At 42.3% G+C, this 130,173-nt stretch overlaps 5 protein-coding genes and 1 pseudogene across 7 annotated transcripts; all 6 read left to right on the top strand.

Annotated features, from left to right (window-relative positions):
- The first annotated feature begins 11,199 nt into the window (after positions 1 to 11,199).
- Positions 11,200 to 18,087, top strand: LAX1 (lymphocyte transmembrane adaptor 1). The gene is made up of 5 exons (XM_008154285.3): positions 11,200 to 11,288; positions 14,227 to 14,336; positions 14,701 to 14,811; positions 15,424 to 15,509; positions 17,299 to 18,087. Exons 1-5 carry the CDS (start codon positions 11,200 to 11,202, stop codon positions 18,085 to 18,087), a joined length of 1,185 nt encoding a protein of 394 aa, XP_008152507.2.
- A 3,476-nt stretch (positions 18,088 to 21,563) lies between these two features.
- LOC129148026 (gem-associated protein 8-like) lies at positions 21,564 to 24,001 on the top strand (annotated as a pseudogene).
- Positions 24,002 to 28,812: 4,811 nt separating this feature from the next.
- On the top strand, positions 28,813 to 66,452 carry ZC3H11A (zinc finger CCCH-type containing 11A). Of its 2 annotated transcripts, XM_054711406.1 has the most exons (20): positions 28,813 to 28,947; positions 29,437 to 29,747; positions 34,756 to 34,809; positions 36,157 to 36,216; positions 36,574 to 36,771; positions 37,788 to 37,907; positions 48,333 to 48,456; positions 50,165 to 50,368; positions 50,480 to 50,596; positions 52,113 to 52,193; positions 53,037 to 53,147; positions 53,930 to 53,992; positions 55,334 to 55,426; positions 56,363 to 56,431; positions 60,159 to 60,662; positions 61,004 to 61,083; positions 62,639 to 62,966; positions 63,464 to 63,630; positions 64,000 to 64,067; positions 64,471 to 66,452. In XM_054711406.1, exons 5-20 carry the CDS (start codon positions 36,718 to 36,720, stop codon positions 64,727 to 64,729), a joined length of 2,442 nt encoding a protein of 813 aa, XP_054567381.1. In that variant the 5' UTR covers positions 28,813 to 28,947; positions 29,437 to 29,747; positions 34,756 to 34,809; positions 36,157 to 36,216; positions 36,574 to 36,717; the 3' UTR covers positions 64,730 to 66,452. The 2 variants fall into 2 exon arrangements, with proteins under 2 accessions (XP_054567381.1, XP_027985136.1); XM_028129335.2 differs by lacking the exon at positions 29,437 to 29,747.
- Positions 30,230 to 34,764, top strand: ZBED6 (zinc finger BED-type containing 6). The gene has a single exon (XM_008154224.3). The coding sequence runs from the start codon at positions 30,671 to 30,673 to the stop codon at positions 33,611 to 33,613; it is 2,943 nt and encodes a 980-aa protein (XP_008152446.1). The 5' UTR covers positions 30,230 to 30,670; the 3' UTR covers positions 33,614 to 34,764.
- Positions 35,008 to 35,876, top strand: LOC129147854 (uncharacterized). Its single transcript, XM_054711407.1, has one exon. It carries the CDS (start codon positions 35,284 to 35,286, stop codon positions 35,380 to 35,382), a length of 99 nt encoding a protein of 32 aa, XP_054567382.1. The 5' UTR covers positions 35,008 to 35,283; the 3' UTR covers positions 35,383 to 35,876.
- A 6,082-nt stretch (positions 66,453 to 72,534) lies between the features above and the next one.
- SNRPE (small nuclear ribonucleoprotein polypeptide E) lies at positions 72,535 to 79,221 on the top strand. 2 transcript variants are annotated; one of them, XM_008154222.3, is made up of 5 exons: positions 72,535 to 72,667; positions 73,159 to 73,185; positions 74,258 to 74,320; positions 76,663 to 76,741; positions 78,994 to 79,221. In XM_008154222.3, the coding sequence occupies exons 1-5, from the start codon at positions 72,614 to 72,616 to the stop codon at positions 79,047 to 79,049; spliced, it is 279 nt and encodes a 92-aa protein (XP_008152444.1). In that variant the 5' UTR covers positions 72,535 to 72,613; the 3' UTR covers positions 79,050 to 79,221. The 2 variants fall into 2 exon arrangements, with proteins under 2 accessions (XP_008152444.1, XP_054567522.1); XM_054711547.1 differs by lacking the exons at positions 72,535 to 72,667; positions 73,159 to 73,185 and adding an exon at positions 73,993 to 74,096.
- The last annotated feature ends 50,952 nt before the right edge of the window (positions 79,222 to 130,173 follow it).

Genomic DNA, 130,173 nt, shown 5'->3' with positions numbered 1-130,173 from the left:
GCCAGGCCTAGGGACCCCACCTGTGCACAAATTCATGCACTGGGCCTCTAGTCTTTAATAACAGCCGGTGAGTCTCCCCTTAGCCACCGTATCCTCCCCCTACAGTCACTGGGTTTGTTGGTTGGTCTCCACCAAGACTGACTCGTTCTCTCCCAAGTACAGACACAACCTGGCAACTCCCTGAATTCCTCTGGAAAATCCAGAGATGACTCTTTGGGGACCAGTGAGCTGGTTACCAGCTTCTGACCTGAGTGTTAGGGCACGGTCCTCAGGTCACTCCAGCAGGAAGAAGAATGAAAATGGCATGTCCTTTACCAGCAAATAATTTTGAAACTCTTGTAAATAAAACATGCAAGCATGTCCCCCTTTCTGTGTGGATCATGTCCCCAGCGTGAACCTAAGCCAGGGGAGGTCCATGCCTGTAATACTTTTAGCTTTGGAAGGCAGGCGCGTCTGGGTTCTGGGCTTGCCTGTATGCTGATGTGGAACCAACCACAAGTCTTAACTTCTCTGAAGCTTGTTTGGGACACCTCCCTGTCCTCAGGAGACGCACACGTAGAAGGGAGCGGTCTCCTTGGAGTGGCCTCCCACTGCCGTCTCCAGAGAGGCTGCTGGTGAAGCCAGAACGCCATGTCACACTGACTGACAGAGAGGACTTGAATAACCTACATGTTTGGAGAGCCAGATCGCAATGAGAAGTTTGGCTTCTGCTTGTGAAATCGTAGGCGGGGGAAATGCTGTGTGAGTGGCCGGTGCCATCACGCTCAGCCAGGTACCTCCCTCTCTGCTGGGATGGACCCGGTCCCTGAGGTTCAGGCTTGGGCACCAGTTGGTTTTTCTGATGTCCCTGTAATGGAGGTCACGGAGGTCACCCTCCACACAGCACTATCGGTCAGGTTAGACCCAGGAATACTGCATCCAAAGGCTGATTGGGGTTTGTCGCTCCAGATCTTCCTGTGCTGGCCTTATTTAAAGCAATGTGCACGAAACCTTGCTTGAAAGAGGAAGTGAGGCTGGGGAGGGAAGGGCTAGGAACAAGTGATTGCCCTCAGCCACATAGAAGAGGGAGAACAGCCCCGGCCAGTGAGCCCAATGGTTAGAGTGTGGGCTGCGCACCAAAGGGTTTGATTCCCAGTCAAGGGCACATGCCTGGGTTGCGGGTTCACTACCTGCCCCCAGTCGGGGTGCCTGTGGGAGGCAACCAATTAATGTGTCTCTCACATTAATGTTCCTCTCTCTCTCTCTCTCTCTCTCTCTCTCTCTCTCTCTCTCTCTCTCCTTCCCCCTCCTCCTCCCTCCCTCCCTTCCACTCTCTCTGAAAAGCAATGGGGAAAATATCCTCAGGTGAGGATTAACAGGCAAACAAAAAAACCAAAAGCAAAGGGAGAACACCCCCAAGACGACCCAAAGCCCTTCTCTTCAGAATTTCCGCATCTTCCCTTCCCAACCTTTGAACTGCAACCGCTGCTGATCAGTTGGGAGAGAGAGGGTTTGAGTAATTCCCTGCCCACCTCCTGGTGGAGGATCTGAAACAGAAAAACTGGAGAGCTGGAGGAAGCAGGAGACTCGTGTCCTGAGCCCCACCCCGTTTCTCGGCCGGCTTGATCTCCCATTCTACAAGGAGACTGTTAAATTACATAGGCGATTTTCAGACTACATTTTGAAAATCTGAAAGGTTTCCTCAGAGTTGACTCAGCCCACAGGGGTTCAACAAAAATGGGGTGTTTTTTTAAATGTATTTGGCTTCCAGGTGAGCCGTAGCTTTATAAAAAACATAATTTAAGAGCACGGTGAACTGGCCATCTCCGAAATGCTGTGATTCTAATTAAGAAACCAAATAATCAGTGCTGAAACGATTTGAACGTAGGTGACAATGTAACAAAGTTGTGTGATTAAATGCACAAAGAAGCCAAGCTTGGGTCCTGTTTCGATGACGTCCCATTATAATTTTCAATATATGCACAAATTCGTGATGAGAGTTCAACTTCGCGATTAGAGTTCGGCCTGCTGAGCTCATTGTCAAGCTGATTCTGTTGTGGGAAGAGCAGTGGTTTGTGAATCCAGAGATCTATCCCACTGAAATGGCCTAAAGTTAGAGCAGGGCCGCTCAAGGGAGCTGGTGGAAGGAGCTGGCCTGGGAATAGAGGCCTGTGTTGCCATCCTGACCTGCTGCTTATTTGCTGTGCGACCTAAGAGAACTAGTTTAACAAATTCTTGCTCTAGTCTCTAAGATTGCTGTCAAGCCCTAGCCGGTTTGGCTCAGTGGACAGAGCATCTGTCTGTGGACTGAAGGGTCCCAGGTTTGATTCCAGGCAAGGGCACATGCCCGGGTTGTGGGCTCGATCCCCAGTAGGGGGCGTGCAGGAGGCAGCTGATCAATGATTGCCTCTCATCATTGATGTTTCTATCTCCCTCTCCCTTCTTCTCTAAAATCAATCAAAATATTTTTTTAAAATAGAATAAAATTGCTATCAAAAGCTACAGTATAATTGTTCTGAAATATTTTTATTGAATTTGTTAAACTAGTTCTCTTGCCCTATGATCTATAAAACTTTAGTGATTAAGACTTCAAAGAACAAACCAACTTGATGTGAAAAGTACAGCTATATGGTCCTGGCCAGCGTTGCTCAGTGGTTAGAGCGTCAACCTGTGCACTGAAAGGTTGCAGGTTCGATTCCTAGTCAAGGGCACACACCTGTGTTGCAAGAGTAATCAATCAATGTGTCTCTCTCATTGATGTTTCTCTCTCTCTCTCTCCTCCCTCCCCCCCTCCCATCCTTCCCCCTCTCTTCCACTCTCACTGAAAAAGCAATGGGAAAAATATCCTCAGCTGAGGATTAACAGAAAGTACTGCTATATGTAGCAGTGATGCCACAACAAGTAGTCTTATTTTTGTTAAGTGAAAGTGTTGTTGATCCTTGTTGAGAAAAATCTCTCTAGATTTGGGCTTTATGATGTTAGGCATATGACAAGAAATAAAGTGGCTGCCTGTTGTAAAATGAGGCATCCTTTAGATTTTGTGTGTATTTTTTAAAGAATAAATATAATCATCCCTAAAAATAAATAACCATCGGAGAAGGTCCACCTAGCGTTTCCCTGTCATTGTTGAACTCCGTGGAAGTAGCCTCGTTGTGTGTGCACTAACACAGCAGCATCCCGCACCCCCGATGCATCCTGGACGTGTGCAGGCAGGCCTTCACGTACACCTGCAAGAAGACAAACTGCTCCCAGCCCTGGCAGGACAAGAAGTCAAATAAAATGCAGCACTCGACTAGCTAGCACTCACCAAGGTCTGAGAGAGGTCTCTCGGTTGTTGTTTTTTTGTGTGTGTGTGTTTTAAATATATTTTATTGATTTTTTACAAAGAGGAAGGGAGAGGGATAGAGAGTTAGAAACGTCGATGAGAGAGAAACATCGATCAGCAGCATCCTACACACCCCCCCACTGGGGATGTGCCCGCAACCAAGGTACATGCCCTTGACCGGAATCGAACCTGGGACCCTTGAGTCCACAGGCCAACACTCTATCCACTGAGCCAAACCGGTCAGGGCCTCTCGGTTGTTTTAAGCCCAATGTGGAACTCCAGAAGGCCCGTAGGCAAGCTCCGCCCTGCTCCCAGGCCTGGTCAGCAATGCCAAGCCAGCGAAAGCTTAGCCTGAGAGGGGTCAGAAACCATCCCCCGCTAGTCTGGTCACACTCCTTTTGCTTCCAAATTCTCCTCCCTCTTCCCAAGGGCCTTGGGTGAAGTGGGGGCAGGGAGCAGAGAAGTGAGCAATATTTCTATAGTTTCTAGATCCGTCGTAACGCTGCTCTCTCACAACTTGAACTTAAAGGTATTTCTGCCGTTGTTCTCTGTGTCAGACTTGTCTGGACTGGAGAAGGCCTCCGGGATAGAAGCACATGAGCAGGGAGGGTGGGGGTGGCCGCCATGGAGGCTCCTGCTGTAATCCTGCCTGCTGGTTTCAGCTCCCAGCCCTTCCGAAAGGAAGCCTGGCTGGAGTGCTTTCACCAGGGCCCAGAAATACAAACACCATGGGAACCCCTCCTGAGGGCCAAGGAGACCCAACACAGGAGCTCAGGGTGCCCTTCCCACGGGGGCAGGGAGGACGGCGCCTCCTTCTTCCTTTGGCTGATGAGTGCACGGCAGGAAGAAAGACTAGACACTGATTTCCTCCTCGATATCTCTCCCCATACACACTTAGGTCATAAATTCACAGCAGCAACAAGTGCTCAGGGAACGTCTCAGAGGGTCAGGCGCTGTGTCAAATGCCAGAGATACAACAAATAGTGTATCTTGCCCAGAAGGGGTTCAAGGTCTACTTGGGGAGACAGACATTTCAAAATGGAACCCCAACAACTGAGAAGCACTCCCATGCCTGGCCGTGGGGACACAGAAGGCAAGAACCCGGCTCTCAGGAGGGGAAGGTTTCACAGAGGAGGTGACAGCTAGGGCACTTGGTTAAAAAAAAAAAAATAGCAATTGTGTTGTTGTTTTTATAAAAATGACACTTGATCTTTGTATTAATTCAAGCAATAAGTGTCCAAAGCATGTAACAAAATACCTCAAGTCCCAAATCCAGAAATAGCCAGTATAAATTATTTTTTTAATATATTTTATTGATTTTTATACAGAGAGGAAGGGAGACGGATAGAGAGTTAGAAACATTGATGGGAGAGAAACATCAATCAGCTGCCTCTTGCACACCCCCTACTGGGGATGTGCCCGCAACCAAGGTACATGCCCTTGACCGGAATCGAACCTGGGACCTTTCAGTCCGCAGGCCGACACTCTATCCACTGAGCCAAACCAGTTAGGGCACCAGTATAAATTCTTAAATGTGATTTAAGTGGAATTCTACTAGAGAAAAAAAAACTGCTGTGAAAATGAAGAAACTTACCATTCAAAGGCCCGGAGTACAAAAGTGGCGATGAGTTGGGTGGGTCTACTTGGCATGTCCCATGAGGGCAGGGACATGTCTGTTTCATCACTATGCCCTTAAGGAATAAAGTAGCACACAGAAGGCAGGCAGCCTAAGAGTCAAGAGGGAAAGGCAAAGGGGCCAGTCCATTAAGTATAAAGAAATGAGCCTTAATGCATCATGAGATAATGTAAGAGCAGCCTCCCTTTAATGAGCTCTTGCATATGCCAAGTGCAAGGCCAAGCACTTTTCATTGTTAGCCCAATTAACGCTCACAACAGCTCTACCTAAGTACTATTATTATTGTCATTTTTACACCCTAAAAATACGAGAGGACCTGCCCAAGATCACCCAAGTAGTAATTTAGGATCTGAACTCCTGGTGATACTCAACACGGGGCCTCTGTCTTTCCAAAGAGGATTTCAAGAGGTTTTTGGTGTTTTAAAATAAATCCTAATACTGGTAGAGGACAAAATTCAACCAAGTAAATTTGAAGATCTAATTGGCAAATTAATAATAAAACAGCATCCCATCCAGCAAATAGAAGGGTGCTCTGAGGGGCTGTACAAATTGGAGGATTTTTATAGGAAGAAGGGCAGGGCAGGGCAGGGGTGTTTTTAGTGAAAAAATAATAATTACTTTTAAACCAGGACATCTTTTGGGGGTGGAGGAAAGGGAAAGGCCATGATTTTGTGATGCAGGTTGTCTCTTCTTCCTTTGCGAGGGAGGCAGAGGATAGAGACAGGTGCTTGGCCAGAAAACTCCAGACTGGTTGATTAAGATTACATTTCTGGAACCAAGATGGCAGCATAGTTAATGCAGTACTCACCGCCTCCCACATCACAATTACAACTAAAATACAGGACAACCATCATTCAAAACCACCTGAAATCTGGCTAAAAGGAAGTCCTACAGCTAGAGACGTAAAGAAGAAAGCACATTGAGACTGATAGGAGGGGCAGAGGAGCAGAAAGGTCTGGTCCAACACCCACATGTAGCGTTAGTTTAATCAGGAAAGATAACTAGGCTGCAGAGGCCTCCCATGAGGAGCAATGGGTTCCAGCCCCACATCAGATCCCTAAGCCCAGGTTCCAGTGCTGTGAAGAGAAGTGCCTGAAACTTGAGGCTATAAAAGCCAGCAGGGATTGTGGCTGAGTGACACAGAGGCTGCTAAAGACCCAGGCAGTTCCTCTTAAAGGGCCAGCCCATGGACTTACTCAGACTTGCTCCCTCTGAGCTCCTACACTGAGGCAGCAGCTTGTGGGGATCCAAGGACATGTGGGGAGGAACTGGATTGGCTGGCATTGGGGCAAGAACTTGGGGTTGGCTTTCTCTCAGACAGGGGTCATTGTTCCTATGCTGAGACCTCTCCATTGCAGAGCTGACTGGCAGGTGCCATATCTGAGTCTCCATCAACCTGGCTCACACTGTTTGCTCCACTCTGGTGATTCCCTGAGACCCACCCCACTCAATTTACAGTCCCACCCAAGCTGTTTGCAGCAGCTTTTCCATTTGAATGGCCTGTCCTGCCTCAGGCTTCAGACTTTTCTAAAAATCTCTCAAACAAGCAGCAGTTGGCATCACCATGCCTCATACCTATCAATAAGAGGCTCCAGGCTTGGCACTAGCAGCAGCCTGCCTTGCTTCACAACTTGGCCTTTCCTTGGCACTTACAAGCCCAACACAGCCATCTTCAGATTGCTCTGTAGCTCCTGACAGGTGGCCCCAGACAGGGCACAGGCAGTGGCTGACTTTGTACCTCTGGAGGGGGGAGAGGGGGACCAAAGCTAGTGCACCCAGTGGACAGCTTCAGACCACACCAGATTACAATTCTACACATTCACAAGCAATACACTCAAGGGGAAGATTCAGTGAGCTCCAAAGCCCCAATGAAGCAAGTCCTGCTCCATAGGGGCATCTCCTGCACAGCAGCTCTTCTGCTGTAGTCGCAGCTGGTCATCACAGCTAACGGGCCTGGGGTCAGTTCCTCCCAGTGATGCCAACAGCAATCAAGACTCAGCTACAACAAGATAGTGCCCACACAGAGATGCATCTAGAATGCACAGCTCAGGGCCCTACAGGACACTATAATTAATGCCACTATACAAAATCCAGGAGTCATAGCAGCTCTACCCAATATATAGAAACAAACACAGAGGGAAGCAGCCAAAATGGGGAGACAAAGGAGCATATCACAAATGAAAGAACAGGAGAAATCTCCAGAAAAATAACTAAATTCAAAGAAGCAAGCAAACTAAAAGATACAGAGTTCAAAACAATGGTTATAAGAATGCTCAAGGACCTTAAAGAGAGTTTCAATGGACTTAGTGAGAATTTCAAGGAAATTAATGAGAACATCAAATACATGAAAAAGGACAGTCAGAAATGAAGGATACACTAACTGAAATGAAGAATAATTTAAAAGGAATCAACAGTAGAGTAGAGGATGCCAAGAATCAAATCAGCAATTTGGAATATGAGAAAACAAAAAACACCCAATCAGAACAGCAAAAAGAATCCAAAAATATGAAGATAGTGTAAGGAGCCTCTGGGACAACTTCAAGCAAACCAATATTTGCATTATGGGGGGGGGGGGGCAGAAAGAGGAGAGAGAGAGCAAGATATTAAAAACCTATTTGAAGAAATAATGACAGAAAACCTCCCCTACCTGGTGAAAGAAATAGACTTACAAGTCCAAGAAGCACAGAAAGTCCCAAACAAGATGAACTCAAAGAGGCCCACACCAGGACACATCATAATTAAAATGCCAAGGGTTAAAAACAGAGAATCTTAAAAGCAGCAAGAGAAAAGCAGTTAGTTACCTACAAGGGAGCGCCCATACCACTGTCAGCTAATTTCTCAACAGGAACTTTGCAGGCCAGAAAGGAGTGGCAAGAAATATTCAAAGTGATGAATAGCAATGACTTACAACCAAGATTACCATACCCAGCAAACTGTCATTTAGAATTGAAGGTCAGATAAAGAGCTAAAGAAGTTCATTACTACCAAACCAGTATTACATGAAATGTTAAGGGTAATCTTGAAGAAGAAAAAGGAGGAGGAGGAAGAGGAGGAGGAGAAGGAGGAGGAGGAGGAGGAAGAAGAAGAGGAGGAGAAATCAAAATATGAATAATAAATGGCAATACATATCTATCAACAATTGAATCTAAAAATCAAAATAAATGAACAAGCCGAAACCGGTTTGGCTCAGTGGATAGAGCGTCGGTCTGCGGACTGAAGGGTCCCAGGTTCGATTCCGGTCAAGGGCATGTACATTGGTTGCGGGCACATCCCCGGTGGGGGGTGTGCAGGAGGCAGCTGGTCGATGTTTCTCTCTCATCGATGTTTCTAGCTCTCTATCCCTCTCCCTTCCTCTCTGTAAAAAATCAATAAAATATATTTTAAAAAAATATATAAATAAAAAATAAATGAACAAGGAATCTGATGAACAAAATAAACTGATGAATAAAATAGAACCAGAGGCATGGAAACCTGGAACAGATTGATGAATCTCAGAGGGGAAGGGCGGGGAGGGGATTGGGAAGAGACTAACCAAAGAATTTATATTCATCACCTATGGTCACCAACAATAGGGTGGTGAAGGCCTGGGGCGGGGTGGGAACAGGCAGGGAGAGGGGCAATGGAGGAATAAAAGGGGGACATCTGTAATACTCTCAACAATAAAGATTTATTTTAAAAGACTATTTCTGGGAGAAGCTGAAACTTCAATTAAATCAGATATTAAATCTAGGGCTTTAGCACAGGCAACACCATTCTGGCCTATGTTTTTTCCTTTCACAATAGTTTAGAATCATATGTCACATTCAACCCCTGAAGTCATTAAAAGTGACTGAAGGGAGCCGAAACCGGTTTGACTCAGTGGATAGAGCGTCGGCCTGCGGACTTAAGGGTCCCGGGTTCGATTCCGGTCAAGGGCATATTCTTGGTTGTGGGCACATCCCCAATAGGGGGTGTGCAAGAGGCAGCTGATCGATGTTCCTAACTCTCTATCCCTCTCTCTTCCTCTCTGTGAAAAATCAATAAAATATATTTAAAAAAAAAAAAAGTGACTGAAGGGAAACATTAGAGCAATCATCTACTACTTCCCAGGAATGAGTAGTTTCGTCCACTATTATGATGAATAAGTTCAGACACCTATGTTGTGCTTTCATTGTTGGTTTAGTTGGTTTGTGTGCCACGAGGAGGGAAAGAGGAGCAGGTGAAAGAGCGCGGCCAGGGCCTGGAAACCTGAGGTCCATCCTTCCCAGGGAGCCTCCTTTGAGAAGGCTGCTCCCTCCAGTGTGGGCAGGAGAGAATCAGAAGACCAGAGGCAAGACGAGTCTGGCCCTAGCCAGTTTGGCTCAGTGGATAGAGCGTTGGCCTGCAGACCAAAGGGTCCCGGGTTTAATTTTGGTCAAGGGCACGTAAAAAAAAAAAAAAAAAAAAAAAAAAGATGAGTCTGACTCAAGCAGGCTGAGTAGATAAGAGATGATCACATGCAGGAGGAAGTTTTAAAAAAAAAATCTTTTTTTTTTTTTTAAAGTAGTAGTCGGGGTTCTAAGGTTTGGTTCTAGCTGCCCTTCCCCTGTATCATCTTTCCAATTCCCGCTTCACTCACAGTCCCTCTTCGCGCCCGTGGCTCAGGACAGGCCAGGGAGTGAGGCGCTCTTGCAATAGTCCCGGCCACCAACCAGAGCAGAGCCATGGACCTCTTTCCCATGAGGAGTCCTCCTTCTTACGAAGTCCCGATCCAAAGCAGAAATGGACAGAGACCCCGATTCCAGCTCTAGAACCAGCTGCCTCTGAGCCATCTCTGCTTCCGGCCAGGTAAGGCTGCTTGGGCAGGAGGAGGGAAGTGGGGCGGGGCAGTGAGGACCTGGAGAGCCACGGGGGGGGGGGCCCTGGAGAGCTTGGCCAGGGCAGGGGCTGACAGCTCAGGAAGGGGTGGGAGAGAGACATGGTGACCAGGCGCTGCTGCCTTCCCTGCTATTTATCTGAATCGCTTTCCTTGTGGAGAGTGAGGTCAGAGGCCCTCCCTCACACCCTCATAAAAGCCTTAGGGACCCCTTGTCTTCAGACTCTCCCAAGAGGCAAAGAAGGTTTTAGGAGATTGGTCAGAGGACGAGGGTAAGAGAGTGAGAAACAAATGTGGGGCAATCCTCAGAGCTGGGACACTTTAGGCAGACACCGGGGCTAACCTATTTGACTTCTGAGACAGGTGTGCAAAGGACTGGATCCATCCTCCAGGGAGCCCTGTGAGCCAGACAGCCAGCAGTGGGGGCCCTGAGGGCGGACCGAGTGGACTCCAGGGGCCCCGCGAACCCAGCATAAGCCCCATGCTGGTAACACCCGGAACAAAGGTTCTCAAAATATTGAAACACAGATCAGCTCCATCAAAATCATCTGGTAGCGTTCATGACGACAGCCTTTCCACCCTCTCCGCCCACGATTCAGCATCAGGTGCCAGAGATCCGCATTTGGGCCTAAAAAGCACCCTGCAGTTCTCCAAACCTGCAAACACCGCTGTGAGCCCGGGGCCTGATGAAACACGAAAGGCCTCAGAAACCCAGGGTGAGCCATCACCAGCCTGCCGCCTGGCCCCTCTGTAATCCCTCTCCCCAGACCACGGAGCGCCTGCCAGCCCGGGAGCAGCGGTGCGGGCGTGTTTTCTGCCGTCGGGCTGAGAGCTGAGCACCTTTCCGGTGCCCCATGCTTCGTGCGCACATTGGTGGTGTCGCTTCCTGTCTCTGACTCTCTGTTTCCATTCCGGCCAAGCGTTTGCTCTCTCCTCGCTGCTCTGGGGGTTGGGGAAGATGCGCCTCTCGCAGAGCCTCTCTCGGCCTCCTGGCAGCTTCCCCCTCGGTGCCCCTCGCACTCCCACCAGCGGGCAGAGACTGTGCTTCCGCCTGCGCTGCCCCTCGGGGAGCCCCACGCCCAGATGAGCTCTGCCCTCCTGCAGTGGGCAAGGTAGGCGCATGCAGGTAGAACCGAACCTGTCGTTTTTGTGTTTGGGGTCAACTCAGCCTGACATTTTAGGCGTAGACACAAGGTAAGGAGTTGGGGGAGGAGGGGAGTTTTGAAAGATTGGAACTTTAAAAACCAAATGACTTTCTTCCCCCCCCCTCACCCCCCCGCACAGGATTATATGTAAAATACAAACTAATTTTGCCTTTTCTCGTGGGAGTCAGCTACTCAGGAAAAGTGGCACATACGCCGGCAGCTGATTTTGATTGAGAGGAGGCTTAGGAGGAGAAGCCGAAGCCAGAGGTTCCTGTGGACCATGGATGTCATCACCCCGGCCCTTTCAGAACTCGGAGGGGGGACTCCGGAGCCCAGCACTCTGCAGGTAACGCTCAGCAGGCTGGACAGGTGAGTGGCTCAGGGCGGTGAGCTCCCCCCTTCCCCGAATTCCCGAGGGCCCTGGTCTTCCCTGGGGGCTTCCACCCGGGCAGCTGCCTCCCCTTCCAACCAGGCTCAGGCCCACTGAGACCACCCAATGCGAGGCTCAGAGAAGCTCGCTCTGGGAGGAAAGGGGTGGGTGTTGAGAAAAAGGACTCGGGGGAAGAGGAAAATCTGTGATCACGCAGGGTTGTCTTAGCGCGAGCTGCCTGGCCTGGTTGAGTTTCCCACCCCTGAGAGGTCCTCAGTCTTTCCTACCTCAAGACCCACCAGTAGCTCCTCAAACAAGCACTAGGCCCCACCATGAAAAAAACAAAAGGCTCCCTTTTCCCAAAGATGTGTTTTTAGATCCTAAAAACTTGCCATGAATGAAAAATGTAATCGCAGGTATGATAAACATATGCTTTAGGACATAAAGTCTCACTGAACTAATGGCAGATATCAATTGAATGCTTAATCGTTACTTTCCATGTCTTCCTAACAAAAATAAAAGTCCGTCAGCAGTTGGAACTTTAGCAACACCGGTAGATATAAATTTCAGTGCTGTGATAACAGTACAACTCAACGATAATGAATTTTAAATCTCTGTAGTTTGGGGGGAAATAAAAGTTTTTACCATGACAAACACATGTCACTTGCAGATGGAGAGGGGCACTGATGGGGAATGAATTCATAACATCAGAACCCTGAACTCCCCACCCTACCCCATTCCCGAAGAAAACGATTTCTGTATTCATTCATTTGTTTATTAATTCGCTCGTTCCTTCATTTAACAAATATTTCTCAGGCCCTTACTGTTCCAGGAACCAGGCCCTTACTGTTCCAGGAACCAGGTGAACACGATAGACAAGTCCATGACCTCCTGGAGCTTATAGTCAAGTGGGAGAGTCAAATATTTTTTAAAAAACAGACAAACAAATGAACATATAATAATGTCAGTCATAAACCCTATGAAGAAAAACCAGAGCAGAGTAAGGGGACTGCGGATGATACGATGCGGCCAGGGAAGACCTTTTTGAGGAGGTGACATCTCAGAAAAGACCTGAATTAAATGAGGGGGTGAGCCAGGCGGGCAGGTGGGAGAGAGAGCAGAGGTCTGAGACAGGACCGTGCTTGCATGGGCAAGGAACACAAGGAGTCCTGGCCGTCAAAGTCAGAGGGGAAGTGGTAGGAAATGAGGCCAGGAGGTAGGAAGAGGCCAGAACATGAGTGCCATGAAGTCCCCCCGGGGGTGGGACTGTGGATGTTATCCCAGGTGTGATGGGAAGTCATGGAGGGTTGCAAGCAGAAGAGGGCGCAACCTGATTTACTGTCTAGGGGATCACGCTGGCTCGTGTGTAAAGATGGTATGTTGGGGCTAAGAGTGAAAGCGAGAAACCCATTAGGAGGGTTATTGCAAAGGTCCGTGTGGAGCACACCGTGGCCTAGGCGGGGTGGAGGCAGAGGAGGAGTGAGAGGTAACTGCATTTGGGATTGATGCCCAGGGTTGAGCCACAGAATCTGCTGGTCGACTAGGAGTAGGACATGAAAGCAAGAGAGCAGCCAAGGATGATTTCGATGGAGCCACTAGGTGATGGGAAATACCAGAGGAGGAGCAGGCGTATGGGGGAGAACGGGAGGTCTGATTTGGTTTGAGATATGTTAGGCAGCCGAGTGGAAATGACCAGTATAAAGTTGGATAAACCAGCCTAGAACCCAAGAAGACAAAAGCCTCCCCTGACAGATGACCTGGTTTCTAGTAGTTAGGTCAGCTAGTGATTCCTTCTGTAGCCTCAACTGGCTGCTTGCTGTTACAACAGCTCCACCCCATCCCTGCAGGGAAATTGCAACTGGCCTTTGTGTTGGTTCAATTCCACAGAACAGAGTGTTGCTTGGAGACCAGCTCCACAAGTTGGTGCTGTGAAGGTTATTCAAGTGCACACAGGCTGGCCCCTGTCACTGAGCCGCTCCCTGTCAGTTGGGTAATCCTTTGCTCCTGGAAAGACAGAAAGCCCAGGAGCGGCAACAAGGGGAAGCAAGGACAGAGGAACTTGCCTTTGCAAGTTTGGAGGCCAATGTCATGCAGTGGAAAGAGTGTGATCTTGGGGCCCAAACAGACCTTGACTCACATTCCATCTTTGATCCTTCCTATCTGTGTGATCTTTGACATGTTATTTACCTTTCTGAACCTCTATCTCTCTCTCTCTTCCTTCCTCTCTAAAATCAATAAAAATATATTTTTTTAAAAAATTAAGGAAGAAATATCATTGATGCCGAAACTGGTTGGGCTCAGTGGATAGAGCGTCGGCCTGCGGACTCAAGGGTCCCGGGTTCGATTCCGGTCAAGGGCATGTACCTTGGATGCGGGCACATCCCCAGTAGGGGGTGTGCAAGAGGCAGCTGATGGATGTTTCTCTCTCATTGATGTTTCTAACTCTCGATCCCTCTCTCTTCCTCTCTGTAAAAAATCAATAAAATATATTTTAAAAAGAAAAAGAAATATCACTGATGAGAGAGAATCATTGATCAACTGCCTCCTGCACTCCCCACACTGGGGATCGAGCCCGCAACCTGGGCATGTGCCCTGACCAGGAATCGAACTGTGACTTCCTGGTTCATAGGTCAACACTCAACCACTGCGCCACATCAGCCGGGCTAAACCTCAGGTTTCTTAGTCACAAAGAGAGGTAGGGTTGTTGCAAAGATGAAATAAGTTTCACATGCAAACCCCTGGCATCCAATGAGCATTCACATGGGACAGTTCCTTCTGTGTCCACAAAGAGATGACCCTCTCCCACCACACAGCCCACCCCAACTCGGCCTTCCTTCGCCCGGCTCCCCTTCCAAGTCCTTGGGCTCTAACTCCTGAGGGAAGCATCTTCTCCAGCCTCCCCGCCCGGCTGGGGCATGGCACTTTGTTTCCTTGCAGAGATAAGGACCAAAGCAGCAGCATCTTTGCTGGGGTGGCGGGACTCCTTGCCATCCTCCTGGTCATCGCGGTTCTCTGCGTCCTGTGGAACTGGACTACACGGAAGAAGCGTGAGTCCCCTGCTTGTCCAAAGTTGAGACACACGAGGGCCAATCATCTAGCCTGGCATGTGAAGCCCGGTTTATTCTCCAGGGGTAAACTCTTTCCGCAAGGAGTCCTTATGGGACACGCCGGTCCTTGCCTCCCTCAGGGTCCAAAAGGCTTAGTGCCGATTGGAGAGATTGGAGATCCGTCTTGAAAGTCACTGCTCTCCTACCCCTGGGCCCTGTTTTCTCTCCCTGCTCTGTCAACCAAGTCCCCCGTCCTTGTAGCTCAAATGGCATTTGTCAAGTCGAGACGGGTATTTTTTATGATGCAGGGGGAGGGTGGGCCATCTCATCCCCAGGGTCCCCCTTCTGTGTCGTTGCCCTGCAGGGCGAGTTCCTTACCTGCGAGTTACCACGGTGCCCTTGCTGACTCTGCCTCCGTCCAGACAACGAGCCAAAAATATTTATGACCTCGTGCCCCGGAGGCAAGGAGTGCTAGGTAGGTGTTTCTTTCTAATCCATGGAGTCCAGACCTACAGAACTTCTGCCCCCAGAATGCACCTCTCACCACCCAGAAGCAACTTTCTCCAAGCTTCCAGCAGTGGGAAGAGTAGGATCTTTGGGCCTAAACAGACCTTGACTCACATGCTAGGTTTGGTGTTTTGGTTCTTCCTGATGTAAAGGCAGCAGAGGATAGGTGGGTGTGTCTAGGGATGGGGAAGACCTTCTGAAAAACTGCCTCCTGCACTCCTCACACTGGGGATCGAGCCCGCAACCTGGGCATGTGCTCTGACCAGGAATCGAACTGTGACTTCCTGGTTCATAGTTTGAACTGGCCGCCAGCATTCCAGGCAGGGAGGGGTCACACCAGGCGCGTCCTTCCCGGCCTCCCACCCCTGGGCTGGTATTCTCTGGTGCCCCCAACACTGAGGAGGGCCTCAGGCCTCAGGCCTCAGGGCGCATCATCCTTACAGCTCTGACCCTCTCGCCACAGAACACCAGCCCCCACATACCAGGCCCCACACAGACCCGCTTCGCCCACGATGCGGGGAGTGTGCAGGCTGAAGCCAGGACTGGCTACGCCATCAGGCTTTGTCCTCTGTCCTTCCAGGGAGACATCAGTCAAGGAGTTTCCGTGTATTCAGTATCGAGAGCCTCCTCTCCAGAAACTCTGACAGCCCTCCCTCCGCACACGTGGTAAGTCACGTGGGACGACCCAGCCCTTGGGAGAAATTGCCTGTCTCTGGCACAAGGACGGAGGAGAAAGGACTCTAGGTCCCAGGTGTTGTGCCCCTGCATACGAACCCTGGCAGCCCTGTTAGTAGATCAGGAAGACTAGCCTCAGGACCTCCTGCTTCCCAAGGAGAAAAATTCAGAAAGATGAGCAAGTGCTTGGGATTTTCAGGGCACGAGTCCTCCAGGGCCTGATGTTAGAACTGCAATGGGTTGTTTGAACAAAGACATGGTAGCATGCTCATTCAAATGAGTGTGGTCCTCTTCAAAGCAATTGCTGTTGGTGCTGAAAGCACACTTAAAACCCCCGCTTTGGGGATTACTTCTGGAGCTCCTGTCAAATTATTTCAATGATCCCCACCAGCAGAAACAGTCATAAGTCATTGAGAACTGTAGCTAGTTTCGAAAGTGTTTGACCAAGTGGGAGCTAGCCTTTGAGGTTGCAAGGAGTGTATTACAATCAGTAACAGTAACCCCATGTGGCTTACGCTGTGGCTGAGGGGAGCTCCCACGGCGAGGAGTCCCACACGGTGTGGGGCAGAGGCAGGGACAGTGGAGGGACTGCTTCAGAGATCAGGATGCCAATTCCCAGAGAGAAGTTCTGTTTGCTTGTTGAAGAGTCCGCCTCGTTGGTTTTATGGTCATCTCGAGTAAATGCAGTCTGGCTGCTGATGGTTGTTTCTGTCGGTACCCAGCCTCTCTTTACCCTGCGGCTGCCTCCATGTCACCGCCTGTGCTTCCTCCTCCTCCTGCAAGGCCCATGCTGGACTCCCCTGGCAGGGCAGGGAGGAGAAAACTCCATTGCCAAAGCTAGTTCCAGGGCGTGGGTGGGTCCTGGGGGGATTCTGCATCCAGAGCTTAGACCCCGAACTGACTTCAGCCCACAGATATGGTTAGCTTGGGCTCTGTAGTGTTTGAAGAACATTTAAGCCAGTTGCCAACATTTAAAAATCTAAAAGATCTCACATGCAAGTCCAGATGTCCAGCTTTTCTCAAAAACTCGGAAGTTCTGGAAACATCAGACCAGCATCCCTAAATGGCCATAATCAGCTGAGTCTGTGCCAGCTGCCCCTTCAACCCCTTGGTAATAATGGCAAGCATTCTAGTGTCTTCTGTGTGTCAGGAGCAATTCTACTCAACACTTCACCTGTAGCAACCCATGTACTCCTCACAGAAACCTTATAATATACTCTGAGTGGCCAGATTATTATGATCTCTGAACGCATAATAATCTGGCCACTCGCGACCCACAGGTTGAGAACCGCTAGCAGGGTCGCCTAAGACCATCGGAAAACACAGATATTTACATTACGATTCATAACAGTAGCAAAATTACAGTTATGAAGTAGCAACGAAAATAATTTTATGGTTGGGGGTCACCACAACATGAGGAACGGTATTAAAGGGTCGCGGCATTAGAAAGGTTGAGAACCACTGCACTAGGCTATATTGCCCCTCAACATGCTCTGAGCTGGCAAGCTCTGTCCCCTCCACTCCCCATTGAACCCCCACATTGTGGCCAAAGTTCAGTTACTGTTTATCGTCACATTACATTGTTGCTTTCCCTAAACTCAGCCCATTTTGCTCAGACCTACCTAGCACCCAAAGTCTCTGTATTTGATTCAGAACTGTTCTCCGAGGTGGAGAACTGGGTGGAGGAACGATCCGGTAAGAGTACTGGGTGGGGAAGAGGAAAGGCTTCGTCCCTGTCTCTGCTTCGGTCCTGTCACTGGCTTTCTCTTCTTGCTCGCAGACCTCCCGAGCCAGCCATGCCCTCCAGGTGCACAGAGCCCAGGCTCACTCCGTGGGCATCTATGACAACGCCCTGATGTATGAGAACCTCACTCCCTCAGCGCACTCCGTCAACGTCAGAGCAGCTGGAGACGACCCGAGCGTTTCTTCAGAGGACTCCAGAGACTATGTCAATGTCTCCACAGCAGCAGAGATTGATGAGATGCTGGCTTCTACCAACCACCCCCCTGGGAACCTCTTTGTCCTCCCAAGTGCTCAGGAGCTGGGACTTACTGAGGAAAGAGACAAGGGCTGTGACCATGCCAGTGACTGCGCCCGATTTTTGCCTCCAGGAACTGAGAGCAATGATCCACTCAGCGATGAGGAAGGTTCTTCTCAGACCTCAAATGACTACGTCAACACGGCAGAGTTGGACCTGGGGGCCACCCAGGGGAAGCAGCCCTGGATGTCCTTTCAGTGCTGCCGAGATTATGAAAATGTCCCTCCAGCAGATCCCAATGGAAGCCAGCAGCTGGCGGGAGAAGTGACATCCTCACACACAAACCATGTGGAGGGCAGGGCAGGGGGTATAGAGACTCATGTCCACCTTGTCATGCAATCAGAGAGGTTCCTGGTTTCAGGGGATTATGTGACCTATCAGCCATCTGCACAGAGTGAGAGCAGTCAGATGAAACGTGGAGGAGAGATGTCAAATGAGGGCTCCGATGATGATGACATTGTGCTGGCTGCCACGTTAGGAGGCAGCGACGCTGAGCAGGAACAAGACACATGGTTCTTCCTGAGGAATTAAGGCCTTCCCACCCAGCTGGAAAGCAACATGTACTTGTCTCCCCTGCCAAATCCAAGTGAAGACCCTTGACCATCCTGTATTTCAGTGGATTTATTTGGTTAGACCAGTGGTCGGCAAACTCATTAGTCAACAGAGCCAAATATCAACAGTACAATGATTGAAATTTCTTTTGAGAGCCAAATTTTTTAAACTTAAACTATATAGGTAGGTACATTGTTATTAACTTAATTAGGGTACTCCTAAGCTGGCCTTTGCTAAAAACTCAAGGGGCCAAAGAGCCGCATGTGGCTCTCGAGCCACAGTTTGCCGACCACTGGGTTAGACTACAAAGAGGCTGAGATGAGTAGGGAGCTAAGAGGTTTACAAAAGCAGAGGTTTGGGGAAGCCAGAAAGAAAGTCTTTTCAAACAGGCCATGATCTCTCATACCAACTTAAGGATGTTTCCTAAACTGCCTTTTAGGACTATTAGGAGATTTTTAAAAAATGAGAGAGTACTTTAGTGCACAGTGGAAATATAAAGTAGTCTAAAGTCATTACCTTCATGCCCAGCTGGTTTGACTCAGTGGATAGATCGTCAGGCTGGGGACTGAAGGGTCCTAGGTTCGATTCCACTCAAGGGCACATGCCTGGGTTTCAGGCTCAATTCCCAGTAGGGGGCCTGCAGGAGGCAGTTGATCAGTGATTCTCTCTCATCATTGAGGTTTCTATCTTTCTCTCCCTTCCTCTCTGAAATCAATAGAAATATATTTTTAAAATAAAATAAAATCATTACTTTCACTAATACCAGCAGACTGCAAAGCAAAAATTCAGACTATTTTGTAAAATGAGCAGGGGCCAACAGGAAGGGAGAAGTCAGAGTGGGGGTGGGGGACAGTTTCCACTTTAAAATGAGGATGGACAACCAATGCTGGAGATGTGGGACGACAGGAACTCTTACTCATTGCTGATGGGACTGCAAAGCATAATATCCATTTTGGAAAACTATTTGGCAATTTCTTATAAACTACTTATATGACCCAGCCTTTCCACTATTAGGTATTTACCCAAGTGAATTGAAAACTTGTGTTCAGCCTGGCCAGTGTGGCTCAGAGGTTGAGCATCAGACCATGAACCAGGAGGTCACAGTTCGATTCTCAGACAGGGAACATGCCCCAGTTATGGGCTCAATCCCCAGTTGGGGGCATGCAGGAAGCAGCCAATCGATGTTTCTATCTCTCTATCCCTCCCCCTTCCTCTCTCTAAAATCAATAAAAATATTTTAAATAAAAAATAAAGCTTGTGTTCACACACACAAAAACAAAACATACATGACTGTTCACAGCAGCTTTATTCCCATTTGCCCCAAACTAGAAATAACCCAGATGTCCTGCAACAAGTGAATGGATAAACTGTGGTTCACCAACCAGAAGCTCTTTGAATACTGCCCTTATGGGCATTCTAGAGACTTTATTACATAAGCATGATTAATTAAATCATTGCCTATTGGCAATAGATTGGACATCCAGCCCCTCTTCCCTCCCTGGAGGTTGGGGGTGGGACTAAAAGTTGCAACCCTCTAATCACATGGTTGGTTCTGATCCAAAAGTCATTATTAAGCCCTGGCTGGTTTGGTTCAGTGGTTAGAACGTCAGCCCTTGGACTGAGGGGTCGCAGGTTCAATTCCAGTCAAGGGCACATACCATGGTTGCAGGTGCAATTCCTGGGCCCCCATCGGGGTGCGTGTGGGAGGCAACCAATCAATGTGTCTCTCTCACATCGATGTTTCACTCTCTCTCTGTCTCTCCCCGTCCTTTATAGTCTCTCTAAAAATCAATGCAAAAATATCCTCTGGTGAGGATTAACAACAACAAAAATCAAAAGTATTAACATAACAAAAGGTGCCTTTGTCATTCTCATCACTTAGAAAATTCCAAGTATTTTAGGAGCAAACTCCAAATATATATTTATTATAAATCACAGTATCACAGGAGTAAACACTGTTATTTTGTGCAGTCTTCCCACCGTTTTGGTAAGAATGAAATACAATTCATTTGTGTCATTCACGGTAGTGATAGTCTAGAAAGTCACAATACACACTGAATTAATGAACACACTGAACCACACTGCTCCTAAGGTTCGTCTGAACTTCTGGCCACATTTTCATTACCTGATCAACACATAACCTTGTTTTATGTGTTGTTTCTGTTTAAAAGACACCTTTTTTTTTTTTAATATATTTTATTGATTTTTTTACAGAGAGGAAGGGAGAGGGATAGAGAGTTAGAAACATCGATCAGCTGCCTCCTGCACACCCTGCACACCCCCTACTGGGGATGTGCCAGCAACCAAGGTACATGCCCTTGACCGGAATCGAACCTGGGACCCCTCAGTCCGCAGGCCGGCGCTCTATCCACTGAGCCAAACCGGTTTAGGCAAAAAGACACCTTATTTAACATACATTGTGGACTCATTAACATTGGCACTCACTGTACTATAATGCCCGCCTGAATGAGGCTTAGCTAGCACACATTCTCTCCACCCTTATTGCCCTTTGATCACTAGACAGCACTTTAGCACTACATTTGGAGATCATCTGAAACAATGAAATTACCAACAAACAGCACAAAAATGGGGGAAGGAGGAATTGTCACTAAATAGACTGCAAAAAAGACACTTGTTTACAGTTTGAGAGCTGAAATGAGAAAGCAGAATTTTTCCTTCTTCAGTCTCAGGTGGGGGAACGTGCATGCTGGCCCTTTGAAAACGTTCCCGCTCTGCACCTGGGCGTGTCCATGAATGACCAAAAGTGCTTAGAGTATTGATCCTGAAGTTACAAATGGATTTTAGCAAGTAGGTAAATTTGCAAACACAGAATCTACAAATAATAAGGATTGGCTGTATGAACGTACCCGCTACAAAATAAATATTGTGCCATTTTGGTGATTCTATATATGAGTTAAATGCTGGTATATTTGCATTTAAACTGGCATTGCACAAGATAAAGATGAATGGTAAAATTCATGTTCATAAATTAAAATTCTAACTGTTCTGTACTTAGAATGGCATTAAATAGTAAGGAATGCCCTGAGACGTTAAGAAGAAAGGAAAAAGCTTTATATTTTAGAACTTCTAACAGCACTTTTTCCTGGATACTAATCAGACTGCAAAGACCTTTTTACCAGGTAAGGCAACATATTCACAGGTTCCAGGGATTAAGACATGAACATCCCGGGGGGAAGGGCATTATTTTGTCTACCACAAATATATAACAGATTACTATCTCTGATGATAGATGACTGATAATAACTCAAGCTTGTTGTAAGAATCAGCGAAGTGGCGCTCAGGGAGGCCAATCGGAAGGTCACGTCTAGTCACCCTGGCAACAGCTCCTCCCACTCACCACCCACAGGAAATAGGTCCGGGCATCCCACTGCCCGGGGGTCAGCAAACTGGGAGCCCACGAGTTTCGGGGCCCCTTTGGACTTTCACAATCAGAGATGACAGCAAAGGCGGCAGCATCGGAACCTACCACGCCGTGGTCTTGTCATCCAGGTTATGCAGGATCCTGGCAACTTTACTATAAAGCAATGGCTTGGATGCGAAGCCACCAGAACGCCTATGGGAACGGCGGGGAGTCTTAGTTCAGTTCCCCGTGGTCCTCCACTCCGGGAGATCTCCCCCAGAGCGCTTATGCCGAGAAAGGTGGGTCTCCTCGGACCTTCTGTGACCATCACTTGGCCTCCCAGGACTCCCACTGTGGTTATTCACATTCTCCCAGGTCCGGGCAGCATCCTCAGGACAGCACAGGCGGAGACGGAGACCGGCTCAGAATGACGGGGTGGAGTGCGATCTGAGCAACGTGGAGATCACGGAAGAGCTCCGCCTGTGTGTTGTGCAGACCGAGAGGCGCAGGGAAGAGCGGCGGCGGCGGCGGCGGCAGCTGGACGCGCAGCGCCTGGAGGACCCTGTGAAGCCGACCGTGACCTGTATTACCAGACGCGCCGCTCCGTGATGCGAAGATGGAACCTCCATCCGAGAGCCCCCGCGAGCCGCGCCGGGCCCAGATGAAGCGCTTGTACTGGGACAGCGCCGCCGAGATCCAGGCGGCGGAGGCAGCCGTGCAGCTGAGCTCCCACAAGCACTTGGACGGAAAGCTGCGCAAATACGGGCCGGTCTTTCGCTGCAGTTCTGAGTCCTGGGTCCCCAGCCATCATGCCCTTCCTCTGGGATTTGCTCCTTCATCTGCTTCTATGCATTTTCTCAGGGAAAGGGGACTTTGTCCTGAGAAATCAGCATGTTCACCAAAGTGCCAGTGGGCTGGGGGGGGGGGGGGGGGAGGGGGGAGGGGATGGGAGGGGGCGGGGAGGGGGGAGGTGGGGAGGCGGTAATGTAATATGTCAGCCTTTTTTATGCAGCAGGGCGTGTACTGTTGCCTGCCTGAGAGATTTTCCTTTGACATAAAGTGATCATTTCATATGCATTAAAAAAAATCAGAGAAGTAAAAAGATATGTGCACACACAGGCACCCACAAGCGTCTGGGTTTCAAAAGAAGAAATGAGAAGAATGCTGCTAGGCCTGACACATGTGCTGGTTTCCTGGTAAACTGATTTAGATTGTGTACCAGATACGGTATTAATTTAAGGGAGTCACAGCAAACATCAAAGTAGAACACAGACATAGAGAGCTACCGATGCCCTGGGAGATGGCAGGCAGACACATCAGGGGAGGTCTCCACTAGGCTAAATATACAAGATCCCTAGGTAACTTGATCTTAGATGCTGAGGATCTCTGACAGAGCTCAGGTTTAGCTCAGGTGTCCTGGAGAACCCTGACTCTGCAGAAGAGGAAAAAACATTCTTTTTTTAAAAAAAAAAAACTTTAAGTTTTTTATTTTTCAACCAGAGGCTCGATGCACGAAATTCGTGCAAGGGACTCGGCCCTCACAGCTGCGGTGACTTGTCTCAGTCCTCACAGCTGTGGCGGCTTGCCTTGGCCTTCCCAGCTCCAGGTTCGTCCAGAAGGTCATCCGGAAGGACGTCTGGAAGGTCGTTCAGCTGTCTGAGGGATGGGGCTGAAACCGACAGTCCAGCGCCACCTGCTGCTCCTGCCTGCCACTCCTACTCATCCCAGCCCTGCTGGGCCTGCTGCCGCCACTCTGCTGCGATCTCCAGGCTGTGGCAGCCAGCCATGAGCCCTTCATCTGGCACCTGTGGGTCAGCCAAGCAGCGCTCCTGCCATGGGAGTGCACTGACCACCAGGGGGCAGCTCCTGCGTTGAGCGTCTGCCCCCTGGTGGTCAGTGCACATCATAGCGACCAGTCGTTTGGTCATTCAGTCACTTAGGCACCGGTGGGGTCCCTCAGCCTGGCCTGTGCCCTCTTGCAATCCCGTACCCTTCAGGGGATGTCGGACTGCAGGTTTCGACTCAACCCCCAAGGATCACTTAGGGTTTTATATAGATAGATAGATTCCCCATGCTGTACTTTACATCCCCGTGACAATTCTGTAACAACCAATTTGTACTTTCACCTTTGTCTTTTTTTTTAATATACTTTATTGATTTTTTTACAGAGAGGAAGGGAGAGGGATAGAGAGTTAGAAACATCAATGAGAAAGAAACATCAATCAGTTGCCTCCTGCACACCCCCTATTGGGGATGTGCCTGTAACAAAGGTACATGCCCTTCACCAGAATCGAACCTGGGACCCTTCAGTCCGCAGGCCGATGCTCTATCCACTGAGCCAAACTGGTTAGGGCTCCTTTCACCTTTTTCATCCATCCCCCCAAACCCCTCCCATTTGGCAGCCATCAAAATGTTCTATGTATCTATGGGTCTGTTTTTATGCTGCTTATTCATTTTGTTTTTTAGATTCATTTGTTGATAGGTATGTATTTATTACCATTTTGCTGTTCATATTTTAGATCTTATTCTTAAAGGAGACCCTTTAATATTTCATATAATACTGGTTTGGTGGTGATAAACTCCTTTAGCTTTTTCTTGTCTGGAAAGCTCTTTATCTGTCCTTCCATTCTAAATGATAGCTTTGCTGGGTAGAGTAATCTTGATTGTAGGTCCTTGCTTTTCATCACTTTGAATATTTCATGCCAGTCCCTTCTGACCTGTAGTTTCTATTGAAAAAATCAGCTGATAGTCTTATAGGAGATCCCTTGTAGGTAACTAACTGCTTTTCTCTTGGTGCTTTTAAGATTCTCTCTTTGTCTTTAACTCTTGGCATTTTAATTATGATGTGTCTTGGTATGGGTTCATCTTGTTTGGAATGAACCCATCTCTGTACTTCCTGGACTTGTATGTCTATTTCCTTCACCAAATTAGGGAAGTTTTCTGTCATTTTTTCAAATAGGTTTTCAATTTCTTGCTCTCTCTCTTTTCTTTCCGCACCCCCATGATGTGAATATTGATATGCTTGAAATTGTCCCAGAGGCTCCTTACACTATCCTAATTTTTTTTTTCTGTTCTGATTGGGTGTTTTCTGCTTCCTTATCTTTCAAGTCTCTGATTGGATCCTCTGCTTCATCTACTTCATTGTTGATTCCATGTAATATATTCTTCATTCCAGTTAATGTATTTTCCATTTCTAACTGGTTCCTTTTTATGTTACCTATGTTCCCTATCTCTTTGTTGAAGTTCTAACTAAGAGTTAATCTACTCTTCCCCAAAGTTCATTGAGCATCCTTATAAGCAGTGTTTTCAACTCTATATCTACTAGATTGCTTGTCTCTATTTTGTTTAGTTCTTTTTCTGGAGTTTTGCTGTGTTCTTTCATTTGGGCCATGTTTCTTTGTCTCCTCATTTGGCAGCCTCCCTGTGTTTGTTTCTGTGTATTAGGTAGAGCTGCTATATCTCACAGGCTTGATAGAGTGGCCTTACGAAATAGGTGTTCTGTGGGGCCCAGTGGCACAGCCTTCCTGATTACCCAAGCTGGGCACTCAAGGTGCATACCCCCATGTGGGCTGTGTACATCCTCTGGTTGTAGTTGAGCCTTTATTGCTGTTGGTACATCAATGGGAGGTATTTACCCTCAGGCCAATCAGCTACAAGGACTGGCTAAGATAGAATTTTGTCCTTGAACCATGGAAGGCATAGTTTAAAGAAACAGAAAATGGTGAATAAGGGCCAATGATTGCATTATGATTTGGAGTTGGACAGATCTGGGTGTGAATCCTGACTTTGCCACTTACAACAATGACATCTGGACACATCACTAGAACTTTGTAATAATTTCTAAAAAGAGATACATAATATTATCTAATAGAGTTATTGTAAGAATTCCATTGGATACTTGCTTATGTGCCAGCACAAAACCTGGCACTTACTTGTAATAAAGTATCAATAAATGCTTGTTAATAAGAGGGAAATAAGTACTAAAAAGGGTCCATCCAATTTAAAACTAATGCCTCTACTACCGTAATTTTAGAGAAGCCATGAGCTATAATTCCAAATGAAATATATTGAAGAGTACCTGAGAGGTGAAAAAATAGTCAAGGAACTTGGCAATGAAGATAAGTTGGGAAATTAGGTGTGCCAGAGGGAAATAAATAATTGAGCGTAATGCTCCCCCACCCAACTTTTTAAAAAATCAATGTGTTACTAGGCTTTGGGAAACAATCCGAGAGAAAGTTAAAACTACAAGAGACAAAGGGGATAATGGGTAGATCAAGAAGGTACCACTCTTTGCTGTTTCCATTATCTCTTCACTGTGGTCACTCCTGCCCAGCATTACCTCTAGTTCAGCCTTTCTGAAACAACTTTGCAAATATCACATCCTCTACTTTTTTCTCCCTGTTTCAAAGCCTTCAATAGGAATTCCTATTGTCCCTAGAACATTATTCAAATGCCTTCCCAATATTCAAGGCCCTCCGTAATCTTGCTCCAACCTACTTTTACGAAGTTTACTCTTTCCACAAACTGTGGACTTTCCTCTAGTTGAATTTTTCTCCTTACTATGTTAGGGGTCTCCCTAACATAGCTTCTTTCTTTGTCTTCACTTAACCTTTCACCTCTGTCCTACTTAATGTCAATTTAAGTCTCCCTCCCTTCAGAAAGTATTTTCTGAAACTGTGCTTACCACTGACTGCCTCTTCCTTTCTAACTCTCCTGGACCTAAAGTGGAGGTTGTAAACCAGCCTATAAAGTGACTTTTTTACTTTGTTTTGAGTTAGCTTCCAAATGTACAAATCAGAAATTTCCACATTTAAAAAACTGAATTTCCAGCTTCTCTTGAAAAATTGGAAATGTATTAACACTGGTTCTATATTCCCTCCTGGCAAGAATGAGTTGAAGTTGAGTGGTAACAGGTGGCTCTTTTTAGCTAGGGCATGCACTCAAGTTTTATTCTTATACCTGGCTCACCATACTTACCATGTATACAGGTGCCTGGCTCGTATAAGCATTTGAATTTGTAACACCAGGTCTAAACTATGGCTGAACACTTGGTGTACACTAGCTGATAGTTATTTATCTTTATATTTATCATGTCTTTCAGAAAAGTTCCACATATCATACCTACTTGGGATCCCCACAATGCCTAGCACAATACCTAAACATAGGAGAATACTTAGTGTAAGGTAAATGATCATGTTGATAATGAAAACTTAGTCTGCCTTTTCTTAACTAACCCATCACCTAACAAAACTACAGTTCTGTATGAGGATATTAAACAGCCTAAGAAAGCATTGACAGTAGAGAGGCAGTATAGGAAGGTTGACTTGAGAGATAGCAGCTAGATTAAGAAGTTTGACATTTATCCATTTGGTTAGTACGTATTTGTGCCTCTCATCCAAAGCTTCTTTCTGGAAGAATCCATTGGTCTCTATTTCCTCACTCACGTAGGACAACTGAGACCGAAGGGCAGAAAGAAAAAGAGAAAGGATGATGGATAGTGGTGATGGACACTGAGTTGGAGGATGGACTATCTATTTGTATGGCAGTTATTTTTTTCACTGTATTTTCTAATGTGAAAAGGTACAAACCGAGGCTACTCCCAACCTGTGGAACCCACAGAGTTGACTAGAGTTTCAGGGAGAAGGATAGGTCAGGATTGGAATCCAGATCATATGACTCCACAGTCAGTCAACACGAAGAGAGAAGGATTTATCATGAAGCTAATGGAGCTTAACTTCCAGGGCCCATTACTTATAGAAGCCTTCTTTGATGCTCTGGGCAGGACTACTATAGTAATGTGTTCATGTGGTCACTATAAAATTTGCAAAAGTAAGGTTTTTCAATAGAAAATGCTTAAAAGCCATGTGTTTTCTTATTTGTTTTGTTATTGTTTTTTTCACACAGACTCTCTCCAATAACTTCCCCTTGTTGGGCATTTTTGAGATCTGGCTAAGAGAAAGATGAGTTGGGGTACAATTATTTTGGGTTATATTAATGCCATTTACAGTCATTTTCATTAGAGTTGCTATTGCTAGACATGCAAGTATAAAAATGGCTTTCAAGAATACCCCTGTTACCTACTGGGTGGACTCATCTGGCATTATGACCCAAAGCTGTAGGGCCAGAGGTCATATCTTGATATAAGTGGCATATAGATTGTGGAACTTGCTTATTAGGTCTGGTTGACATGGCAACCACAGAGTATTATCATGTAAGGCTCTGAATCTAGGATTGTAATGTTGTGACTTCTTACTTTGGAAGAAGATAGAAGCCCAAGCGTGAGGAGACTCAGGACCCAGTTGTGAGCTGGCTGGACTCCTTCACCAACTTGGTCTCTGGCAGAAGCAGCCCAGGAGGAAATAAAAGGTGCCTGGAGTCCCATCTGCTTTACCATCAAGTGTATCCTTTCTTAGCAGCATAACTGTGTCCTCTGGAGTTCAGTGAAATGTAGCCACCTAACCAAGTTCTGTTGAGCCTCTAACCCAGGGGGCATTTTAGGCGCCTAATTTACCAGTATAATATACTTAAGTATATTTTAAGACTACAAAAAAGGCAAAATATATGCTAAATGAATGAGATTATTTCCCAGGAATGAGATTAAGAGAGATTTAAGCTTTCTAATCCATTTATCTATATTATTTACATTTAAAAAAAACACACTCATATGTATTACTTTTATAACTGGAGGAAAAAAGGTAAAAACATTCAAATGGGAAAATACAAGCTAATGTCAATAAGTGAGGAGGCCAAAGCTGATGTTCTTCCTTCTCCTCCCCAAACCCTCATGAGCTTTTTAGTGACTATGAAATGTTTTTCCAATACAAGAAATTTATTTTTGTACTGGAAAAAAACAAAAACCTAATTTCACTTCTTCAAATAAAAATAAATGCACAAATCCTTCCAGATTGCATGGGGAAAATAACTTATTTCTAAACTAGATGTCTACACAGTTGGGACCATTTATTATTCATTAAGCCAAAGTTTCTTTGGTGAGAAAAAACTGAGCGCCGACTGTCTGGTAGACACAGTTCTCGCAGCTTTCTCGCTTAGTGCCTCATTTGATTTAAAACAAAACAAAAACCGTTTTGTTTCGTTTTTTAAATCAAAGACGGTTTCAATAAATCCGTTAACTTCATAAAACGCGTTCATGGGAAAGGAACGGCCTCGTTGGCCTACCGCCCCGCCCCCCCCCCGCGCCGTCACGTGACCCTGCGGCCGGGTCGCCATCTTACGTATCGCCTCATAGAGGAACTACATCTCCCAGAATCCTCGCGATTGCGTCGTGCTGGCACTTTAACCGCCCGGTCTTAGAGCTGAGCCTGTAGCCGGGCGCCATCTTTGACGCTGGCAGTCTTGGGTTTCTGCTGGTGTCGCTGCTGTGAGGACGGCGGAGAGCAGCGGCTAAGAAAGAAGAAAGACGTGGCAGCAAGCGGGAGTCGGGGATCGTGTCCTCGGTTCGGTAAAGTTTCTGTTCTCCGGTAACTAAACCCGTTTTTTGATTCCCGGGTTGCTTGGGGCCGGGGAGGTTGGGGTGAGGGCGAGGGGAGTGGCCGCGGCCTCCCCTCGCCCCTGGGTCGCGGCCTAGCCCGGGAAGTCACAGCGGGTCCTTCGGCCCCGCCGTAACGACAGCATCCCCCTTCCCCCACCCCGGCCGCTGCCCTCACCGGGGCGGGCGGGGAGCCCCCGGACTCCCCCTGTTCGCATCCAGCCCACCTCACCCCACCCCCACAGCGCCTGCTCCCTTCCCAGCCGACCTTCCTCCCCTCCCCCACATCCGGTGCTGGCGAAATTGGGAGCCCAGAGCAGCTCCTGAAAGCCCACTTGCTGCTCCTCGACTCCCGGAGCAAGAATTGACTTTAGGTTGCTTTTGGGGAGGGGGCCAGAATTTCCCTAGTTCAGCGGACCCCCACTGCTTAAATGAACCTGAGTGCCAGGAGCTGAATTTACCTACTCTCATTCCTCTCCAGGGTCTCACTACTTTGGAGGTTTTCTCAAATTCCACATACAGAAAGCCACCGACCTTATTCCGGTATCCTCCACCCCTTCCTTATCTTAATTACACTCCCACCCCCAGCCCTCAGCATCGGAGTCAAGAGCCACAGGGACACTTCAGTTCTCCTTGTAGGATTGATGAAATCGTAATGAAGAACACCCCCTAAACTCCCATAATCGGTGCGGATTCCTCTGGGGGAAGGCCCGTGTTATTGACATCTCACAGGCCTTGGTTCTGGACGTTGAGAAGGAGGCTGTGGATATAGTGATAGCGATGCTTTTTAGGGTAAATGTATGTAGGTATCGGGGGAAAGGGAGGGATCAACCGAGAAGGAATGGAAGTAGTTTAAAGCTCATTTTGGTTTTTGTTGCTCATGTAGGGTCCAATTTATGAGTTACTCATTTACAGGCCAGAAAGCTTCTGCAGTCTTAAAAGTGTCTGAAAACTAAACTTGGATTAATTGTAAATAATTGAGAGTAAATTGAAAATACATCTTGTGACCTTGATTTTTAATTTTACCCACAAAGCATTTTATTTTAGACACCCACGTTTTTAAAAATTGTATTACTTTCAATTAGAGCTGAGAGGGGTCAACTAGCATTTGTTGTTAATGACCAGTATGTGGAGTCTGATTTAGCATTTCAGAATTGACTTTTTGGGTTGTATTGACAAATCAGTCCTAAATGTCAATGTTGAATGATGCACTATGTTTTTGTTTAAATGAAACTTCCTGAAAATAATTAATTTCAGGATTAATGGAAATTGATGTTGCTGTTGTGAAGCTTCATAAAAACACATTTTTAAAGGTGAAGGCATTTCCAGCAGATAGAGTTCTTGATGAAGCAGAAAGAACATGGGCCTGGGACTTGGAAAACCTGGCTTCTAGCTGCTGCTGACCAACTTTATGACTCGGGGAAAGTGGGCCTCAGTTCTTTTTTCTGTAACATGAGTGGATTGGACAATTTGAATTCAGAACTCAGAAAGCTGGAAGGGATCTTAAAGCCCTCTGAGAAAGAGTTTGGGAATGTTCTCCATTACTGTCACTTTTCCTCCAAAAATAACCTGGCTTGGAAGTCATTGGTCCAAAGGGAATTTGATTCCCCATAGAAATTGGAGAACAGGTAATGCAAGTAGAGAGGAACAGCTGTATTTCTTGAGTAATAAACCCACCAACAGATTCTGGTACGAATTTTGGAGGCATAAAGAGAATGAATGTATGTACCCTAAGTGTACCAGTTTCCTCACTCTCTCCTGGCGGAAGATGCAGCACTTTTAGTAGTGCTGGAATTCTGGGATGTGTTCCTATTAATTCTAATACAGATAAAGAAGATGTGGTAGAGAGAAAGATGGTGGCAGAAGGAATGGATAAAGAGGCAAAATTGCCTGCTAAAAAGAAAAGAAAGAAGGGCTTGCGAATAAAGGGGAAAAGGCGACGAAAGAAACTGATCCTTGTAAAAAAATTTAGTAAGGATTTGGGGTCTGGGAGGCCTGTTGCAGATGCCCCTGCTTTGTTAGCTTCCAGTACTCCTGAGCAGGATGAAGAAAGTCTTTTTGAGAGCAATATAGAAAAACAGATTTACCTACCTAGTACTAGAGCCAAGACCTCCATTGTATGGCACTTCTTTCATGTTGACCCCCAGTATACCTGGCGGGCTATTTGTAACCTCTGTGAAAAAAGTGTTAGCAGGGGTAAACCAGGCAGCCATCTTGGGACATCTACTCTTCAAAGACATCTGCAGGCAAGGCATTCACCTCACTGGACAAGGGCCAACAAATTTGGAGTCACTAGTGGGGAGGAGGACTTTACTTTGGATGTACCTTTATCTCCCTCTTCTGCTGGAAGCAATGGAAGCTTTGAATATATTCCTACTGATCCATTAAACGATAATAGAATGGGTAAGAAACGGGATAAATCAGTATCTGATGCCCTGAGGGCAGAAAGGGGGAGATTTCTCATCAAAAGTAACATTGTCAAGCATGCCTTAATTCCTGGAACGAGAGCCAAGACATCTGCAGTTTGGAATTTTTTTTATACTGATCCTCAGCACATCTCAAGAGCTGTGTGTAATATATGTAAAAGAAGTGTGAGCCGAGGTAGGCCAGGTTCTCACTTAGGAACTTCAACACTTCAACGACACCTGCAGGCCACACATCCCATCCATTGGGCTGTTGCCAACAAAGACAGTGGTGCGGTTGGAAATGGATTAGATGAGACTGAGACAGAGAGAAATCTCTTGAGTGATACTTCGCATGGAGAGAAGTCTACCGGCAGCCAAGATTTAACAGCTGAGGACCTTAGTGACTCTGATTCAGATGAACCTCCTGTGTTAGAGATTGAAAATAGGATATCTGAGAGTCCTATTCCTGTTGCAGAGCAAGATACTCTGATGCATGCCCATGAGAGAGAAACAACCTATTGTGGAAATTCAGTCTCCAGTCAAATAAGTCAGGCGATTATTCAAATGATTGTGGAAGATATGCATCCTTACAGCTACTTCTCAACCCCAGCCTTTCAGAGGTTCATGCAGATTGTGGCCCCTGATTATAGGTTACCTTCTGAGACTTACTTCTTCACTAAGGCTGTACCTCAGTTATATGATTGGGTCAGAGAAAAAATTTTCTTAACTTTGGAGAATGTTCAAAGCCAAAAGATCCACCTGACTGTGGACATATGGACTCATGACCCATCCACTGATTATTTTATTGTGACTGTACACTGGGTCTCCTTGGACACTGTACCTTCTTCCAATAATGGCTGGATCCCCAATTTTAGAAAATGGGCAGTGCTTTGTGTAACAGGTTTGGCCAAAGACTGTTTGGTAACCAACATTTTACAAGAATTAAATGACCAGATTGGTCTGTGGCTTTCTCCTAATTTCCTCATTCCCAGCTTCATTGTTTCTGACAATTCCTCTAATGTGGTACATGCAATCAAGGATGGTGGTTTTACCCACGTGCCATGCTTCCTGCATTGTTTAAATATAGTCATTCAGGATTTTTTCTGTGAGCACAAAAGCATTGAGAACATGTTAGTGGCTGCTAGGAAAACCTGTCATCATTTTAGTCATTCAGTCAAGGCTCGTCAGATACTGCAAGAGTTCCAAAATGATCGCCAACTTCCGTGGAAGAATTTGAAGCAGGATGAAACTGGCCATTGGATTTCTACCTTTTACATGTTAAAATGGCTCCTGGAGCATTGCTATTCAGTTCACCACAGTCTTGGTAGAGCCAGTGGCGTTGTACTCACCTCCCTTCAGTGGACCCTAATGACTTACGTTTGTGATATTCTTAAACCGTTTGAAGAGGCCACCCAGAAAATTAGTGTGAAGACCACAGGATTGAATCAGGTGCTACCAACAGTCCATCATCTACTCTTTTCCCTGCAGAAACTCAGAGAAGATTTTCAAGTCAGAGGTATTACACAGGCCCTCAATCTGGTGGACAGTTTATCTCTGAAACTTGAAACTGACACCCTACTAAGTGCCATGCTCAAATCTAAGCCCTGTATCTTGGCTGCTTTGTTAGATCCTTGCTTTAAAAATAGTTTGGAAGACTTTTTCCCTCAAGGTGCTGATTTAGAAATGTATAAGCAGATCCTTGCAGAAGAGGTTTGTAATTATATGGAATCTTCACCAGAGGTCTGCCATATTGCAACTTCAGAAGCTTCTGGTCCTTCAGCTATAGTACAAACGGACTCATTTACTTCATCTACAAGAGAAGGCACCTCCAGTTCAGGGTCTCTTGATAGTTCAGCTGCAGATAATGTTGGCATTGGTGGCAAAAGCTTCATGTTTCCGTCTGCTGTAGCAGTAGTGGATGAATACTTCAAAGAAAAGTATTCAGAGATCTCAGGAGGTGATGACCCTTTGATTTACTGGCAGAGGAAGGTGAGCGTATGGCCGGCTTTGACCCAAGTTGCCATTCAGTATCTAAGCTGCCCTATGTGTAGTTGGCAATCTGAATGTATCTTTACTGCAAATAGCCACTTTCATCCAAAGCAGACCATGAGCCTGGACTTTGACAATATGGAACAGCTGATGTTTCTGAAAATGAACTTGAAAAATGTTAAATATGATTATTCTACATTGGTTCTGAGCTGGGATCCTGAAAATGAAGTTGTTCAAAGCAATGAAAAAGAAATATTATCTTAATTTTCCTTTCTCCGTTTAAAATGGGCAACTTCTTGCTTTGTTATGTATTCTAATTGCTATAGTTGTTACATATTGTTAACTAATTATTCTTTATACATGAATCTGGGGAAACCTGAAAACACAAAAAGGACTGAAAATTCCTCAGAGGTAACGTTGGCAAAGTGAAGATTAACTTTAATGATTTCACAGTACTAACTCAATGTGGCTGTCACATGAAATTTTGTTTATAGCAGTTAAGAGAAATATATTTTTTAATTTAAAAAATATAGTGCAGCATTGAAAGGCCTTGTGCTATTTCTTACTGGTAAATTGAACTAGTAATTGGTTTTGAACAAAAATCTCTCCCAACATGAAAAGTTTGATTACTCTAAAACCAATGATATTGGAAAAAAAACAAAAACATACTAAGCTGGTATTCCTCCCCCTCACCCCCATTTTTCTATTTCTTTTAAAACCCTGAGTCATACTTAAAGCTTGGCAAAAACAAAACTCACAAAATTGTTTTATATTTGGAAATTTCTAATTGCCTCCTCATACTGGTCAGCTTTATAATTTCAGCTTACTGAGTTTACCCTTTATAGGATTGGATCTATATAAAAGGGAAACATTACAGTTAGGAAAAATTACTTTTAATCTTTGAATTACCTTTTTTAACCTTTTTAAAATAGTGTAAAAACTAAGATTGCATAGGTACTTTTGCCTAATTATGGGTAAATGACATAGTAAAAGTTTTATAAAATTTAAAAAGATTGCATGGGAATTAAAATTTAAGCCCCATACATGAGCATACTTTGACAATCCTAGTATCCATTTTCCAAAGAATGTTTTTCTGATATTAAGTGATCTTAAATACTTTTTAATATATACTGAATTCTTCATAACTACGTATTCTTAGCTACGAAATTGTTTTGGCCTCAATTCTTAACTAAAAATAAGCAATCAATATTTTCATGTGTTAGGAATCATTTCCTCACTGGTAAAATGCGAGAATGAATCTCAGTGATTTTTAAGGTTCCTTTCCACTCTATGTTTCTATGATTGATTGGGAGGCCAGAAAATGATGACTTTTAATAAAAGTCTATTAAAATTTTCAGACTGAATAACTAATGTAAGATCCCAATTTTTCCTTTTTTTCATTTTAGATTTGGGGATATTCCCTGCCCAAAAATTTCCTGGAAAATTGACTAGTATTAAGTGTGAGTAAAAGGTGTCCACTTTTTTTTTTAAGTTTTTATTTTAGTTTTGTCTTGGATAGTATTTGGCAAGATTTAGCCTAGAAATAATGTAGTATCTATTACATGAGAATCAAAATTGCTTTGTTACTGGGCTGGTTTCAAAATTTAGAATTCATTTCTATGTATCAAATCGTTTTTTTGGTGGTTTTTTTTTTTTTTTTTGGCCTTTTTTCTTTTAATTCTTAAATGGTAAATGTACCATTGTGGAATGAAATTTCAACTTCAAAAGTTTACCCTTTTATTAACTAGAGTAAATGGATAATTGCAACGTCTTTAGTTGTAGCCATCAGTAGTAAAGAATTTGAAATTAGGCTGCATAAGCAAGCCTTTGCAGGGCCAATATTGAATTTCATGCCAGTTGACACTGGTTGCTATAAAAGAAAAACAATCTTCCCTTAATAGAAGCTTTTTGTATTTTGACAGTGCCAGCTCAGTATGGCTATAATGCTGCTCTGCCTTCTACAGCTTGCTGCACCACTCTGTAGTTACTCTATAACTATACGTTTCTATCTTTTTTGGTTAAACACTCCCTGAAGATGAAAAAGATTATGATATACATGCATCCATATTATACACATTGATATATGTGTAAAGATTTCCCTTCATCTTGATTTTGCCGGCTGGGCAAAATTTTGTGTAACATACTTCATGATACTTTGGTATAAGAGTAAGTTCACTACTTTTATAATGAATCCAAATCTAAAGGCTTTTGTAGTGTATTTTAAAAGGGAAAACTTACCCAAATGTTTTATTTCTACACATTTGTGTGTATGTGTGTGTGTGTATGTGTGTATAAGCCAGTTAGTATATATGTATATTATGTACATAAAACACTATATTTTTACATACAAGTGTGCTTTTATTATACAGATAATAAAGATGGGGGAAGGTTTCTGTTTTTTTCTTAATAGGTGAAGAAATCTTGAAGACCAGAAATTGGATCTTATTGAATTTTGGTGTTCTTTTTATTTTTCTCTTTCTTTTTTTCTTTTTAAATTATATTGTTCGACTATGGAAGATGGATTTTTTAAAAAATAATCCTTTGAATTTCAAGTTCATCTTTAAATGAACTTTTTTGTTTGTTTTTTTGTTTTTGTTTTTATTTTGAGGAGATAACTAGCCATAGCTGTCTCCAGTCTGACAAAGGTTGTTCGAATGGACTTAATCTCCCAATAGTTGGGAAATGTTTTAAAAACACATCCTGTGTTTGAATTGTGGCTGAGAGGTTTCCTTGGCAATGTGAGGAGGAAATTTTTTTTCTGCCTCATTATTATTAATTCATGGATTGAGTGTTGGTTCGACCTACAGGCGTGATAGATTGGAACTCAGTGAAGACACAGATGTTCCTGTTGAGAGCAACCAGCTAATGTAAGTGTGGAAATTGGTTTTTTCTCCTTAAAGGAATAAACACTTTTGTAATTTAAGGCATAATTTTCCTGTGTCAGTAAGAAATGAACCATCATCAAAACATTTTTTTTCTTGTAATTGCTTATAAGCTTTTGGTTTGGGAAAAAAGGCACCCTCGTCCCCTTTTTTGATAATATGTGCACATTAAAAGAAAAGGTAAGAACATTATAGCCAAGGTGAAATCTCCCTGTAATTCCATCTGTATAGGTAAATACTATTAAAATTTTGTTTTAACACTGTGGTTTCATTAGATGATTTGGAGGAGGGACTTGGAAGATTTTACCTGAAATATTCTAATTCATTGTTTCCTCATTTTAGCATTACATTTAAAGGCGATTTCTGTGATTGAGTTGTCTTTTGGAAGATTAAATCCATTTCAAGAGGACTTGAAGCTGGTCCTCACCCTGAGGAAGCAGTGGCTTGTTTTCAAGAAGCCATTTCTGATCTCAGGATCTACCCAGCATGCCTAATCAAGGAGAAGACTGCTATTTTTTTTTCTATTCTACATGTACCAAAGTAAGAATTGGAGAAATTATTTTCAGTACACTAAGCTGTTTCCATGTTTTGTTTTCTGCGCTGTTTATTATCTGCTGTCAGCTTTTTAGTAAAGGATAGCATTCCTAGGTGAATTTGTTCTTCATGTTTCCTCTTCGTTTTTATGTTCTTCATGTTCTACAAAAGTGTAAAGGTCTCTTACCTATAATTAACTTGTTTAGGGTGCCTTTGGAATTAGGAGCACTTTGGCCTGTGGCTTACCAACTTGAATTTTATTTGCTGTGGGTTGTATTGTACTTCTAGAAACTGCTGTGAGTTCAATTCACTTTCAGATTTCCTGCTGAATACTGAAGCCATCTAAATATGCTTTTGTAGCTTTTCTGTTTTTCATCAAAACTTCCTTGTTTTCTGTTTGGTTGTACTGCAGCTCCATTTAGATCAATGTGCTATTTTCTGTTGTTCTTTATGACTTAATTCTGTAAATGTACATGTTATTACAAAAACTTTTCTTTAGTCATCTTGGTGCTTTGTTTAAAATTAACAGTTTTGAGCAAAGCCCTGATCTCATATAGCACTTTGCACAATAGTAGTATTTGGATAATATCATTTTATAAAGTATGGATGAAGCATAGAATTATACTTAAATCCTCATCTATTAACTTCCTTTCTGGCCTTTTTTCAAAAACTGATCACATTAGTTGGGATATATGAAACAGTTGAAGATGAACTGTATAATGTATTTTTAAAGAATATCTAATACTCCCACTTGTCTTTTTTTAACTTATGTCATCACTCAGCTTGTGTTATTCATGTTGTCAGATAAGATGAAGGGTAGTGTCAGGAAATAGGTTGTAGAAAATTATAAATTTGTTGATCTCTGATTGTTTTTGTTATCCCATCTCAGGTGTTTTCTTTCTTATCTGTCTCTCCTTACTGTTTTCTCTTTGTCTAGATGCCAGGAAACTGTTATAATGGACATTTCACTTGAGATCTCTAAGTTTCACAATTCTTTTCTGTATTACTCTCTTTGTTGTCAGGGTGACAGCTGTCCGTTCCGTCACTGTGAAGCTGCACTAGGAAATGAAACTGTTTGCACATTATGGCAAGAAGGACGCTGTTTTCGACAGGTGTGCAGGTTTCGCCACATGGAGATTGATGTAAGTTTTGAATTTGTATTATAAAAAATATAATGGGGAAATGACATATGTTATGTGGTTTAAATTTTTTAAAATGATCCATTGAAATTTCTGTCATAATGCTCACTTAATGCCTACATGTTACGGAGTATAAATTGGTATAATTTTTCTGAAAGGCAGTTTGGTTGTGTATGTATATTGGGAGTATTTACATCTCTGTTTATTTTCAAACTATCTCAAACTTAAGAGAAAAATTACAAGTACAATATAAAACTTTTTTTCTAAGACATTTGGGAATAAATTACTGACATTCCCTATCATATGTTTTCATGAATATTTCCTACAAATAGGAAGGGCATTCTCCTATATAACCATTATACAACCTTTAAAATTAGAAAATTAACATTGATATATTACCTTCATTTAATCCTCGATCCAACTCAAGTTTTGCCATTGTACCAATAATGTTTTTGATTTCAGAAGGAGCATGTCCAGAATCAAGTGTTGCACATAGTTGTCATGACTTTTCAGTCACCTTCAGTCTAGAACAGTTGTTCAGTCTTTGCTTGACACTTTTAGTTACAGTCAGTTATTTTGTAGAGTGTCCCTCAATTAGGGTTAGTCTGATATTTCCTCATGACTAATTTCAGTGTTTGTACCTTTGGCCAGAACATCAGAATTGATACTCTTCTCATTGAATACCATTATTGGGCGACATACAGTGGGGTTTTTTAATCCTCTCCTAAGGACATTGAACCCACAGCCTTTTAGTGTCTGGTATGATGCTCCAACCAACTGAGCCACCTGGCCAGGGCAGGTGGCATACAATTTTAATTATCCCATTACCGGTGATGTTACTGATCATTTCATTAAAGTGGATCTACCAGATTGCTTTACTATAAAGTTTTTCTTTTTGTTTTAAGTGTTTTATGGCAAAGTAATTTGAGAACCTGTAATAATCCCATTTCTTATCAAACTTTCCATTTTTTTCAGTGATTTATTTTGTGCAAATTCCTGGTTTCCTATTTTATTCAATGTGTTGTATTCCATTGTTATTATATTTTATCCTCAAATAGACCTGGATTTGGCCAGTAAGAGCCCTTCAAGCTGGTTTTTGTGTCCTTTGGATATTTCCATCATTCTTCACACACCTCTTTGCTTTCTGGCTTAATAAATAAGACTTTCTAGGCTCATCCTGTACTTTTTTTCCTCCTCTAGTTTTGGAATCAACCATATCTCCAAGGAGCTTTGGTTCCTTTTAGTGAAAAGTAGTATATGGAAATGAGCTTTGAGCTGCTCCTGGAGTATTACTGCTTCTAGGCCTACAGTGGACAGAAGAAGGAAATACATAAATGTATATGCATACGCACATTTATGTCATTATTTATTACTTTCTGCTTTTGTATTGAAAATCATGAGTTCACATAGATACCTTCAAGTCACAAACACTATAGTCTTCTACTTTTGCATACTTATAACTCTCTTTTCTGAAAGGGAGAAACGTGGCTTCCATTCTCCTTAATATTACTTATTTGATCAGTCCCCTGGTTATGTAATCCAATATTGTATTCCAGTCTCTTCCCTACCTCTCAGGTGTTAAGTCCATCTGATCCTGTGTGTCCTTTAGAGTCTCTATTTCCTTGTTAAGTTTTTGTCTGGAAGATGTATCCAGTGAAGTCAGAGGGGTGTTAAAGTACCATAATATGACTGTAATAGAGGCCTGGTGCATGAAAATTCATGTACTGGAGTGGGGGTCCCTCAGCGCAGCCTGCCCCCTCTCACAGTCCAAGGAGCCCTTAGGGGCAAGAGGCGACCTGGTGATCAGGAAGGCGATGCCCCATCACACCTCTGCTGCTGCCACTGCTCGCAGCACAAGCCTCAGCAGGCCCTGGGCAGCTGCCATCTGAGGCTTGCCTGCACCTCAGGCTGGCCCTGGGCGGCTGAGGAGACAGTATTAAAGGCTGTTACTGACTAATTAGATCAGTCTTCTATGCTGCCTGTCTTCCAAATAGATTTTCCTCTGGCTTGTTTTGTCACCTTGTGTGTTTTTCATGGGTGTCTTGCTTTTAGCCTTATAATTAATTTTCTAAAGTATTAATTTTCTAGATGTAATTTACTTACAGGATATTTTTCCTTACATGATATTCCTCTACTATCCCCTCCTTTTTTGGTTTAAATGTTAGGAGGCTTTTGAAAATTTTATAATGTAGTCTTGATGGCTTTTAAATTTTAATTTTTTGCACTATAATATTACTGTTTTAGGTTCATTACATGGTGCACAATTTTATCATGAGATGAAGTACCAATAAAAATTTTAGTTAACACTTTAGGAACACCTTTTTGTCCAGTACAATTAATTTTTCTAGAATATTCGCTTGTTTTAACTAGCCAATTTAAATTTGCCTGAAAACTTGACTACTATTTTACTGTCAAATTTATTACTCTCACAACAATCTTATTTTACCCTGTAAGTATTGGTGGAAGGGATTATTTGCCTTCTTGAGTAGGTCCTGAGCATTCCTGGTGGTAGGCTGGATTTAGAGATCGTAAACCCACTTCCCCACACCATGGGTACAAGACATCTCAAACAATTCTTGTTGGAGTGAGAGGGCAGCTGCTGTCAGCCAAGTCTCTGTCGGTCACCTGGGTCCTGATCTGAGCTGGGCATGGGAAGCACAAAGCAGCCATGGGGGCAGGAGACCTCCCTCAGAAGGGGCTAGGGTTCAGGCCCCTGCAATATTGGGAGGGTGAGGGTCTGTGCCCCACCTCTCTTGATCCCCAAATTCTCTCCTGATGGCCCCTCTGTGACTGTGCCTGTCTTAGGTTGTTCCTTCCTTGAGGAATCTTACCTGTCTCTGGCTAACCAGCCATCCTCCGGGGCCAAGCAGGGTGACGTGAGGTTCAGTTTTGTCTCCTTGGTAGCCTATGCCCCCGTGGCCTCCATGCCCAGCACCTGCCTTGGGATCCCCTCGCCTGCTGGCGGGGCCCCAGCACTGATCACATATCTTGTGGAACCCGGGTTTCTTCTCCAGGGAGGGTGGAGATAGTTTCTTTGTCTCCTCATTTTGGCTGTCTGTTTGGGTTTGTGACTACGTATTAGGTAGATCCTCTACACCTCTCAATCTCCAGTGCAGGACAGTATTAAAGGCTGTTACTGACTAATTAGATCAGGTAAAGGCTCAGAGCCTCCAGATATGCCTCTGGCTACAGACTAATAGGATTCCGACTTGAATTGCCCTCCCATGTAGTCATCCTCAGGTGTGGTGAGAGTTTTCTTCAACAGGATTAGGCAGTTGCTTCTGCCTGGAGGCCAATTGTATTTTTAATCTCAGGTGGCTTCAGGGCAAGGTGTTTTCCAATAGGGTGTGTCAACTGTCTTCACCCCCGGCAAGGCAGATATCTATGTGGGAAATGACTCAGTCCAGGAAACTTGGGGGGGTCTGCCTTCTGAGCTCTATCCCCCAAGTCTCCTGTCCTGGCTTCTGCTCTCACAGCTCCAGTCCATTTCACCCTCCCTCTGCTGCAACACAAAGTTGGTGGCTCCACAGGGATTTTTGTGCATTGGCCCTTTAAGAGGGTGCCTGTGTTTTCATCTGTTACTCCCTGGTAGACAGCCAGATGTTATGTGGGTTCCTCTTCAGTTTTGGTGCTTTCTGCTGGGGGACCCAGCTTGGGGATTAGATCCCAGAGTTCTCAGTGGCACCCCCCACAGCTGAGATATCTCTTTAGGACTTCAGTTGCCATCTGTGGGTGCCCAGCCAGCTCTTTTGCGCCTCCCCACCACCACCACCACTACCACCACCAGTCTCTATGCGGTCTCCACTTTCAGTCCTTGGGTGTCAGGGTTCTCTCCTGTGAATTTTCTGTTGATTGTTCAGGAAGTTTTTCTGTATTTTAGTTGTAATTCTAGTTTGTTCCTGGGAGCGTGCAGCATCCACTTACTCAGCCACCATTTTTAATTCTCTTCAGGTGTTGACATCACACCTGAGGCTGCTTCTCCACAGGGACACCTTTCTCACCTTATGTCAATGCCAACACCTGTAGCAGGTCTCCCCCCTGCTTCACTGTGAGGACTCCTTCCTCAGCCTTCTTGGACCTCAGCATTCTATTCTGGAGCCCTCTACCCCCACCCCCAACCCCCATGCCCCACCCCTGTGGATGCCCTTTCCACACCCTTGGGCTCTGATACTATGTTGGACAGCCCTCCCTTGTGAGGTGCTCACCCTGTTCGTTCTCCAACTCTGCACCTGGTCCCCACTCAGGAGGACCCTGCCTTTCTCCCGCTGGTTGGTCTTGGATGCTCGTTCTGGGAAGACCCTCCATAAGTACACCCTCCTTAACTACATTGGGATCCCTTCTGCACAGAAGTCTTGCTCGCCTTCTCACGCTGCTCAGGCTCCGACACTGTGCCAGGCCATCCTCTTATGCAAATGTCATACTAATTCCTTGTGGGTTCTGACACCCTGTGCCAGTCCCACCTTGTCCAGTAGCCTCCACCTCAGTCCAGCTCTAACTCCTTGCTCTCGGCCACATATCCTTCCCTTTTCCACATGAATGCCTGCCTCTCTCAGCCTTACCTAATGACTTTGGTCTGAATTGTTTGAGGGGTGGTATAGGAAGGAAGAGACTAAATATGCAGTTTGGATGTCTGGGCTTATATAGCTACTCTAGTTTGGTCCCAGGTTTATAGTTTCTTAATTGTCTTCTATGCTGCCTGTCTTCCAAATAGCAAGGAATTCACTAACATTCAGAGAAAGGTATACTTGGTAACTTTTGAAAAGTCATATTGTAACACTGCTGGCATAGTTTGCAAATTGGCACAACTCCTAGGAAAGATCTCTAAGTGTCAGGGTCTCTAAGAAGAACTACATTTAGAGATTCTCTTGAAGAACTCATGGAACTCAGCATTTAATTGTATTCTTGGCTAGTATTATAGTGACACAGTAAGGATATTCTGATTGTAAGAGAAAAGGACATAGGCAGAGTCTGGAGCAAGCTTGTCAAACATGCAGCCTGCCGGTCCCAAGTTTGACATGCTTGGTCTGGAGGAATCCATGTGTGGGCTTCTCTTATGATCTCCCTCCTATGAGAGGTCACGCAGAGCGAACGATTCCTCTAGCCATGGAAATGCACCAGTATATATGTGATGTTTCTGCCCAGGGAAGCCCATGAGAGACCCAAAGTTTTTATTGGGGCAGGTTGCTTAGGCACCCTCTACCAAATACATACCAAACTCCAGACTCCCAGAAGGATTGGAGATGTTCAGTGTAAACTGTATTTGCACAAACAGTCTAGGGCCGTGGTCGTCAAACTGCGGCTCGTGAGCCACATGCGACTCTTTGGCCCCATGAGTGTGGCTCTTGCACAAAATACCACGCCCTGGGCGAGTCTATTTTAAAGACATGGCGTTAGAAGAAGTTTAAGTTTAAAAAATTGGGCTCTCAAAAGAAATTTCAATCATTATACTGTTGATATTTGGCTCTGTTGACTAATGAGTTTGCCCGACCACTGGTCTAGGGCACATTTTGAGTGCCGAGTTTCCAGTGCCAGCCAAGGGCCACCCTTGCAAGGTAGCAGTTTGAGGGCTGCTCTGTCCACTCTTCTGCACAGAGGCTTATTTGGCTGCATCTTACAAAACTATTACATCTGTGTCTCATGTGCAAAGTGAGATGCAGAATTAACTTTTTGTAGCATAATTTGTATTAGTAAAATGTATGAAACAACCTAACCTTCATTTAAACTAAAATTTTACTCTATTCATGCCGTGGTGTGCTAGGCAACTGTAAACAAAAAATTTTTAAAGGGAAACTATTTAAATTGACACAGAAAGATCAGGATATATTATTGGTGAAAAGGGATCAGAATAAGGTGTGTAAATTGCTACCATTTGTAAAAAAAAAAAAAAGAGAGGGAAAATAATTTGTATTTTGTATATGAATTTTAAAAATCAAAGTATAAAAGAGAAACTTTACAATGGCTGTTGGGGTGGGGACAGGATTGAGAAAGGGCCATTTTACTGTAACCCCTTCTGTATACAGTCAATTTTTATTATTCATGGGTTTCATATTTGCAGATTTGTCTACTCACTAAAATTTATTTGTAACCTCTGAAGTAATACTTGCTTTGATTGGCATTCAGACATGTGCAGGTCACTAAAAATTGAGTCTCTTGAGGCACCTCATTTCCAGCTGAGATCAAACAAAGCGATGCTCTGCTTTCTTGTTTCAGCTCTCATAGTGTAAACAAGTGTACTTTTTGTGGCCTATTTTAGTGCCCCTCCCCCTCTTGTTGGTGATTTTCCAATTTGAAATGGCCCCAAGAGTAGTGCTTCCGTCTTGTGTAATGTTTCTAAGCACAGGAAAGAAAATACATGTAATAGATAAAGCTTCATTCAAGTGTGACTTATAGTGTGTTGGCCTTGAGTTCAATATTAGTGAATCAACAATATGTTTTTTTTTATATTTTTAAATTGATTTCAGAGAGGAAGGGAGAGACAGAAACATCAATAGTGAGAGAGAATCATTGATCGCCTGCCTCCTGCACGTCCCACACTGGGGATCAGCCTGCAACCAAGGCATGTACCCTGTCCGGGAATCGAGCCATGATCTGATTCATAGGTCAATGTTCAACCACTCTGCCATGCCAGCTGGGCAACAATACATATTAAGTAAGGTGACTTTAAACACAAATACACATAAAACAAGATTATGTATCGATCAGTTGATAAAAATATTGTGACCAGAAGCTTGTAGGAACCTGACTCTGTATACTTTTGGTCTATGTGCTGTGTTACCTATTAAAACTTAAAGGAATGCTGAAACTGGTTTGGCTCAGTGGATAGAGCGTCGGTCTGCGGACTGAAGGGTCCCAGGTTCGATTCCGGTCAAGGGCATGTACATTGGTTGTGGGCACATCCCCGGTGGGGGGTGTGCAGGAGGCAGCTGATTGATGTTTCTCTCTCATCGATGTTTCTAGCTCTATCCCTCTCCCTTCCTCTCTGTGGAAAATCAATAAAATATATTTTTTTAAAAAAACAAACTTAAAGGAGTAATCATGTTGGAGAATGTTACTGTGGAGAATGTGTTGCTAAATGAAAAATGTACAGAATTATATGAAGTAACCTTTTTTTTTTAAAGTGTGCATCTACACATTTACATTTTTTAAATTTAATAAATATTGTTCAGATTATTAAAATTGTTCCTCTTTTTTCCCCCATAGCTCCCCTCCACCCGGTTCCCACCCCACCCTCTGCCCTTACCCCCCCCCCACTGTCCTCATCCATAGGTGTACGATTTTTGTCTAGTCTCTTCCCGCATCCCCCACACCCCTTTCCCCCAAGAATTGTCAGTCCACTCCCTTTCTATGCCCCTGATTCTATTATATTCACCAGTTTATTCTGTTCATCAGATTTTCTATCAACAAGTGAAAGGTATTCACAACAATACATATCTATCAACAAGTGAAAGGTATTCACTTGTTGATAGATATGTATTTTTGTTCATAATTTTTATCTTTACCTTTTTCTTCTTCCTCTTCTTAAAGAATACCTTTCAGCATTTCATATAATATTGGTTTGGCGGTGATGAACTCCTTTAGCTTTTTCTTATCTGTGAAGGTCTTTATCTGACCTTCAATTCTGAATGATAGCTTTGCTGGGTAGAGTAATCTTGGTTGTAGGTTCTTGCTATTCATCACTTTGGCTATTTCTTGCCACTCCCATCTGGCCTGCATAGTTTCTGTTGAGAAATCAGCTGACAGTCATATGGGTGTTCCCTTGAAGGTAACTAATTGTTTTTCTCTTGCTGCTTTTAACCTTTTGCACTCGGATGTTAAGTGTGACTCGACACGGTTAGCATCGGTAGCAGCTCTTTATACTCTTTGAATGTATCAATAATTTGAAATATAAAAAAAATCCAAATAAGTAAGTTTGTATGAAAAGAAACTCCAGTTTTTTATTCTACTGCCGCGCTTTGTAAAATCTGGGGTATTTAAAAAATTAAATCCCGAGAAGAATAAAGGAATCGAGAAAAAAGCAAGCGAGTGCAAAGGGTTAATATTCCCTCTTTGTCTTTTGCTCTTGGCATTTTAATTATGATGTGTCTTGGTGTGGTCCTCTTTGGATTCCTTTTGTTTGGAATTCCTGCGCTTCCAGGACTTGTAAGTCTATTTCTTTCACCAGATGGGGGAAGTTTTTGGTCATTATTTCTTCAAATAGGTTTTTAGTATCTTGCTCTCTCTCTTCTTCTGGCACCCCCATAATTTTGATGTTGGTACACTTGAAGTTGTCCCAAAGGCTCCTTACGCTATCTTCATATTTTTGGATTCTTTTTGCTTTTTGCTTTTCTGGTTGGGTGCTTTTTGCTTCTTTGTATTTCAAATCTTTGACTTGATTCTTGCGATCCTCTAGTCTGCTGTTAGATCTCTGTATAATATTTTTTATTTCAGTCAGTGTATGCTTAATTTCTAGTTGGTCCTTTTTCATATCCTTAGGGGTCTTGCTAAATTTATTGGCCTTTTCTAGAAAATTTTTAAAAACCTCATAACCGTGGTTTTGAACTCTATATCCAGCCGTTTGCTTTCCTCCATTTCTTTCATTTGTGATCTGTTTCTTTGTCTCCGCATTTTGCCTGCTTCCCTGAGTTGATAGAGTTGCTTTGTGTGCTAGGTGTCCTATAGGGCCCAGTGGCTCAGCCTCCCCAGTTACATGAGGTGGACACTCTTGGTGCACCCCTTTGTGGGCTGTGTGTAGTCTTATAGTTAAGCCTTGATTGTTGTTGGTATCACTGGGAGGAATTGACCTCTAGGCCAATTGGCTGTGAGGATCAGCTGTGTCTATGCTGGGAGAACTTCTGTGCTGGAAAAACCCATATGAGACAAGACTAGCAAAAGCCTCTGTGCTCAGCTTAGATGGGGCTGAGTCTCAGGGTGGATCAGACAGCATTGATTATCCGTCAGCCCTGCCCTAATAGGCCCCTGTGTCTCAGTGTCCCGTGGTAATCGCTGCAAGCCCCTCTGAGAGAAAGCCGCCTTCGAGTTCCGCCCGCTGCCAGACAGTCCAGTTTCTCCCCAAATGAGTCTGTCCCCAGAGTCTCACCCGGAACTGGAGTTCAGCGCAGTCGGGAGCTTTTGTCTCCCTCCAGCTTGAGAAAGCCAGCTGCGTACTCAGTTGCCAGTCCTCTCCGTGTGCGCATCTCAGAACCTCTGCCTCCTACAGCTCCTCTGAGTCTCTGTGCTTTTCTCTTTCCTTCTAGTTGTAGGATTTCTACTCAGCCAGCTTTCCTGTGGTTCTGGATGATGTCCATTTTGTCTTTTAGTTTTAGTTTTGAAATTGTGCGAGGCAGCAGTTTAGGTGTTTACCTATGCCGCCATCTTGGTTTCTCTCAGTCTACATTTTTTTTTTTTAAATAAAAGATTCTATACCAAAATAAGTGATTCTCTTTAGGTAATAGTATAATATGAATTTATTTCTGTTTTCCACATTGTCTTTATTGTTTGTGTTTTATTTTCATTTAGAAACAAAATCCAGTAAGTGTATTAAACAGATCAAATAAATGCCATGTGATTCTTTTATATGGAGGCTGCTAGTATAGAAGTCATCTAGTAATTTGAAAATTGCTTCCAGAAAAGTCGTAAAACCTTAAGCAAAGACAGACTTAGGAACAAGGAAGATTGATTGATACTAGGTTCTGCCTTGAGGAAGGAGTTGAGTAATTATTATTATTATTCTCTAAAACACAATGGTAGCTAATATACCTACTTTTGTATGTGACCGGAACTAAGAAATTTTATCCAGAGCTAGAGGTATTTGCTGTACTTTTAGAAAATAGGTAAGTTATACATGTTGCAGTAAATTCAAGACATAAATTGTTAAAACAGTTTTGTCAGTTGCCTTTTAAAGCTATTGAGTTACTTTATATTTTCATTATAAGTATATGAGATTGCATAATTCTTTCGCATCCCTAACAACACAGTGTATTATCAAATTATCAGTCTCTCAGAGTAGTAGACTTTGATCTTTGCCCTTTTTTATACATTTAAGGATCTTTTTGTAATAGCTGTTATTTCTTTGTTTCTTTCCTCCATATTTTAAAATTTCTGAAATAATGCTGCTATTCTTTCTGGGAATTTTAAACATTAGGCTCTTAATGATGAGACATCCAAAATAATGCAGGTTATTAATCAGAGGTTAGTTAATTTTCAGAATGCTTACCAGGTCCTTTTTCTTCGTTGAAGTATTTGTTAAAGTATATATAGAAATATGCTTGAAGAATTTCACAAAGTGAGTAATATACTTACTTGACCAGCACCTAGATCAAGAAATAGAATATTTCCAACACTCTATCTTCCCCTTCATTGTCACTAACCAAATCCCAAAAAAACAGATGAACAAATTAATACAGGTCACACTTCATTTTTATTTGGAAACTATGTTTTTCCCTCTTATAGAAAAAACGGAGTGAGATTCCTTGTTATTGGGAAAATCAACCAGTGGGATGTCAAAAACTAAACTGCGCTTTTCATCACAACAGAGGACGTTATGTGGATGGCCTTTTTCTACCTCCAAGCAAAAGTGAGATGTTTTTAATTTTAAAAGAATAATTACTATATAATGAACACCTACTATGCACACTGTACAAAGTACTTTATATACTTGCCTTATTTTCCTAGTGTGAGAGAGTAGTATTTCCACTTTACAGATGAAGGAACCCTACTTTATTAAGGTTAGGTGATTTGTACAGGTATAAACCGGTAAGTAGAAGAGGCACAATCCTGTTGCCAAAAGCCATGTGCCTCATAAGTGTTTCTTGGCATTACAGTTTAGATTACTATAGCTTGCTTCATTCCCCATTTTCTTATCAGACCCATAGAGGCTTTTGACTTTTCCTCTCTCTCTAGTCCTCACCCAAGGTCATGCTTAGAGAAAGAGGAGGGCGGAGGGTGGAGAGAAAAAGAGAAGCATGGATGTGAGAGAGGAGCAGATTGGTTGCCTTCCACACGTGCCCAGACCAGGGATCGAACCCCAAACCCAGGTATGTGCCCTGACTGGGAATCGAACCAGAACACCTCGTTGCATGGGACATGCTCCAACCAACTGACCTATTATGGCTGGGCGGCGGTTTTTGGAAGAAACTTTATTCTCTCAGAGTGTTTGGCAGATCTCTTCCTCCACCTGTTTTATAAAATAAGGTTTATTGGAATGAAGCCATCCCCATTCATTTTCATATTGTCTATGGCCAAATTTTGTGCTACTGCTTCAGAGTTGAGTAGTCGAGACAGAGATCTGTACAGCCTATAACAGTGATCGGCAAACTGTGGCTCGAGAGCCACATGCGGCTCTTTGGCCCCTTGAGTTTTTAGCAAAGGCCAGCTTAGGAGTACCCTAATTAAGTTAATAACAATGTACCTACCTATATAGTTTTAAGTTTAAAAAATTTGGCTCTCAAAAGAAATTTCAATCATTGTACTGTTGATATTTGTCTCTGTTGACTAATGAGTTTGTCTCTGTTGACTAATGAGTTTGCCGACCACTGGCCTATAATATTTGCTATCCAGCTTTTTACAGAAAAGGTTTGCTAACCCTGCTGTAGAGTAGTCTAAAATAAAACTACACACCCTGTCTGGTTTGGCTCAGTTGATAGAATGTCAGCCAGAGGACTGAAGGGTCCCAAGTTCGATTTCAGTCAAGGGCACATGCCTGGGTTGCAGGCTCCATCCCCAGTGGGGGGTGTGCAGGAGGCAGCCAATCAATTATTCTCTCATCTATGATGTTTCTATCTCTCCTTCTCCCTTCCTCTCTGAAATCAATAAAATATATATTAAAAAAGTAATAAAATAAAATAAAACTACGCTCTACCAAAAGCTAGTATTTATTTCCAGAGTCCCTTATAAAGGGATTTCCTAGTGGAATGATCAGCCATTTGAAAACTACATCTGCTGTGTGATTAAATTTTGATGGCTACATATTTTCACCTTTAAGGGAGGAAAATTACAATATTTAAATTACATGTCTAGAATTTATAGTCACTATGCATCTAGCCTCCTGTATAATCTATATTTTGAATGCCCACTTTGAGTGTACTTGCATATAGTAAAAAGTTAACTAAAAGCCAAATTTTCCCTCCTTGGAAATTTAGAACCTAATTGGGAAAATGGGGATGTTAAATAAAAACACATTAAGTGCTCATAAGGAAAATGCACCAAACTTTTGGTGAGGATGTTCTGATGACTTGGGATTATATCTTCAGTTTTTTTATTGATGACTAATTTTGCATATCTAGCTGTGTTGCCTGCTGTGCCTGAGTCACCAGAGGAGGAAGTGAAGGCTTCCCAGCTCACAGTTCAACAAAACAAACTGTCTGTCCAGTCCAATCCCTCCCCTCAACTGCGAAGTGTGATGAAAGTAGAAAGTTCAGAAAATGTTCCTAGCCCCACACATCCACCAGTTGTGATCAATGCTGCAGATGATGATGAAGATGATGATGGTATGTTTTAGTTCTTTATGGCAAATAAGTGATCAGGATCACTTAATGAATTAGAATTAAAGCTCTAGGCCTGTTTTTAATTGTAAATTTGCCTTAAATGTGTTAATATAGATCAGTTTTCTGAGGAAGGTGATGAAACCAAAACACCGACCCTGCAACCAACTCCCGAAGTTCATAATGGATTACGAGGGGCTTCTGCCCGGAAACCTGGGGTCAATTTAAAACAAGGTAAGAGGAGGCTGTATCGATGCTGGCTCCCACTCTTAAATCTTGCAACACTATTGAATGTCCAAACTATTTTAATTTAATTCATGTTCTAATGAACAAAATAAACTAATGAACAAAATAGATCCAGAGACATAGAAGCATGGAACAGAATGATGAATTTAGAGGGAAGGTGGGAGTTGGGGTGGGGGGTGGGGAGAGATTAACTGGAGAATTTATATGCATATATGAGACAGAGACAGTAGTGTGGTGAAGGCCTGGGAGGGGCAGATACAGGGTAGATGGGGTCAATAGGGAAAAAGGGGAACATCTGTAATACTTTCAACACTAAAGATAAACTTAAAAAAAAAATTCAGTTCACCATTACCACCACCTCCCTCTTCCCTACCCTTGTTATACATACACAAACGTACTCCTCTTAGTTAGAAAACATCTGAGCACCTGCTATCTATGTATCTAAAAGGCTAATAGGCTAAGTGTCCCGACTGTCTGACTGGTCGCTATGACACTCACTGACCACCAGAGGGCAGCCGCTCAATTCAGGAGCTGCTGTGACGCACACTGGCCATTTACAGAGAAACAGCATCACGGACCTGGTGCCCACAAAGCAACACTTGGCTTCCTCCAAGTGGGACACAGGCCCTGCCACCGCCCCAGAGCAACACCCCACCAACACTGCCAAGACCCCATGGCACAAAATGCCCACAGCCCAGCCCAGTAATGGTGACTGTGGGCGCCGGGTAATGACGTCATGTAGCAATGCCCGGCTTCCTCTCTCTAGCGACTAGCCTCCTTGGAGTTTTTCTTCAGCCCAGGAACACGACTTGCTTTATAGCCGGGTGGAAACATTTTACACTTTAACCAAATGTTTGTGAAGTGTTTTCCTGTGCCTCATCTCATTTGATCCTCACAGAAGTCCTGGAGTAGGTAGATAGGAGGCTTCGTGGAATCCTATTTTCATTACCTGGAAAACAGAGATTTAGAAAGTTTAGAAACTTGACCTGCCTGAAAAGAAATGGTGGACCTTGAAAATGACCAGGTTTTCTCACTGCACAGAATATAGTCAAACACTCTGCAGTTAAATATTTTACCCTTTGTTCTCACTGCGTGATCTACAATAATAATCTGCTTCATGTTGATATTTATTGCTGTGTTGGCTGAAAATTACCTGAAAGAGAAGTTGGGGTGCTTCACTGGGCTGGAAAAAGTTTAGCTAAATCAGAAAGGTCTAATTAAGCAAGTTTATTCTATATATATAAAAGGCTAAATTGACTTGGGCATGCGCAATACATATAAAGCTCTTGCTGGCACCAATCGCATGCGTGTGTTTCAATCTGTCATTGTCAATTGTGAATTTGGTTGACCTATTATAGAGAAAGGGTGGATAGCAATATAAAATATTTCTTATAATTTCCTTTCAATGTGCACAAACTCGTGCACTGGGCCTCTAGTGTACAAATAAAATGCAAAGGTGAAAAAGGTTCTAGTTCCTCATGTGATTTCTCTTTACTTTTCTCAGGTGAATGTTTGAATTTTGGAATAAAAACTCTTGAGGAAATTAAGTCAAAGAAAATGAAGGAAAAGTCCAAGAAGCAAGGTGGTAAGTTATTACTTTTACTAGATCATTGAATGTTGCTAGAGAAGAATAATTAGGATACTTCCGATGTTAAGGACCCTTGGCAACAGCCAAAGTGAATTTGACTTCTGTGGCTGGTTTGAAGTTAAAACACAGACTTACTTAAATCACTTAGTTTTAATTCATTGCAATTGTGTTTCAGTTCCTAACTATTCACAGCTAAGCACCACAACTAAAGAGCCCAAAAGAACTTGTCTATCTTGAGAAATAAAGTGTATTAAAAAAAACAACAACAACTTCATTTTGTAGTTGATGAATTCTCACAAGCTGCTAGGACTTTCTTCTGGAGCTTGATTGATGTATACATTTCCAACCCTAAAAATGATTGTGTCAAATTAATATTTAGAGAGAATCAAGTGGTTGGTTCCAGTACTCTTTTGGTAAAACTTTTCTATAGGAACCTTGGAGTTGTGTTTTGCATATAATTGAATATAGATGAGAAAGATTGGATTGACACACCTGACAGCTAGTGTGCTTCTGAGATTAACTTGAGAATAATGTTAGCCTTGTTAGTCAATAAAAGTAGATTGAGTGCCTAAGTCATTCAAAAATTTTTTTTATTTTTTGACACCTCCCCCAAAAAACAATTTTGTTTTATTTACATATTGTGTCCAAGGAAGATAAGAAATAGGGATTATCTCCCCTTCTCCCACCATGACCCCTGTAGGCAAACAGAAACAGAGAAACTGATTGGCTTGTAGTCCAGTGGTCTGTGTTGGACTTACCTGGTCATAGATCAAATTTCTTGACTTGTGATAGCTTTATTTTTCACAAATTATTTACTATTCTTTGATTTGCTTGATTTAGAAGGTTCTTCAGGAATTTCCAGTCTTTTACTCCAGCCTCAGCCCATTCCAGGTCCTGAAAAAGAGAATGTCCGGACTGTAGTGAGGACAGTAACTCTCTCCAACAAACAAGGTGAGACATCGGTAGGCTGTAGACTCATAAATATCTGAGCGAGCAAAATCCTGTGTGCATTTTACCTTTGGTGGATTTGCAGGAGGAGTTAGGAATGGTGATTGGATAAAAGGATGAAAAGAAAAGTTAGTGCATTTGACTCTGCTGTTAAAAAGGTTGAAATTAATGCAGTTCTCACATTTATGTATATTTAACTTTTTCATTTACTGTTTATTTGTATCCATTCACCAAATTTGTTGACTGCCCATTATGGATAAAGAACTATTAAAAAAAAAACACCTTTTAAGTTATAGAAATATTTCCCTTCATAGTTTTAAATCTAATAAGGAATAGGACACAAGTAATTATGATATGCAGATATATTTAAATGTTGTGCCATTCAAACAACAAAGAATCAGAAGAAGCACTCACTTTTGGAGTGGTCAAAGAAGGTTATAGGAGTGGAGTATGATAGTATGATTTTTTTTTTTTTACTAAAGTGCACAAGCAAAAGTATAGATTTTTATGATCAGTTGATTAGAACACAACTTGTCATTGTAGAATTGGCTACTATTAGTAATTAGGACTGCTATTGCTTCCCTTTGGGCTGTGCATTTGGCTACTTGAATTTATTATTTAACATGTTGATTTTTTTTTTATTGAGTCTTTCTTAAGACTGAGAACTGATTTTCAAGAAATTAAGTGGACTTATGTTAATATTGGCACATGCTTTATATCCATTAGTGGTTACTGAATACCGAAAAATTGCCTAATAGTAGAGAAATTCTGTTTTGCCATTTCAGGAGAAGAACCATTGATAAGATTGAGTCTCACCGAGAGACTGGGGAAACGAAAATTTTCTGTAGGTGAGATAAGTTTTGTACATATCCTTTGTTTTCTTTTTGTTTGTGCATTTATATGATACCTCTTCCAACCTTCTCTTTATATAAGTGCCCTGTCATAATTGATTTGTAATCCCCCTATATTCTTGGCTGAAAGCACATTTAAAATTTTTCCATGTTTTTCACACGTGCATTATACCTTTCATTGAAGTCAGAGAAATTTGTGTTACAATTTAATTTGATTATGGCCAGCATTTTAAAAAGCAGTAAAGTATATCTCTGTTTCTATGGACAAATTGAAATTTGACATTTTAGAGGGGAAGAAGTGTCCAGTTAATATAAATTCAGTCCCTGCGTTTATTAGTGCTAGTTATATTTAGGGAAGTATTTACCATATTACTGAATTGTTGTGCACCTACCCTAGCGTGTCGGTTTCAAAAAAGTTATTTTGAAAGTCTCCTCTGACTTTATACTCTTTTAAAATGTGCTTGCAAATATGAAATCTTACCTATTTGGAATTTTCTTTGACACCATTCTCATTGCCTGATAAATTTTAAGTAAAAAATACAGAAATAAGTTATTTTAATATCAGCATACATGTAAACATTGTGAATTTTTGGTTTCATGTTTAAATTATCAGTGAAAGCAGAGAGAAAAACATACTCTGCAGAGTCTTTCAAGTTTTTAATGGGACCCTGGAAAGATTGTATCTTCAGTCAAGCAATCGTAAAAACATCAACTCATGACATTTAAACAACCTGTATTGAACAGTGTAATGTAATAAACCAGGAGTCGGGAAACTTTGTCCAGATCTTGGCTCCATCAATAATTGGTGACTTGCCTAAGATAGAGAATCCTTCATAACCTTAGATTTCTTATCTGGGATTAAAGACAGGTGCTATTTGGCCTTCAGAGTCTTCATGTCACAGAAAAATGTTTAATTTTGTGATTCTTTTGTTGTCCTAATCTCTGGTGCATTAAGCCACGAATTTACTTAGAATTCAGCCAACAGGGAGTGAAGTTTTTTTGGTTGTTTTTTTGTATATGGAGGATTTTTTGTTTGTTTGTTTTCATATATTCCTAATTCTGATTTTCAATCTTAGCCAGGATTTATAATCCTCCATTTGTAATTTTAGTCAGTTATTTGGTAAATGTTAATTTGTGCATTCTAATTTTTTGTCCCTTCTTCTTTTGGAACATTTTTATTCCTTCTCTAACCTTGAGTTATAAATAAGCTAGTAAACGAATACACCATAAAAATGAAGAAAAATAAAGAAGTATTCTATGTTTTCTGTTTTTGCTTGTATATCTTGACCTTGCAGAAGGTTGACTTGAACTCTTAAACTAAATTCCCTCTATTTGTAGATGGTGACAGTGATCCTCCGTTAAAACGTAGCCTTGCACAGAGGCTAGGGAAGAAAGTTGATGCTTCAGAAACTGACAAAACACCAAAGAAAGGTACCTTTGTTATAATACACTTAGTGTGTGTGTGTGTGTGTGTGTGTGTAATCCTGACACTTATCTTCTATAATGTTAACAGGTATAGTTTGTTACTCTCTTTGTGCATGTAAATTAGATTAGCTTCTGATATACATTTTATTCATTCAACAAACATTTGAGTTGCTTACTCTACTAGATTCTAGGTAGACATCATTGTATGAAATAAAACACCATCACAATCCTCAAGAGATTATAGTAGAAATACTTGTATGTATTGTGATAATTTCTATTATGAAAGCACAAAATTTGCAGCCAAATTCCCTTCCTCCTTGACAGTCAATTATATTGAAGACTCTCTTTAACTAAAGAACATATTTCAGATAGATTTAGGGGGAAAAGCCTTTTGATATCAATAAGATTTTAGAAGGTTGTATGGTAACAAAATTATTTTACTAAATTCAGTAGTTTCTGCTTTTCAAATCTAAAGAAAAATATTTAAAGCTCTCCAGAGTGCTTTGGGAAATTCATAGAGAGGAAAGTTTAAGACCTGAAAACATTTATTTATATATATATATATTTAGCCCTAGCCTTTTTGGCTCAGTGGATAGGGGCCTGGGTTCTATTCCGGTCAACGTCACGTACCTTGGTTGCAGGCTCCTCCCCAGCCTGGGCCCTGGTTAGGGCGCATGCAGGAGGCAACCAATTGATGTGTTTCTCTCACATCGATATTTCTCTGTCTTTCCATCTCCCTTCCACTCTAAAAATTCAATGGAAAAATATCCTTGGGTAAGGTTTAAGAAAATAGAGTCATGCTGGCCAGTTGACCTAAAACATTTTTTAAAAACATTTGTATTAGAAGAGAAATATAAGCCTAATTTATGAACTTTGAAAAAGATATTTGATCTCTAAAAAATTCTCTGTTCAACATTTGGGTTTTTGGGTTTTTATTTACAGTTCAAGTTTCCAAGTCTCTAAAGGAACGATTAGGTGTGTCAGCTGGTCAAAACAATGAGGAGGCAGCAGGTAGGTAAACCCTAAGACCAGCTGCTGATATTCTTTTTCTTGCCATAAAATCTTTACTTTTTCTCCTATTTATCTATTGAGTTAGTTTAGGGCTTGTGTATTTTGTGGTTTTTTTGTGTGTGGCTTTTCTTTGTTTAAGTAATTAGTTACTTAGTTATGAATTCTGTTTTTGTACTTTAAAAGTGGCATACTGAGTTTTCATCATTGTATTGATAATAGAAAATTAGAAACAATCTAAGTATCCAACAAAAAGGAAGTAGATTAAATTAAGGTAGTTATATATTGTAATTGCTGTCACCCAGTTGGTGTGGCTCAGTGGTTGAGGGTCGACCCATGAACCAAGAGGTCACCCATTCAATTCCCTGTCAGGGCACATTCCTGGTTTGCCATCTCGATCCCCAGTAGGGGTTATGTAGGAGGCAGCTGATCAATGATGTTTTTCTTTCGTAGATATTTCTACCTCTCTATCCCTCTCCCTTCCTCTCTCTAAAAAATCAATTAAAAAACATTTAAAATAATTGTTGTCATGAAAAGTCATGTTCTGAACAACAGTGATGGAGAAAACTTCTCTCATATTGAATGAAGAAAGGTTACAAAAGAACATACCACTTTTGATCTTTAACATTAGGGTAAAATAAGAATCTTCTTTCAAAAAAATTCTTATAATAGAAACCTATTCTCAGGCAGAAGTTCATATGTATGAGATAATTCCAATTTTGTAAAGATAAAATTGTATGCTTAGGAAAAACACTGCAAAAAATACATAAATGTTAACATTGGTTTTATCTGGGTATTGAGGTTTTAGATCATTTTAATTTTCTGTATATTCTTCCCTATACTTTAATTTAATGTTGAAGTTTTAAGTTGCGAGATATAACTACGTAAATGTATATATGCATACAATTTAAAGAATAGTAAAATGAATATTCTGTTACTCAACCATCTAGCTTTTTTATACATTGCTGGATTCAGTTTAATGCTCTTTAATTTTTATATATTTATGAATGATATTATCCTGTGCTTTTCCTTTTTCATTTTATCCTTATCTTATTTGGATATTAAGATTTTACCAGAATTCATAAAAAGGTAATCTGGTGTGAAACATTCTTATTCTTCTTTTTTTTTTTATCCTCACCTGAGGACATTCTCATTGATTTTTTTGGAGAGAGAAACATTGATCCGTTGTCTCCCAAATGCTTCCCAACCAGGGCTGGGGATCGAACCTGCAACCTAGGCATGTGTCCTGACTGGGAATCAAACCCAACCTTTCAGTGCACAGGAGGACACTCCTACCAACTGAGCTACACCAGCCAGGGCCATTCTTATTCTTTTTGAAACAAACTTTTTGTTTTCTTTTTGTGGAATTTTTTCTTAAAATATTTTATTGAGAAGAAGAGAATTTGTTCAGAAATCCTTCGTTAGTATTAACCTTTTGCACTCGGATGTCGAGTGTGACTCGACACGGTTAGCATTAGAATAAAGGAATCGAGAAAAAAGCAAGTGAGTGCAAAGGGTTAATATCAGTATCTGTTCTGAAAATAATGTTGACATTTCATTAAAGCACTGATAATTCTTTTACTTCTTTGATAATTACCTTGCAATCTTTAAGAACCTCAAAACCTCGATTCCCGATCTTGTCTAAAATGAACGAAGTATAGTATGATTCCTCCCTATTCTGCACCCTCCTCCTACAGTTGGTCATACAGTACAGTGAGAAGAGCAGGGAATTATCTAATATTCCAGTGTTATATAGTTCCAGAAAGGACTATTTGCATTGTATCCTGGTGTTCAACATAGACTACCATTGACCCCCTTGAGTTGTGCACCATGGCAGACGTGGACATCTCTTTCCTCCAGGGAAGTGAGCCTCAAGCTGCTTATGTTGTGACTTAGAACCAGACCCAAGTTCCTGTGGGTGTCAGGCAGCTTCATGCATGCTATCTCATGAAATGCTCACAACTGCTCCTAGGCTCTGGTGGAGGGACGGTGGCTTGAAGAAAATTGGAGTTATATAGGGGAGACTGAGTTATGTGGCTTTCAGGTGAGGGCCACTTTTCCCCATGCTCGCCCAACTGGTGCCATTGTCTCTGTCCTGCAAGTCTTCTCTTTTTTTTTTTTTTAATACATTTTATTGATTTTTTACAGAGAGGAAGGGAGAGGGATAGAGAGCTAGAAACATCGATGAGAGAGAAACACCGATCAGCTGTCTCCTGCACACCCCCCACCAGGGATGTGCTCGCAACCAAGGTACATGCCCTTGACCGGAATCGAACCTGGGACCCTTCAGTCCGCAGGCCGACGCTCTATCCACTGAGCCAAACCGGTTTCAGCCAAGTCTTCTTTTTTTAAAATATATTTTTATTGATTTCAGAGAGGAAGGGAGAGAGAAATATCAGTGATGAGAGAGAATCTTTGATCGGCTGCCTCCTGCACAACCTCTACTGGGGGTCAAGCCCTCAACCCAGGCATGTGCCCTTGACTGGAGTCAAACCCAGGACCCTTCAGTCTGCCAGCTTTATCCACTGAGCCAAACCAGATAGGGCACGTCCTGCAGTTCTTATTGGACAGATGTTGGAGCTTTTGAACATAGTCTCCACCACCACCTGTTTTTTAACCTTGCCTTCATATTTTCTATCCGGGGTTCTTGCTTCACCTTTTATTATGATCTTTGCTTGTTTTCTGTATAGGATCAGAGAGTAAATATTGTAAGCTTTGCAGGTTACAAGCTAGGTCACAACTACTCAACTCTGCCATTATGGTATGGAAGCAACCATATACAATATGAAAATGGATGAGTGTGGGTTGTGTTCAATAAATGTTACTTACAAAATTTAGAAACATGGATGTGAGAGAGACACATCAATTGGTTGCCTCCTGCATGCATCCCTACCAGGGGTTGGGGATCGAATCTACAATCCAGGTACGTGCCCTTGACCGGGAATTGAACCTGTGACCCTTCAGTGCACGGGCTGATGCTCTAGCCACTGAACCACACCAGCCAGGGCGATTTAGTCTACCTTTAATGTCTTCTCTATTATTTTGATGAAATTTTGGAAGGGTGGGGAAACAGGGTTGCCATGGCACCATTCATATTGTACTTTCTTGGAATTGTTGTTTTGAGATCAGTCTACTTTCAAAATGGAAGAATTTTTACTTTAAAAACTTAAGGAAATAATTCAGTAAATGTTGGAGTGTTTCCTATCTAGCAGGTACTAAAATAAGTAATAATAGTCACTGTTCTAATGTTAGTGTGGTTGGAAATAATCACTCATTTATGGTATTGTGTGATCAGTGTAGCAAACTAGATTTGGGGTTGTCAGGCTCTAAGATGAACTCACTTAAAACTAGGAAGCAAGAGAAATGAGGACAGTAGGGACTATTACATATAGAAGCAATAGCACATTCAAAAGTTCAGAACATGTGTTTAAGATTGTAAAAGGATAATTTTTTATTTTCCTCTTTCGTTAAAAGCTGTATTCAGCCCACCCAGTGTGGTTCAGTGGTTGACCATTGACCTGTGAACCAGGAGGTCCGTTCGATTCCCAATCAGGGCACGTGCCCAGGTGGTGGGCTCAATCCCCAATAGCGGGCAGGAGGCAGCAGATCAGTGATTCTCATAGTTGATGTTTCTCTCTCACTCTCCTTTCCTCTCTGACATAAATAAAAATATATATTTTAAAAGAGGTGAACTCCAAATAAAGTGACTTGTGTTCCCCCTTGAAAACAGAGAGAGTTACTAAAGTTGGTGAGATCCATGTGAAGACCTTAGAAGAAATCCTTCTCGAAAGAGCCAGTCAGAAACGTGGAGAATTGCAAACTAAACTCAAGACAGAAGGCCCTTCAAAAGCTGATGATTCTACTTCAGGAGCAAGAAGCTCTTCCACTGTTCGAATCAAAACCTTCTCTGAGGTCCTGGCTGAAAAGAAACATCGGCAGCAGGAAGCAGAGAGACAAAAAAGCAAAAAGGATGTAACTTGCGGCAAGTTAAAGACGGATAGTGAGATTAAAAAAACATCGGTTTTGCCACCAATGGTTGCCAACAAAGGACAATCTGAGGAGCCTGCAGGGCGAACAAAGTCTATGCAGGAGGTGCATATCAAGACCCTGGAGGAAATTAAACTGGAGAAGGCACGGAGGGTGCAGCAGAGCTCCAAGAGCGGCACCAGCTCCCAGCCTCAGCCCGAGGCCACCCCGGGGGCGAGGCGGCTTTTACGAATCACCAAAAAGTCAGGTAATGAGAAAGAGCTTGGTCTGGAGTACCACTTGCCCAAGTAATCTTTCAAAGGGCAGGGCTCTGCAGGGAGTTCCTAGGAGTTCTGTAAAGTTCTCTTGACTCAGATAACCTGTGAAAACCCCTGGGTTACACGAAGTGAAGCTGTTTCTGTATAGCAGCACCCATAGACCTTTCATATTTTAGTGTTCATTTGAAAGTTTATAAGGACTAAAGAGCTTTATCTACAATTTTATTAGCCTTGTGTTAGCATCATTTTCATTAAAAGTTTTGTTTTACTTCATCTGTCATGAAGTTGGAGCCTAAATGAAATAACTCAAGATCTGTTTAATATGAATTAGGTATAAAAGAAGAGAAGAAACTTCAAGAAGAAAGTGAAGTTGCATTTCAGAGCAGTGTTGCTAGAACAGAAGCTAAAGAGGTGAGTTTATTTAAAATCATTTTATAATTTTGTTCATGGCAAGTGAAGGCTAGATGAATGGTAAAATGTGCCTTTTAGTTTTAGTTTATAATAAATTTCTGTTTTATTATACGTAAACAGTCTTTCACTATGTGTATAATTTCTACAGGGAAACATTTTTTTTTCTAATGGGGGTTTTCTGTACTTCTATGTATATCACCAGTGTCCTCTGCCCTTTGAAAGTTTTTTAATTGGCATCAGTGTTTTTAAACTAAGCTTTTTTCTTGCCTTTGAGAGTAATGCCAATTCATTGTTCTAAACTTGGTAGTTTTTATTTTTAAAAGAATGAGAAACCCTGTAATTCCAGTCTACATGTACCCACCATTCATTTTGTTTTTCATGGATTTCCTTCAAGCCTTTTGTTTACATACACATGTGTGAACTCATTTAATCTTTGATTCGTGTTTAGAATGTAAAGGCAGTGCTCATTTTGTAGCCTGCTTTAACTTTCACCACATTAATAATTCTTCAAGATGTCCATCCATATGGACCACATAGTGTTTTTTATACAAATGTAGTCTGTCTCTGGACTCTGTTTTACCTGAGATAATGAGCATCTGTGTACATTAGTGCAAGTGTCTGATTATTTTAAATCCTTTGTATTAGACTCGGGGTCATGATTACCTAGCCTAAAGAATCTGGGATTTTATTGTTGCACATATATTTAATCTTTCCTCTTTAGCTTGGTGGGGTATGTTTTGTTGTTTTTTTGTTAATCCTTACCCAAGGATATTTTTTTCCATTATGCAGAGAGAGGAAGGAAGAAGGGAGGAAGGGAAAGGAAGAGAGAGAGAGAAACATCGATGTAATAAAGACACATCAATTGGTTGCCTCCGCCCCTCCTGGGGCCAGGGATTGAACCCGAAACCCAGATGTGACTGGGACTTGAACCCGAAATCCTTCAGTTTACAGGCTGACGTTGTAACCACTGAGAAAACCAGCCAGAGCAGCTTAGTGAATTTGTTTTTATTTTTAAATATATTTTTATTGATTTCAGAGAGGAAGGGAGAGAGATGAGAATCATCGATTGGCTGCCTCCTGCCTGCCCCCCACTAGGGATCAAGTTCACAACCTGGGTTTGTGCCCTGACCAGAAATTGAACCATGACCTCCTGGTTCATAGTTCAACACTCAACCAACTGAGCCACACCGGACGGGCAGGTGGTTTTTATTTAATATCAAAGAGCAAAACAAGCTCTTGTGTTTTGAATTATATGAGACACTGCTTGACTTACAACTTATAAATAGCAATTATCATGTAGGTTGTTAGAGGTACTAGAATTTTTTAAATATTTTTTTAAATTGAATTTTCGAGAGAGAAACATGGATAGGAGAGCAAACCATCGATTGATGCTGCCTCAGCCCCTCCCAGGGATTGAACGCACAACCTGGGCATGTGCCCTGACTGGGAATCGAAGTGGCAACCTTTTGTACAGAATGACACCCAACCAGCTGAGCCATACAGGCTAGGGCTAGAGATACTAGATTTTAATTCTGTCATTTAAATTTATACATAGGCTTCAAATGAGACAACAGGAGTTGGCATTAAAATTCCATTCAAGAAATGTGAGACGATGCGAGAAAAGCACATACAGAAACAGCCAGAGAAGGGAACCTCACAGAAGGAAAAATCTGTGCTGACATCCCTCTGGGGAGATGTAGACTCTGGTAATGCCCAGCCAGCAGAGACGCCAGTGCTCACTACTGTGTCGAGCATCACACGGAGCCTACCAAAGCGGCTTCCCACCAAGTCATCCCAGAAGGCAGAGGTGGAAACCGCAGGGATTGGCGACTCAATATTAAATGTGAAATGTGCGGCACAGACCTTGGAAAAAAGGGTTAAAGGTGAGTGTTCTTTCTAGTATATCTTGCTTTAGGATCTCAGAATTATCAAATTTCAGTAATTCCCTGGAGCAATTGGGTTGAATTTCATTTATATACTGGTTACACAAAAGTGGATAGTAAGTAATGGTTCTTATAATTCTATTTGAAGAGACAAATCGAGATGAGTCTCTTTTTCAGCATTTAAAATTGCTATTTAGAAATTTTTTTTTAACTTTCTGTGGTACATTTTTCCTCTGGTTTTGAAGAAGAAAAGGAATAGAAGAGCAGTGGCAAATTCCAGAGCCACTGAAAGGAATCATTTGAGTATATATGTTCATTATGTTCATGTGTAGTGCAGATAGCTTGTGGATCATTTTCAATCTGGGTTTTTTTGGTCATCACTTTGTTTAATTATATGTTGTATATCACTGTGAAGGAATTTTTGATATTCTGAGTTATTCTCCATGTAAAATAGGGATATTTTAAACTATTAATCAAATATTTTCCATTGCTTGTAGCTAAGCCCAAAGTGAATGTGAAGCCGTCTGTGGTGAAAGTGGTCTCTTCCCCCAAATTGGCCCCCAAGCGCAAGGCAGTGGAGATGCACCCTGCTGTCATCGCAGCGGTGAAGCCGCTCAGCGCCGGCGGGGTCCTGCAGGAGAGCCCAGCCAAAAAAGCAGCCATGGTAAGAGCAGGCCCAGCGTGGCAGTGCTTCCGTCTCCGTGGTAGGAAAGCAGGGGAGATGATCTCTCCAGCTATATCCGTGTGTGATACTTCCTGCCATTTTCTAAGCATTTTATTTGTTTAGTTATTACTGTATTTTATGTTTACAGTCAGACATTTGTGAAGTGGCAGGTTAGGTTTTTGAAAGCTAATTTTTGGGCGCTTAAAATATTTTGCTTATTTGTACACCCAACCTTTGGATTATTTACTCGTGATTCCCAGGATTAAATAAAGATAGCCATAATTCTAAGAAGGTGGCAAAAGAAAGTGAATGTGCTCACATTAAAAAGCCTGACTCCCCCACTGAATTACATTGCTCTTCCTTTTGTAGGCTGTTGTCCCACTCCTTTCTGAGGACAAAGCAGTCACTGTTCCTGAGACAGAGAGACCTAGAGACAGGTAATACCTTGCAGTTCTTTTAAATCAAACTTAGGCCACTACTATTGTTTATGCTCTCTAGAGAATAAAACTACTAAATAATTCTAAGCATGTACAATTTAGCCATATCTAAATTTGTCTGCTGAACTTCAAATTAATTTTAAGAAAACATAATGCTCAGGGCTGCTATTCTCCTTAGGTGCCATTGTTTATATTTTGCCTGTATTATTTCAAAAATGTTTTGAAAGCCTGCCTGAATTCTGCTTTAAAGGGAAGATGCTTTGTCCTAATGAGTAAAACAATTCCTTTTGTGAGTCCTCAAACAACTCTTTGCTAACTCTTTGTATCCCTGAAACTAGGTAGTCCAGCTCGTCATTGAAAAAGGACAGTTTTTAATAATCTCCTGGGTGTTTTTTCCTTACAGTCTGGTGCTGCCTCCAGCCCAATCCTCATCAGATCCCTCTCCACCAGAAGTATCTGGCCCTTCCTCATCCCAAATGGCCACGAAAACTCGCCGACTCAGCACTGCTTCGACAGGAAAGCCCCCGCTCTCTGTGGAGGATGATTTTGAGAAGCTAATATGGGAGATTTCAGGAGGCAAATTAGAAGCTGAGATCGACCTGGATCCTGGAAAAGATGAAGATGACCTTCTGCTTGAGCTATCAGAAATGATTGATAGCTGAAAGTGATAGTAGGACATTTCAAACAAACAAAAACAAAAAAACTCACCAAAAAACTGCACTTAGTTTCATCTATTATAACATTTACCCAAGATGATCATTTCTTTAGTCTAGAATTTGCCCCAGATCAGAAGTATACCTCTGAATTACCTGTATGTGTCCTAGATTCCTTGGGGTCAGATTTTTAATGTCCCTTGATAACCATTTTGTCCATTTGATGCCACTGTTTAGCATCTTCAAGAAAAAGTTCTTTCTTACCCCTCTCTCCACAAAAAGACTGAGAGAGATCCAAGTGAAAGGATGCAAGAGAACTTGGTGACTCCTTGAGGTGTTTGTCAGTTTTGGCTTTTTTTCCCCTTTGTTGTATTATTTTATGTATTAATGTACTTACTGTTACCTGAGTTTGGAAAGATGAAGACAGCTGCTACCATAAGGACCAAATTTCATGCTACCACTAAACAAAAAATTCATTCAGTCCGTGTTAAATTGTATGTCTTTTTTTAAAGTATTTGGAGATTCGTCTAAGCTTTAGAGCTGAGCAGCTCAGGAAGCCTGTAATCTGGACATAACCGTTTGGACCCGATTTTCATGTTTCTACTGCTGAGTAAGCCTCTGAAGATCAATAGCTAATTTATTATTACTGTAATTTTTTAAGGCTTTAAAGTGCCTCAGGGGTTCTCTGAAATTAATTTTCTATTTCTGGGATTCCCTGGATTCTTATTAAGAGATGGTGACATAATGATTAGAGGAATTCTCTTTTTAGTATGGAAGTTGTCCCTTCTCTTTAGTACTTGCCTCCTACTGGCATTGAATTATCACAGGAATAAAAATTGGTTAATTTTATATTTCTAATTCTCCCAGCAAACTCCTCTTACCCAGTATTTATTTGGTGTCCTGTAACTATCAGAGGGGGGGAAATGAACTCATTCAAGCTGCCAATATTTATGTGTGGACTGTAGCAGTACAATGAATTGTACTACAAGAAGGGATTATTTGAGATATTCTGGAGGTGTATTGTATACCATCCAGTTTTCTTCATTTCTGAACTGAATTTTCTTTCTTTGATGTTGGTCTCCCTCCTTCATATCACCTCAAGGTTTAGACTGTGAAGGAACAAGTATGTGGGGCTAATAGTCTTAAAAGGAGACATTATACATACTCGGAAGGAAGAGGAAAGAAGGACTTGTCCATTTTGATATTTCGCTGTAGGTGGCCAGTTTTGTTTCTCATGGGGAATCTGACCCACCTGTCATGTTGGCTCCTAAGGAACTGCTATTGTAAGCGGCTCATCAAGAGTTGAACTTCATGTAGCCTTGTTGAGAATATGGAAAAGGAAGCAAGCCACAGGACTGCCCATTCAGTCTTGGGAAGATCTGGATGATTCTGCACAAGCAAAAGTGACTTGAGATTTATGTACAGACACACCTCTGTCAATCGATCTTCAGCTGACTGAATGTTGTATCATAGCCCTTCTCCAAAGCAGGGGTGGAATGTTTGGTTTCACCACAGATTTTCTACTCATTTCATTTCTGGAATCAGCTTAGATTCCAGGTCCGTTTTGTATATAACCTTTATTTGCCTTTTAAAAAATAATTTTGTTTCATATTTAAAGCCCTTGTATTAGTCAATGATTCATGTTCAGCATTGTTTGAACCATTTGCCATTCATTACACAAAGAGAAATACTTATTTGTGTTTTAAATAAAACTGGTGTAGGAAAGTCTTGACATTGTGAGTTAAGTGGTCATACCTCATGTCAGCCTAGGATCTGCCTCAATAGAGGCCCCAATCGAAATGGTGTTGGCCTTTTGTGTAAGTGCTCCAATTTCACAGGTATTATTTGGCTTTAGAAATCTTTTACAAGGACATATTGCCAAACCTACCACAAGCTTGCTCAATTTTAGTTACATACGCTTTAGGTAAGAATGCATATTGTATGTGAGGATTCTTTTCTGGCACTCAGCCATAATCATTGTAACTCAAGTAATGCCATTAAATTTCTTAAAGGAGAGAATGTTTATAAGTGACCTTAGATGGATTCAACAATTTAGAATTTTAAAGCAAGAAGGCAATTAAAATTTTTAATTCTAGAAAGTCCAGGTTTTTTTCAGTAATGTGCCAATATTTTGTTATGGGGTTACATAAGAATTTGCTAGCCACCAAAGAACATAGATTTTTTTTTTCTTTGCCAAATAGTAGTACCAACAAGTTGAATCAGCTTTTCACAAAAAGCAAAACATTTATATTTAGTTTTGAGTGATGATGATTTTCAATTTTAAAAATAGAGAAAAGGCCCAAATAATACAGTTTGGCTAAAGCCAAAAATTTCAAAATAGTTTATGATTCCTATATTTGTCTCAAGATCAATGATTTCTAAAATTGTGACCTTAACCTCAAATTCTAATGGGTCCTTTCATAGGGCCAGAACAGTTTTGTGTGTTTTTTTAATACATTTGTGTGGGGGTTTTTTAATATATATTTTTTAATTGATTTCAGAGAGGAAGGAAGAGGGGGAGAGAGAAACATCCATGATGAAAGAAAATCATTGATCGGCTGCCTCCTGCAAGTCCCCCACTGGGGTTTGAGCCCACAACCCAGGCATGTGCCCTTGACTGGAATCGAACCTGGGACCTTTCAGTTCGCAGGCCAACATTTTATCCACTGAGCCAAACCAGCTAGGGCCAGAGCTGCTTTTCATCTTGACCAATCTTGGAAACTGTAGAGATTAGACTGATGTTTAGTATAGTTTCAGAAATAAAGCTTATTCTATGTTGGCCAAAGTTTTATGATCCTTTCCTAAAACTGTGGCTTCATGTTGCTGGAATATTTTTGCAATTCTTAAAAATATTTGCTTTGAATTTGTCAGTTTAGCAACAGGAACTGAGATTACCAGTTGCTAACTCTTTAATAGGTCACATTTTTAAACTAGCTTAACATTTATTGATAATTTAGTGTATACCTCTTATTTTACATAACCATCTTGATACTAAATCTTACACTGCATTGAAGATCACTGCTTTTGTCTTCACGGTAGTGTCAAAATGTGATCAGATTTAACAACGTACAGGCATATTCTTATGTGCAATTGGGTTCAATTCGTTTCAAGAGCTCTTTTTTTCTTAAATCATCTTGAAAGCTGCTCAATAATCGGTGCAAGTTTCCACAACCCACACATCTGACTGCATTATTTTTTTCAGATTCCATTTGAATTTTCAAAATGATGTCAATTAAGGGCATGAGCACAAAATACTTGACCATTTTCTTAGCACGGTAAAATAAAATGGACAAAGAATAAGCAATTACCTTAGATAAGAACAGCCGTCTGGAATTTAAATTTAAGAAATCAGGAGTCCCAAGATTTACTGAGTGGGCCTATGAAAGTATTTAGATTTTGGTTGGATTTAACTGCTATGTTGTTACTGTCATAGTCGATGACAGGAGTGGGAAACCTTTTTTCTGCAAAGGGCCATTGGATATAACACGGGCCATATAAAATCACCAACTTAAAAATTAGCCTGCTATGTTTGGTAACTACTAATGTCTTGACAGGGCAGACCAAATTATTTCACGGGCGTTATACAGCCCGCTGGCTGGATGTTCCCTACCCCAGTCTATGATAATGAGCAAAAAACAGTGTAGTAAAACTTGGTATTGGCCTGTCCCTGGATGTTTTGGTTTTTAGACTCTGATTTGTCCTCAGGAGTAAAGCAAAAATCTGTAGAGTTAAGAGTAAGGGTAAACAGCTCAGCCAAGTGGATTGAGTACCATCCTATGCTCCAAGAGGTCACTGGTTCAATTCCTGGTCAGGGCAATAAAATCATTTTTATTTTTTAAAGAGTAAGTGTAAACAACCAAGTTCAGACTAAAGGCAGAGAAGGAAGAATGCTCAAATATAAGACAACTGCTTATTGAACAAGTGAATATATATATATATATATATATATATATATATATACATATACATATATATATACACACACACACACACACACATATATAGTGGGGCAACACTTCATATATTTGAAGACCATTTGTATTTCCTTTGCTATAAACTGATCACTTCCATTGCCAATTTTTATTTTGGGTCTTTGTATTAGATTAAATCTGACTGCAAATTCTTTTACATACTTCCTATGGAGAGGTGGGCTCTATTTTCCAGCTCTGAATCTGGCCCAGGGTATGAATACTAGACTAGTTCCAGGCCTTTATGGGTAACTTCAGCCTTTGTTTATTATAGCCCTGGACTCCCTCATATACAAAAGCATACTAGCCCTGGCTGGTCTTGCTCAGTGGATAGAGCATCGGCCTGTGGACTGAAGGGTCATGCGTTCAATTCCAGTCAAGGGCACATGCCCGGATTGTGGGCTCAACCCCCAGTGGGGGGCATGCAGAAGGCAGCTGATCAGTGATTCTCATCATTGATGTTTCTATCTCCCTCTCCCTCTCTAAAATCAATAAAAATATATTTTAAAGAGATAATTTTTAAGAACGAGAGATGAAATATCTATGATTAAACCAGATAAACTAGAAAGAAAAAAACTAAAGAAAAAAATTTCTCAAAGACTCAAAGGAAAATATGAACAAATAGACATCATGTATTTAGATTAAAAAATAATTCTAAGTTCTAGAGTTTAATGTAATCACCAAAAAGTACCAAAAGGAATTTTTTTTTTTAAATTAGAGAAGCTAATTGTTTGTGGGGGAAATAACCAAGAATAGTTAGGAAAATTTTACCTACTTTTTAGTCCTACCAAATAAACAAAACATTACAAAGCTATAATATTTTGCCGAAACCGGTTTGGCTCAGTGGATAGAGCGTCGGCCTGCTGACTCAGGGGTCCCAGGTTCAATTCCGGTCAAGGGCATGTACCTTGGTTGCGGGCACATCCCCAGTACGGGATGTGCAAAAGGCAGCTGATGTTTCTAACTCTCTATCCCTCTCTCTTCCTCTCTGTAAAAAATCAATAAAATATATTTAAAAAAACAAAAAAACAAAGCTATAATATTTTTAACAGTGATACTGGTCCATAAATAGATACAAAGATCAAATGAACAACACTATATACATACACACATACTTGTTATATTTATAAATGTATTTTAAGTTGAATGGGGAACAATGAGTTGTTTTTTGTAAAGATGATGGATAACTGGGCAGCCATCTTGAAAGTATAAAGCTGTTATTAATTCCAGGACACACTGGGATAAATTCTAGATTAAATCTCATTCAAAGATTTAAATGTAAAATAACAAAATCATTTTTAAAGCAAACCACTTCTGATGAGTTGTATAATCAGTCAAATGATCACTTACAGGGATCAATCCCTAAAAGTTTAGGAATCATGACTTTAGGAACAGGAAGATGCAAAACAAGTAGCTAAGCATCTCTGGTGGAATAGCTATACCAGTGTGTTCTATCCGTGCTGTCTCTGAATTCAGCAAATCTACCTCGTTTCCTCTGCACAGCATGACCCTCTATTGCAGGGCTTCTCAACCTTTCTAATGCCGCGACCCTTTAATACAGTTCCTCATGTTGTGGTGACCCCCAACCATAAAATTATTTTCGTTGCTACTTAACTGTAATTTTGCTACTGTTAATGAATCGTAATGTAAATATCTGTGTTTTCCGATGGTCTTAGGTGACCCTTTCAGATGGTCGTGACCCACAGGTTGAGAACCGCTGCTGTAGAGCCTAAGACCATCGGAAAACACAGATATTTACATTATGATTCATTAACAGTTCCTCATGTTGTGGTGACATTACGATTCATTAACAGTAGAAAAATTACAGTTATGAAGTAGCAACGAAAATAATTTTATGGTTGGGGGTCACCACAACATGAGGAACTGTATTAAAAGGTCACGGCATTAGAAAGGTTGAGAACCATTGCTCTATTGGGTTTGAGGCAGGAAATTTTCTTTTTTTTATTGATTTTTTACAGAGAGGAAGGGAGAGGGATAGAGAGTTAGAAACATCGATGAGAGAGAAACATCGATCAGCTGCCTCCTGCACACCTCCTACTGGGGATGTGCCCGCAACCAAGGTACATGCCCTTGACCGGAATCGAACCTGGGACCCTTCAGTCCCCAGGCCGACGCTCTATCCACTGAGCCAAACCGGTTAGGCAGGAAATTTTCTTAAAAGAAATAATACCTTATGCATTTTCTAGCTCCCTACAGTTTAAAAGTCATTTTCATTTAATTTGATCTCCACACTTTTATGAGGTCAGCATTCATATTATTTATCCTCAAACAGAAGACTTCATTCAGTTAAGCAGGTTTTGTTTCTGCCACTTGCCATTGCCCATTTAGACAAGTGCTTTACAACTCTGAGCTTCAGTTTCCTAACCTATAAAATGGGTATTCCAATTAAATGAAATATCTGTCAGGCCACAAGCCAATGACATAACTTAATAAATTCCAGCTCTTCTTCTGTGTTACCCAGGAAACAGTTATGTTAGAACACTGAGGCCTTTATATGTACACACATACTTAGTATGTATACACATACTACTTCCCTAAAACGTCAGTCCCATGAGGAAGGAATGTTTGTATCTCCATTTTGGTAACAACTAAGCCAAGATATGGCAAAGCTCAAGAATTGATCCTTGGTCATACACTACAAGTGAAATGGATTTGAGCCCTGCAATCAGATTTCAGGGCTTTCACGCTAAATTGCCGTGCTCTGTCGCCTTCTTACAATAACTCCCACAAAGATGATAAGAGTTGAATTCATAATGGAGCAAACCACTACCGGCTGGCTTTTTAATCAGATTGTGGCTAAGAGTGTCAGGTGGATTTGGGCTTCTTGCCGCCCTATCCTCTGCACCACAACACTGCCATCAAGCCTAAATTCCAAGGAAATAGGCTTTAGAAAAAATATTAAGTCTTGGGTTTCAGCACCAAAAATAAACAAATGGAAAAGGAAAAGTACTAAACCAACCCATTTTACTGAGAGAGCTAAGCAACAGGATGATTTGTCTCTTAAGCTGTGGTGCATTTACACCAGGGAATACTATGCAGCAATAAAAAAGAAGGATCTCTTACCCTTTGAGACAGCATGCAGGGACCTGGAGAATATTATGCTAAGCAAAAGAAACTAGTCAGAGAAAGGCAAGTATCACATGATCTCACTCATATTGGAATCTAATGAACAAAATGAAACAAACTGAACAAAATAGATCCAGAGACATAGAAGCATAGAACAGACTGCGGAATCTCTCAGAGGGAAGGTGGGGGAGGGTGGGTGGGTAGGAAGAGATCAACCAAAGAACTTGGATGCATATGTGCATAACCCATGGACACAGACAATAGTGTGGTGAAGGCAGCTAGAAGACGTCAATGGGGGGGAAGGGGGACTGTGTAATACTTTCAACAATAAATATTTAATATTTTTTAAAGCCACAGTGGCTGGTGTGGCTCAGTGGCTAGAATGTCAGCCTGCAGACTGAAAGGTCTGGGGTTCAATTCCAGTCAAGGGCACATGCCCGGATTGCGGGCTCAATGCCCAGTGGGGGGCGTGCAGGAGGCAGCTGGTCCATGATTCTCGCCCATCATTGATGTTTCTATCTTTCCCTCTCTGAAATCAATAAAAATATATTGAGGGGGAGGGGAAGCCCACTCAGAAAATGGAGACACAAACAGGCCGGTGTCTCCCCCGCCTCCCTCCAGATGGCGCTGTAGGGCCCGCGCGCGGGGTCCAAAACGCGATTGCCTCCATTTGGCCTCCCCCGGAGGCTACAGAGCACCGAGAAAAGCTAGAGAAGCACTTCCCCAGGAACTGCGCGGGCCGCTGTGCGAACACCGCACACTTCCGCTTCCGGTTCTTGATTCCTGAAGTGGCTCCGAGGGAGCGTGGGGCTTAGCGTCGTCTTTGTTAGCTTCCACCATGGCGTACCGTGGCCAGGGCCAGAAGGTGCAGAAGGTGATGGTGCAGCCCATCGTATCCTACGCAGGATGCCAGGACCGGGAGGTTGGGGCCAGAAAGCGGGGCGTAAAGGCAGGCAGCGGGCTCGGAGGAGCGGTGTGCGCCTTCCACATCCCGTGAGCCCCCGCGGCGGCCGAGGCCCCGCGAAGGCGCGGGGCTTGGAGGAAGCGGGCTGGGCTGGGGACGGCGTGGGCACACCCTACCGGGGGCCGCGGGAGGGCGGTGGGGAGCAGAGGGGCGCAGTTTTAGGTGGGCACTGCGAGCCAACGGGAGGTGTGGGTGTGGGTTTGGGGGAGGGGGAGGGGGAGGAAAATGGCGCCAAAGGAAACTCGTGGAGTGTGAGAGAGGAGACGTTCCGCAGAGTATTTAGGAACCCCGAGGAGGGCCTAGTTGGGCACCAGACCTCGTTCCGAAAACATGCGGGGTGGGGGTGGGGGGGTTAGTGACCAGTTCCTGGGAGCAGAGAGTATGCCGTGCGTGTCCTTTTTCTTTAACCGTTGGCGCAGAACCTCATCTTCAGATACTTGCAAAATGTACGTAAGTTGTGTGTTGTTCACTTGTCTCGTCACCCCGTCTGATCACTGTGTTGTACAGTTAAAAAGAGGACACCGTGGAGGTGGGGGTGTGTTCCAGGGGGAGGGGTGCAGGGAAAGTCGAAGGTCATAAGATGGTGTGGAGCCATGGTAACTGCGAGCATGTGAAGAATTGTGTTCACACTTGGCAAGGCCACAAAGGACTCATTTCAAAAAGTAATTATTGGCAGACGTGTCAGTGGGGTGGCGGGTATCGGGACTTGTGTGGGTGGTGATTATGGCCAGGACATTGGCCCTTTTCCCCTTCTTCCCCCTAGGATGAAGCATTGGGAGGGAAATTCCGTTAGCTTTAAACCGTGTAATAAAGGAGTGGTTTGAACACCTAGAGGGAAACTCGGGTATAGAAAAGACACTCCAAAAGGAAGAGGGGAGGGATAGGGTTCGAGGATTTAGGGGACCGCCCGCTTTCCTTTGGGGGATAGTTAGCAGCAGAGGCTGCGTTGGCAATAACAGTGTGTAAATCATCTCTGAAAGAAAATGCAGTGCCTTGTGCTCTGACAAATTTTAGTGTGTGACAACACAATTGAAAAACATTAATTTCAAGCCACTGTAATTTTTAATCAGAATTGAGGGTTTCTCTCCTGGTTATTAAATGTGAAGCCAGGAAAACGGAGAAACTAGAGTAAGCTGTTTTAGAGCTGGATTTTACTATGGCACATAAGAAAGAAGGCCTTGGTCTTTAGAATTTACTGCTTTGTGCTCGACTGACACCAATTTTCACTCTAAATGTGTTGAAACTAGAAGCAGTAAGAAATATGATTGAGTCCCAAGTCACAGGAAGATTAAGGTGTCTAGCTTGGGACTGTCTGGTCCCAGTGCAGCATTTATTACATGAGAATGTTTATTGTCAAGTAAGTAGTCTTGGTTACCAATTCTGATATGAGTCAAATGGTTAAAACTCTTGGTTTTTATTTATTTTAGTTTTTTTAAGGAGCCATATTTCTCTAATGTTTGAGCACAGTGATTGGATTTTGTGTACTTTTTAACATTTCTATTTTTATGATTATTTCAGAGATCTCGGATTCAGGTGTGGCTTTATGAGCAAGTGAATATGCGGATAGAAGGCTGTATCATTGTGAGTACCCAGGATATTTTATCTCAGAGCAGTTTGTTATAGAAAAAGATCTCACCAAAAAGAAAAAGATTTCACAAAAAATGGCCAGCCAGAGCAGTGTACAAAAAGTCAAAGACCCAACCCAAGGAAAGTGTTTCGGGACCCACTGCCCTTGCCTCCTTGTTTTACTTGATAGAGATTGGGTAATTCATAAAATAGAAGGAAAATTATTATTTTAAAAATAATCTAAACCAGTGGTTCTCAACCTTTCTAATGCCATGACCTTTAATACAGTTCCTCATCTTGTGGTGACCCCCAACCATAAAATTATTTTCGTTGCTACTTCATAACTGTAATTTTGCTACTGTTAATGAATCGTAATGTAAATATCTGTGTTTTCTGATTCTCTAGCAGGGTCGCCTAAGAGAACCACTGATAAACATTAATATTTGAACTAGGGGTATAAAAAATAAAATTGGGGTTGAGGATTGATGGAGCATAATTCTGGTTTAGGCCATACCTGATGGAGCTGAGTTGGATTAAATAAGCTTTTCAGGATGACAGAGTACCTTGAATAATGTTTTTAGGGATGCTTTTTTTTTTAATCCTCACCCAAGGATATGTTTTACTGATTAGATTGATGTGAAAGAGAAACATCTATTGGTTGCCTCCTATGTGCACCCCTACCAGGGATTGAACCTACAACCTAGGTATGTGCCTTGACCGAAATCTAACCCGTAACCATTTTGGTGTATGGGACAACACTCCAACCAACTGAGCCACACGGCTGGGGCTTAAGTAATGTTTTTTGTGTGTGTGTTTTAATGTATATTTTTATTGATTTCAGAGAGGAAGGGAGAGAAATAGAAACTTCAGTGATGAGAGAGAATCATTGATCAGCTGCCTTCTGCACACCCCCAACTGGGGATTGAGCTTGCAATGTGCCCTGCCCGTATCAAACTGTGACCCCCTGTCCTGGTTTATAGGTCGACGCTCAACCACTGAGCAGCACCGGCTGGGGTTAAATGATGTTTTAAAGAAAGATGAAATATGACGGAAAATTTGCCCTTTAGGCATTGTAGATTTCTTTAATAATCTCACTTTCCCTGTTTATTAGTTGAAAAACAGGAGTGGTGGTTAGTGGTGATAGTGTTTTGTGGGGAACATGGGAAAAGCAGTAGCAGAAGGTAATTCATGCATGTACACACATACTATATATCGAATAGGTTATACAAGATAGGGAGAGTGGCTTTTTGGCATAGCTAATGAATTTTTAAGGCCAAAAGGTTCCAGATCTAATGGAGTGTGTTCTGGCTTTCTTTGTTATTTAAAAAGGCTTAGAGTGGAAGGACGTTCTTCATCTGAAAGATCAGTGAAAGGATGAATTCCTGAAGTTAGTTGGCATTTCTGTATCGAAATGGGTATATTTATTTAGAACTAGAGGCCCGGTGTATGAAATTCGTGCACGGGGGAGGGGGGTGTTTCCCTCAGCCCAGCCTGCACCCTCTCCAATCTGGGACCCCTTGAGAGATGTCCGACTGCCCGTTTAGGCCCGATCCCGGTGGCATTGGGCCTAAATGGGCAGTTGGATATCCTTCTCACAATCCAGGACTGCTGGCTGCCAACCGCTCGCCTGCCTGATTGCCCCAACCGCTTCTGCCTGCCAACCTGATAATCCCCTAACCACTCCCCTGCCAGCCTGAACGACGCCTAACTGCTCCCCTGCCAGCCCAATTGCCCCTAACTGCCCTCCCCTGCCAGCCTGGTCGCCCCTAATTATCCTCCCCTGCAGGCATGGTCGCCCCCAACTGCCCTCCCCTGCTGGCCCAGTCACCCCTAACTGCCCTCCCCTGCTGGCTTGGTCGCCCCCAACTGCCCTTCCCTGCAGGCCTGGTCCCCCCCAGCTGCCCCCCCCCCCCCGTGCAGGCCTGGTCCCCCCCAACTGCCCGCCCCTGCAGGCCCAGTCACCCCTAACTGATCTCCCTTGCCAGCCTGGTCACCCCTAACTGCTCTCCCTTGCTGGCCTGGGTCCCCCCGAAGTGTCCTCCCCTGCAGGCCTGGTCACTCCCAACTACCCTCTTCTGCCGGCCCGGTCACCCCTAACTGCCTTCCCCTGCAGGCCTGATCGCCCCCAACTGCCCTCCCTTGCAGGCCTCGTCCCTCCTAACTGCCCTATCCTGCTGGCCTGATCACCCACAACTGCCCTTCCCTGCTGGCCATCTTGTGGTGGCCATCTTTGACCACATGGGGGCGGCCATCTTGTGTGTTAGAGTGATGGTCAATTTGCATATTACTCTTATTTAGATAGGATGGTTTGAATGTGATCTTATTTGAATATGACAGTTAATGGCTTGTTTTTCTAGGGTTTTGATGAGTATATGAACCTCGTATTAGATGATGCAGAAGAGATTCATTCTAAAACAAAGTCAAGAAAACAACTAGGTAAGAATATAGATAGTCTTACAGAATTTTAGAAATTTTTATTCACTTGCAGAATTGAGTGATTTGCAACTTAGTTCATGTTTTACATTTAGTTTGCACTTGGAAAGTTATATTTGGGGGGGGGCGGGGGGAGGTTACATTTGAAATCATCCTCTGTCACTTACTCTACTCCACACCATTTTTACTTTTGCCTCTCCACTCAACTAGTCACCGATGTTACCAAAGACTAATGGAGTTAAATCTAATGGTTATTATCAGTCCTCATTTTACTGTCATTTGAACAGCATTTGGCCACTCCCTTTTTAATATATTGTTCCCTTGCTCTGTGATACTATACACAGGTTTTCATTTTTCATTTATAGTTAACTGTTCCTTTTCACACTTTTGTATATTCATTCTTTGGGACCCAATCATTAAATGTTTAAATTGCTCAAAGCTTGGTTGTAGTCCTTCCTGTCACCCTGTATTTTCTTAGGCACTCAAGACTACACCTTCAGTTACCATCTATATATATAGTCATGTGCCTCATCACAACATTTTGGTTAATGATGGACTGCATATACCATGGTGGTATACCATACAGCATAGTGTGTAAATGCACTCTATGCTTGCACAACTATGAAGTCACTTAATGACTACATTGACTCTTAAATTTACCTCTCAGAGCCTGTTAAACATTTCTACTTGAATTGAATGTCTCAAAGCTCCTCAAAGTTAGCATATCAGAAATCAAACTCAGTTCCTACCCCTCCCACTTTTAGAGCTGTTTTAGTGTTCCCTGCCTTAGTGATAGCACCAATTTCTATTCAGTTTACTAATTGATTTCTCTTCAACTACCTCATCCCTCTCCAGTTTGCTCCTCGGGCTGCACTAATCTTTTAGAAACACCAATCTGACCTTGTCATTCCTTGCTTTATGTCCTTCCTTCAATGGCTTCCTGCTGCTTGTAGGATAAGAAAGTTTTTTATGTATTCTGCAAGGTTCTTTATGATCTGTGCTTATCTCCATCTGCACTTGCTTCATTTTTGAGCATCCACATTTGTCTTTTTTTTTTTTCAGTTCTTTGAATCTGCACATTTACTCTACCATAAATCTTTGTATATCCTGTCCTTGTGTCTTTAGGACTCATGAAATGTCACCTCCTCCCGGGTTTGGTTTTGCTTGGAGTGGGAATTGGGCGGAACTTATCACCAAGATCCGAATGTGAGGGTGCACAGACAGGGTGTGCTGTGCTCTCTGAGTTTGTAGTAAAGCATTCATCAGTGGGTATTATTTTATTAATTTCTCCCCCACTGGACCAGATGCTCCATAAGTGCATGCATGTGTCCCATCTTTTTTGCTCCTTAATATGCTCAGTGCCTAGCATGTAATAAAAACTGAAAAATGATCAATGAACACAATTTCTTAACCCAATTAACAGAAGGTCTTTAGGGTTCATGGTTTCATCAAGAATAACTGAATCATTTTTATCAAAATCCCATTAACTTAGGCTTATGTAGGCATTTTGTGTTTCTAATTGCTTACTGCCTGGTTCACAGCTCACTAGGACTTTATCAGTGGTGAGCTTCAGGTGTCTCCTTCCTGGACGCTGAGGATTCTCTTGAGCCTACACTGGGTATGGGGAGAGTAGTTTCTGAAAGTGTTATATTTTGCTCTGCTTCTTCCTGCTTAGGCTATTTTTGTGAAAGCCTAGATTTTTAAAATTTAAACATGTGTCAGGAAAGGCAAGCTAGCGTTATTGACATATTATTTATAAATAATTTGTGAAATGTTGAATTCCCATAAGTGTCTTATAAATGTAGAAAATAATATTACTTGTAGTGGAAGCCTGGGAAAGGGAAACAGTTTGATCACTACTGGGGTTGATTTGCAATTCTCAAACTTTTACTGAACACCAGTGTTCCTGAAGATATTTATAGATATTTCTCAGGAAAAAAGTATCCTTTGCTCAAATAGGTTTAGGAAATGTTGGGTGAAACTTAAACAGGTATGTTTATTGAAGGATGAAATCTTCAACATACTAAGAGCTCTGAGAATAGGTTATAGTATGCTGCATTTTCTAAACTTGACATACAACTCATTTCCCAACATCTGCAAACGCTGAGCATTGGGAAATGTTGGGGTAGACCTATTTAGTTAACTTAGTCTACAGAAACTGTACTTTGCATAAAATAACATTTCTCTATCTTCAATAGGTAATAGTTGAAAAGTGCATATGCTCTAATTTATGCACTTTTAATTTTGTGTTGCAGGTCGGATCATGCTGAAAGGAGATAATATTACTCTGCTCCAAAGTGTCTCCACCTAGAAATGACTTTTAAATGTTAAGTGAGGAATTACTGAGAAGCAATACAGTTTGTGTTTTATGGTGTCCTTTGTTGGGAGAATATGTCTTACCCATTTATTCATATTGGCTTATTACAGTTCCCTTAAGTTACTACCATGACAATAAATGATGTTGAATTGTTTTTGTTAAAAAATTTTACATTGTTTCTTTCTAGCCAGTGGTAGAGACTTTTTACATAGTGGCACCATTAGCTGGCTGTGGGTATTTTAGTTTTCTGAAGGGTGGCTCTTGGCCCTGGCACTGGCTTTTCACAGAGCCAGATCTCTAGATTCTTAGGCAAAGAGCAGGAATTCTGTTGGACAGGTAAGCTTCTGATATTGGGTGGAAGAGAACAGGAGGGTTCACAAAAATAAAGGCAAGTATACTATTATATGTCTTTATCATCAGCTCTAATTGTGGGTGCTGGAACTACAGTTTCTAACCACAATAGGTTGGGGATATAACAGCTACAGTATTTAAAAATAGAGTCATTGTATAAGGTCTTTGCTATTTTATCACCAAGATGCGGATGTGAGAAGTATTTGGATATAGGCAAAGAATGAAGTCCCTTCACGGTACGTTTAAAATGAGCTCTGTTAGGAGTTAACAAGAGGGACGCTGGGATTGGTAACCTGAAAAAGACCATAAGCAGCACTGGTAAGTCAGTGGAATAATAAATCATGTTAGCTGGAAAAACACCTGTCTCTTCTCCAAGAATTTTGGTTCCTCCCCCAGTAATTGCTTATTTTTCTAATTGTGTGGACAAATCTCTCCTTCCCCAATATCTCAGGATGGTTCTAGTTAGAATTCTGTTAAATAGCTATGGAACATCTGCTGTTGGATAGACACAAAGTTAAATAAATATAATGAAACAGACTGGCAAACAAATAGCTTCAATACCATGCGTTAAGTGCTATTTAAATTGGATCTTGAAAGATGGGATAGGCCTACCTTAAAATTCTGGTAATGGGCAGTATTATTAAGTGTAGGTGAGGAAGGACCAAGAAGTCCATTTCCTGCTTTTCTTTAAACTGAGGAAAAGAAACCCTTTGTGAGGAAGATTTGTAGGTGAGTAGAGACCTAGCTTACAACTTGGCATTTTAGCTGTTCCACTACTATTTGAACTTGTGCTTTCTTGGTAATATTTTGAAATAAAGGGCTGTTCTAGCTCTTACCGGTTGGGTTTGAAATTCATTGAACCTGCTGCAGCATAGCATGCAAAGGAAACAGCGGGCAGCAGAGGGAGCTGCAGCCTTGAGGTTGCGCCAGCCTTTCTGGTGGAAAGCTTTTTAAGAGCAGAGAGCAAAGGCTGCAGCTATCTTGGCACCAAAATAGCTGGGAAGAAGGATAAAAGCAGGAACAGTGTAATCCCTAAGAAAACGTGCCGTGCCGTGCCGAAACCGGTTTGGCTCAGTGGATAGAGCGTCGGCCTGCGGACTGAGGAGTCCTGGGTTCGATTCCGGTCAAGGGCATGTGCCTTGGTTGTGGGCACATCCCTGGTGGGGGGTGTGCGGGAGGCAGCTGATCGATGTTTCTCTCTCATCGATGTTTCTAACTCTCTGTCCCTCTCCCTTCCTCTCTTTAAAAAATCAATAAATATATATATATATATATATATATATATATATATATATATATATATATTTATAAAGAAAACATGCCGGCTGCTGCTTCCATTTCCATGTGCGACCCTTCTGACCTGGCTGCCCTGTGTAAGCAAAACTGCCTGCTGTGGCTTATTCTGAATGGATCAAGATGTGCAAGGTTCTGTTTTTGACAGCAAGTGCTGATAGTGAGAAATAAGGTGCAGTCGAATTCTTATAATGGAGTTCTGTATTTAGAGATCTGCTTGCTTTTGTGTTCTACCATAACCTGTGGTGTTTGCTTTTTAAGTTGTACTTTTCCACAGTCTAGATATTTTTTTCTTCCAACGAAATTTGTATTATAGGAGGCATTGCGTTCTCCTTCATTAAGGTTGTTAAAGCATGCTGTGAGAAGCTGCTCTTGGCAGCCCTTGGTAAGTGAGCAGTTACTTTTCTGGAATGGTTGTTGGTTTCCAAGGGGGTCTTCTAACCACCCACTCACTCTTGTAACATTGTTGAAGAGGGGAGGAGAAAAGGAGACTGGGCTTGGTGTTCTTTCAGTTCAGGGGTGGGGAACCTTTTTTCTACCAAGGACCGTTATAACATTCAAGGGCCATACAAAATTATCACCTTAAAAATTAACCTGCTGTGTTTGGTCACACATTTAATTAACTCACCCCTCATGCTTTGGCAGGGCCGGACCAAATGATTTCTCGGGCCTTATATGGCCGCAGGCTGGACGTTCCCCACCCTGCTTTAATAGGTGGGGAGAACGGAGGATAAAAATGGTTTGAATTGTCTAGGATTTTGTGTTTGCAGGCACCAGTATTGCATTTGTCAGTTTCAGGATTAGAGAGGATCTCTAATTTGGATAAGGCATTACTGGCCAGGAAGTGTCATGGGCAGTACCTTGAGTAAGCCTAATAGGCAGTATCTCATGCTAACTGACACAGGAGCTTTTTTTTTAAATTAATTATTCCTTCTAGAACTAATCATAACCACCTACTTAATGGTATGCTTTTGGGAGGAGATGAGATGCTTGGTAAAACTTCTTAAGGTGGCATGAGAATTTAAGTCTGTCAGTACCTAGAGTTTAATTTTTTTGTTATTCCTCACTCAAGGATATTTTCCCATTTGTTTCCTCCCTCCCTTTTTTTTAGAGCGGGTGGAAGGGAGGGGGGAAAGAGATGTGAGAGAGAACGATTGGTTGCCTCCCGCGCATGCTCCAACCGGGCCTGGGATCGAGCCTGCAACTGAGGTATGTGCCCTTGGATAGAATCGAATAAGTCTGTGGGCCAGTGCTCTAACCACTACAAAACCGGCTAGGGCTAGAGTTTAATATTAATTTAAAATATATCCAATGGAATTTTTTTTAAGTGAATTTAAAAATATTAACTTAGGCCAAAGCCGGTTTGGCTCAGTGGATAGAGTGTCGGCCTGCAGACTCAAGGGTCCCAGGTTCGATTCCAGTCAGGGGCATGTGCCTTGGTTGTGGGCACATCCCCAGTGGGGGGTGTGCAAGAGGCAGCTGATCGATGTTTCTCTCTCATCGATGTTTCTGACTCTCTGTCCCTCTCTCTTCCTCTCTGTAGAGAATCAATAAAATATATTTTAAAAATATATTAACTTAGTTCATGTTTATGATAAAAATGCAAACATTACAGAAAGATACAAAGTAGAAAACAAGTCCTCCTTTCCCCATCAGTATTTTCCATTGATAATCACCCAAGAATTCAATGGTTATTTCTTTAAAAAAAATTTTTTAAGTTTGGTAAAATACACATGCTATTTACTATCTTAACCATATTTAATTGTACAGCTCAGCAGTGTTAAGTTTATTTACATTGTTGTACAGCTAGTCTAGAACTTTGTCATTTTACAAAACTGAAACTCTACCAATTAAACAACTCACCATTTCTCACTCCTCCAGCCCGTGGCAACCACCATTCTACTTTCTGTTTCTGAGTTTGACTATTTTTAAAATATATATATTTTATTGATTTTTTACAGAGAGGAAGAGAGAGGGATAGAGAGCTAGAAACATCGATCAGCTGCCTCGTGCACACTCCCCACTGGGGATGTGCCTGCAACCAAGGTACATGCCCTTGACCGGAATCGAACCTGGGACCCTTCAGTCCGCAGGCCGACACACTATCCACTGAGCCAAACCGGTTAGGGCTGAGTTTGACTGTTTTAGATACTTGTATACTTGCCACATTTTGTTTATACATTCAGTTGTCAATAGATACTTGGGTTGCTTCCACCTTCTGATTATTGTGAATGATACTGCTATGAACCTGGGTGTAGAGACATCTCTTGGAGACCCTGCTTTTAGTTCTTTTGAGGATATCCCCAGAAGTGTTTTTGAGGAACAGCTGCTGCAACATTTTACATTCTTACCAACCATGCACAAGGGTTCTAGTTTCTCCACATCCTCGGCAAAACTTCTGTTTCTGATAGCAGCCATCCTAATGGCTGTGAGGTGGTGATCTCATTGTGTTTTGATTTGCTTTCCCATAACAGTGATGTTGACTATCTTCATGTTTATTGGTTATTTGTATATCCTTTGGAGAAATGTCTTAAGAGTTCACTGCCCGTTTTTAAACAGATTATTTTGTTAAGAGTTTTTTTTACATATTTTTCTCCCATTTTGTGGGTTGCGTTTTCACTGTCTTTCAAGGCAGTCTTTTTTAATTTTAATGTGATTCAGTGCATCCATTTTTACTTTTGTTGCATATGCTTTTGGTGTCATAGGTATTTTTGTTTATTTGTGAAGACATACTTCTGCAGTTTGATTCTTATCAACAAAACTTAGACATATTTTCTTGTTACTCAGCTGAGATGTATTCCGTTGTATGAATCTCTTAATATAAGTATTCACCCACCCCTATTGATGGATATTTTAGGCTGTTTCCAATTTTTTGCTGTTAAAAGTTTTGTAATCACATCTCTATATCTGTTTTTCTCTCAGATTTTCTGTGAGATTAATTTTTAGAAGTGGAATTGGTAGTTCAAAGGATATACACATTTAAAAATTCTATAGATATTCTAAATAGACTTCGATAGTACAAATTGGAAAATTATTTTTCTCATACAAGCCAACCATTAGGCAGCAGTTTTTTGGTTTTCTTGTTGTTGTTTTTTTTTGTTTGTTTGTTTTTTGTTAGTACTCACCCAAGGATATTTTTCCATTCATTTTTAGAGAGTGGAAGGGATGGAGAGAGAGAAACATTGATGTGAGAAAGACATGGATTGGTTGCCTCCTGCACACCAGGGATTGAGCCTGCAACGGAGGTAGGTGCCCTTGACTGGAATAGAAAGAGTGGACTTTCAGTCTGCAGGCTGACGCTCTATCCACTGAGCCAAACAGGGTAGGGTTAGGCAGCAGTTTTAATGAAATGCACAGGCTTATTGTGAGGCAACTATGAAATAATAACTTCCAGTATCATAAGGACTCCAGAGTAGAAAAAGGGGGGGAAATGGTTTTTTGATGACTTCAACCACTGAATCAGCTCTGGAACTTCCCTACACTGACCTTGTTATGTGAGGAAAACTTCCCGGTTGAAATTTTTTTTTTTTAATTTCTTTATTGATTAAGGTGTCACATATTTGTCCTCATCCCCCCATTCCCATCCCACACCCCTCCCCACGGATGCCCCAACCCCCTGTTGAACTTAACCATTGGATAGGCTCATATGCATGCACACAAGTCCTTTGGTTGATCTCTCCCCCCTCCCCCCACCCTCCCCTATCCTCCCTCTGAGGCCCGATAGTCCGATCGATGCCTCCTTGTTTCTGGTTCTGTTCTTGTTCATCAGTCTATGTTGTTCATCATTTCCCCTAGATGAGCGAGATCATGTGTCACTAGAGATATAAGAACTGAATGTGAGACGAGCAATAATAGTTATGCTGACCGGCAAATGAATCAGTCTGTAGTGAGTTTCTTTCTGGACCAACAGTTCTTTTGAGACCCGATTTCAATGTCCACCGGTTCCTTATGTGTACATGTCAGCACTGACCCCTCAGCTCTGGATGGTGGACAAATGGTGGTAACGGAGGTCCGACTCCCTCTGGTTTGGTCTCGGCCGGACCCAGGGGCACGTGGCCTCACCCAGACCCAGGGGGCGCGTGGCCTCACCCGGGCCCGGGACCCAGCCTCACCCGGATCCAGGGGCACACGGCCTCACCCGGACCCATGATCTGGCTTCACCCGGACCCAGGGGCACAAGGCCTCACCCGGACCCAGGGGCGCGTGGCCTCTCCCGGGTCCAGGGGCGCAAGGCCTCACCCGGACCCAGGGACCCAGCCTCACCCAGGTCCAGGGGCGCGTGGCCTCACCCGGATCCAGGGGCGCGTGGCCTCTCCCAGACCCAGGGGCGCGTGGCCTCGCCCGGACCCGGGACCCAGCCTCACCCGGATCCAGGGACACATGGCCTCACCTGGACCCAGGGGCGCGTGGCCTCTCCCAGACCCAGGGGCTCGTGGCCTCACCCGGACCTAGGTGCGCGAGGCCTCACCCGGACTCGGGACCCAGCCTTACCCGGATCCAGGGGCACACGGCCTCACCCGGACCCAGGATTCAGCTTCACCCGGACCCAGGGGCGCATGGCCTCACCCGAACCCGGAATCCGGCTTCACTTGGACCCAGGGGCGCGTGGCCTCACCCAGACCCAGGGGCGTGAGGCCTCACCTAGACCCAAGGGCGTGTGACCACACCCGAGCCCAGAGGCTCGCAGCCTCGCCCGGACCCGGGTCTCAGCGGGATTTCGTCTTCTTGATCCCAATTCCTGTTGGTCAATTCCCTCTCAGCAATTCCTTCGGCCATTTTCTCAGAGCTCCAGGGCGGCTGCCGCGGAACTCGTTGGGCGGCGGGCTGGTCCGGTGTCGCTGCGTCGGCCCTTGGGTCTGCAGCGGTGGCTGGTCACCGAGCGTGCACACCTGGCCGCTTCTGGGGCGTTGAGATTCTTGAAGGACTCGGAGGTCAGCAAGCGCGGAGTCTCCCACCCCATGTCTCCCAGGGGCTCATCTGTCCGTGCTTGGCAGCGAGTGGAGCTGTCCCCTCAGCCGGAGACCGCCGGGGGAACTGCGCCGAGCACGTTCCAGGCCGCCATTGTGTCGCCTGAGCCGTAGTTCTTAAAGTGTGGACTTTGGGTCACCGGCATCAGCATCATCCCGCGTACCCCTCTCTTTTATTCTAGTTGTAGAGCATCTGCTCAGCCAGCCCTCCGGTGGTTCTGGATGGTGTCTGCTCTGCTCTCCCGTCATAGTCTCAAAATTGTTGTGGTAGGCAACTATCAGGCTTCCGCCCTATGCCTCCATCTTGGTCCTCCTTTGTACAGTTAAGTCTTGATTGTTGTTGGTGTCCCTGGGAGGAATTGTCCTCCAGGCCAATTGGCCGTGAGGACCCTCTTTGTCTATATAGGAAGAGTTGCTGTGCAGGAGACATGTTTATGGGCCGGGTCTTGATGCAGCAATGCTTTGGCGCTCACTGAGTCTGCCTTTTGAATGTGTCCCTTGTGCGCGTGGTTGAAATCTGGTGTCATCACACACCGACCACTAGATGCCCTCGTTTCTGGGTCTCCAGTGTAGTGTAGGTCAGCTACTCCCGGTTGAATTTTTGTTGTTGTAACTAAAGCATTGTAACCGAGAAAATGTCAGAACAGGGGTACCTGTCTTTAGTACCTCTTAAGCTTGGAAGGGGATTAGTTCAGTGAAGAATTGTTAAATGCCAAGATGGAGAAAGTTGGCAATTGAAGTGAAAATCTTAGGCTATATGGGGGCATACAAATGAAGTGATGTGACTGGTTTTTGTTTTTTTGGGGTTTTTTTTGTGTGTGTGTGTGTGTTGTTTTTTTCAATGAAACAGTAAACTTCTTAGTTAAAATAATTCCAGAGAAAGATGATCTTGAGTCATCATCCCATGTCCACAGAAGCTGCTGTCTCTGGAGTGTTAACAGATTAGCCTGGCCCCCCGAGGCCATCCTGAGTTAGAGATGTTTTGCTGGGCTGGAAAATTGCATTGGGGAACTGGAGAGAATAAGCTAATGAATACCTTTTCCTGGTGGACTGTTAGTAAACTAGAGAGAAGGTGGACAACCAGAGAGAAGGTGGATGGTGGGAGTAGAGTGGAGAAGGGATTGTTTTTCCCAGAAAAGTAGCCTTATTTTTTAAAATCATTTTTTATTTTTCAATTACAGTTGACATACAATATTAGTTTCAGGTGTACACCCCAGTGATTAGACATTATAAAACTTACTAAGTGATCATCCCAAAAAATCTTATACCCATCTGACACCATACCTGCTTATTAGAAGATTATTGACTATATTCCCTGTGCTGTACTTTACATCCCATGACTATACTAGAACTACTAATTTGTACTTCTAAATCCCTTCATCTTTTTCACCCATTCCCCCAATCCCTCTCCCATCTGGCAGCCATCAAAATGTTCTCTATGAGTTTTCGTTTTGCTTGTTCATTTATTTTGATTTTTAGATTCAATTATCAATGAATATATACTAGTATTTGCCATTTTATTGATCCTATTCATGATCTTTTTTCTTTTTCTTAAAAAAGACCCTTTAACATTTCTTGTAATACTGGTTTGGTGATAAACCCCTTTACCTTTCTCTTGTCTAGGAAGCTCTTTATCTGACCAATTCTAGATGATAGCTTTGCTAGGTAGAGTAATCTTGGTTGTAGGTCCTTGCTATTCACACTTGGACTATTTCTTGCCACACCCTTCTGGCCTGCAAAGTTTCTGTTGAGAAATCAGCTGAGAGTCTCATGGGAGTTCCCTTGTAGGTAATTAACTGCTTTTCTCTTGCCTGCAGGATTCTCTTTGTCTTTAACCTTTGGCATTTTAATTATGATGTGTCTTGGTGTAGGCCTCTTTGGGTTCGTTCATCTTATTTGGAACGCTCTGGGCTTCCTGGACTTGTATATTTTTTCCGCCAGGTAAAGGAAGTTTTTTTCATTATTTTTTCAAATAGGTTTTCAATTTCTTGCTCTCTCTTCTCCTTCCGGCACCCCCATGAGGTGAATGTTGGTACCCTTGAAGTTGTCCCAGACTCCTTAAACTATTCTATTTTTAGATTCTTTTTTTCTTTTTGCTGTTCTGGTTGGGTGTGTTTTGCTTCCTTATAGTCCAAATTCTTGATTTGATTCTCAGTGTCCTCTACTCTACTGTTGATTCCCTGTAACTATTCTTTATTTCAGTTAGTGTATCCTTCTTTTCTGACTGGTCCTTTTTTTATGTTGTTGATATTCTCAGTAAGTTTCTTGAGATACTTATAACCATTGTTTTGAACTCTGTATCTGCTTGTTTACTTGATTTTGTTTCATTTACTTCTTTTTCTGGAGATTTATCCTGTTCTTTCCTAGGTCTCTAACCAAGACTCAGCCCATCCTTAGACTCCATCCCAGCCCATATACAGTCTGCTATCAGTCTAATAGTCTAGTACAAGAAACTACCTGGGAGGGCCACCCAGGTACCCCCTGTACATACTAAGAGAAATGGTTGGATCCCACCATAAATGGCAGTACCCTCTAAGACCAGAGGCCCATAGGGGACTAAAACCCCTTATTCACAAGTTCTTTCAGCATAGAGTTATAGTTCTTTGTCAATTTCCTTATAACACTCCTATACTGCCTGTAAAAAAAAAAAAAAAAAAAACAAATGGAGAGTATCATATGGTTAAGACTTACAGGCTATTGTTGAAGCTGTGATTCTCATTCACCACATTGTACCCAATCTATATACTCTCTTATCCCAAGTTCCCCATGAGGCCAAATGGTTTACGGTGCTAGATTTCAAGGATGCCTTGTTTTGCATCCTACGTCACCCAGATAGCCTCTGTTTGCCTTAGAATTGGCGAGTGGGACACCCGTGTAACAGCTCAATAGACTCAAAGTGTCCTTACTCAAGGGTTCCATATAGGCCGCATATTTTTGGACAAGCACTTGGAAAAAGTCTGCAGGAACTAGAGCTACTGCATGGGATCATATGTAAATGATAGTCTAATTTTTTAGCCCCACCAAACAGAACTTTGACCATAACACTACCTTAGTCCTTAATTTCCTGGGGGGAAAGGGATACCCAGTGTCTCCCAAAAAGGTTCAGGTTTCCTCCTCAACTGCAAATATTTAGGCTACCACCTAACCCAGGGTTCTTGAACAAAAAGGCTATTCTCAATCTTGCAGTCTCCCAGACAAAGAAACAATTGAGAACCTTTTTAGGAATGGTGGGTTTCTGCCAAATCTGGATCCCCGGTTTTGGCTGATGGCTATGTCCCTCACCAGTAGCTTACTTTTCAAAACAGACTGGCAATGTAACGGCAGAGCTGCCCATGTAGCGGCAACTGCCTTGTTAGCTGAAGAAGCCATTGAGCTGACACTAGGACAACTTTAGAAATCCAAACTCCACGTCAGGTTCAAATTGTCCTTGTGGCGCAAGGACACCATTGGCCATAGGGAGGCCCTTCTCTTAGATTCCCCTAAGTGTGGCTACCTTAATTGACATCTTACATGCCTGTGTGGCAACTATTGAACAGGTATTCTCCAGTAGACCAGGCTTACAGGACCTAGCCCTTGGCAGTTCCCAGGTAGAATGGTTCACAGATGGAAGCACTTCTGTCAACCAGGGAAGGGGGCAGGCTCTGCAATCCTAAGCCCTCAGGAGACTGCAGAAGCCAAGCCGCACTCCTTGGGCATTTTTGCCCCAAAAGGCTGGACTCCTAGCTTTGACCCAAGCTCTTTAACTAGGAAAAGACAAAAGAGGCAGCATTTACACAGACTCCAAATATGCCTGCCTTGTTCTACATGCTCATGTTGCCATCTGGGAAGAGGGGACTAATAACAGCAAAACAAACAAAAAAAACCCTATTAAACATGACCTAGAGATTTTAAGGCTACTAGAGGTAATAAACGTCCCCCCAAAAGTAGCCATGCTCCACTGTAAGGGACCTCACTGAAATATCTAAAGGAAACTCCCTTACCAGCAGGGTTGCAGAGGAGGCTGCCAGGTCGGATACCTCTGTTATGGCCTTAATTCCATATACTCTTCCTCTGCACATCAAACCAAGCTATGCCCCTGATGAAAATGCCTGGGCAGGAACGCAAGGTTTCCCCATAAACAATGAAGGATTGGAGATCACACGCTGCTGCTCCCACCTAAGGAGCAATGGAAGATCATAAAATACAATTCCATCTAGGTAGAGATTCCACCTATTTTTTAATATCAAAAATATTTATTGGAAGAGACCCTATGCCCTCTGTTCAGTTAATGAGCCAGGGAGAAAAATAAACCCCTTCTCAAGCCTGTTCAGAGAATGGGTACCTTCCCAGAAGATTGGCAAATAGATTTTACCCAAGTGCCCCCTCCCAGGCTCTCCACTAAATCCTGGTATTTATAGACACTTTTACTGGATGGGTAGAGGCCTTCCCTACCAAGACTGAAAAGGCAGTGGAGATAACCAAAGCCCTCCTTGAAGATCATTCCGAGATTTGGACTGCCTCGAAGCCTCCAAAGTGACAATGGTTCTTCCTTCGTGGCCAACATTACCAAACAGCGCAAGCCCTAGACATTAACTACCATTTACATAGTTCATGGGCCTCAGTCTTCAGAGGGTAGAGAAGGCTAATCATACCTTAAAGAACATCTTAGCAAAATTATACCAGGAGACCTTGGCGACAAGGCTTTGGCTCCTGCCCATAGTCCTAAGATACAGAGGGGCTCCCAAATCAAACTTAGAAGTGAACCTTTTTCAGATGTTTTAAGGGGGGCCCTTCTTCCCTCTGACACATTTTGACCAGAGATCCAGGAAGAACTTCAATCATTGGTGTAGGACAGTGCAACAGACCAAAATTATGTCAATCGAGGCCTTCCATCCTCAAGCAGATCCTCTCCCAGGCCCAGCACATCTCCCAGGACTGGGTCCTCCTCAAGACTTCGAAGGAAGGACCAATTAACTCCAGGATGGAAAGGCCCTACCAGGTCTTGCTGGCCACTCCCACACTGGTCAGGCTATCCGGTGTACAATCCTGGATAGATAGATTTATCTAGAATAAAACCCTTTTCTCCTGAGCCTCTGCAGGAACATCAGGAGGACAGCTCACCTGTGAACCCCTGGAAGACTTAAAAGTTACTCTTTAACAACTCAAAGAAGACTTCTCGACCAATAAGTAAATGACCCACCCCCTGGCCACTGAAATTTCAGGTCTTTCTTTGCTTAGGGTTTCTTGTAGCTCTCATTCTTCTCTTCACTTGAGCACTGCCTGGCAGCCACGTAACAAATGTCTCCCTTGCTCTTAAAATGCTAATTCTAGCGCTGTATGTTTTAATTTTCCCCATTACCTATGGGGATTAGAGAACTGTCCCGTCAACCTTTCGAATGTCATCACTTTAGGAAACAATCTTTCTGTCTGCTGGATCTGCCATCCCCCACCTTAGGTCAACACTATAAGCCTTAGTATCTCCCTGTAATGACAAGCCCAGACCCTGGTCCCCTCTCCCACTCCCGAAAATAGCTTCAAAAGCCTCGCCCTCTGGAGGTTCATTATCAAAGACTCCCTTTGGCTGCGTTCACCTCACTCCACCCTATAATCACACCCAAAACAAACGGCGGCCATACAGTTTTACTTGTTCTTCCCTCAACCTTACTTGTGCCCCAACCTTACACAAATAAGCCTGCACCAAATTGAGCATTTACTGGGTGACTCACCACCCCTACTATCTTTCCCAAGACCTTGGGCACCTTACAATTCTGTCATCCTAACATTACACATTGGTCTCCTGCCTCACAAAGGTTTTTTAAAATATATTTTTATTGATTTCAGAGAGGAAGGGGAGAGAGAGAGAAACATCAATGATGAGAGAATCACTGATCGGCTGCCTGCTGCAGCCCCCTCCTGAGTATTGATTCCGAAATCCGGGCATGTGCCCTGACCAGGAATCAAACCGTGACCTCCTGGTTTATAGATCAAAGTTCAACCACTGAGCCACAACGGCCGGGCTCTCACAAAGTTTTTGATGGAAAGGAAAAGCAATCTCCCTCTGGAAGATGCACGTATTGGGAGGGATTTAAATCCCAGGCTTGGAGGCTAATTTATCACCCTCCTCAAGCTTGCATGGCCCCAAAGGGGCCCGGAGATGCCAAATTAACAGGAGGGCCACTTTCGCTGTGAAGTGGTACCCCTATGTGGAGTCCCAACTACTAACTGGCTAACCCACACATCACCTCGGAGAGCTTGGCACCCCCAGGATGTCTTTCTTTGTGGACACTTTGAACACCAAATCCATGACAGACGGTCCCCTGGAACTTCTACCTCTCCACTCCAGGCCTTGGCCTGCCCTGCACAGACAACTCCCAGTTCAAGGGACAGGACCCACAGAAGTGGGAATAACTTCCCCTACAAGAGCCAAAAGAGCCGTAGGCCTAATCCTAGAAGGCATAGGTGTAGCCTGATCACCCCTTTGGGTAGCATTCACCTATCACGAGGCAGCCTTACCCAGTCTAACTCAGGCCCTAGATGACCTAGTTACCAATACAGGGGAGGCCCTACAGGGAATTCAGGAATTCCTATATTCTTTACCTAATGTAGTTCTAGACAATAGACTTGCCCTAGACTACCTCCTAGCCAAACAGGGAGGTGTCTGTGCAGCCATTGACAAAACCTGTGGCACATATGTGAAGTCAGGTCAGATTAAACTCAATATTTAAAAAAAATCTATGAACAGATGACCTGGCTTCGTAGACATAACCAAGAAACAGATTCCATTGTCATCTGGAATGTGATTTAAAAGGCTCTCCCTTCTTTCACCTGGCTCTTTGCACTCCTTAGCCCAGTAATAACTATTCTCTAATTATTTGTTCCATGCCTCCTTAATCTTCTCGTTAAGTTTATATGTTCTAGGTAACAACAGTGTCATGTAAAGATGATGACACTCCAAGGATTCCAGCTCAGACCTCAACATCCAGGGGATATGGAGCTCGGACCCTTAATTCAGGCAGAAAGAGATTTTCGATCCCAGGCTAGGCAGGGATCGTCCAATCTCAGCCTGAAGCAACTACAGAAGACTGACCACCAACCTTCATCTTCCCAAAAGATTATGGGGTTGAAATCTCACAAGGGGATTTATGAAGCAGGAAAGTTAGGAAGGGAATAAAGGCCTCAATCTCTACCCCTCCTCTTTTCCATCCTTGTTGGACATCACAGACCTGACTTTTACTGACCACCTGTTCCCTGCTTCCTTCTCCCCAATTTCCTGTAGTTGAGACAAAAACCAGTCTCAATCAGACTTGGCAGCCATATTGACCTAAGTGAGCAACAGGACCTTTATAATATCTTTGTAGTAAATTTGCATTGCAGTTTCAGAACACACCTGCCTTCCCCCCAGTCACCATGGCAATTCTGGGAGGACCAAACAGAAATCACTATCTGGAGAGGAGGGTTCAGGACGAGCCATGTCGGCAGTCACTCCACCAACGTCAGAAGCGAAGGACCATACCATCTTCCTTCCCCTTTGCCTACATTTAATAAAAGCCTTCCACCCAGCCCGGGCAGTGCGGCTCAGTGGGTAAGTGTTGACCTATGAACCAGGAAGGAACGGTTTGATTCTCCATCAGGGCACATGCCCGGGGTTGCAGACTTGATCCCAGAAGGGGGCGTGCAGGAGGCAACTGATTGATGATTCTCTCTCATCATTGATGTAACTATCCCTGAAATCTATAAAAAATATTTTTTAAAAAGACAAACTTACTAAAGCTTACTCAAGAAGAAATAGGGTGCACATTAACTTCATTTATTGTGACCATTTTTGTGATATATACAAATATTGAATCATTATGTTGTACACCTGAAACTAATATATGTAAATTATATCTCAATTTTTAAAAGGTGAAAAAAGAAATAGGTAACCTATTAGCTATATAGCTATGAAAGAATTTGGATTGGTAGTTTGGAATCCCACAAGCACTAGGCTCAGATGGCGTTACAAGTGAATTCTACCATACATTTAAAAAAGGGAAAAACCCCAACAAAACCAGTTCCTTACAAAGTCTTCCAGAAAGCTGAAGAGGACAGAGTATTTCTTTGTTCTAGGAAGCCAATCTGTATTTCTCCACACTACGAGACGATTTTTTTTTTTTTACTTTTGATCTTTACATTTATGTAAGTAAATTTATTATTCAGGAGAGCGCACAGATTATTTTTTAAAATATACCTTTATTGCTTTCAGAGAGGGAGGGAGAGAAAGAAACACCAATGATGAGAGAGAATCATTGATCGGCTGCCTCCTGCACGCCCCCCACTGGGGATCGAACCCACAATCTGGGCATGTGCCCTTGACCAGAATCGAACCTGGGACCCTTGCTCTATCCACTGAGCCAAACTGGCTAGGTCCCCAGAATTTTTCAAAAGGCAAGATCTTGCCCTGGCTAGGCAGTTCAGTTGGTTGGAGCATCCTCCTGTATACCAAAAGGTTGCAGGTTCGATCCTTGGTCCGTGTGCATATGGGAGGCAACTGTTTGATGTTTCTCAAAAACCAATTAAAAAAAAAAAAATCCTCGGGTGAAGATTAAAAAAAAATAGGCAAGATCTTCTCAACATTTGCACACAGAAACATTAACAAAACATCCATTTCTGATAAACTCTCAGCAAATTAGGAAGTAATTTATGTAAAATCTACATGCTTTTTTGTTGAAAGATTGAATGCTTTCCCTGTACAATCAGGAAGAAGGCAATGATGTTCAACATTGTACTGATTGTTCTAACCAGTGCAATGAGGCAAGAAAAAAAATAGCAAGCCAAGAGAGTAATAGGAAATGGATTTACCCTCCTGCCTGTGACAACCAAAAAACTAGACTAAATAAATGAAACAATGGTTTTCAAGACATTGGACATAGGGCAACTAAGTGTAGCAATGATTGATGGATGGAAAACAAACAAATACATCCTGTCTGAAAATAGATTCCAGGATGAAGGGAGGTGGAACCAAGGTATAGTCCAGACCAGACATCTCTCTGAATTGAAGAGGGAACTGGGTCACTGGGAGGCCAGGGCAGCCAGAGTTCTCAGGACCAAGTATCCAATAGGAGAGAGAGGCACAGAGTACTCTGGGAGCGCACTTTTCCAGTTCTCAGCTGAGCACATGCAGCTAGAGAAGAGGAGAGAAATCAAACGCTTGGAAATAAGCAAAAGAAGTGTAGCCTGTCTGTTCAGTGTCTAATTGACTTTGTCAGGAAGACTGTACCTGTGTCTGACTTTACTGTGTACCATCTGTAGAGCTCAAACTCCACCTGTTAACTTGCCAATTTCTGCCCAGTAGAAAAGATAACCCCCAAGGTTGTAGTTTGATTGTCCTGAAACTCATGTATCAGTTTGTATCTAAACTAGCAATCTTAATCTAGCATTACTTTTTTAAAATAACATTATTTTTATAGATATTTTATAAATATCTATAAATACACAGTTCTACATGTAAACACACAGTTCCTTTGATACTCTTGGAACCAGCTTTATCATCATTCTGTGCCCATCATTAATGAGTTAAATTTTTGGCATGGCTTCATTCTGTTACTTGTGTCAGAGCCATATTTTACACTTTTTAAATATTTTACTTTGATATGATTCCACTGAGATGCCCACGTAGGCATTTCTACCAGAGCCAACTAATGAGTACTAGAAGGTACCTCATGGGATATTTAAGCCCATGGGTACGTTTTTTTGTTTGTTTGTTTTTGCCCCAGAGCAAATCCCAAAAGGAAGTCTAACTTCACTTTTTTTTTTTAAACATATTTTATTGGTTTTTTACAGAGAGGAAGGGAGAGGGATAGAGAGTAGAAACATCGATCAGCTGCCTTCCTGCACACCCCCTACTGGGTATGTGCCCGAAACCAAGGTACATGCCCTTGACTGGAATCGAACCTGCGACCCTTGAGTCCACAGGCTGATGCTCTATTCACTGAGCCAAACCGGTTAGGGCTAACTTTACTCTTGATTCTCTATTCCTGATCCCGTGCCTTTATTTATTTATTAAAAATATATTTTATTGATTATTTTCAGAGAGGAAGGGAGAGGGATAGTTAGAAACATTGGTGAGAGAGAAACATTGATCAGCTGCCTCCTACACACCCCCTAATGGGGATGTGCTCACAACCAAGGTACATGCCTTTGACGGGACCCTTCAGTCAGCAGGCCAACACTCTATCCACTGAGCCAAACCGGTTAGGGCTCGTGCTTTTATTTTTGTTTCTGATTCTTGGCCAGACTTGGTTCTAGTTCTGATTTGCACATTGTTGACACGCTATTCTCAATTGGTAACAGCAACAACTGGGGATCTGACTTTATGGCCTGAACATTTATTTGGTTATCAAAATCAGCATGATGGGGATTGATACTCTGTTAGCTGACAGATAACAGATTATAGTTTCTTATTTCTTCTTTCTGAATGCTTTCCTATTTAGGTCAAATCAATTAAGAAGACGTTCTGTATACACTGAAAAGGAAAATCCCTTTGAGATTGGGACTGATCAGATTTTGTGTTCTGTGTTTACTTTGACCCATAGCTGCAGTTGTAGAACTAAAGCTGCAAGCTTTCTGTGAGTCTTTGTGTCTGTATGCTTGCCTCTTATTATATGAAATTGCAACATTTACTTATCTCTGAGTACATTAATAAATTACACTCTTCGTTGACACAATACAAAGCCACTTATGCAATAACCCCTTTTTACCTTGTCACCTCTGGATGGCTTTTTATCTTGTCACCTCTTGGTTCGTAAGTAGCTCTATACGAATATGTTGTGTGTGTTTCTCCAGCATTTTGAATTGTTTTTAGTAGGAGAGGGAATGGGACTGCCAAATAAAATACAGGACACCAGTTTAACTTGGATTTCAGAGGAACAATAAATTTTTTAGTACAAATATGTTTGAAATTCAAATTTAACTGGGCATCTTGTATTTTTTTTTTTTTTGCTAAATTTGGCAACACTAATGGGAATAGGGGTCAATCCAAATAACCTAGACTACCATTACTGGAAATAAACATCTTTTTCTTTCAAATTCTCAATCTTTGGCTAGAAAGTTCAGACATTTAGATTAATAATTTTTTTAAAAAAATCATTCTTATTTGTTTGTTTTTCTGGTTTTGAAGAGAGTATCTCTTTTTAGTTTATACTCCTAGTCTTTGGGGTTTATATAAAGTTAGCTCTTGCTGCATAACAATCTCTCTCTCCTCTCCAAAAACAAACAACAAAAACAACTCAGTGGCTTAAAACAATAACCATTCCTGGGCCATCTGGACCCTGCGACTTGTCTACATTAGCTCAGCGGATCTCTGCCTCTGTGGCCATTTGGCAGCTTGGTTAGCAGTTGATGATCTAAGATGACCTCACTAGCATGTCTGGTGATTGGCAGGCTGTTGACCAGAGCAATAAGGGTGACTACTGACAGGGCCACATGTCTCTCATCTAGCTTAGACTTCTCTTTGTGGCAGCTCCAAGTGACTGAACTCCAATACACAAACACTTTTCATGACTTTGTTTTTTATATGCTAAAGCTGAAGCAAATCACACAGCCAACCCAGATTTAAGGAGTAGAGAAATAGACCTCACCTCTTTTTGGGATGGGAAGAATTTGTGACCATTTTGCAATCTATCACAAGTACTAGTATATATTATCCATTCTTATGTTTTTAGAAATTACTCTAAAAATTTTATTACCCATGCCTAATTTTTCATAGTCTAAAGTAAATCATGATCTGGCCATGGCAGAGTAACCAGTACTGGATTTGCCCCTTCCCTACATGTACTACAAACCACTAGAAAACTGGGGAAAAACATATGAAATAACTTTTCCAACATTGATCAATGGCAGGAAAGGAATATGACCCCTGAAAGAACAGAAACAAACAAGCTGAGTCCTGAGATCATCCTGGCTTTCCATATAGAGGCACTTTCTGGACCAGGGTAACTGGGAGGGAGAACCCAATCAGAGTGCGGTGAATTTCTTGAGGAGACAGAGGTGAGGCTTTGGAGAAGCTGGGGCAGTTGGAATTCATGTAGCAGAGTATCAGAGGAGAGGTAGCTACATAGAGAAAGATTTCTGGAAATCTGCACTGGGTTTGTTTGTTTTTACTGAATACCAATATGTGCATTTATAGGGTAAAGCTCCTTGAAGCTGGGCAAAGAACTACCGAGGGTCCAGGGCACACATAGAGTTGGGGGACATTTGAATTCCAACCAGCCAGAAAAAAGAGAACTTCTCAAGAGCTGGGACCTTCACTAGAGACTGCAGAAAGGTCAAGCCTTATGAGTAGGACCAAACCAGTCCTTGAGTAATGGCTACTGTAGACCAACTCTAATAATGCTTAGAAACAATCTTGAAAGGATCAAGGTAATCCTCAAGGAATTTAACTGCCACTTAAAGAAAACTCAATACTCTTTAAAAGAAGACAATAGCCCAGCTGGTGTGGCTTAGTGGTTGAGCACTGACCTATATATAAACCAGGAGGTCACAGTTTGATTCCCAGTCAGGGCACATGCCTGGGTTGCAGATTTGATCCCCAGTAGGGGGCGTGCAGGAGGCAGCTGATCAATGATTCTCTCTCATCTTTGATGTTTCTCTCCCTCTTCCTTCCTCTCTGAAATCAAAAAAAAATATATTTTTTAAAAAGGCAACAAAACATCACTCATCACTATGTCCAACATTCAGTTAAAAATATTAGTATGCCAGGTAGCAGGGAAATGTGACCCCATAACCAGGAGAAAAAAAAATGGTCAACAGAACAGATCAAGAAATGATAGAGATGATGGAATTAGTAGTACAAATTTTAAATTATATTTTAAATATACTCAGGGATTTAAAGGAAAATAATATGGCCGAAACCGGTTTGGCTCAGTGGATAGAGCGTCGGCCTGCGGACTCAAGGGTCCCAGGTTCGATTCCGGTCAAGGGCATGTACCTTGGTTGTGGGCACATCCCCGGTGGAGGGTGTGCAGGAGACAGCTGATCGATGTTTCTCTCTCATTGATGTTTCTAACTCTCTATCCCTCTCTCTTCCTCTCTGTAAAAAAATCAATAAAATAAATAAAAAATGTAGATAAAGGAAAATAATATGAAGAGATAAATAAAACATTTATTGTGAATTAGAATGTTTAACTTCCTCTTCAACAATACAAAAGAACTTTAAACATTTCAACTCCAATTACTCCCTTCTAATTTTAAATGCTAGTGTTATCATGTATTTTAATGATATCTTGTCTTTTTTAATTGCATAAAGCACTATTATTATAGTTTATGTGATCAATGTTTGTATTTACCTATGTATTTATTTATAATTTATTTTTGTTAATCCTCACCCAAGGATATTTTTTCCATTGATTTTTTTAGAGAAGGAGGGAGGGAGGGAGAGAGAGAAAACCGTCAATGTGAGAGAGACAAATCAAATGGTTGCCTCCACTGCATGCCCTGATGGTGGCTGGCATTGAACTGGGGACCCTTTGGAATGGGGGTTGACCCTAGAACCACTCAACACCGCCGGCCAGGACCGTATTTATCATTTTGTTTTTCCTTATTGTCCTTCATCTTAGACCACCCACCTGTTGTAATCTCTTTTTTTTCTTTTTCTGCCTAAAGTATACATTCTAGAATTTCCTTTCATGAAGATCTGTGGTGGCAAACTCTGCATTTGTTTGAATATCTTTATTTGAATAATATCTTCATTTTTAAAATATATTTACACTGGTCACAGAATTTTAGGTTGACAGTTACTGATTTCAGCACATTAAACACTTTAAAAATATTACTTCACTAACATGTAGCTTCAACTGTTACTGTTGATAAATCATCTGTCATTCTAATTATGGCATGTTTGATGGTAATCTCTTTTTCTAATGGCTGCTGCAAATGTATTTTCTTTTGCTTTTGTTCTGTAGTTTCCTTGTTGTAGGTCTCTGGGTATAACTTTCTTTTTACTTATACTGTTTGGGTTTCATTGGATTTCTTGCATCTGTGAACGAAATTATTTCTTTTGTTCTAAAATAGTGTTAGCCATATGTCTTCAGTTCTTTGCCCTATTTTTTTCTCTCTCCTTATTCTGGAACTTTAAGTAGGCATTTAAGGATGAAGGTAATCCTCAAGGAATTTAACTGCCACTTAAAGAAAACTCTATTGTCTTTTTTATATTTGTCATCTTTCCTTTTGTTCTATGTAATTTTTTCAAATCTATCTTCCAGTTTAACATTTTTGACCATGTCTAAAGACATATACAGGAAATTTAAACCCATCTAGAAAATTTAAAATTGATATATTACATTTTTATAAGTTCTTTTGGTTTCTTTTCAGATATATTGACTTTTAACCATGTTTTCCACCCTCTTATAATTTCTAGAAATGTATTAAACATACTTTTAAAAATATATATTTTTTATGGATTTCAGAGAGGAAGGGAGAAGGGAGAGAGAGTCAGAAACATCAATGATGAGAATCATTGATCGGCTGCTCCTGCAGTGCCTCACACTGGTGATGAAGCCCACAACCCAGTCATGTGCCCTGACCAGGAATCGAACCATGACCTCCTGGTTTATAAGTTGACACTCAACCACTGAGCCATGGCGGCTGGGCAAAAAAATACTTTTTATTCTTTTCTACTTGATGCCTGGTAATTTCAACATCTGATGTTTTTGCAGCTTTTTTTGTGTGTTTTTTATTTTTATTATTGACAGTACTACAGCTGTGATATGTTTGCAGTTCTGATTTTTCTGTCATTTCTGCTGACTCTTGCTAATGGTGCTTTGTTTCCTGGTGGTTTTAGATTTGTTTTGTGTTTTTGTTGTGTTGTGTTGTTTTACTATGGACTGATTTTTAAAAACATTTTTTTTGGGAAATCCTTAAGGGCTGGGATGAAGATGAGTTCCAGGGATTTGCTTTAGCTTCTTTTGGGCACCTGAGGGCATCATTGTACCAGGACTACTTTAAACCTAATTCTTGGCTTTAGATTTTTTTTTTTTTTTAAGTATCCAGATTGTATGTATTTGTGCTACAAACTTTCATTAAAACTAGCTTGTGGTTACAGATTCTTAGGAGATATAATCTCATTTCCATCTCAGCGCCAGGTTTTGAGATGAGCAATTTTTGTTGGAGACCCCCGGTGATGATAGGTGTGGTGGGGAAATGGATGATGTCTAAGTTGCCTCATACTGACAGTATAATGCTCTGGGACTCAGCTTTATGGGGGGTAAAGGGAGGATCTCCTTTTAGATTCTCTATGTTTAGATGCTCCTGGGCTTTGATTTCTAATTTGCATGCCACACAATACTATCAAAAATGAACCCTAAAAAACAAAACAGCCCTGGCCGGTTTGGCTCAGTGGATAGAGCTTCGGCCTGCGGACTCAAGGGTCCCAGGTTCGATTCCAGTCAAGGGCATGAACCTTGGTTGTGGGCACATACCCAGTGGGGAGTGTGCAGGAGGCAGCTGATCGATGTTTCTAACTCTCTATCCCTCTCCCTTCCTCTCTGTAAAAAATCAATAAAATATATTTTTTAAAACAAAAAACAAAAAACAATGACAAAAAGTGAACCCAAGTTCTTCCAGTTTGGGTAGGTATCTCCCATATTTCACTTCAATCTTACTTTATCATATTTTGTTATTTTAAATGTAGGTGTTTTTTTTTTCACATTTTGACACCTCTGAAATCAGTATGTACCTTGAAATGATAGTGTCCGACAATCACTATCAGCCAGGGTCAGGCATAGAATAGATGTATTGTTTATGCGTATAACTATCAAAGTAAAGCATTAAAATGTGCAGGATGAACATCAGTGGCTTGGAAGAAAATCTTGGGGCTGACAGAGGAGTATTCTTTTAACCCTTAGGAATCAAATGCCTGTGGAGTGGAGCTATCCTGACATATTCAGCAACATTCCTGAAATATGAGTCAGAGGTAGGTCAGTGCTCTGTAATTACAAAGTCAGGCTTCAGAGCTCAGAGTCAATGGTTCTTCATTCTTTTAAGGATTATTTTATGAAATAATACATCACCAATTGTTCTTGATGTCACTGAGCATTGTGTAGAAGAGTAAGATGAAATGGGAGGAATTTTTTGGCATATATGAAGTGAAATTTTACTGTTTATGTGATTCCTAGGTCTAAAAGATAACCTTCAGTTAGTATAAAAGTTTTAAATGACTAGAAAGCATTATGTCATAGTTCAACAGCATTTTCTCCTTTCGTGGTAGTAAATAAAGCAATAATATCTCTTTCAATACATGTAATACATTAAATCATCTTTTCTTTCTTGTCAGCTTCTGAGTACATTTGAGACTTTTTAAATATCCAGTAATTTTAGTTGATTTTAGCAGGTGCTTTAGTCCTCTAGTGCCTAGTCTTCTATACTACCGTAATGTAAGTCTTGCATTACTTTTATAATAAAAACACATTATTTCCAAAAAATTGTTTGGTTTTGAATCTTTCAGAAGGAGAGAGAAAGAGAACTATAGTAAAAGAAAAGTTCTTTAGGATATGAAAAATTTTAGCATATTTGTTTATTACCTCCTTGTTTCTCATATTTTGTGTATATTTTCTCTCTTTTTGATTAGATTTACTGGAGGCTTATCTATTTCAGAATGTGTGCATAATCACGTTTTTATTTTCTAATTAAGTTTGTTTTGGTCTTAATTATTCCCATTCTCCTATTTGCTTTTGGGGATTTTTGGGTTGCTTTTAAAAATATACACATATTTTATTGATTACAGAGAGCTAGGGAGAGGGAGAGAGATAAAAACATCAATGAAGAGAGAATCATTGATCAGCTGCCTCCTGCATGCCCCACACTGGCCAGGCTGTTGTTGCTTTTTATATCATCTTTTTTCTCTCTCAAGAAATATAATATTTTAAACTATACATTTTCCTCTAAATATGGCTTTGACTTTATCACAAAGATTTAGGGAGGTTGGCATTTTCTTTTTTAAATATTTAATAATAATTAATAGTATTTTCCGTACACTTTTATAGCCCACAAAGCTTTCTTTTTTCACATTTTCCTCTCTTTTGTTCAAGTTCTAATTTGTGGATATTTGTTTATTTTACAGGTGATTGGGGACTATTAGTACTATTAGTACAAGAACACATTTAAGCCAATTAATGTTTAATTGTAAACAGAAAATATATCCCATAAAATGTTTTCCTTTATTGTCTTTAATGAGATTTTTCTCCATAACCTAGGATGCTCAGTTTATATACATGAACATGTGTAGTCATTATTTGTAGAATATAAAATCTGGAATAATGTTCTGCATTATGAATTGTGTTGTTCAGATACTCCAGGCCTTTATGTATTATCTGCTTAATCTGTCATTGATATTAGAGGATTAAAATCTCCCACTATATTTGTATTTTTATCATTTTCTCATTATAATCCTCTTACTCTACATTTTATATTTAGCTGTCATGTTGGTTTATATCAATCCCTTATTATATTTTCATTATTACCTTTTATTGCCTACAGTAACTCCACCTGGCTTAAGTGCTTTTTTGTCCTAAGTTCTACTTTATCTAACATTAATACTGTTATCACTGCTTTTCCTTTTTATCAGTTTAGTTTATCTTTGCCTACTCTGTGATGTTTAGCCTTTCTAGGCCTTTGGCTTTTAAGTATCTATATTAATAACTTATTATTTAATTGATTTTTAAATAATTTATGCTGTTTTTGCCTTCTAATAGCAAGATATAGACTGCTTAGAATAATTTGAATTATTATACTTGGTTTTGCTTACTTTCTATTTTATGCTTCTGTGAAATTGAGTAAAAGAAACCTCATTTAAAATGAGTCAGGAGGCTAGAAGGAGGAACTCTCATGTGCTACCACTAAATGTCAGTTACACACCCAACAGGAAGAAACTACCTTGCATTCCCAATAAGAAGTGTCTCTATTTTCACTACCCCAAAGGAGGAAGGAAGGTTTTCTTGTTGCCCAGCAACAAACCCAGTCAATGGGAACTATTGCAACTCAGTCAATGAGAAACCATCACCACCCTGAACTCTCTCCCAACTTCCTGCATTTTTCACTATAAAGTAACATTCCTCTTCTTTGTTGAACTTGCCTATAATTTTTTGCTATAGCATGCTTGTCCCTAATTGCAATTCCCTGATATTTCTGAATAAACCAATTTTGCTGGTGAAAATAACTGGCTGTTTTATTTTTAAGATGGACACTTCCTAACTTATTTTTCTTTCTTTTTTTAAAAAAATATTAAAAATAATAAAAAAATAAAAAATATATATTTAATTGATTTTTTACAGAGAGGAAGGGAGAGGGATAGAGAGTCAGAAACATAGATGAGAGAGAAACATCAATCAGCTGCCTCCTGCATACCTCCTACTGGGGATATGCCTGCAACCAAGGTACATGCCCTTGACTGGAATCAAACCTGGGACCCTTGAGTCTGAAGGCCAATGCTCTATCCACTGAGCCAAACCGGACAGGGCTCTTATTTTTCTTTTACTTCTGCCTTTTTAATGGATTTCACTTTGTTTCCTTTTGCCTTTTAAATCAATTTGGAAGGGAAATTTAGCCACTTAAAAAACAAACATTTGCCCTAGCTGGTTTGGCTCAATGGATAGAGCGTCGGCCTGTGGACTCAAGGGTCCCAGGTTCAATTCTGGCCAAGGGCACATGCCTGGGTTGCAGGCTCGATCCCCAGTGGGGGGCATGAAGGAGGCAGCCAATCAATGATTCTCTCTCATCATTGATGTTTCTATCTCTCTCCCTCTCCCTTCCTCTCTAAAAAAAAAAAGATAAAAAACAAACATTTATTATCTTACTCAATTTCTGAAAGTTGGGAATCTGAGAGTGGTTTGGCTGGGCAGTTCTTGCATAGGGTAGATCACAAGGTTGCAGTCTCAATGCTGCCTGGTGACTGAATCTTCTGAAGACTTGGCAAGGGCTGCAAAGTTTGCTTCTAAACTTGCTTCTAAGCTCACTCACATGGTTATTGTCAAAAGGCCTTAGTTCCTGGGGGCCTGTTAGCTGGAGGCCTCATTCCTTCCCACATGGACCTATCCCCAGGACTGTTCATGACATAGCAGCTGGCTTCCCCCAGAGCAAATGATTCAAGAGAGAGGGAGGGGTCAAGATAGAAGCCAGTATAACCCTAATCTCCCAAATGACATACTACCACTTTTGCTGTATTATTATTATTTTTTTAAATATATTTTATTGATTTTTTACAGAGAGGAAAGGAGAGGGACAGAGAGCTAGAAACATCGATGAGAGAGAAACATCCACCAGCCGCCTCCTGCACATCCCCTACCGGGGATGTGCCCGCAACCAATGTACATGCCCCTGACCGGAATCGATCCTGGGACCCTTCAGTTCGCAGACCGACGCTCTATCCACTGAGCCAAACCGGTTTCGGCTCTTGCTGTATTATTGATCATACAGCCCAACCCTAGTGCAATATGGGAAAGAACAACACAAGAATGTAAATACCAGGAAGCAGGGATATTGGGAGCTATCTTGGAAGCTGGCTACCTTAATGACCCTGTTTTTAAATCTAGTGAATATCTTAAGTCCAAAAACATCCTTAACTCTATATTTTTCTACTAGTAGCCCGTTTGCACGAAGATTCGTGCAATAGACCTTCATTCACCTGGCTGCCTGCACCAGTTTTCTGCCGGCACCGGGGACCCAGGCCTTGGCTGTGGCCACCGCCTTCTACCTTCTTTCAGGGTCCCGGCTTGGCCCTGGGCGGTGGCCTTGGGCTTCGCCGCACCCCAGCGTCCCTGCGAGCCGACCCCCCAGATCGGCTCGCTCCTGCGATCGGAGCAGGCACCCCGCTGGCTTTCCTGGCCTTGGGCTCCGCCACACCCCAGCTTCCCTGCAACGGTTTCCTGGTGGGCGTGGCTGATGGGCGTGACTTGGTTGGTGGGCGTGGCTTGGTGTAGTGAAGGTGCGGTCAATTTGCATATTTGTCTTATAAGGTAAGATATAGAGAAATCTAATAAAAAATAACTTGGGCTATCAAATTATAAGATAAATAGTACATTAGGCTTCTTTATCTTATGATTTCCTCATACTTTCTCATTGTTTATTAACTTACTATTGGGGTTTTATAATTCCTAAAATCAATCTCTCTTCTATATCTTTTTTTCTAATATATCAATTAAGAAGACTTATTAACAACTATAGTTAATACCATTGTCAAGTTTCCACCAGAGAAAGAGAAACATTAGGAATTATATATTAATAGATTTGTTGCAAGTAATAGTCTTTTGCAGTTGTGGGGGCTGGCTAAACGTCTTCGAAACCATAGGGTAAGCCATCAGGAAGGCCAGGCTAGAATTCTCTAGAAAGCTGAAGCAGGTGGAATTGCTTCTCAGTTTTGCTTTTAAAAACTTTCAACTGACTGAATCAGGTCCACCCACATAATCTAAGGTAACCTCCTTTACTGATTGTGAACCTTAGTCATGTCTGCAAAATACCTTCAAAGCAATACCTGTTTTGGTGTTTAATTGAATAACTACAGGTATAGCCTCACCAAGTTGACATAACACATCACTTTTCTTCAAAATCATGTTTCTTCAAACAATAGTTTACAGAGCCCTTGGTGCTCTTGAAGACACTAAATATACAAGGAATGTGCTTCCTATGTTTTATTAACACATTGCCATGCTAATATTGCTTTTTGGTCCATTTCATTACAAATAAAACTTACATTTGAAATAAATGTCTTTTTCTCCAATTTGCATATAGCCCACTTGTTTTCAGGTTGGAAGGCTTAGAATTATGTCCTTTTTTACCAGTAAATTAATTTATTTTTCTAAAGCTATGGTCTTGGACTCTGCTACTTAATTTTTATTTCCTCTCTGAACTCTCTTTGTGTCCAATCTCAGTTCTTTTTTCAGATGAAAAAAAATTCTTTTATACTTTTATTGAGCTCCTCTGTGCCCATTTTTCTGTATTCTTTGAAACTTCTATTATTCAAAGGTTGGTTTTTCCTCCCTTTTTCACCCTCTTTTAAAATTCACTTATATTTTTTATTTTCTAATATATTTCTCTAAATTATTTTTTATTTAACTGACTCTACTTTTTTCTGCTGGATCCATTTTGCTTTTCACTGTTTTATACAATTATCTTACTTGGTAATGTGATAATCCTGACCAGGTGTTGCTTAGTAAATATATATAAGAATTCTCTAGACTTGATGTTCCCTTGCATCTTCAGGAATTAATTTTCAGCTCTGCTTTAGCATTTCAGTAGTTCTTGTGGTTCATTGATTTCAATGTTTGGGTTAATTGTGAACTAATATGGTATTGTTATTTTTCTAGACACTGTATTACTTTCATGTGTACATCTAACGGCCTTGAGTTTCATTTCTGGAGTCTTACTGATGATATCGAGATTATTTTTGTTTGTTTCAATGATTTGTGTTTTTTTTAGAATCTTGGAGAGTATGGGAAGTCTGAGGCAGTTACTCTTTGCCATCTCAGAAGTCCTGAGGTGTGTACTTTTAATTGGTTGTTTGCGTACTTTTGTGTGTTTTTGTTTTTTTAAATATTATAGCAGAGCATTTAGAATAGCAGGCCAAACATCAAGAGAATTCTAATTCAGTCCCAGCTACTCTCCTAAATGCCTATGTAACTTTGGCTCGTGCCTTCATTTTTATGGGCTTTAATTTCCCCATCTACAAAGTGTGGAAAACAAACAAACAAACCTGCCCTTACTTTGAGGAGTGTGTGTGTGGGGGGATGTAAAAGTTTATGAGAAAGCCAAGAAAATTCATGCCTTTCAGCAAAAAATGGGCTGAGGATAGGGCATTGAGAGTGGGAAAGAAGGGGCAGAAAGTTGGAAACAAGTGAAGGGAATCTCTCATTCATACTGCGTTTATCATGTGTCTACATGGCAGGCACTCTGCTAGGGTTCATCTATAATAATAAAAGGGCAATATGCTAATTAAACCGGACGGCCGAACGACCTTCTGGATTTCCGGGTGAAGCTGGGGCTGCAAGGGCCGAGGTGGCTGCCGGGCTGCTTCTGCCATGGCCCTCGGAGCCCCTTGCACGAATTTTGCATTGGGCCTCTAGTTTTATATAAGCTATTTCAGGCCATCGCCACAGCTTTGGGAGCTGGGTTTACTTTTTTCCTATTTTGCAGTAAGGGAACCGACTCAGTACTAATTCAAATAATCCTCGCTCTGTACCTTTTGAATTGTGTGACTTGAGTAAGGTCACTCAACTCAAAAGGGACCAAGTTAGGATCAGAACTCAAATCTTTGATTAATAGGACATTTTCCTTTCCACTATGCTCCACGGTAATGAAGGAAGAGAAGCAAAACTGTGGCATTGAACAGGACATGGGGTACAGATGTTGCTTTCCCTCCTTTTTGTCCCTTTTCTTTACTTCCTTTCCTTCCTCCCTCTCTCCCTCCCTCTCTCCCTTTCCTTCCTTTCTTCCTCTTAAATTACAGGCAAATAGGAAAATATAGTGACTAATTTAAAACGATGTATCCACCAATGAGCTTATCAGATCTTAACATTTGGCCATGCTTGCTTCAGATTTTCATTTTTAAAGAAACTAAACATTACCGTACATGTATAGTTGAACCCACTTTGTACCCTCTCGCTTTCTCCCCTATGGTGCTCATTATATTAGTATATATCATTTTCATGCATGCCTTTATATGTTTACTATATACTACATATATGCTAGTGTTTTGTCTGTTTTTAAACTTAGTTTAAATAGTGTCACACTATAAACAGCATTCTGTGAATTGCTTTTTTTCATTCAAGATTATTTTTTATATTTACCCATTTTGGTATATGTAACTGTAGTACATTCATTTTAACAATTGAATATTTTTATTGAATGAATATACCTTAATTTACATTTATTTAGTTATCTATTGATGGCCATGTAGATTATTACCAAATTCCAGTGTTACCTTAATGCTGCAATGAATATTCTTGTATATTTCTCATTGTACATCCATACGAGAGCTCTCTAGGAATACAGCTCTTAAGTCATATGTTACGTGCGTCTTCAGCTTTATTAGTTAATATTGCCAAATCACTCCCCAAAGTGGTTGTACCAATTTACAATTCACCTTGTACTAGCAGTCTGTAAGTTTCTAGTTCTTCACATCTCACCAATACTTGCTTCTGTAGACTTTAAAATTCCTTTTGGTCTGATGAATATGAATGAAATCTGTTGTAATTTACATTTCTTTTATTAGTAGAGAAATTCAGTTTCTTTTCTTGTGTTTATTGGTCACTTGAGCTTTTGGATTTATGAATTGTTTGTTCATATCTTTTGCCCATTTTTATTGATATTTTTTTATTTCCTTATTGTGTTATAGGGGTTCTTTATTCTAAATATTAACTCCTTGTCAGTTATATTTATTGTAGTTATATTCTCCTATCCTATAGCTTGTTTTTCATTTTATTTAAGGTGACTTGTTTTATAGAAGTTTTAAGTTACAATACCATCAAAATAATTGGTCTTCTTCCTTAAGGTTTAGGTCCAGTGTCATAAAAAAAAATTCTCCAATATTTTTTTCTAAAAATGTTAAAATTTTGCTTTTTGCATTTAGTTCTTTGATCTATCTGGATCTTTCCTTTTATACATGAGTGGCACCAGCCTATTCTGCACATTGCCTGTAGCATTTAAAATATGGATCTATTATAACTTTTCAATTATGAATTATTAATCATTCTAACATTTTTTAATATTCCTTTTTTTTGCTATAAAATTTATAATGCCACCTTGATCATATTTGTATGTATCTGTGCCTAGTTCTCTATTTTGGTTTACTGGTAGGCTTGATCATCCTGTTCTGTTACCATGGTGCTCAATAGCATCTCTTTATTATAAGTTTTGTGTGTTTTTACATCCCCATGATTTATTTATTTTATAACTGGAAATTTGTACCTTTTGATCCCCTTCACCCATTTTTCCCACTCCCACCCTCCACTTCTGGAAAGCACCTATCAGTCCTGTTATCTGGGAGAATAAGTCCCTCTATCTTGTTTTTCTTTATAATTATTGTGACTATTCTTGGTCCTTTAATCTTCATGTGAAGTATAGTTTCTACAGAGCAGGTGTGTTGGGATTTGGTGTGGAATTTCATTGAATTATTAGATTAATTGTGCCTAACTTTCTTTTTAACTTTTAATATTAAAGTTTCCCATTCATAAGAATACTGTATTTTTTATTTAGTTAGTTTTATTTTATGTCTTTTTTTTTTTATTTTAAATGAATCTTTATTGTTCAGATTACAATTGTTTCTCCTTTTTCCCCACATAACTCCCACCACCCAGTTCCCACCCCCCCTCTGCCCTTACCTCCCCCCCCCCTGCTGTCCTTATCCATAGGTGTATGATTTTTGTCCAGTCTCTTCCCATACTCCCCACACAGACACCCCTTTCCCCCTGAGAATTATCAATCCACTCCCATTCTATGCCTCTGATTCTAATAAGTTTACCAGTTTATTCTGTTCCTCAGATTTTTAATTCACTTGACTTTTAGATTCACTTGTTGATAGATATGTATTTGTTGTTCATAATTTTTATCTTTCTTCTTCTTTTTCCTCTTTTTAAGGAATACCTTTCAGCATTTCATATAATGCTGGTTTGGTGGTGATGAACTCCTTTAGCTTTTTTTTATCTGTGAAGGTCTTTATCTGCCCTTCAATTCTGAATGATAACTTTGCTGGGTAGAGTAGTCTTGGTTGTAGGTTCCTGCTATTCATCACTTTGAATATTTCTTGCCACTCCCGTCTGGCCTGCATGGTTTCTGTGGAGAAATTAGCTGATAATCGTATGGGAGCTCCCTTGTAGGTAACTAACTGTTTTTCTCTTGCTGCTTGTAAGATTCTCTCTTTGTCTTTTGCTCTTGGCATTTTAATTATGATGTGTCTTGGTGTAGTCCTCTTTGGATTCCTTTTGTTTGGGGTTCTGTGCGCTTCCTGGACTTGTAAGTCTATTTCTTTCATCAGGTGGGGGAAGTTTTCATTCATTATTTCTTCAAATAGGTTTTCAGCATCTTGCTCTCTCTCTTCTTCTGGTACCCCCATAATTCTGATGTTGGTTCGCTTGAAGTTGTCCCAGAGGCTTCTTACACTATCTTCAACTTTCTGAATTCTCTTCTCTTCATGCTTCTCTGGAGGAGTGTCCTTGGCCTCTTTGTATTCCAAATCTTTGAGTTGATTCTTGCAATCCTCTAGTCTGCTTTTGGGTCTCTGTATAATATTTTTTATCTCAGTCAGTGTATGTTTAATTTTTAGTTGGTCCGCATGGAATTTATCGGCCTTTTCCATGAAATTCTTGAAAAACCTTATAACCGTGGTTTTGAACTCTATGTCCAATCGCTTGTTTTCCTCCATTTCTTTGGTTTGTGATCTGTTTCCTTGCCTTCTCATATTCTCTGCTTCCCTGAGTTGGTAGGGTAGTTTTGTGTACTAGGTGTCCTATTGGTTCAACGGGTCAGCCTCCCAGTTACTTGAGGTGGACACTCTTGGTGTACCCTTGTGTACTGTGTGTTCCCCAGCAGGAGCTACAGCAAGGGCTAGTTTTCTCCTCCTTTGCTTGGGCGGTTTTGGAGCAGTCTGACTGGAGCTGCAGTTGGTTAAGCTGCCACAGAACAGGCCATTTATATGTAAAAGCCGCTGTGTGGAGCCTGGGCGGGTTTGTAGAATGTGCGGGGCGGGGCCTCAGGGCGGGGCCTCAGGGCTGGGCGGGGTCTCAGGGCATCACTAGGCTGGGGCGTGGCCAACAGCGATGGCTGCCGTCAGCCGTCTCTGCCTTTCCCGTTTCCAAGTCCCTGCACCCCACTGTCCAGCACAGTAAACAATGATTGCTGGGCGCACCACCGCAAAAAAGTCACTCTCACTTTCCGACCCGATGGCCGAGAGTCCAGCTTCTCCCCGTAGGTGTCTGGGTCCCCCGAGTGTCCCCAGAAACTGGATTTCAGAGTGATCGGGAGCTTGTCTCCCTGCGGGTTGAAGAAAAGCCGCGCACCCAGCCGCCCGCCGCCGGCCCGATTCGCGTGCCTCCGTACCTCAGCTTTTCAGCGATTGTGCTCCTTTCTGTTCTTAGTTGTCAGTCTTCCACTCAGCCAGCTTTCCCGTGGTTCTGGGTGGTAGACGTTTTTGTCTTTTAGTTGTGTTTTTGAAATTGTTGTGTGAGGCAGCAGATTAGTTGTTTAACTATGCCGCCATCTTGGTTCCTCCCTTATTTTATGTCTTAAAATAAAGTTTCAGAATTTTCTCTGTAAAGATTTTTGAAGTTTTTTTATGTAGATTTTTTTTTCATTGCTGATAATAGAAATAGTACAATATTGTCTATTTCTTATGGGAAAAAGGCAGAAAAATTGAGAATGAGGACTCAAAGGGCTCTGAAGAATAAGGGAGGAAAAATTTGTAAGAGCCGTCCAGTTATATATTGATTTTTATGAGGGCTTTGTACTGTGTCAACAGTAGCTAAACTGGAACTACATTCCCCATAATTTTCATCCCTGTGTGCTTCTTGGTTAGAATTGTCCACAGACATTTACATAAGTTTTTTAAATATATATTTATTAATTTCAGAAAGGAAGGGAAAGGAGAGAGAGCTAGAGACATCAATGATGAAAGAGAATCATCAATTGGCTGCATCCTGCACAGCCGACACCGGGGATTGAGCCTGCAACCCAGGCATATGCCCTGACCAGGAATTGAACCGTTACCTCCTGGTTCATAGGTCGACACTCAACCACTGAGCCACGCCAGCCAGGCTACATAAGATTTTAAAGGTAAAAGTGAAGTGGTAGTCTATTTTGTGCTTTGAAGCTCAGTGTAGGCAGATGGCGCTCACATTTTCCAGTTATCTACTGGCTCATATTGTTGGTTTGGAGCAGAAGGCATTTCCCGCTGGATTTCCTCCTTCATCTTCTCCAAATCCTGGGCCAGGTGCACTCACACTCCATAGTGAGCAGCACCAGCTATTCTGCACATTGCCTGCAGGGTTAGAATAGAACGAGTGATAAAGACACACAGTTCCAGTGTGTCCTCAGGGGGTTCACTTTGACCTTTGTCTCTCCCACATCATGTCTATCTTCCCTTTCTGACAGTTGGCCTTGCTGACTTCAGGCCTAGCACCACATGCAGAAGTAACAGACTTATATAGATGGCTTAAATAGCTCCCATGATTACAAAAGACCTAATTCCTATAATAAATCCTTAGTCTATATCACTCAGAGTGGTCTGCTTCCTTGATCTAATCCTAACTGATATAATTCCCAGTTCCCTAAAGGTCCCAGAGGGAACACCAAGAACATAGAATAAAGAATATGATTAATTGCATTTGGCCTCAGAGGAAATGGGAGAGTATCTCAGAGAATTCAGGTATGGGATATACAGTTCTTTCAGTCAGATGCATAAAGTTTGATGCTGTGGAAACAATGGCTCGTGTCAATGGAAAGGAGTCTGAGATGAAGTTTCACAGAGCAGCACAGATCCACAATCAATGAGCAGGAAGCAAATTTGGGAATGCAGAATGCAGAGTTTATTCAGCAATTAATTCTGTTTTTTATTGTTGGTGATTTATTTTAGAAGCCCCTTAGTATAATGCTTGGCACAGCATGCACTTGACATTTGTTACTTGACATTTGTTTGGGGAATGAATGAAAATTAGACTGTCTGTTCTGGAGAATATTGTGAGGCTCACCTTTGCTAAAATACCATTAATTAGACCAAACAGAAATATTATTGCCTTGTCTTTGAGAGAGAAAATGGATTTTTAAAGAGACAGTACAATATTGTCTATTTTTTATGGGAAAATATGGATTGGATGATAGAATCCCTGAACTCTAGAACAGGAAATAAGTGTAGTGTAGCCCCCTCATTTTCTAAATGAGTTTAAGATTAGTTAATTGACTTGACAAGGTCAGGGCAAAGCTTGAGTCAGAATCATGTTCATAGGAATTTCAGTACATTCCTCTATTTACACACCACTATCTCTTCCCTGCAGTATAGTTGGATGAATTTATTTATTGGTGATTGAAAAGTTAACTTGGTTTGGTAGCAGTTCATGAAGAAAAGGCCTGGAAAGTAATAGGAGCCAATGAGTAATGCAAAATAACTTTAAAAAAAAATCTATATATATAAAAGCCCAGGGACTGGAATGGCAGAATGACTGGAATGACCGGTGGCTATGATGTGCACTGTGGCAGCCAACCAGCCTGATCCAGGCCCTGATCGCCCCCGCCCCCTAGCCAGCCCAGCCCCCGATTGGCCCGTAACAACCCGATTGGGGGTGGGGCCGGCCGGCCAACCGCACATGGCCCTTCCCCCCACCCTGCCAGCCCAGCCCGATGGGCCCCCATCAGGGCAGCTGGCCAGACCCCCACCCATGCATGAATTTGTGCACCAGGCTTCTAGTGTTTATATAGTCTTTAGAGGCAAGAAGATAGAATAAGCAAGATGGGTTGAGGACATAGATATGGGTACAATTTGAAGAAAAGCCAGGAGACAAAGCTTTAAGCTGTGGAATCTAAATATTTTCCTAGAAATCAAAAGAAGCTAATGCATAGCTTGAGAGTATCCCTACTAAACTGGACCTTGCTTCCTTCCTGCCGTTCCACCTCAGCATATACCTGTAGCATTCTGCTCTCGTGTGTGCCGTGTCTGCAGAGCACCTTCCCTCTCTGCTCACCTTAATTCTATCTTTTGTTAAAACCTAACTCCAGTCCCATCCGTTTCTCAGCCCAGTTCCCCTGTGAACTTCTTTAGCATTTATTTAGCTCGAATCCTATATTATCTTTTAGTTTGTTACTTTTATTATTTTTTACTTAATTTCAGAGAGAAAGGGAGAGGGAGAGAGATAGAAACATCAATGATGAGAGATCAATCATTGATCGGCTGCCTCCTGCACGTCCCCTACTGGGAATCGAGCCTGCAACCCAGGCATGTGCCCTTGACCGGAATCAAGCCTGGGATCCTTCAGTCCCCAGGCCAGTGCTTTATCCACTGAGCCAAACTGGCTAGGGCTAGTTTGTTACTTTTATATAACGATTATTAAATTGGTGATACTGGTGGCAACAGTGACAAATAGCATTGGCAATATATAAGAATTAACTGAGAATAATATACTGTGAGCTGAGGGACTCATTTCTTTTTTTTTTTTTTTTAATATGTTTTATTGATTTTTTTACAGAGAGGAAGAGAGAGGGATATAGAGCTAGAAACATCGATGAGAGAGAAACATCAATCAGCTGCCTCCTGCGCACCCCCCACTGGGGATGTGCCCTCAACCAAGGTACATGCCCTTGACCGGAATCAAACCCGGGACCCTTCAGTCCACAGGGCGACACTCTATCCACTGAGCCAAACCGGTTTCAGCGGGACTCATTTCTAAGAGCATATAAATGTTAACTGTAAAAGCTAAAGAATGAAGTCATTTGGAAAAAACACTATTCTGTTATTGCTTGGAAATTTGGCTTAAAAAAAAAAACACACGTAAAATTATCTTAGAGCAAAAGGGGCAACATATAAAGACTCTGAGTCCCAGGTACTAAACAACTTTGTCCAGGGTTACTAAACGAGGTGAAATTTGATTCCCAGTGCACTGGGTCCTACACTATGTCTATTAGATATGACTCTTTGGAGTTTAAGTTGTAAGAAACAACTTAAGTCTGGCTCTGTGATTGAGCATTGACCTACCACCCAGGAGATCATGGTTCGATTTCCCGTCAGAGCACATGCCTGGGTTGCGGGCTCCTTCCTCAATAGGGGGCATGCAGGAGGCGGTCAATGATCCTCTCTCATCATTAATGCTTCTATCCCTCTCTCCCTCTCTCTGAAATCAATCCTATATAATAAAGAGGAAATATGCAAATTGACCATCACTCCAACACACAAGATGGCCACCCCCATGTGGTCAAAGATGGCCGTCCCCATGTGGACACAAGATGGCTGCCACAAGATGGCCAGCAAGGGAGGGCAGTCGTGGGCGATCAGGCCAGCAGGAGAGGGCAATTAGGAGGAACCAGGCCTGCAAGGGAGGGCAGTTGGGAGTAATCAGGCCTGCAGGGGAGGGTAGTTAGGGGTGACCGGGCTGGCAGAGGAGGGCAGTTGGGGGCGACCAGGCCTGCAAGGGAGGGCAGTTGGGGGGGACCAGGCTTGCAGGGGAGGGCACTTTGGGGGGACCAGGCCTGCAGGGGAGGGCACTTGGGGGAGACCAGGCCTGTAGGGGAGGGCAGTTTGGGGGTGACCAGGCCTCCAGGGGAGGACAGTTGGGGGGAACCCAGGCCTGCAGGGCAGGGCAGTTTGGGGGGGACCAGGTCTGTAGGGGAGGGCAGTTGGGGGCAACCAGGCCATCAGGGGAGCAATTAGGTGTCGATCAGGCTGGCAGAGGAGTGGTTAGGGGGTGATCAGGCTGGCAGGCAGAAGCGGTTAGGGGCAATCAGGCAGGCAGGCAGGCAGGTGAGCAGTTGGGAGCCAGCAGTCCTGGATTGTGAGAGGGGTCCCAGATTGGAGAGGGTGCAGGCTGGGCTGAGGTACACACACCCTCCTGTGCATGAATTTCGTGCACCAGGCCTCTAGTAAAAACATATTTTAAAAACAACAACAACAAAAAAGAAACAACTTAAACAACTCTGGCTGATTTAAACAGAAATGGAATATTATTTCCTCAACACATCTACTTAATGTCTATTCACCAAGTGCTCATTATGTGCTAGGCACTCTTCCAGCCCCTGGGGATATAACAGAAAACAAAGTCCCTACTCTCATTGCAGTAGTGGGGACAGGCAACAAACACATGCATAAATATATTATGTTTCAGGTGCTAAAGAAGAAAAATAAAGAGGAATAATTCAGCTGTTAGAGAAGAAAAATAAAGAAGGAATCTGGCAGAGGAGAGGATGCTATTTTATTTTACTTTATTTTATTATTATTATTTTAATCCTCACCTGAAGATATTTTTCCATTGATTTTTAGAGAGAGTGGAAGAGAGAAACACGTTGATGGATAGCCTCCTGCATGAGCCCAGACCCAGGGCCCAGGCTAGGGAGGAGCCTGCAGCTGAGGTATGGGCCCTTGATCAGAATCGAACCCAGGACCTTTCAGTCCACAGGCCAATGCTCTATCCACTGAGCCAAGTCAGCTAGGGCGAGGGTGTTTTTTTAGATGAGATAGTTGAGGAAGCCTATCTGCTAAAGTAACATTAAGTGAAGATGTGATTGGAGTGAGGAAACAGGTCACGTGGGGACCTTGCCAAAGAGCATTCCAGGCAGGGGGAACAGCAGGCTAAACGCCCAGCCACAGGAGTGTGTGCCCCATTTTGAAGAAGAATAACGGAGGCATTGTGGCCAGAGCAGAGTAGCAAGTGAGGAAGTGATAGGAGACAAGATTAGAAAGACAGCAAGCAGGGCCAATCACAGAGAGCTGAGAGGAATTTTGCATTTTATTTTAAGTTGAGAAGCCGTAGGATGGTTTTGAGCAGAGGAGTGACAGGATCCTGACTTACGATTTTACAAGATCGCTGTGTGGCGACAGGACTGTGTGGGAACAAAGTTGAAAGCAAGGAGACGGCTAAGAGGCTATTGCAGTAATCCAGTGAGGGACAGTGGCAGCTGGGGCCAGGGAGGGTACAGAAGGGGCTAGGCACATCCCGAGTTTCCTGATGGATCGGGGGATAGCCTTCCAAAGAAGACAGTGATGTAGCCAGAGTTTGGGCCTCAGCAACCAAAAGAAGCAGTTGGACAGGTCGCTGGATTTCCTGGAGACTCGAGCTCTGAAAATGGGCATAAATGAAGAGGAGGGAGGAAGTGTGACCACTGATAAAATCTTACCACAGAGCCAATCTGATGAAGCCTCGCCTCCTGCCAGCACTGGACACCGCTTCCCACCCTGGGCTGGAAACGATGCTGCTGTTGCTGGAATGAATTCTGTTTTCCTGCTTCTGTCTCTGCATTGATATTTCCTGAGTCAGAATCCCAGGTGGGCACGTCCAGCGGGCCTATGCTCTGGCTGCCACAGGCGCTGGGAGGCATGTGGTCCTTTCGCTTCTATGGCAGGACATGGCTTTTTACTAGAGTTAGAATGGTTAGGAATTCTTTATATATATATGTATTTATTGATCTCCGAGAGGGAGAGAGAGATAGAAACATCAATGATGAGAGAGAATCATTGACTGGCTGTCTTTTGCATACCCCTTACTGGGGATCAAGCCCGCAACCCGGGCATGTGCCCTTGACTGGAATCGAACCCGGAATCCTTCAGTCGGCAGGCCAACGCTCTATCCACTGAGCCAAACCGGCTAGGGCAGAATGGTTAGGGATCCTTCAGCTACAGGAAGGAGGTTCAGATGGTGGGCAGCCACGAAAACAAGGCTGTCCACCACATTCTGCCAGAGCAGTCACTGGAAATGTATTCGCCTGCTCATGCAAGAAGCTTCTGGAACTCACTTAAGAGCTAGGTGTTTTAAAGGATCTTTAAAGACCAATCTGAGAGAATTTCCTAACCATGAGCACTTCAAACTCTTCAACAGGAAGACGAACGGTTGCATTATCACTCGGCGGCTCAGAGTATCAGTAACAGACTTCCTCTCCCTTTGCCTGCTTCTCTCACCGCAGCCCCCTGGGGCTGGGATTCTTACAGAGGGAGGCTTGCTTTCAAGGCGCCCAGGGCCCAGGCCCTGTCTATGTGTTACTTGTTCTGCTTAATCACTGTAGCGTCGGGAAACCGAGGCCTCACAACGCTCTGAGGATTGCTGAGGGAACCAAATATGCATGGAATCCAAGGGCTCTACCCAAGGTCAGGTGTCACTGAGCAGTGTTTTACCGTGAAAAGTTCCTGACCCGCTGTAATCCCCACAAACGCCTCGAATCCCCACAAACCTTCACGAGTCCCCACAAACGCCTCGAAGGAATTGTTGAAGGCCTGGGAAAACAAAGTGTGAAACACACTGGGTAGAGAACACCAGGCCAGGCATCTCCAGCCCTGAATTCTAAGTGTGCCTCTGGGTGTGAGTGCACCTCTGTGAGCTGTAATACCTGTGAGCCTTCGCTTCCTCTTCTGTGAAATGGAAAGTGTAGCCATCTCAGGCGGTTATCGTAAGGATGAAATAAGAGAATACATGTGCAACCCCGCTCAACCGTAAAGTGTCCTATGAAGTTAGACTAACTTCTCACAAGCACACGGGGACCAAACATTTCAAACCCAGAGCACTCAGGGCCTAGGTCTGCATTGCCTGGGAAGTTTCTGCTGTCCTGGGAGATACGGAGGCCCAGAGGCCCCGGCGCCTGCCTCAAGCATGCTACAGCAGCCTGGAATGAAAAACCAAGCTCAGCCCTAACTGGTTTGGCTCAGTGGATAGAGCGTCGGCCTGCGGACTCAAGAGTCCCAGGTTCGATTCTGGTCAAGGGCATGTACTGTGGTTGCGGGCACATACCCGGTGGGGAGTGTGCAGGAGGCAGCTGATCGATGTTTCTAGCTCTCTATCCCTCTCCCTTCCTCTCTGTGGAAAATCAATAAAATATATTTTTTTAAAAAAACAAGCTCACCAGCCCTTCCTGTCCCATCACTTTAAACACATCCTAGGAGCTCTGGCTTGCTTTCCTGCCTGGATTTGCTAGGTTGTGGACTGATCTCCGAAGTTCAGCATTAATGTATGCATCCCATTGTTGTGGGGAGGGCCTCCCAGCTCCCTGGGGACAGCTTGCTTGTTCTTCCTGCATCTAGCTAACCCAGGTGCTGTTTTCCATTCTCCACGATTTGGTCTCCTCCTCAGAGACTTTCCCCCACAGCCCTGGGGAAAAGCCAATTGGCTAGAAAATTCCCACTTCCTACCAGCCATTCCATGGTTTGTGATTGAGTTCCCCGGGGAGGCAGTCCTCCGGGAGGAGGGGGGTGGGGGGGGGAGGGGGGGGTCTGCCTTTGTTTGGGATGCATGAACTTAAAGCCCACAAGTTGCTCTGTATGTTCTTCCAACTTCTCTTCTGTGGGTTGGATAGGGAAATTTCCCCAAACTTCCACAGCTCTTCCTGCCTTTGGAAGGTAATCTCCTCGGCCTGGCCACAACCAGAAGGATGGAACTAACAGGGCACTTGAGCCCTATTGGGAGAATTGGGGCAAAGTAAGAGATAATGGTAGGCAGGGGCTTTAAGCAATGCCTGTTCATTATGAGGAAAGTAGGAGACGGGGAGAGTATGCTAGGAGTGGATAAGGTTGTAGGGTGCAATGTCTGTATTTCGGCATTAATGGGAAACATGTAAATTAAAATATGTAATAAATATAAATATATGCGAAATGACTTCTCATCTATGAATCATTTGTTTGGAACTCTTGTAGTTCTGAGCATATGAAGTAGGGAAAAGAGATGAAGGCAGTTCTTGTGACTTATTGCACTTAAAAAATACATACCCACGCCGAAACGGGTTTGGCTCAGTGGATAGAGCGTCGGCCTGCGGACTCAAGGGTCCCAGGTTCGATTCCGGTCAAGGGCATGTACCTTGGTTGCGGGCACATCCCCAGTGGGGGATGTGCAGGAGGCAGTTGATCGATGTTTCTCTCTCATCGATGTTTCTAACTCTCTATCCCTCTCTATAAAAAATCAATAAAATATATATATTTGAAAAAATACATACCCAGCCCCGGCCCATAGCATCAGCCCTCAGACTGAAGGGTTCAGGTTTGATTCTGATCAAGGACACACACCTTGGTTGCAGGCTCGACTCCAGCTCTGGTCAGGGCACGTGCAGGAGGCAACTAATTGATGTGTATCTCTCACATGGATGTTTCTCTCTGTCTGTCTCTCCCCCTCCTTTCCACTTCTCTAAAAATCATTGGAAAATATCCTTGGGTGAGGATTAACAAAACAAACAAACAAACAAAAGAATACATACCCAGCCCTGGCCGGTTGCTCAATGGTTAGAGCTTCTGGCCTGGGACCAAAAGGTCTCGGGTTCAATTCCCAATCAAAGGCATGTATCTCGGTTGCAGGTTTTCTAGCTCTGGTGGGAGCATGTTCGGGGAGCAACCAATTGATGTGTCTCTCTCACATAGATGTTTCTCTCTCTCTTGCTCCCCTTCCTCCCTCCTTCCCACTCTCTCTGGAAATCAGTGGGAAAATATACTCGGGTGAGGATTTAAAAAAACAAACAAAATACCCAGAAAACCTTGTAGAAGGGAATGAGTGTCTTTCTGTCCCTAAACTTCTTGGCAATTCATGGAATCCCCTTCTGTTTCCTTATATACAGGATGGGACTTTAATAGAGGGGGAGTCTGCGACTGTGAATGTTTTTCATTAGGCCCGTGGTCGGCAAACTGTGGCTCGCGAGCCACATGTGGCTCTTTGGCCCCTTGAGTGTGGCTCTTCCACAAAAATACCACGGCCTGAGTCTATTTTGAAGAAGTGGCGTTAGAAGAAGTTTAAGTTTAAAAAATTTGGCTCTCAAAAGAAATTTCAGTCATTGTACTGTTGATATTTGGCTCTGTTGACTAATGAGTTTGCCGACCACTGCGCTAGGCCATTGTTTTCCCATCTATGTAACGTGTTTCTTATTGAAAAACATGTGTTGCTAGGTTCCACTAATAAGATCAGAGCCGGCCTGCCTTCTGTGGCATTAAACTCAGACGCAGGTGTACTTAGGAAGGACCAACCTGCAATAACCAAAAACCCAAACCCAAACAATAGTGAAGTAAGAGGAAGATGTTTTCATGAAAAATGAGTAGATTTTTGAGTTGACAATGAAGGGAAATGACAAAAAAACGTTGAGAGTTTGGTGTGCAAGGGAATTGTTCAACTAGGAGGAGTCCTAAAGGAGAGGGAATGACAGGGTTTATCGGAATAAAAATTTCTTTACACTCTCAGCTGTAGCTTGTTGGGGAAGGGATCCTTTTGATGGGGAGAAGTCAAGGGCTTTAGGGCCCTGGCAGGGTGAGTGAAGACAGTTAATGAAACAGGTTTCATCCGCTGGCAAATCACAGCCGCACCGGATTTGAAGGTACTAGTGGGCTTGCAAGATTGCTAACTTTCCGGAGGTGGCTGCTGCTGTGTGCACCTTACCTGGGGTCAGGCCACTTTGAAGGTTAATTGTCACATCGCCAATCTGCAGCTGAGAGGCCCTTGCAGATCTGGGAAGCCAGATAGCATCAAGGCTGGTTTCTGCGGAGCAGTGAGCCGAGCCGGCAGTCAGCAGGAGAGGAAGACGGAGGGGCTGCCAGGAAGTACGGCCACCTGCGCAGGTGGGTGCTTATGCCCCTACACCCGTCAGAAACTTCGTATTTGTATAGAGCAGGGAGCACAACATGGACACCAGTTACTTAAACTCAAACCAGGCCATAGCTAAAGGCAGGACGTAAATTATCCTGCATCGAGGCATTACACAAGGTGGGCACCCCTAAACTTTGCCGTTAGAAGGGAAAAGTCCTTGGGATCTGAGCCAGTCTGGAACTAAGAGAAACTTCTTCTGGACACTCCTCATTGATGTGAATGCCTTTCTACTCCTTTGAACAATTTATTTTATTTATGAATCCTATGTAACAACAATAATAAAAAATTATTAACCAAATGCCAGCAATATGCACACTATTATACTAGGCTTTGTAGGGGATGCCAAGAAAACGATTAAATCTGTACTTTTACAAATCTTTATATTTTCCAAAGTGCTTTCAGATCCTTGCAAGATTTTGTTTTTATAACCCAAGTTAACCCTTCCCAAGAAGCTTCCTCCCACTAACTTCACCTTGTTATACTTATTCCAGTTTTTTAAGTTGCATGCATTTGTACTTTTCTCTCTATCTTTGATATGTGTTTACATGTGTACATCTTATATTAGACTGTTTCTTAGAGCATTCACCTTCATCTTACCACTTGCACTAAAAGTTCCTTAAGGCATGGCTGGTGTGGCTCAGTGGTTGAGTGTCAACCTGTGAACCAGGAGGTCACAGTTCAATTCCCCATCAGGGCACATGCCCAGGTTGTGGGCTCAATCCCCACTAGAAGGCATGCAGGAGGCAGCCGATCAATGATTCTCTCTCCTTGTTGATGTTTCTTTTTTTCTTTTTTAAAATACATTTTATTGATTTTTTACAGAAAGGAAGGGAGAGGGATAGAGAGCCAGAAACATCGATGAGAGAGAAACATTGACTAGCTGCCTCCTGCACACCCACTACTGGGGATGTGCCCGCAACCAGGGTACATGCCCTTGACCAAAATCGAACCTGGGACCTTTCAGTCCGCAGGCCGATGCTCTATCCACTGAGCCAAACCAGTTAGGGCTCGTTGATGTTTCTATCTCTCGCACCCTCTTCCTCTCTGAAGTCATTAAAAAATATATATTTTTAAAAAGTTCCTTGAGGACTAAAACGGTTTCATCCAATAGATTGAGAGCCACTGTAGATAAAGAAATTTAAAATATATATATTCACTTTTAAAAATTACACATAGTAAAATTCACTCTTTGTGCATGAACAGTTCTATAGGTTTTGACAAATGTATACATATATGTAAACATATATGTAAACACCACCACAATCATGATACAGAACAGTTTCACACCCTCCCCCCATTCCTTCACGCTGCCCTTTTGTATTCAATCTTTCCAATGGCCTAGCCCCAGGCAACTGCCGATTTGTCTTCCATCCCTATAATTTTGTTTTATCAAGAATGTCATATAAGTGGAATCATACATGTGAAGCCTCTTGCGTGTGACTTCTTTGACTTAACAAAATGCATTTGAGATTCATCCATGTCCATGCATGTTCTTTTATTGCTGAGTAGTGTTCCATTACATGATATACCATAGTTTGTGTAACCTTTCGCCAGCTGAAGGACATTTGGGCTGTTTCCAGTTTTTGTGTGATTATGAGTAAAGCTACTATAAATATTTATGTACATGTTTTTGTGGGAACAAAATTTTCATTTTTCTTAAACAGATATGGAGGAGTGGGATTGCTAGATCATATGGTCACTATGTTTAACTTTAAAAGAAACTGTCTGTGAACCTAAAACTGCTTCTAAAATATAGTCTTTACTAAGGAGGGGGAGGGGGAACTGTTTTCCAAACAGAGACTGTTCATTTTGCATTCCCACCAGCATTGTGTGAGTTCCCATTGCTGTGCATCTTTATGAGCACCTGGCATTGTCAGAATTTTGATTCTTAGACATTCTAATAGGTGTGTAGTCGTTTTTCATTGTGGTTTTAATTTGCTCCTAATAACTAATGACATTGATCATCTTTTCTTGTGTTTATTTGCCATCTGTATATCTTCTCTGGTGAAGTGCATCTTCAAATCTTTTGCCCATTTTCTTTTTTTTAAAGTATATTTTTATTGATTTCAGAGAGAGAAAGGGAGAGGGAGAGAGAGAGATAGAAGCATCAATGATAAGAGAGAATCATTGATTCGCTACCTCTTACAAGCCCTCTTCTGGGGATTGAGCCCAAAACCCGGGCATGTGCCCTGACCGGGAATCGAACCCCAACCTACTGGTTCATGGGTCAACCACTGAGCCACACCAGTCAAGCTGCCCATTTTCTTAATTGGCTTGTTTTATTATTGAGTTTAGGGAGTTGTTTATATACTATGAATATAAGTCCTTTGTCAGATGTGTGTGGTTTTTAGACAAACAAACTGGCTTAAATGATACATTGGCTCACGTAATTAATTGTAAGATCCAGAGGTATAGTGCGCAAGCTTTGGGACTGGTGAAATTGTTTCTCGCTGCCTTCCATATCTCCACTCTGCATCTCACTGCGCTAACTTCATCTGGGCATAGCTTTTCTCACGATGACCGAATTGCTGCAGTAATTCGAGGCCTCATATCCCTAAATCAAATTGTCCAGAAAGAGGGAGAGCTGGCTTCCAGTAGACCTTAAGAATGAGACTCTTCCATCCCATATCCTTTTACAACAACCCCTGAAACCTACCCAACATCGCATGGGTCTGAAATGGGTGAGATGCCAACTGCAAAGCAACCTCCATGGCCAGAGGAATGCCATGAGCTGGCTGGGGTAAGCCATGAGGAGGGCCCTGTGAGTATGAGGATTGGGATGCCCTATTTCTCAGAGCTGGGTCTGGTACATGCATTTGTACTTGTCTCTCTATCTTTGATATGAAAGATCCAGGGAAGGCAGAGGAATCTGTAGGTGCAGGGACTTCCATAGTTGTCCATAGTAAGTGCTTTTCCTGGGAGATATGGCTTTGCATAGGAAAGTTCTATGCAAAAGAGGTTTGAAAGAGGAACACTGGAAGAAATGGAGATGTTACCTCATTCATTTCAGATAAGCCAGTGTGGCTGAAAGGTAGAGAATGTAGGCAGGAACAGCACGCAGTTCAACTAGAGGGGTGGTCAGGGGCCAGGACACATTAGGTTTTATAAATCATGGGCCTGATCCAAGTTTGTGACTTGAGCACCTGAATGTGAGTGGTTATGCCGTTTACTGTGACAGGGAGCCCTGGAGGCAGAGGTTTGAGAGGAAAGATGACAATGAGCTTGAGGTACATTAGTAATATCCTGTCAGTTAGACAGTCGGATCTATGGATCTAGATCAGGAGATAGAGTCATAGGCAAATTGTTAAGGGGAAAGGCACAGGGTGGGAGTTCCCTGGCCCTTTTCCTGGCTTGCTTCTTATATGCCTTAATAGAGTGCATGACGAGTTAATCAGTAGGCTTCTTGGTTGTAAAAGTCAGAAATCCTATTTAAGTAGCTTAAGGAAACCTGGGAATTTATTGGAATGATATTTGTATAATTTCTGGCCAAGGGAGAATTGATGAACCAAACTATAAGAAGGACAGAAATTCATCTGAGCTCAAGGAACAACTGACATACAGAGGTTCTATAGCTCTTCTCCTTTCTTCTCTTTCCCTCATGTTCTCTTAACACTTTCTGGCTTCTCTATATGGAAGTAATGCGACACAATTGTAAAGAGATACACACGTAGGTGGTCCAACGCTATACAACTTACAGTGCAGGTAACCAGAGGGACCGACTCTTCACAGTCCCCGTGTGAAAATTGTGGGCAAGGAGTTATTGGTCTGGCCTGACCTCCCCTCCCCTGACCAATCGACTCGACTCTAGAGGTGGTAGGACAGTGGTGCTCATGTATGAAGATGGCAGAATAAAAATTGAATGTTCGGTATCAAGGTATTGGTCTGGCTATTAGGATAGAGCCAGAATAATAAGTAAGATAGGAATTAATTTTTCTTCTGTAAAGTCTCAGATATAAATACAGTATTGCAACTATAACAAGACTGCAATGGACTGAACCAAGGGTCAGGGCAGATTTTGTGGAGCTGAGCGCTATTTTTGAGGCCCTCTTTAAGGAAAGTAACACAAAGTTTCCACTACGAAAGTGTGTTAATTATGAGAAATAAATCACAAAAAATTACTGAAGCTTTGGAGTTTCAGGTCCCTTTCTTCTGAGATCTCTTTAGTCAATTTCCCAAACATGCTTCCTAATTGCAATCTGTTCCCCATCCATCTGGAACACTCCACAACTCCCAGCCAGGACTCACAGGGCTCAGGCGGGTGAGGCCCCAAGCTACAGCTTCATGAACTTCACGGTACATCTGCCTCTGTGCTGAGGGAGAAATTCTATTCCCACGTAAGAAGAAAAGAGAGTAGGTACCCACTAGCAGTCTCTTCCACGAGCTCATTGTGCTCCACGGTTTAAGGGTGTTAGGATTTACTAGTAAGGGTGTTAGGATTATGGGTAAGGGTTTCAGAAGAACACCAGATTGGGCTGCGCTTATTTAAATTAGGTGAACTTTAAGATAGTATAGTAAAATGCAAAGGACATAGACTTCAACTGAAAAAGATCTGGGTTTGCGTCTTCATTCTACCTCTAGCTTGTATGATGACAATGGGTAAGTTGTTTAACCTCTCTGAACTTCAATTTCCTAGTCTATGAAATGGGGATAACAAACCAATTCTTCTAGTTTTCTGTAAGGATTAAATGTGAATGAATTTCAAATACCCAAACAGGTACATAATAATAAATCTCAATATAAATTATTTCCCTCTCTCCTGCTCCTTTCCATTACTGAGAGTCTATGATTCTATGTGGAATCTGACCTTTATCTTGAAATACAAATAGGATTTAGATGAGCACATTCTAAACAGAGGGACCTGACAAGGTGATGTGTTGATTTCTAGTTTTTGTCTGTCCAACTTCCCTTCCCTTTTTGAGGAACTGCTCCTTATATAGTAGAAGTAATTTGGTGACAATTTATAAATCACAAAACAATCCTATAATCACCCAATTTCGCCATCTTGTAGTCATTGTTAACCTAAAAATGAAAGGCCAAAGTGAGAGGCAAGGGTTTCTTTGAGATCCAAAAGAATAACTATTTGGGAAGCACTGATTCAGGCAGAAATCCAAATAGTTTACCAGTTAGGAGGTAAATGAAGAGGTATTGCCCTGGCAAGGTAGCCCTGTTGGTTGGAGCATCATCCCGATATGCCACAGCAAGGTTGTGGTTTAATCCCCTGTCAGGGCACATGCAAGAATCAACCAATAAATGGCATAAATAAGTGGGACAAATGCACCACCAATGTGGCTTAGTGGTTGAGCATTGACCTGTGAACCAGGAGGTCACAGTTTGATTCCTAGTCAGGGCACATGCCCAGTAGCGGGCATGCAGGAGGCAGCTGATCAATGATTCTCTCTCATCATTGATGTTTCTATCTCTCTCTCCTCCCTTCCTCTCTGAAATCAATATATATATTATATATAAATAAAAATATATATATATATATATATATATATATTTTAAAGCTTATACCAAGGACAATACAGAGAAAGAATAGTGGCTTAGATGATACTCAATAGAAGAGAGTGGCACATTCATGAGGAATAGGACTGATTCAGATGTCCGGTCACTGGGACTTCCAGGAGGAGAGATGGCAAAAGTTTCTACTGTATTTGATCCATGCAGAACAGCAGAGGGTCCAGGTTACGGCACCAGAAGCTGTCAAAGAAAATCAACCATAATCCTGGGAAGCATACGTCTCATTCAGAATGCTGGAGCGTGAGAACCTTTCCAAAGAGGTGTCTGCCTTGAGGAAGAGCGGTGGAGATTTTATAGAGATTTAACCTAAGTCACTCAGAAGTTCCACTAGTTTTGAGACTAGTTGGTAAAAGGAGGTATTGTTTTTGCAGTTTTGCAGCCATTGGTTGGGCCATGGACCAAAAGATACTACCATTTACAGGTAGCAGGCTTCCGAGTATGCTGGTATGGTCTGAAGGGAATATAGCCTCTCAGAGGACAGAATTTTTGGCAATTGAATTCCTTGACCGGGAAACATATATCCAATCTCTGATCAAGGAAACAAATACTTGGCCTAAAACCATTAAAACCTGTAGGTGTTGTCTTTTACTTCCGTATCCCTGTCCAGAAGGATCTGGCATGTGCGTGACTGGTAATCAAGGTGCAGCTAGCTGTCCTGGCAGTTTGTTCTCCTTTTCCAAGAAGAAATCTTTATTGTAACTGAGCTGCTTGTCTCCATTATTGTAAAGTTAGGACTATTGCAAGTGGTTCACTTGACCATTTGGAGTCAAGTTGCTAGAGTTGGAATCTTGGATCTCCCACTCTTTAACTGTGTGGCCCACTTCATGGTTATGCTTGACCTGTGGTTTGAATTTTAGAATTGAAGCTCTAAGCTTTTCTTTTGGTGTGTCTGTATTTTTCATGTCAGGGAGGCCTTTACTTCTCATTGTGTAAATGTGTAATATTTTCCCACCTCTATAAAATCTGTTATGCCCAGCTGGTGTAGCTCAATGGTTGAGTGTTGGCCTATGAACCTGTAGGTCATGGTTCGATTCCCAGTTAGGGCACATGCCCAGGTTGTGGGCTCAAATCCCAGCAGGGGGCTTACACAAAGCAGCCGATGTTTCTCTTTCTCTCTCCCTCTCTCTTCCTCTCTGATATCAATAAAAATGTATTTTAAAAAGTAAAATATGGGGAGAAACCAAGATGGCAGCATAGGTAAAAACCTAAACTGCTGCCTCACACAACAATTTCAAAACTACAACTAAAAGAAAAAACGAACATCATCCAGAACCACAGGAAGGCTGGCTGAGTGGAAATTCTACAACTAGAAGGAAAGAGAAAAGCACACTGAGACTCAGAGGAGCTGCAGAAGGCCGAGGTACGGAGGCACATGTGCAGAGAGGGCTGGCAACTGAGTACCCAGCTGGCTCTCTCAATCGGGAGATAAACAAAAGCTCCCGAATGCTCTGAACTCCAGTTCTGGGTGAGACTCTGGGGACCCAAACTCATTCGGGGAGAAACTGGACTGTCTAGCAGCTGGCGGAACCCGAGGGCAGCTTTATCTCAGAGGTGCTTGCAGTGATTACCGGGGGACACTGAGACCCAGGGGCCCTCTTAGAGGAGGGCTGATGGGAAGCCATTGCTGTCTGCTCCGCCCTGAGACTCCACCCCATCCAAGCTGAACACAGAGGCTTTTGCAAGTCTTGTCTCATATGGGTGTCTCCAGCACAGAAGTTCTCCCAGCATAGACACAGCTGATCCTCACAGCCAATTGGCCTGGAGGTCAATTCCTCCCAGTGATACCAACAACAATCAAGGCTTAACTACAACAAGACTGTGCACACAGCCCACAAAGGGGTGCACCAGAGTGTCCACCTCAGGTAACTGGGGAGGCTGATCCCGTAGGCCCTATAGGACACCTAGCACACAAAGCCACTCTATCAACTCAGGGAAGCAGCCAAAATGTGGAGACAAAAAAACAGGACACAAATGAAAGAAATGGAGGAAAGCAAACGACTGGATATAGAGTTCAAAACCTTGGTTATAAGGTTTTTTAAGAATTTCCTAGAAAAGGCCGATAAGTTTAGTGAGACCCTCGAGGATATGAAAAAGGACCAACTAGAAATTAAGCATACACTGACTGAAATAAAAAATAATATACAGAGATCCAACAGCAGACTAGAGGATCGCAAGAATCAAGTCAAAGATTTGAAATACAAAGAAGCAAAAAACACTCAACTGGAAAAGCAAAAGAAAAAAGAATCCAAAAAGTTGAAGATAGTGTAAGGAGCCTCTGGGACAACTTCAAGCGTACCCACATCCAAATTATGGGGGTGCCAGAAGAAGAGAGAGAGCAAGGTACTGAAAACCTATTTGAAGAAATAATGACCGAAAACTTCCCCCACCTGTTGAAAGAAATAGACTTACAAGTCCAGGAAGTGCAGAGAACCCCAAACAAAAGGAATCCAAAGAGGACCACACCAAGACACATCATAGTTAAAATGCCAAGAGCAAAAGACAATGAGAGAATATTAAAAGCAGCAAGAGAAAAACAGTTAGTTATCTACAAGGGAGCACCCTTACGATTGTCAGCTGATTTCTCAACAGAAACTATGCAGGCCAGAAGGGAGTGGCAAGAAATATTCAAAGTGATGAACAGCAAGAACATACAACCAAGATTACTCTACCCAGCAAAGCTGTCATTCAGAATTGAAGGGCAGCTAAAGAGCTTCACAGATAAGAAAAAGCTAAAGGAGGTCATCAACACCAAACCAG

This window comes from Eptesicus fuscus, chromosome 22 (assembly GCF_027574615.1).
Source record: "Eptesicus fuscus isolate TK198812 chromosome 22, DD_ASM_mEF_20220401, whole genome shotgun sequence".
Lineage (NCBI taxonomy): Eukaryota > Metazoa > Chordata > Mammalia > Chiroptera > Vespertilionidae > Eptesicus > Eptesicus fuscus.
This window is presented reverse-complemented; position numbering and strand designations above follow the sequence as displayed.

Coding starts and splice junctions, on each gene's coding strand:
- LAX1 (XM_008154285.3), top strand. CDS start 11,200: ATGGATGTCATCACCCCGGCCCTTTCAGAACTCGGAGGGGGGACTCCG. Junction 14,337..14,700: donor CTGGACTACACGGAAGAAGC/GTGAGTCCCCTG, acceptor GTTGCCCTGCAG/GGCGAGTTCCTTACCTGCGA. Junction 15,510..17,298: donor GCCCTCCCTCCGCACACGTG/GTAAGTCACGTG, acceptor TCTTGCTCGCAG/ACCTCCCGAGCCAGCCATGC.
- ZBED6 (XM_008154224.3), top strand. CDS start 30,671: ATGAATGTATGTACCCTAAGTGTACCAGTTTCCTCACTCTCTCCTGGC.
- LOC129147854 (XM_054711407.1), top strand. CDS start 35,284: ATGGCTATAATGCTGCTCTGCCTTCTACAGCTTGCTGCACCACTCTGT.
- ZC3H11A (XM_028129335.2), top strand. CDS start 36,718: ATGCCTAATCAAGGAGAAGACTGCTATTTTTTTTTCTATTCTACATGT. Junction 63,631..63,999: donor CAGCCAAAAAAGCAGCCATG/GTAAGAGCAGGC, acceptor TTCCTTTTGTAG/GCTGTTGTCCCACTCCTTTC. Junction 64,068..64,470: donor ACAGAGAGACCTAGAGACAG/GTAATACCTTGC, acceptor TTTTCCTTACAG/TCTGGTGCTGCCTCCAGCCC.
- SNRPE (XM_054711547.1), top strand. CDS start 74,001: ATGATTGAGTCCCAAGTCACAGGAAGATTAAGGTGTCTAGCTTGGGAC. Junction 74,321..76,662: donor GGATAGAAGGCTGTATCATT/GTGAGTACCCAG, acceptor TTGTTTTTCTAG/GGTTTTGATGAGTATATGAA. Junction 76,742..78,993: donor AAAGTCAAGAAAACAACTAG/GTAAGAATATAG, acceptor TTTGTGTTGCAG/GTCGGATCATGCTGAAAGGA.